The following is a 121,896-nucleotide window of genomic DNA, read 5'->3' as shown; positions in this document are numbered from 1 at the left end:
GAGTTGGTTATTAAATATGTTGTTTACTGGAAAATTGTAGGGCACCTATAAAGAAGACCATGGTGAATGTCTTGAACACTGTGATTCTTGAATACTGTTTGAGTATTTGGCTGTGTGGCAATTCTTTTGGAAAACTTGAAATTCTCATGGAATTAAATTTTACCTTGAAAAATCAGGGAAATCTCAGGGAATTCTGCATTTTTACCTAGCACTGAAATTGAATCTTATTTAGTTTTATAAATCACCAATTTTAAAATACTTAATATCTCAAAGTATGTTAATTATATGAGTATTATTCTATATACATTACCAATGTTTAAAAACTGTGCTTATACTATTGCTTATGGCTGGTATACAGCTCAGCTCAGAGGAAAGGAAAGTCCTTATTCTGGTATGCTGCCCCATCTGCCCCCTTTTCCCTTCTTCCACTCACCATTAATTTATCAGGAGCTTCTTGACACCATCTTCCTCCTTACATCTGTAATTCACAGGGATTTTTTCCCAAATTTGAATAGACACGTTGGTTGGGTTCTGTACTAGATTTGATTAATGTAAAACATAAAAGCAATTCAAATGCATGCTACCAGATTTACTATTGGTTGATTTGCTATGAAAATGCTATGTGAATGCAAAGGAGAAACCTTTGGGATGTAAAGCAATTCTTTTTATGAAATAATATATAGAAAGTTCAGAGGATCAACATTTGCAGCTGAATGATTCTATGGCCTTTCATGTACATTTCCCCAAATGGCTACAAGGTCAAGTTCTTTTACAGAGATTTGGAGCCAAAGTGTTTTCGTGAACTCTGTTTGGGAGTGGAGCAAGAAAGGGAATGACTAGAAATAGTAGAATATTGCCTCTGCCACTTCTGTACAATGGTTTGTGTAGAATGTATGAAGACATAGATACCTAAATTTTGTTGAACATGTTAGAAGTAAAGTGAGCAGAACATGCAGATCTCTTTGTTTTGTGATGTGGACATTGACAAGAAGCTACAAAGAGGCAAAAGAATTAGTTTAAACAATTGAAAATCCAGGATGGAATAATGACACTATTATGAAAATGATAGTTGCTACTCACCATAGAGCAGGGATGCTGAGTCACAGGTAGACACAACAAAAAGACTGTCAAACAAGCAAGCTTTCACCTTTTGGCCTGTGTCAGAATTAGACAACATACACACACATACTATGCAAATGCACCCAGACACTGTGGTCATGTGTGTGTAAGTTGTGTTTGCATAGAGAGAGAGAGAGAGAGAGAGAGAGAGAGAGAGAGAGAGAGAGAGAGAGAGAGAGAGTTGTCTAATTCTGACGAAGGCCGTTTTGGTGAAAGTTTACTTATTTGACAGTCTTTTTCTTGTGCCTACCTGTGACTCAGCATCTCCATTTTATGATGAGTAGCAGCTCTACGTTTCATAATATCATCAAAAGAATTAGTTTATTTTACACTAATGTGCCCCATAGATGAATGCACAGATGCTTGTTTGGATTTGTCTCAGTCTTACATTGTGCTATCACGTTAGACGTACTAGTAGTCTTACTACAAATATCAGTGAATTGGGTTGGGAAATGCTTCTGCTCAGAGGGAGGAAATTTTGCTTTCTTAGATGGACTAGTTGGCTTGTTACAAATATCAGTGAACTGTAAAACATTTTTATGAATTAGTTTGATTTAAGGTCGTGTACTCATCGTTACAGATGATCTGTCACAGCCGTAGTCCTGGATTCTTAGACAGTTCCTGTATTATGTTTCAATAGAGTGTTTATTACGATCTCAAAGAATATCAAAGAATCTTTACAAAACACAAATAAGTAGTAACATACTTACAGTAATGAAATGAATCTTAACTCAACAAGCTAGATGCTTTATGTCCAAATACACACAAAGTACTCACTCACTTGCCAATATGGCTGCCCCTTTATATACAAATCCAAACAATCCTCAGTATTGTTATAAAGGATTTTTTAATAATATTACAATTAAAAATGTTATCTACATATTAATGTCTGATTCCGTCAGTTGCATTGGCACTTACAGAACGAATACATATAACAAACTTTAATCATTTGATATTTTATAAATGTGAAAATACTCAAACATGAAATATTAACAATACTTTAGATGTTTTTATTAATTACAGAAGATTCATACTGAAGTGAACATTCCTACACTCTTCAATACAATTTCAGTGTACTAATTATCTTGTTAGTAACTATTCCACAAGTACATATTTATCTACACCCCTATAGTATTCACATCAGAAATTTTCTATTTATGGTTCAAAATATTTTTTTTTTTTTAGATTGGTTTTAATGGACTGTTATATCTCAATTTGATTGGGAAATGCTTCTGTTCAGAGGTAGAAAAATTTGACTATATACTCCTTGCAAATGCTATGTACTCAACCACTGTGGAAATACTTATCCAACAAAACTGAATTGTCAAATCACATTGGCAGACTAGATCATGATTCAAATTAAACTTTGTGCTGAGTTATGAAAGTTTTACTTTGCAAGTAACACAGTTGGCGAGCGAAAAAGATTATCTGCACAAATATTGATCCTTCTCCCAACAGTGATATGTAATTTCAATAGCAAACTTGGTAAAGGCTCTAATTTTTTCTCTTTATAATTGTGTAGTTCAATGAGCTAAGATACCACTTGTGTCAGGTCACAGTTTCAATTATAACAAAGAAGATGACAAATTTGTACAGAAATATCTACTACTAAGTGTGTTTTATTATAAGCAAGCCCTTTTATATCTGTTCCATCTAATCATTTACATTCCAGAAACTTATCTTGCTATGACATTTGAAGAAGCAAAATTAAAGATAATGCAGAGTCTAAATCCGGCTTAAGGCTAGTGGATGGATTTCCATTAATATTTCTTGTTCTATATTTTGCTTCCCTCTTTTTGTGACATGTATGATGAGTGATGTAAATAAATCTCTGTATCAAATGCAAGCTGAAATAATTCACGTTGGTTGGTCAGTGATGCAACTAGCAGATGGATACACAAAATGAAAATTTTCAGATTTATTGAAAGCAATTTGTTTCTTATGTTACATATACTGTTTCTCTATAGGAATTGCTACTCATGACAAAAAATGTGTGACCGACGACCAGAAAAGCCTGTTGACCACGTAACAGTCGCAGACTGGGATGCTCGCATTCAGGAGCTGCGAGAGACAGCACGCAGGAGGAGGAAGGAGGCTCACGACTTGCGACAAGAGAGTATCCAGCTGCGTGCTGACACGGCTGTCACAACACACTGGAGCCTGCTGCAAAGTTCACAATCTCTGCAAGACAGGTTAGACAATATGCAGATCAGACAGCACACCCTATACTCAACTCAGTTGTCCAATAATATCTTTCTTAGATCATACTCCTGGTAAACATTATGATGAGAAACATGTTGACTGGATAAAGATTGCATAGACAATTTAAAACAAATTATTTATGTTGTTGCATGCTGTCCATTTACAGGGTAATATGATATTATGATTTTTATGTGTGACTATATACAGTTGAATTAATGTAAATTTTATTTAGTGAGGTGTATTTCACCTCAGTTTGTTGAGGCATCTTCAGTGGCAGTACGCATTGCTGTCTTTCGCATGTATGCTTGCTGTTATTCTGGTGAAGCTATTCTTCTGCCTACATCACAGTGAAATCTTGTCAGCACAGCACAAAAATTAATTATAATGTTTGTGCAAACACAATAACATTGTGGAAAGTTGTCATACAGTTTGCGTGTTCTGCTGACAAAGTTTGTTAGTGGTGTAGCCAGGACAGCAGCTTCACTAGAAGAATAGTAAGTATATATGATACAGGCAACAACATACACTGCAGTTGAAGATGTCTCAATAAATTAAGATAAGACATGTTTATTTAGATGCACAAATGCAGACATAATCTAAAAATCATTAACTAATAATGTTTTTCACGAGTTCTTATACGGCATAGGAGGAAGAGTTACAGAGAAACAGCTTTCATCTGCTGTAGAGAACACTTCTGCTGCTGCCATCCACCATACATTTTATTTTCATGGGCAGACTGTCAAACTGCTTTACAGCTGTGTACTTCACACCTTTCTGTGCCAAAGGCATATTCACTACAGTGAAGTGCAGACCATTTTTCTCTCTAATAATGTATTTATGAATGTCTCTATTACCATTATTAAATAAACACACTGTGAGGCTAGGCTTAAAACACCCAGTTGGTTAAAGAGATTCCTGCAAGAGTACATGTGTGAACCCCACATGTAATTATAATTACTTTCTTTTGTACAGTGAATACTTTTTGCCTAACTGAGCAGATACACTAGAATATTATCACGCAGGACACCAGTGAATAAAAATCTGTGAAGTATGATAATTAAGTGATTTATTTGGCAACAGTTCTTATGACAAAAGTAACGGAAGCTAAACTTTTTAGCAGGTTTCCTATATTGTGTTTCCAGTTTGAGTTTTCATCAGTATGTGCACACAATAACTTAAATTTGTCAACAGTGTTTATTATTTTTGTTGGTACAATACATTAACAGGAGATGTGGTGTTTTTGAGAGTACAAAACTGGATGAGCTGTGTCTATTCAAAAGTTCAAAGTTAACCCATTGGTGCAAAACCATTAATAACTTTTATAAAAACATCATTTACTGTTTTTGCTGTTGATACTTTATTGCACAGCTTGGCAACAATACTTGTATCATCTACAAAAAGGACTAATTCTGCTGCCTCCTACAAATAAATTGGTAGATTATTCATATATAGCAAGAACACTATTACTCGCTTGATCTAACTCTATGCGATGCATATTATGGTCTCTTCTCATGCAGAAGATATATCCTTCGTTGTATAACTCATGTAACTTGGATAATTTAAACTTGTATATCATGATTTTGTATTGTTGCTGAACCTTGAGTGAAGACATTAAAGTTTCGCTTCCTACCTCTCCTAGAATTCAGAAGCAAGCCAGGAGTTTAATGAAAGGAGAACACTCCTCAGGGTCTGGCTACATGTTCCATCTCCTATTACAAAGTCTGTGGGATGATGACTGCTATACTTATTTCATGAGTTAGGTTCTTAAAGTTTTCTCTAAAAAGTAATAGGTATTTCAGAGGCTGAAAAATGTATTTCTGATTACACATCATTAAGGGCAATGAGGTAAAAACAATGGTGTATAATTGTACTGCTAGTTGCTTGAACATCAGCTGTGCAGCAAAATGTGTACAATGCTTTTTATATACCAATAAACTTACAAATGTGAGAGAAACACGCATGCTGACAATCCATGCGCAGCAGACAATCTTAATTGGAACATTGCCAGAGAAATTAACATCTTACCTGCAGAATTACAGCACGGTGTTGGTAACATCACCACACGAAGTCAGCAATGCCTAGATGCTCATGGCCACCACTTCAACGATCTTTTTAGTTAGTTCTGTACAACTTGAATCTCAGATGTGAGATGTACCAGTTTCACATGGGACACAGGGTATATTTTCATAAAAAAAAGTTGTGTACACAATAATGTACTGTTTTATCTCTTCCTTGTCATTGGTTTTACAGGAAACAGGAAAAATGTGTTTATGGCTTATCGGCTAATGATTAGAACACTACTACAGAACTGCAACATTCAAAACTTTGTAATCCTATCCATTTGTAGATTAAAACTATACGAAATACTGTCAACTGAAGCTGCTATCCTCACACATCCAGCAGCTGGAGAGGTCTCTTTCCTACAGTGTACACCAATAATCCCAACCGATTTACCCATTCATTTTAAGCAACTTCAGTTGCCAATGAATGTTTCATTTGGAATAACAATAAACAAAGCTCAAGGTCCAAGACATCGGTAAGAGGAGATTTGGGTGTAAGAGGAGCGAGAGGGATGGTGTGAGGAAATGGACACATAAATGGGCGAAGAGGAGCGGACAGAGAGATGGGTGTAGGATGTATTTCTAATTTTCATACATATTTAGCAGCTGTAAAGCATTGCTGGATTTGCTAGTAGTTATATGAATGCCCAGAATTGTTCGGTTTGTGCATTTTCGGGAGCATGTAGGAGGTGGGTGTACAGGCTATTGTTGGCATGAGTAGGGAGATGGATTCAGGGGAGAGTTTCTGGGAAAAGCCTAAGGATTTTAGCAGGGACTGGAACTTATGGTCAACTTCTGGGATGTCCTTAGGCTCTTCCCAGAAACTCTCCCCTGAATCCATGTCCCTACACACTCCAACAACAGCCTGCACACCCACCTTCTACATGCTCCCAAAAATCCACAAACCTAATAATCCTGGATGTCCCATTTGGTTGTTTACAGTGCCCTCACCAAAAGATTGTCGGCTCTTGTCGACCAACATGTGCAACCAATTGTCCAAAACCTACCCTCGCGCATTAACGGTACCAACCCCTTCCTGCACCAGCTGTATCATCCCCACGCCCTTACTTTCCAGATACCTACTTATCGCTGTTGATGCAACCTCCTTATACACCAATATCCCTCATGCCCATGGCCTTGCTGTGACTGAATGCTACCTCTCCCAATGCCCTGCAGATTTGAAACCCACTACTTCGTTCCTCATACACCTAACCAATTACATCCTACCCCATAACTACTTCACCTTTGAAGGGAAGGTGTACAAACAAATTCATTGCACAGTTATGGACACCCACATGGCACCCTCCTAAGCCAACCTATCCATTGGCCACCTACAGGAAACATTCCTAACTTCCCAAAATTGGTCTGGTTCAAGTTTATTGATGATGTCTTTATAATCTGGACCCAAGGCCAAGAACCAATATCCTCATTCCTCCACAACCTAAACTCCTTCTCTCCAATCCACTTCACTTGGTCCTCCTCCACCTTCCTAGATGTCGATTTCCTCCTCTCAGATGGCTCCATCCACACAACGGTCCACATTACACCCCTCAACAGTACCTGCACTCTGACAGCTGCCACCCCTTCCACACTAAAAAATCCCTCCCATGGAGCCTTACCACCTACACTGGACGCATCTGCAGTGATAACTCCCTCACCCAGTATGCTGAAGGCCTTCATAGGCAGGCAATACCCTCCAGACCTAATTCACAAACAGATATCCCATGTCATATCCTCACACGTACCTGATCCTCACATCCATCTCAAGAACAAACCACAAAGAAGTGCCCCCCTTGTCATCCAGTACCACCTGTGATTGGAATTACTGACCCATGTCCTTTGTCAGGGCTTTGATTATCTATCATCATGCCCTGAAATGTGGGATATTCCACATTTCCAGTCCCTCCAAAGGTGGTGTTCCGCCACACACCTAACAATCTCCACAACATCCTTGTCCACTCATATGCCGCTCCCACCCCCAACCCCTGCCACATAGATCGTACCCCTGTGGAAGACCACGATGCAAGACCTGTCCATTCCACCCACACAGCAACACCTACTCCAGTCCTGTCACAGACTTATCCTACACCATCAGATTCCGGGTTACCTGTGAAAGCAGCCATTGTATATGCCAGCTCTGCTGCAACCACTGCACAGAATTTTACATTGGTATGACAACCAACCAGCTGTCTACTACAATGAATAGCCACTGCCAAACTGCTGCCAAAAACAAGGTGGACTACCCAGCAGAGCACAACAATCGAGATTTCAATGGTTGCTTCACAACTTGTGCCATCTGGATCCTCCCCATGACCAACAGCTTTTCTGAGCTGCACAGATGGGAGCTATCCTTACAGCACATCCTTTGCTCCTGTAACCTCCCTGGCCTAAACCTGTCTCCCCAACCCCACACCCAGTGTGTGTGTGTGTGTGTGTGTGTGTGTGTGTGTGTGTGTGTCTCGCATGCCCAGCCGTCTGCCATCTGCTCACTCTACATACATCCTTAGCTAGCCCACAGATGACTCCCCACTCTCCCACAAGCTGATAGACACTTCTCCCCAACCCCCTCCCTGCCTCTTGCATATCTCCATCCCTCACCCACCCCATCCTGCACCCCCACCTCACCCTCATACACTCATGGGTCAGGAAAGAGCTGGCAGTCAACTGAGCATGATGTAGAGTGACAAGTGTGTGCATGCGTGTGTGTGCGTATGGGTCATTCAAAAAGCTAGCAAACCTCTGTACCTTTTGCTTATGAACCTATCAATGACACAGTGCTTCTGCCTATTGATGAGTTGTCTCCTTTATTCCTAAATAATTTGTAAATATGATACACTATTTTTTTGTGCATGTGTCACTACATTTACATTCAAACTGCAAAATTGCTTAATTTAGTAGTAAAAATTAAACATCTGTATTCCAGCCTAGATTCTTATCCAAATTTATTGCGAGAAATTTAACAGCTTCGACTTCTTCAGTATGGTGATGCTTGATTTATTTTAGTCTTCTGGCATTTTTAACTCTTGGTTTTCATACCAATGGGTTTCTATGATGACAAGTTTCAACCAACTTAAATTGAACTAATTTTTTAGGATATTATGGTGTTCAAAATAGAGCCTACAATATTGTCTGTATCCTTACCTTCAATTAACACATAGTGTAATCTTTAAACAGACCTGCTGGTCAGTATGTATTTATGGCTAAATCATTGAAGTACAATAAAAGACCTTAAAATGGAGCTGTGGGGCTCACTTTTTGATACTGATGCTGTCTGCCATTTTGAATAATAATTCACTTCTCAGACTGACAATTACCCCTTGTCTACAGAAATGATGTAATCCATAGTGTGGCAGACATTAGCTAGGTTTTATTTAATGTGCTGACAGATGTACCGAAGTTCGCCGAGTGGAACACCTGCTGGAATTGAAGAGGGCAGCAACAGTCTGTGAGATGGAACGCCTAGAGGAGGAGAAAGCCATGTGCCAGCGGCAGCTAGAGCTGCTGTCTGTGCCGAGGGCTGTGACTGTCGAGTGCCAACTGGCTATCGACCAGAGACTGGACACTGACCTTCTTAGAGACCCTGTGCATCTGCAGCTGCAGAAGGTACCTCCTCAGTGGCCTCCTAGTGAGATCTCATTGCTTTTACAAAGTGTACTTCTCCATTTTGTAAAATGAAGAAACCACAAAACAGCTGCTTAATTAAAAATCTTTTACTGTATACATGACAGGTTTCAGAACACTGTTTTTTTCCTGTATGTGTTCCCAGTCACACATCACAGAGGGAATGGTTTTTATAGAATTTATGGCCCTCCTTTTATCCTTTTCACGTGGAACTTTTGGTTCCATGACAACATTGGAGTGAGGTTGATTAAATGATTTATGTTTTACACCAAGTGATGGCACTGTAAGTGTTCTGGAACCAGTCATATGTATAATAAAAGGTCATTGGTCAAGCAACTGTTGTGTGGCTTCTTCATTTCACAAAATAGACTTATACAGTTGTGGCTTCCCCATTAGAAGTTTTCCGCTTGTGAAATATGATGTAATTGTCAGTTCAGAAGACTGTGATTAAAAAATGATTTTTTTCTTCTTTTATTATGTCTGATGACAATCAATTATTTTTATTTTTCAGCTGTGATCTACATCCATATTCAGATCCAAAAACAGGAACATATTGTTGACTTTCATTCTGAAATTTAGGGATAGTGAGAGGGTGAGTTTTGTAAGCAGTATCCTCAAGGTGTAGCCACAAGAAAACGTCAAATGGGGATTAATCACGAGGTCAATGGAACTACTATTCTGTAAGAATCTCTTCTCTGTGAAAACACTTATCCAAGAATGAACTGATTTTGTTGGCTGAATGAGATGACGCATTCTTCCTCTGAAACCACTCACACTGTAGCTGGTCTTCAATTATAGTGTTTACAAATTTTTGCACCATCTGTGTACAGCATTACTGTTCACTGTGCCATGAAAGAATGTGAAGAAGATTCATCTACTGGAAACTTTTTGCGTGTGCAGAGTAGACTTGTGCAACTATAGCACAAACTCAGGAATTCTCTGCATCACATGTCGACCACGATGGAACCACGCCTTATCTGACCAAAACCAATGATGACATTATATATGACATGAACCCTGCACTGACAGAGAGGTACACATTTTCCAGTGTGTTCAATTAAAAAATGTCATTAGCAGCATGAAGTTTGTAGGAGTGCAACTTTTAACAGTTGGGTTGTACCAACTGAGACACCAGACTTGGTAGATAAGCACTGCATGGACTTCATGGGGCTCAAAGAATATGCTTATGTTAGTTCCATCTGCAGTATTTCACTTCTTTCAGGTCTTGCAGTACTTGCTTGCTGCAAACTTGCCATATTTTTCTGTAAAGTCATTCCAAGTCTCAGTACAACTGAAACATCAAAGGTGATGAACAAGTGAACATGGAAGATGCAACAGAAAGAAGCATCCTTTCATAAAGTTGCATCAATTCTTGAACATCCAGTTGTAAGTGAACAAGCTTCTTGTATTAAACTTTGAAGGCAATCTTTTGTTTTGAGATAAAATTATTGACAGCAGGCATTTGTATTTTATTCAGGAATCTGATTCCTCATACTGATTCTAATCTAGAACTGCACTGCCTCTTCTTGTCAGCTTCCACACACTTTTAATATCCCACAAGATTCTTCAGTTGGCAGTAACTTTCACCACAATTAACACAAATGTCAAATATATTAGATGTAACAGGAATTATAAGTAGTCTACAGAGTGAACTACTCCCAAGCTCCAGCCAGCCCTAGAATTTTTACATAACTAAATGAATATCCCTGCTTCAATGACTCCAGTAAATTAATTATATTGTTATGTTTATACATGGTATCATACATAGACTCCCATCGTTTTCCAAGACTTCCACCAGATTAGCCATTAATGCCATAACTGTGCCCTGGCAGCTGCTGTTCCATCTCACCAGTTGACACCTACTACTGCACCATATGTTGTAAGAGACTCTGAAACCACAAGTTAACCCAAATCACTAACTATATTCAGATGCCAAGTTGTACTGTTATACTTATAAATTGTTTATTGTGTGCAGGAGCTGGGACTGATAGAACAGAAGAAGAATGACCTGGAAGCAGAGTGCAAGGCAGCCTGGGAGCAGCTGCAGAGACTCGGGGAGTGCCTCAACCAGCTGTCTAGAGACCTGCAGAACAAGGGTGAGGCAATCGCGGTGGATGAGAGTGCACTTGGTCTAAAACCCTCCAGTAGTGGCATTGGGTTCAGGCAGGACCCAACGAGACATCCCAAAGAGTGAGTATGTTTCTCAGTAATATGTAAGTTACATCATTACAGATAACAGTTTGGAGGAATATCATGTTATATGCAACTGTAGCATGTATCATCATCATCATCATCATCATCATCATCATCATCGTCGTCGTCGTCGTCGTCGTCGTCATACAGTCCTAATTTCCCAGATACTGTTAATGAACCTCTTGCACTTCCATCTCTCCATGTATAGCCTTTCACAGAGAACATCTTCCATTGTCATTCCTCTGGCAGAGAGGTCTCCTTAATTACATCCACCCAACAGGTTCTGGGTCTTCCTACAGAATGTTCCCCTTCCACCTCTCTTTTGAAACTTATTTGGTCTGTTCTTGTAGGCTCCAAACTTATTACTTGCAGGTAGCACCGTAGTCTGTATTAACTGATCTGGTTTAAAGGAATGTCTTGATTCCAGCTTCCTTCCTCACCTTCCTATTTCTTAATTTATCCATCTTGGTCTTCTAGATAGTGGAGCTAAGGAATTTCATTTTTGATGCTTGGAGTCTCAATGATACTGTGAGAATTCAAGATTTGGTACAATAGATCAATACTGGTATTAATTAACTGTTAACTATCACTGCTTTTGCTTTCTCTGGAAGCATGTTGTCCCATAAAAGGATTCTCACTTGTCGTTAGAATTCAGAATCCTTCTGCACTTTGTTGATAATCTCCTGTCTAATCAAATTGTCCGTGGAGGTTATACTTTCTGAGCTATGGAAAACTGTCTGATCACTCTAGTTGGTGGTATCATGGTTTCCCACTTGCAGGATGCCCATCTCTGTTGGTTGGCATTACCACTGTCTTGGTCTTGCTCATGTGAGGTTTTACTCCTGCAACTGTGATTTCCATATGTTGAGTCTGGTCTGAAAATTCTCTTCTTCTCCATCTCAGATGTCATCATTAGCAAAGAACTTGCATGGAGTTCACCAAAACTTTTCTTTCTGTTCTGTATTATATCATCCATAACAGTGATGAACAGTTGAGAAGTTAGTGCAGTGCCTCGCTCCATCCTTGATCTGAAACCATGAAGATTGTTCCTCTACAACTTGTACAGAGCTACTACAGCTCTTGTACACCACCTGACTTTTCCTTACCAGCCCTTCAGCATTTACAATATTGAGTTTCAGTTTTATAGTGCTACAGAAACATTCTCTTTTATTAGATGACTCAGTATCTGGAAGATGAGAGCCCTGTTTTAAGTTTTAACAAACTCAATGAGAAACAAAAGAGTTTTGATACCAATCATTTTGTTGTTCCTTAATATAAGAATTTATACAGTTCTGTATGCCTTTGAATCAATTTTGGAAACATTTTTGACACTTTGATGCTTATACCTCAAAACTGTCCTTTTTGAAAGATTCAGCTACATCGTGACGTGATGAAAATGACTGTCCACACATATTTTGTTTGCTGTAATGGAACAAAAAGAAGTTGTCTGTGATAATCAGATGAATGTAGGTCATGAGATTTTAGCTTCATTGTTCGACATGTTGTGCAATAGCTGGCATTGTCATAATGAAGAATGATGCAATATTTTCAATTATTTTTTCTTATTGCATCAATGACGTGTGGTACACAACTTCTCATATAGCATTTACTGTTCGTCAGTCCTCTAAAGTAATTGCCACATGTCCTGTGTAATAAAAGTAACAAGTCTTTCCTGGATGAAGTTCATAACTGAACAACTTTTGCTGATTTCAGCTCATCTTGAAACACCCTAACAATTGCCTGCTGCTTAGTTTCCACCTTGTACAAATATATCAAAGTTTCATATGCTGTTATGATCTTATAGACAGGTTTTGCACATGCTTGGTTGAGTTTTTCAAGCATTTCCATACATTAATTGACAGAGTCTCATTTTGAGCTCAAGTCAAATTGTGCTGAATGCATCGAGAACAGATCTTTTTTCACAGCTAAATTTTAATGCTGAACTGAATGTACTGCGCTTTTCGATGTGCCTAAGGATGCCCCTGTCTCACACACTCAGTCATTTGGTGGTCCTCTTTGATTGAGTTGTGTACAGTGTGAATGTTTCTTGGGACAGCAACTGATCGCATTTGACCTTTGCAAAATTCAGCAAACCAGTCATAAACTGTACTGTCTGAAGGTGACTGATTACCTAAAGCTGAATGAAGTGACTAGAGGCACTGATGTTGAATAAGGTCTTTACAAAGTTATAAAAATTATTCAACAGGCACATTCACATGAAATTTCCAAATTTTAACAACACTGTTTGTTTCAATGTTCACTGTAGACAAACTGTTTGGCCACTTTCGGAACTGCCATTGTTTTAACATTAACAAACTTTAAAACAATAGTGATGTCTGCCTCAGTGGCACTATACAGAGGTCATTTGTAAAAACTTAAAAGGCGACCCTCTAACAGTGTTGAATGAGTCAGAAATTGTCTTCAGCTTGGTATAGTATTCTAATTTTGCAAATTAGATGACGGCTTAGAATACTTAGCACTCAGTGACACGTGCCATTGTACAGAAACTGTTTTGAATACATACTAATGTAAAAATGCCAGAACATTTAATAATCTGGTTCTGAAACCTGAAACTTTTTTAGATTAAAATTGCATACTGGACTGAGACTCAAATCTGGAATGTTTGCTTTTCGCATTTGCCTCTGTCAGTCATGGGCTACATTCTTCTCAGAACTCAGCCTTACAGCTTCAGTTCTACATCAGCTCTCTACTACATTCCAAACTTCATTGAAGCTGTCTTGTATGGCTTGCTGCAGGCAGGTAAAACTGTTGTAGGCACAATGTAAGAAATAAGACTGACTTTTGCTGTATCTGGGTCTTGAAAATGTTCCAGAAATACCTACAGACTCAAGTTACCAGCTAAATTTATAACTGGCAAGTGTTGTCACTTTGTGCAGTCACGTTCATCAGTGGCACATAATGTCAATGAAAAGTATGTTACAATTGTTGTTGTTGTTGTGGTCTTCAGTCCTGAGACTGGTTTGCTGCAGTTCTCCATGCTACTCTATCCTGTGCAAGCCTCTTCATCTCCCAGTACCCCCTGCAACCTACATCCTTCTGAATCTGCGTAGTGTAGTCATCTCTTGGTCTCCCTCTATGATTTTTACCCTCCACGCTGCCCTCCAATACTAAATTGGTGATACCTTGATGCCTCAGAACATGTCCTACCAACCGATCCCTTCTTCTGGTCAAGTTGTGCCACAAACTTCTCTTCTCCCCAATCCTATTCAATACTTCCTCATTAGTTATGTGATCTACACATCTAATCTTCAGCATTCTTCTGTAGCACCACATTTTGAAAGCTTCTATTCTCTTCTCGTCCAAACTATTTATCGTCCATGTTTCACTTCCATACATGGCTACACTCCATACAAATACTTTCAGAAACGACTTCCTGATACATAAATCTATATTCGATGTTAACAAATTTCTCTTCTTCAGAAACGCTTTCCTTGCCATTGCCAGTCTACATTTTACATCCTCTCTACTTCGACCATCATCAGTTATTTTGCTCCCCAAATAGCAAAATTCCTTTACTACTTTAAGTGTCTCATTTCCTAATGTAATTACCTCAGCATCACCCGACTTAATTAGACTACATTCCATTATCCTCGTTTTGCTTTTGTTGATGTTCATCTTATATCCTCCTTTCAAGACACTATCCATTCCGTTCAACTGCTCTTCCAAGTCCTTTGCTGTCTCTGACAGATTTACAATGTCATCGGCGAACCTCAAAGTTTTTATTTCTTCTCCATGGATTTTAATACCTACTCCAAACTTTTCTTTTGTTTCCTTCACTGCTTGCTCAATATACAGATTGAATAACATCAGGGAGAGGCTACAACCCTGTCTCACTCCCTTCCCAACCACTGCTTCCCTTTTATGCCCCTCGACTCTTATAACTGCCATCTGGTTTCTGTACAAATTGTAAATAGCCTTTCGCTCCCTGTATTTTACCCCTGCCGCCTTCAGAATTTGAAAGAGAGTATTCCAGTCAACATTGTCAAAAGCTTTCTCTAAGTATACAAATGCTAGAAATGTAGGTTTGCCCTTCCTTAATCTAGCTTCTAAGATAAGTCGTAGGGTCAGTATTGCCTCACGTGTTCCAACATTTCTACGGAATCCAAACTGATCTTCCCCGAGGTCGGATTCTACTAGTTTTTCCATTCGTCTTAAAGAATTCGCGTTAGTATTTTGCAGCTGTGACTTATTAAACTGACAGTTCGGTAATTTTCACATCTGTCAACACCTGCTTTCTTTGGGATTGGAATTATTATATTCTTCTTGACGTCTGAGGGTGTTTCACCTGTCTCATACATCTTGCTCACCAGATGGTAGAGTTTTGTCAGGACTGGTCTCCCAAGGCCATCAATAGTTCCAATGGAATGTTGTCTACTCCGGGGGCCTTGTTTCGACTCAGGTCTTTCAGTGCTGTGTCAAACTCTTCACGCAGTATCGTATCTCCCATTTCATCTTCATCTATATCCTTTTCCATTTCCATAATATTGTCCTGAAGTACATTGCCCTTGTATAGACCCTCTATATACTCCTTCCACCTTTCTGCTTTCCCTTCTTTGCTTAGAACTGGGTTTCCATCTGAGCTCTTGATGTTCGTACACGTGGTTCTCTTATCTCCAAAGGTCTCTTTAATTTTCCTGTAGGCAGTATCTATGTTACCCCTAGTGAGATAAGCCTCTACATCCTTACATTTGTCCTCTAGCCATCCCTGCTTAGCCATTTTACACTTCCTGTCGATCTCATTTTTGAGACGTCTGTATTCCTTTTTGCCTGTTTCATTTACTGTGTTTTTATATTTTCTCCTTTTATCAATTAAATTCAATATTTCTTCTGTTACCCAAGATTTCTACTATCCCTCGTCTTTTTACCTACTTGATCCTCTGCTGCCTTCACTACTTCATCCCTCAAAGCTACCCATTCTTCTTCTACTGTATTTCTTTCCCCAATTCCTGTCAATTGCTCCCTTATGCTCTCCCTGAAACTCTGTACAACCTCTGGTTCTTTCAGTTTATCCAGGCCCCATCTCCTTAAATTTCCACATTTTTGCAGTTTCTTCAGTTTTAATCTGCAAGTCATAACCAATAGATTGTGGTCAGAGTCCATATCTGCCCCTGTAAATGTCTTACAATTTAAAACCTGGTACCTAAATCTCTGTCTTACCATTATACAATCTATCTGAAACCTGTCAGTATCTCCAGGCTTCTTCCATGTATACAGCCTTCTTTTATGATTCTTGAACCAAGTGTTACCTATGATTAAGTTGTGCTCTGTGCAAAATTCCACCAGGCGGCTTCCTCTTTCATTTCTATGCCCCAGTCCATATTCACCTACTACGTTTCCTTCTCTCATTTTTCCTACTGCCGAATTCCAGTCACCCATGACTATTAAATTTTCATCTCCCTTCACTATCTGAATAATTTCTTTTATTTGATCATACATTTCTTCAATTTCTTCGTCATCTGCAGAGCTAGTTGTCATATAAACTTGTACTACTGTAGTAGGTGTGGGCTTCGTATCTATCTTGGCCACAATAATGCAATCACTATGCTGTTTGTAGTAGCTTACCCACATTCCTGTTTTCCTATTCATTATTAAACCTACTCCTGCATTACCCCTATTTGATTTTGTGTTTATAACCCTGTAGTCACCTGACCAAAAGTCTTGTTCCTCCTGCCACCGAACTTCACTAATTCCCACTATATCCAAATTTAACCTATCCATTTCCCTTTTTAAATTTTCTAACCTACCTGCCCAATTACGGGATCTGACATTCCACGCTCCGATCCGTAGAATGCCAGTTTTCTTTCTCCTGATAACGATGTCCTCTTGAGTAGTCCCCGCCCGGAGATCCGAATGGGGGACTATTTTACCTCTGGAATATTTTACCCAAGAGGACGCCATCATCATTTAATCATACAGTAAAGCTGCATGCCCTCGGGAAAAATTACGGCCGTAGTTTCCCCTTGCTTTCAGCCGTTCGCAGTACCAGCACAGCAAGGCCGTTTTGGTTATTGTTACAAGGCCAGATCAGTCAGTCATCCAGACTGTTGCCCCTGCAACTACTGAAAAGGCTGCTGCCCCTCTTCAGGAACCACACGTTTGTCTGGCCTCTCAACAGATACCCCTCCGTTGTGGTTGAACCTACGGTACGGCTATCTGTATCGCTGAGGCACGCAAGCCTCCCCACCAACGGCAAGGTCCATGGTTCATGAGGGGTATGTTACGATACTGATGAGTAATTATTATTGCAAATTTTGTCATATATCATAAACTGGCTTTTACCTGGATATGAGCAGGTGGTAGAGGATATAGTTTCCTTGTGCAAGGGTTTCACAAAGCAGGATGTGATGATAGTGGGTGGAGTGAGAAACAATATTGATAGGGATCAGGGCTACAGTATTGAGTGTAACATGGTGAAAATAGCCTCGGCAACAACACATAGCAATGTTGGGTTGGTGCCTGCTTTCGTGCGGCATGATCAGCCCCAGTTGGACCATTCTGTCAGGAGGGTAAATATGGAGTTGGATCAGTTGCATAGGGCGGCCACTTTGTCAGATATTGGATTGGTTCCTGTCGAGGCTATTGATAAGGAGATTTCACAAGACATGGCCTACACCTCAGTAGGAAAGGGAAGGGTAAACGGTCAGGGTTGTTAGTGAAATCCATAAGGGGGGACACTAGTACTCATGGAAGTACCTCTTTTTTTTTAGACTAATATCAGTGTCCAATGAGAAGTTCAGGCAGGCAGGTGCTAAAGAGGTCCAAAACTCACAAAATTCTCACAACAGGAAAGTAAATAATAATGTTACCATATTTAACCAAAATACTGGTGGATTAAAGAAAAAAAAGTAGATTCTCACAAAAGTAAAGTAAAAAATAATGTTTCCATTTTTCATGAACATATTCCAGGATTGAAGAATAAAGTAGATGAGCTCCTGGCTTGTTTAGATGACATTGAATCTGGTAATGTAATAGATATACTATGCCTGTCTGAACATCACATCGTGTCTGATATGGAAAACGTAAATATCAGTGGTTATAAACTAGCTGCACATATGAGCAGAGAGAATAATGTCAGATGAGGAGTTGCCATATATGTCAAAAGTTATCACTGTGTAGAAAGCTTAGATACAAAAAAGTTTTGTCTGGAACAACATATAGAAGCATGTGCCTGTCAACATAAACTGAAGGAGGCTCTTTTATAATTATAACAGTATATAGGTCCCCTTCAGGAAACTTTCATTTATTTCTGGAAAACTTGGATGCCTTGTTGCGCTATCTGTCAGATGGGGGAAAGCAAATTATTATTTGTGGGGACTTAAGTGTTGATTCACTGAAAGAGTGTAATAGGAAGAATGACCTGGAAGTCTTGCTCTGTTCTTTCGACTTGACATCTGTCATTACTTTTCCTACTTGGGTAGTAAAGGACAGCAGCACAATGATAGATAACACTTTTATAGACCAAGATAGGTTTAAAAACATAAATTCTTGTCATGTTGAGAATGGCCTTTCTGATCACGGTGCTCAGCTAGTTGCAGTATATGACATAGCTCCATTCAGTAATTCAAAACTACCCTCCAAAGTTGTGTGTTCAATTAATGATTCAACAATTAGAAATTTCAGATAAAATCTTCAGCAGTTAGACTTGGATGATGTGTATAAGGAACCCGATGCTAATTTAAAATATAACTTATTTCATGATACATTTGCAAGAGAATTTGAAAACTGTTTCTCCAAGAAAGTAGTTAAATCTAATTATAAGAAACCATGCAAAAAATCACGGCTTACTATAGGAATGAAAATATCTTGTAACCACAAAACGGAACTGTATCTAACAACAAGAAAGAGTAATGACCCAGAAACAGCCAAATATTTTAAAAACTACTGTGCTCCATTAAGAAAGGTTATTAAAACGTCCAGAAGCATGTGCATCATGACTGAGATTAATACCTACGATAACAAAATCAAAACAATTTGGAATATTATTACAAGGGAGAAAGGGCAACCAAGAGTGCAGGATGACGGTATCACCATCAAAGCAAATGGAAACTTGACAAACAACAAGCCCGAAGTTGAAAACATTTTGAATAATCAATTTTTAAATGTTATAGAGAAAATAGGATCTAAAGATTCATTAGAAGAAGCAAGGCAGTTAAAGGAAGAGGCTTACCCACTCCATTTGATACAATTGAAATTCCACCCACCTCTCCTTCTGAAATTAGGTAGATAATAAACTCTTTCAAGAATAAAAGCTCACATGGAATCGATGGGCATTTCCAGCACGATAATAAAAACTTGTTACCAATAAATAAGTGGGATTCTTAGCCACATATGTAATAGCTCTCTGAAGCAGGGTATTTTCGCAGATAGACTGAAGTATGCCATTGTTAAACCTCTGCATAAAAAGAGGATACGTCTGATGTTAACAACTACCACCCAATCTCTCTTCTAAGTGCCTTATCCAAAATTCTTGAAAAAGTAATATATTGTAGAGTAGCTTCAAACCTAACAAAATGTCAGTTTGGTTTTCAGAAGGGTTTTTCAATGGAAAACGCTATATATACTTGCACTAATGAAATATTAAATGCTCTGTGTAACCGGAAGTCACTCATTGGGATTTTTTGTGATCTCTCAAAGGCTTTTGATTGTGTAAATCATGGAATACTTCTAAATAAGCTCAAGTACTGTGGTATGAATGGGACTGTGCTCAAATGGTTTAAATCATACCTTACTGGAAGAGTGCAGAAAGTTGAAATAAGCATTTCACATAATATGCAAAAAACTGGTGATTTCTTAAACTGGAGAACAATCAAGTATGACGTGCCACAAGGTTCGGTCTTGGGTCCTCTGCTGTTCATTAATATATATTAATGACTTGTCATTCTATATCCACGAAGATGTAAAGCTGGTACTTTTTGCCAATGATACAAGTATAGCTATCATACCCAACAGACAAGAATTAACTGGTGAAATTGTAAATTATGTTTTTCAGAAGATCATTAAGTGGTTCTCTGCAAATGGGCTCTCATTAAACTTTGACAAAACACAGTATATACAGTTCCACACAGTAAATGGATGACACCATTAATAAATATAGACTTCAATCAGAAATCACTAGCTAAGGTAGAATGTTCAAAATTTCTGGGTGTATGCATTGATGAGGGGTTCAATTGTAAAAAACACACTGAGGATCTGCTGAAACGTTTGAGTTCAGTTACTTATGCTATTAGGGTCTTTGCAAATTTTGTTGATATACATCTCAGTAATTAGCTTACCATGCCTGTTTTCATTCTCTGCTTTCGTATGGCATCATATTCCGGGGAAACTCATCATTGAGTAAAAGAGTGTTCATTGCACAAAAGAGTGTAATCAGAATAATTGCTCGAGCTCATCCAAGATCATCCTGCAGACACTTATTTAAAGAGCTAGAAATCTTCACTGTAGCCTCCCAATGTATATATTCACTTATGAAATTCGTTATTAACAATCCAAATGAATTCAAAAGTAATAGCAGTGTACATGGCTACAACACAAGGAGAAAGGATGATCTTCACTACTCAAGGTTAAATCTAACTTTGGCTCAGAAGGGGGTAAATTATGCTACCACAAAAGTCTTTGATCACTTACCTAATAGCATCAAAAGTCTGACAGATAGCCGTATAACATTTAAAAGGAAATTAAAAGAATTTCTTAATGGCAACTCCTTCTATTCATTAGATTAATTTTTGGATATAGTAAGTGGGTAATTTCCCCAAACCCCACAAAAAAAAAAATTAAAAATATTAAGTGTCATGTGCCGTGACTCGCCGATCTTTCAAAGCGCAAATAGAGGCACGGGGTGACGTCGGGGAAATAAAACCTCTGTGCGCTGTTGACGAAGCTTGTGGCGTGTCCCTGCTGGCCAACGTGGCCGCAGTACGCTCCCAAGCGCAGCCTCAGCCTAACCATAAACAAACCTCTAAGAAACTGCAGCAAAACCCACGGCAACTTCCTTCATGTCTGCGGTGTTTTATGAAACATTCATGAGAAGATTGTCCACAATGTTGGGCCGTGTGTCACAAATGCAAAAAAAGAAATGGTCATGTGTCATCTGTTTGCAAATCTGACTGCATACATGATGTTCATGAACATGACACTGATTCTGATTCTGTGTTGTCTGTCGATTGTACTTCTTCCCTTTCAGGGAAGTTATTCCTCACTGTCCAAATACTTGGTCGAGATGTTTGCATGCAGGTGGATACTGGTTCTGCTGCCACTATCATCAATTCTCAGACATATCTTCAGTTGGGTTCTCCAATCCTGTCACCTGTTACTAGGCAATTACAGACTTACAACAAACAGGTTTCTCTCTTGGGACAATTTGATGCTGAGGTATCTTACAAATCTGTCGTTCACACTGTTCCCATATTTGTGGTCGACCATAGTAATGCGGAGAATCTTTTTGGTTTTGATGCCTTTCGTGTTTTTGGGTTCTCTGTCAATATCGTCTCTGATGCTATTCTTTATGCTCAATTTGATTCCTTGTCGACGACATTTTCATCCCTTTTTTCTCCTGGGTTAGGTCGTGCAAATGACTTTGAAGCTCATATCATGCTCAAACCCACTGCTCGGCCTAAGTTTTTTCAGGCTCGGCCCATTCCTGTGGCCCTTCGTGATAAGGTCAAACAGGAGCTGGATCATCTCACTGCTTCAGGGATCTTGCTTCCGGTCACTTCCAGTGAGTGGTCCTCTCCTGTCATTGTCGTTGCTAAGCCAAATGGTGATATTCGTCTCTGTGGCGATTTCAAAGCCACTGCAAATTCTCAATGCCTTATCGACACTTACCCTATGCCTCGACCTGAAAAATTGTTCACTAAACTTGCTGGAGGCCAGTGTTTTTCTAAACTTCACCTGTCAGAAGCTTCTCATCAACTTCCTCTTGATGCTATTTCCCGGTAGTTTCTGGTCCTTAACACGTCTTTCAGCCTCTATCAATAACGACGATTGCCACTCAGGGTTGCCAACGCGCCTGCTCTCTTTCAGCGATTTTTGGAACAATTATTGCTCACTGTCCCTGGATGTATAAATTAGATGAACAACACTGTTGTCACTGGCTCCACCACTGAAGAACATCTTCGCACACTTTTTCATGTCTAACAGACTGCCGGTCTTAAGTGTAATCTTCAGAAATCAAAATTTTTTCAGGCATCTATCACATACTTGGGGTTTCAACTCCCTCAGGATGGTATTCGTCCACTTCAGCAAACTGTCGCTGCGATCGATGCCCTTCCTCACCCTGCATCTGTTAAGGAACTGTAGGCCTTCTTGGGGAAAATAGCATACTATCACAGGTTTTTACCATCTGCTGCTTCGGTGGCTCAGCCATTGCATTGCCTGTTGCATAAAAACATGCCTTTTCACTGGTGTGCGTCATGTGATGCGGCTTTCCAGAAATTGAAGACTATGCTGAAAAAGGGCCCGTGCCTGACTACTTATTGATCTGGCCATCATCTTGTTCTTGCCACGGATGCCTCTCAACACGGGGTTGTGCAGTCCTTGTGCACCGTTTTTCTGACGGTTCTGAACAACCCATTGCTTATGCCTCCAAAATGCTCACGGATGCCCAACAAAAGTATTCTCAATTTGAAAAAGAAGCTTTTGCCATTATTTATGCTCTTCATAAGTTTGGTGTTTTTCTCCATGGATCCAAATTTCATCTGTTACGGATCACAAACCACTTGTTTCCTTGTTTCATCCATCAACGTCACTTCCTAACAAGGCTGCCAAAATGGAGTCCTGGTCGCATCTTACGACACCATGGCTGATGCCTGTATGAAATCCAGATGGACACAGATGTTGCAGTGCATCATTCAGACCAGCTTCGGCCTCATGTGCCGGCAACGCCTGTTCCGGATGCCACTACACCACCTTCGGCTCTAACTGACGCTCGGGATACTGGAATCTCTCATTACTCACAACGTAGTCCTCTCACCATCATATCAGTGCCAGAACAAGAACTGACACCAACAGGAGACGTGTCCATTCAGGAACCAGATGACCATCATCTGTTGGAGCAAGTCTACTCGCCTCCTTCTCCTACGGACGCGGACACATCGCCCATGTCTCCTCTTATAACAACCGGACTTGCCGCAACGGGCAGATTGGTGCACGGGGCCCCAGCAAATTCGATCCCCATGTCTCCTGTCATCTCAACCCGTTATCATCAGGGACACTTCCGTCCGTATGGGAAGCCTCCTCCTCGAGACTTTATGGCCATTCAAACAACACCTATGGATGTTAGCAATCTACAGGCCACCTCCATCAAGACCTGTGCAAAAAATTCAAAGGGGGGAAAAGTGTTGTGACTTGCCGATCTTTCAAAGTGCCGCTACACAGTTATGCACGTCCTCTACATGCGGCACTGTCTGCCAGCCATGCAACAGCAGTGCCACCTAAGCGGTCAGCCAGCCAGCGGCCACGAGACTTGGACTCAGTTATGATTTGACTGTTAAAGTGTACACACGTCTTACTCTGTTTACTTGATCTGTGACTTTCATGTATCGCATCTTCCTTGAAATATATTTGTTCAACTTGAAGTTATAACATCATGTAATATTTTGTGTAATGTAATATCTTGTATAGACACCTTTTATTAACCTGATACATTTCACATCATTACGAAGTGTCGTATTCATGATCTATGGAACAAGTAATAATCTAATCTAATCTAATCTGTGCACACCTCTACCAATAAACTGTCGAAATGAGATGAATGATAGTTTAATTCTGCTTTTTCTCTTGTGTACTCACTGATTTGACATCCCGCAGAACTTTTTATTTCGTTAATCTCCTCCCCACTCCTTTAACTTTGGCTCTTTCAAAACATCAAATGGCTAAAATTGTAAGATGTTTCATAAAGCCCCCTGATTTTTTCTTGACATTTCAGATGTATCCCATATGAGACATGGCAACAAGTTTCCGAATCTAATATGAACAGAGCCGAAGAAGAAATCCAAAAGTCTCGAAGTCAACGCTTGAACATGTTTTCACTGCGAGCCGATGTCACTAATTCACTGCATGCCCAACATTCTGATACAGAGCATGCTCTCAGCAGACGCATATATGAAGTCCAGCGAGCCCACGATGAACTTCAGTGGCAGAAGGAGGAGGTGAGAATGAAAGTAGACATACACCAGAATGGGAACCATACACAGAAACTCAATATTTGTTAGTTTTGTGTTGAATGGCTCATACCACAATGGTCAGTGTAGAATACACAAGCCGGTATTCCAGAGTTTGGGCATTTAGATGAAGATAGCATATGGCTTGATGATTCAGTAAGTGCCAGACCACCAATCCAAAGGTTCAACCCCAGTCAGCCCTATCTATGGTTTTTTTTCACTTACTCCTTCTTTCACGTCAAACAAAGATGTGTAAATGTGAAAATGGAAAGTTACACTGGGGTTTGGAGCCCACGTTAAAGTGTATGCCCTTTATAAATGGATGTTTAAGATAGTTCAAAGATTGGAGGAGGACAGGGGTATACCACTTGCTGTAGGTGCTCATACAAATGGATGGGTAAATTAGTTTAGTGATATACCACCTGCAACAGAACTGCAAAAAAGCACTGCAGAATTCAAACTAACCTTCAAATTGAGGACAGATTTTCTTACTAGTGGAGACGTATGGATAGTCATTATGTGATAACCCTTTAATGTTGTTTTATGTCAGAATAGTGACTGCACCATCCATGACTGCTAAATCTAGTTTTGGCTTATTTTCAGTTGCAGATGGCTCAAAAAGGGTACAAGTGCACAGGGCAAATGTCATTGTCAGCTGCATTTCTTTGATCCAATGACCTTCAGTGTTGAAGCACCAATAGGCATATTCATTACTGATACCAATGTCAGCCACTCTATATAAACACACAGCTGACTGTGTGAAACACTGATTGTTGAAATTGGGGTAGAGATTAATAGGTACATCGATAATGGTGGTGTATAGGATTTTTTTTGGGGGGGTGGGGGGGTGGAGTGGAAGGCAGGGGGATGGGAAAGGAGGTAGGTATGAGACAAGGGCTACTGGAGAAGGAAGTTTGGAAGATTGTGGTCTTGAAATATAATTCCCATTCGTGGAGTTAAGAGGAGCTATAATTGGAGGGGGGGGGGGGGGGGGGGAGGGAGGGTCCAGAAGGCATGGATTGTAAGACATTCATTAAACTCAAGCATTTTGCACTGAGTGGCATGTTCTGTCCCTGTGAAATCAACTTTGTTCTTGATCACAGTTTGGCAATGGCCAACACGTGAGTGGACAATCTACTGCTGATAATGTCCATATAAGGGCTGTGCAAAAGTTACAGCAAAAGAACTGGAATAGGTTGTGCTGGGGGTATGCATAGGACAGGTTTTGCACCTGGATATTCCATAGGGATGTGACTCATGTGACAAGGGTCTGAATGTAGGTGTGCTACAAGGGTGGACCAGGATGTGTTGTAGACTGGGTGGGTGGCAGGAAACCATTTTGGGAGAAGTGGGAACAGTGTTCCTCACTTTAGAGCACAATGATAGGTAGACAAACCTCTGGAAGTTTTCTGCATTGTGTGCCTTAAACAGACCAGGAAGGTTCATGTGTCCCACATGCTCCATCCACTGCCTCTCCTTCATTTCTTTCACCTACCCCACCCTACACAGTCTATCATCCCTCCCCCCCCCCCCCCCCCCCCTCTCTCTCTCTCTCTCTCTCTCTCTCTCTTAAGTTAGTTATTTGAACAGTCCATGGTTCATTTTCATTGTGCCCCACTGTGATGCGCAAATTATCGTTTAGTATACCAATGAAAATAATCAGTTTTTGAAAATATAATTTAAGTTTAAAATCCAACATCACCAGTGCGTCCATCTGACAAAGATGTCATCATCATATCAAAACCACACCAGGGATCCCATAGAACCCCTGGTTTGGTGTAGATACATTGATGACATCATAGCCATATGGACTCTTGGTAAAGCTAACTTGTTAAAATGGTTGGAATCTTTAAATACATTCTGCCAACTAAATTTCACATTCCCCTATTCTGAATCCCATGCTGCTTTCCTTTATGTTGGCCTCCTCTTTACCAAGGATCAGCTACACATTTCTGTTCACATTAAACTTACTAAGAAACAATAATACTTACATTTTGGCAGTTGCCATTCTTTCCATGTCAAACATTCCCTCCCATAAAGCCTTGCCATTTGAGACAAATGTATTTCTTCAGATTCAGATTCTGCATAGTAATACACCACCATTCTCACTTCAGCCTTTACTGGAAGTAATTACCCCACCAGCCTAGTTCAAAAACAGATTTCCCAGGCCATCACATTGAATCCTGGTACTGCTGATCCCTCCAGAAACAGCCTGTGAGTATGCCTGTCACTCAGTATTATGCTGCTCTTGAATGTATTACTCAGCTACTTCAACAAGGCTATGACTTCGTAAAATCAACCCATAAAATGAGGTCCATTCTGTCTGACAATTTGCTCAACACGCTGGGAATATTTTTATTGGCACCCAGTGGTGGCTGCAGTGTAAGAGCACCCTAAATTTTGATGCCTTGTGGAATCATTGGTTATTTTTCTTTGAATGCTGTTAAGTGTAACATAGATGCTGCAACCTGAGAGATGTGGCACTTAAATCTATCGCATTGCTGTTCCTCTAGACGTCATGAAAACTGGCATGAGGGTCATTGTGCACACCTTCAGTTGTTCATGTTTTAAGGAGCTTGATAGAATTGCCTTACGGCGAAATATATGTGGATTTGTGCATGGTTCATGATGTGCACAGCTAACCATTGCCACTCAACTAGAAGTTTAAGTCAGTGCCACAAGGTGGTAGCACACTGTGGCAGACTTTTATCCCCGTTTGTTCGGCATAAATCCTGCTATATGATAGCACACTCCTCACATATGCTAATTAACTTACTATATTGTAAAATTAGATTGGAAGATGATAAAGTTCTACTGACAGTAAACTTATTTTGTGGGTTTCTGAATGAGTTATAGTATATTAAGTTATGAATTTTATATGCAGTAATCCATTTGAGGCGCTGAAAATCATAAGGGCCTAAAGCACATGACCATTGTGTGAGGCTCACATTATATGTATGAAAATTTGTGAAAAGCTGTATCACTAGTTCTCTGATATACACTTAAATGTGGGTCTGACGGTGGGGAGCCTTATGCGCTTATGGATCTCAGCGTCTAATTTATATTCTACTCAAGTGACCATGGTGGTAGACATTACAACTTGAATTTAATCATCTCCACAAATGGCCCTTTGTGTTTGGTGTTGGTTATTTACTGAGCAGGAATTGGCTTTCGTGTGCACTGTAAACAGGAACTATGTTGAATCTATTTTAAATGCTAACAGAAAAGTAAATCTGTAAGGACAGCTCATAAGTCATGCTTAGATAACCCAGTCAGTAGAGCATTCGCCCACAAAAGGTAAAGGTCTGGAGTTTGAATCTCCATCCGGCTCATAGCTTTAATCTACGCTGCAGAATGAAAATCTCATTCTGGAAACAGAAAAGGAAATAATCGGGAAACGTTAGCCGCAAAGAGACTATGGCCTCTGAGAACAGATCCTTTGGTTGAGAGAGTCGTGTCACCTGTACATTATTCCTAAACAGTATGTATCTTTTATGATCTTCTTACCCCTTTGATTGTCTTTTTTAAAATAGGTTTCTCTTCTTGTGAAGCATATTGTCACCATTAGCTTTGTTCATTTATTTTTGTATGTCATCCAGTTGAGCAATCATTTTGATAGTAAATTATAACTTGTGTTACTATTAAGGTGGTTACAGAACCACTGTTTATATTGTTGAAACTGTTCTCCACACTCCAAATGCCTGATGCATCACATGGCACTTAGCTACACCAATGGCTTAGAGGAAAATAGTCACATGTCACCACACTGCTTGTTGTGCATACATCAATTATGCAGCAAAATGTGTACAATAACTTTTATAGGCTACCTTTTCAGTGGAAATATTTGCCTACAAGAATTCCTAGGAAGGATGATGTTCAATTAACCAGCTAAATGATGTAATTATCACTATCATCTAGGAAAAATCATTAAACCAAATGAGAGTACTAATAAATTTACAAATACGACAAATACACATTGTTCCACAGATCCATCTTATAGGACTGCTAATTTTGTATTATTATTAAAGACACTGCTGCCCATTAAAACTGCAACATGATGAAGGCACAATACAACAAACAACAACTGATGACTTGTAGCATGGTGCTGAAGCTGCTTGGAATGATCATCCAAGTTCACTTTAACTCGGCACCCACCCTGATTAGAGCCATTGTCTCTGCCAGATATGGCAGTTCAGTTTGCTAAATTTCACACTCTGGACACCCCTAGCCACCTCTAAATTTAGTCATGGATTTTTCCCATTGTACTGTAGGGAGACAAAAAGTAAAATTTCATGGTTTGCCATTATTTGTGGTGTTACAGTTTTAATGACCAGTGGGTTGATTTTATTTTTGTCCATTTTTGTATAAGATATGCAGATGGTGGAAAATAGGTCCATTACATGTGGCTCAATGGCCTGATGCAAGTCTTTCAATTGGAGACTACTTTGGCCACCTTCACATTCCCAATCCTACCCCAGGTATCCAAATGGAGAAAGGTGACCTACTGTTTAATGTGGTATCCAAACCACATGTTGTTTTTAGAGAAATTCACATTACTGAGAGGTGAGGGCTAGATTAAAGGCAGACCAGGATTTGATACCATGACTTTTTGGTTTCCATGCACATGCTTTACCACTGGACCATCAAACCCATCTATGTGATGGATTAAGTTATAGTTTTGTAAATGCAAAACCTTATGTAAACAGATTTTGCACTATAATACTATGTCCAGTCACACTTATATCTATATCTACATCTATATTCTGCAAACCACCATGAGATACATGGCAGAGGGAACGTCCCATTGTACCAGTTACTAGGGTTTCTTCTTGTTCCATTCACATGTGGAGCATGGGAAGAATGACTGTTTGAATGCCTCTATGCACACAATAATTATTCTAATCTTATCCTCATGATCCCTGTGTGAGCAGTGTGTTCGTGGTTGTCAAATATCCCTAGAGCAATCATGTAAACCCAGTTCCTGAAACTTTGTTAATAGACTTTCTCGAGATAATTTTTGTCTCTCTTCCCAAGAGTATGCCAGTTCAGTTCTTTCAGAATCTGTGCGACACTCTCCCATTGATTAAAGAAACCCCACTAATGCTGCACTTCTCTGTATATGTTCAATATCCCCTGTTAGTCCTACCTGTTATGAGTCCCGTACACTTCAGCAGTATTGTAGGGTGGGTCATACAAGTGATTTGTAAGCAATCTCTTTTTGTAGACTGATTGCACGTCCCCCGTATTCTACCAATAAACTAAAGTCTACCACCTGCTTACCCCAAAGCTGAACCAATGTGATCATTCCCTTTCATATCCTTACAAAGTGTTACATCAAGGTATTTGTAAAAGTTGGTTGATTCCAACAGTGACTCATTGATATTATAGTCTTAGAACACTACATTTTTTTCGTTTTGTAAAATGCAAAATTTTAAATTTCTGAACATTTAGAGCAAGTTGCGAATTTCTGTACCATGTTGAAATCTTATCAAGATCTGACTTAATGTTTATGCAGATTATCTCAGATAGTACTTCATTATAGATAACTGCATCATCTGCAAAAAACTTGATTTTGCTATTGTCTGCAAGGTCATTAATATACAACATGAACAGCAATGGTCTCAACACACTTAAATGGCACCACCTGAAGTTACTTCTACATCTGTCGATGACTCTCCATCCAAGATAACATGCTGTACCCTCCCTACCAAAGAATCCTCAATCGAGTCACAAATTTCACTTGATACACCATATAATTGTACTTTTGACAATAAGAGTAGGTGCGGTACTGAGTCAAGAAACTCTGCATCTCACTGACTGACTTGATCCGAAGCTTTCAGTATGTCGTGTGAGAAAAGTGAGAGTTGTATTTCCCATGATCAATGTTTTCAAAATCTGTATTGGTTGGAATTGAGGAAGTCACACTGTTCAAGATACCTCATTATTTTTGAGCTCAGAATATGTCCTAAGATTCTACAACCAATTGATGTCAAGGATATTGGACAGTAGTATTGTGGATCACTTTTACTACCCTTCTTTTAGATGTGTATGACCTGTGCCTTTTTCCAAGAACTGGGCACAGTTTTTTGTTTGAGGGATCTATGATACATTATAGTCTGGAGAGTGGCTAACTCAGCCACAAATTCAATATAGATTCTGACAGGGGTTCCATTGATCCCTACAGGTTTGTTCAGTTTTAACGATTTCAACTGTTTCTCACCACCACTGACACTAACACTTATTTCATTCATCTTTTCAGTGATACAAGGATTAAATTAGTGCAGTTCTCCTGTGTTTTCCTTTTTTAAAAGAACATTTAAAAAAGCAGTTAAGCATTTTAGCTTTTGCATTGGTACCCTCAACTTCAGTTCCTGTCCCATTTGTTAACAACTGGACAGTAACTTTGCTGCCATTAACAGCTTTTACATACGTCCAGAATTTCTTTGAATTCTGTGAAATGTCATTTGACAATATTCTGCTACAATAAGCATTGAAGGCATCATGCAGTGCACTCTTGACAGCCAAATGTGTTTCATTCAGCATCTCTCTGTTTATAGCCCTGCACTTTGTTTTACGCCTATTATGCAGTAATATCTGTTTCTTTAGAAGGTTCTTTATGGTGAGTGTGTACCATGTAAGTTCTCTCCCATTATGAACTGTTCTACTGGGTACATGCCTATCCAGTGCGTGGTCAACTATTCTCTAAAATTTGAGTCATACTTCCTGACTTGTGCTCCAACTTTCAAGTTCCTCATTGAGATATGACATAACTGATTTTTTTATGTAGTTTACTGAATATATATATATATCATTCTGCTTGTTTTAGTTGTCCTTTGTACTTTGGTAATCATTATTACCATAACCATGTCATGGTTAGTAGAGTAGATTAGATTTACTTTCATTCCAATTTATCCATAGTGAGGAGGTCCTCCAGGATGTAGAACATGTCAGAAGAACAATAATACATGACAAATATTTACAACTGAAACAAATAAGCTACTGTACCTTCCACAGGTCCCAAGTGGAATGATCATCATTTTTTATAATGAACACTATAGTATGTAAGAATCATTTTACACACACTCATTTACTAAGATTGCATTAATGCACTGAATTTAAAATTTAAAAAGATGTTTTTCTTTTTATGGAGTTGGCCACCAATAAATCCTCTAGACTTTGCCCAAACTGAATTTCATTGGTTGTTAAGATTTTTATGGCTGCTGGCAAGTTACTGAAAATGTGTGTTCCTGAATAATGCACACCTGTTTGTACAAGAGTAAGTGATTTTAAATCTTTGTGAAGATTATTCTTATTTCTAGCATTGATTCCATGAATTGAGCTGTTGGTTTGAAAAAGTGATATATTTTTAATGACAAATTTCATTAAGGAATAAATATGTTGGAAAGCAGTAGTTAGTATCCCTAGTTCCCTAAACAGGCTTTTGCAGGACATTCTTGAGTTCACACCGCACATAACTCTTATTGCACGCTTTTGTGCCCAAGAAACTTTAGCTTGGTTTGATGAATTACCCCAAAAAATAATCCCATATGATATCATGGAATGAAAGTAAGCATAGTATGCCAGCTTTTTCATTTTTATATCCCTTATGTCTGACACAATTCGCATTGCAAATAGAGATCTGTTAAGATGATTCAGCAGTTCTGTGGTGTGCTCCTCCCAGTTGAATTTATTATCAAGCTGTAATCCCAAGAATTTAACACTGTCCACTTCTTCTATCTGCTTGTCATCATATGTTAGGCATTTACTCATGGGGTACCCCTTACAAGTTCTGAACTGCATGTATTGACAAAGAATTGGCTAGGAACCAGTGATTAATGTCCACAAATATTTATTAGCTGATCCTTCTAAGACTACACTTGATTTGCTATTTATTTCGATGTTTGTATCATTGTCAAACAAAACAAATTTGGCATCTGGTAATGTTATTGATGAAAGGTTGTTGATATACACAAGAAAAAGTAAGGGCCCTAAGATGGAACCTTGTAGGACCCCACATGTAATCAGTCCCCAGTTGGATGATGCCTGTTAGCTTAATATGTGTGTCTTTCCTAATAACACCCTTTGTTTCCTGCCAGAGATATAAGATTTGAACCATTTTGCAGCATTTCCTGTAATTGTTGTTGTGATGGTGGTGGTCTTCAGTCCAGAGACTGGTTTGATGCAGCTCTCCATGATATTCTATCCTGCGCAAGTTTCTTCCTTTCCCAGTACCTACTGCAACCTACATCCTTCTGAATCTGCTTAGCGTATTTATGTCTTGGTCTCCCTCTATGATTTTTACCCTCCACACTGCCCTTCAATACTAAATTGGCGATCCCTCGATGGCTCAGAACATGTCCCACCGACCAATCCCTTCTTCTAGTCAAGTTGTGTCACAAATTTCTCTTCTCCCCAATTCTATTCAATACTTCCTCATTAGTTATGTGATCTACCCATCTAATCTTCAGCATTCTTCTGTAGCACCACATTTCGAAAGCTTCTATTCTCTTTTTGTCTAAAATATTTATTGTCCACGTTTTGCTTCCATACAAGGCTACATACAAATACCTTCAAAAAAGGCTTCCTGACACTTAATTCTATACTTGATGTTAACAAATTTCTCTTCTTCAGAAACGCTTTCCTTGCCATTGCCAGTCTACTTTTTATATCCTCTCTACTTTGACCATCATCAGTTATTTTGCTCCCAAAATAACAAAACTCATGCACTACTTTAAGTGTCTCATTTCCTAATCTAATTTCCTCAGCATCACCCGACTTAATTCGACTACATTCCATTATCCTCGTTTTGCTTTTGTTGATGTTCATCTTATATCCTCCTTTCAAGACAGTGTCCATTCCGTTCAACTGATTTTCCAGATCCTTTGCCGTCTCTGACAGAATTACAATGTCATTGGTGAACATCAAAGTTTTAATTTTTGCTCCATGGGCTTAAATTCCTACTCTGAATTTTTCTTTTGTTTCCTATACTGCTTGCTCATTACACAGATTCAACATCATTGGGGATAGGCTACAACCCTGTCTCACTCCTTTCCCAACCACTGCTTCCCTTTCATGCCCCTCAACTCTTATAACTGCCATCTGGTTTCAGTAAAAATTTTAAATTGCTTTTCAGTCCCTGTATTTTACCTCTGTCACCTTCAGAATTTGAAAGAGAGTATCCCACTCAACATTGTCAAAACCTTTCTCTAAGTCTACAAATGCTAGAAACATAGGTTTGCCTTTCCTTAATCTGTTTTCTAAGATAAGTCATTGGGTCAGTATTGCCTCATGTGTTCCAACATTTCAACGAAATCCAAACCGATCTTCCCTGAAGTCAGTTTCTACCAGTTTATCATTTCATCTGTAAAGAATTCACGTTGGTATTTTGCAGACATTACTTATTAAACTGATAGTTCAGTAATTTACACATCTGTCAACACCTGCTTTCTTTGGGATTGAAATTATCATATTCTTCTTGAACTCTGAGGGTATTTCGCCTGTCTCATACATCTTGCTCACCTGATGGTAGAGTTTTGTTAGGGCTGGCTCTCTCAAGGCTGTCAGTAGTTCTAATGGAATGTTGGCTGCTCCTGGGGCTTGTTCTGACTTAGTTCTTTCAGTGCTCTGTCAAACTCTTCACGCATTATCATGTCTCCCATTTCATCTTCACCTACATCTTCTTCTATTTCCATAATATTGTCCTGAAGTACATCACCCTTGTATAACCCTCTATATACTTCTTCTACCTTTCTGCTTCCCTTCTTTGCTTAGAACTGGGTCTCTATCTGAGCTATTGATATTCATACAAGAGGTTCTCTTTTCTCCAAAGGTCTCTTTAATTTTCCTGTAGGCAGTATCTATCTTACCCCTAATGAGATATGTCTCTACATCCTTATAGTTGACCTCTAGCCATCCCTGCTTAGCCATTTTGCTCTTCCTTTTTGGGTGCTTCATTTACTGCACTTCGATATTTTCTCCTTTCATCAATTAAATTCAATATCTCTTCTGTTACCCAAGGATTTCTACTAGCCCTCATCTTTTTACCTATTTGATCCTCTGCTATCTTCACTATTTCATCTCTCAAAGCACCCCATTCTTCTTCTACTGTTTTTCTTTCCCCCGTTCTTGTCAATTATTTCCTAATGCTCTCTCTAAATCTCTCTACAACCTCTGGTTCTATCAGTTCACCCAGGTCCCATTTCCTTAAATTCCCACCTGTTTGCAGTTTCTTCAGTTTTAAGCGACAGTTCATTGTGGTCAGAGTTCACATCTGCCCTGCAAATGACTTAAATTTAAAACCTGGTTCCTAAATCTCTGTCTCACCATTATATAATCAATCTGGTATCTTCCAGGGTCTCCATGCCTCCTACACGCATACAACATTCTTTCATGATAATTAAATCAAGTGTTAGCTATGATTAAGTTATGCTATGTGCAAAATTCTACCAGGCAGCTTCCTCTTTCATTCCTTACCCCCAATCCATATTCACTTACTACTTTTCCTCCTCTTCCTTTTCCTATATCAAATTTCAGTCATCCATGACTATTAAATTTTTGTTTCCCTTCACTATCTGAACAATTACTTTTAAAACATCATACATTTCATCAATCTCTTTATCATCTGCAGAGCTAGTTCTCATATAAACTTGCACTAATGTGGTAGGCGTAGGCTTCATGTCTGTCTTGGGCACAATAATATGTTCACTATGCCGTTTGTAGTAGCTTACCCACACTCCTATTTTTTTTATTCATTATTAAACCTGGTTCTTGCATTACCCCTATTTGATTCTGTATTTATAACTCTATATTCACCTGACCAGAAGTCTTGTTCCTCCTGCCAACCAACTTCACTAATTCCACTATATCTGACTTTAAACTATGCATTTCCCTTTTTTAAATTTTCTACCCTACCGGCCCAATTAAGGGATCTGACTTTCCATGCCCCGATCCATAGAATGCCAGTTTTGTTTCTCCTGATAATGATGCCGTCCTGAGTAGTCCCAGCCTGGATATCTGAATGGGGGACTATTTTCCCCCCGAAATATTTTACCCAAGAGGACACCATAATCATTTAACCATACAGTAAAGCCGCATGCCCTCGGAAAAAATTACGGCTGTAGTTTCCCCTTCTTTTCAGCCGTTCGCAGTACCAGCACAGCAAGGCTGTTTTGGTTAGTGTTACAAGGCCAGATCAATCAATCATCCAGACTGTTGTGCCTGAAACTACTGAGAAGACAGCTGCGCCTCTTCAGGAACCACACGTTTGTCTGGCCTCTCAAGAGATGCCCCTGAGTTATGGTTGCACCTACAGTATGGATGTCTGTATCTGTGGTACAGCTCCCTGTATTGCTGAGGCACACAAGTCTCCCCACCAACAGCAAGGTCTATGGTTCATGGCGAGACATTTCCTGTTACACCATAATATTATAATTTACTTAAAATGATACTGTGAGTTACACAGTCAAATGCCTTTGACAGATCACAAAATATACCAGTTACCTGCAATTTTTTCTAATGTATTAAGTGCATTTTCACTGTAAGTGTAGACAACCTTCTCAATATCAGAACTCTTAAGAAATCCGAACTGCAATTTTGACAGTGTGTTATTTGTGATAAGATGGTTATAAAGCTATTTGTACATTACTTTTTCTAAATTTTTTGAGAATGCTAGCAAAAGTGAAATTGGATGGAAATCTGATGCTATTTCTTTATCTTCCTTCTTAAACAGTGGCTTAACTTCAGCATATTTCAACCATTCACAGAATATTCCACTGATAAACAACTGGTTAGAAAAATAGCTTAATATGTTACTTAACTCAGAATCACAGTCTTTAATTAGCTTTGTTGATGTTTCATCATACCCACTAGATGTTTTTGGTTTCAAAGATTTTATGATGGACATTACTTCTGCTGGAGTAGTGAGGGTCAAATTCGTATTATGGAAGTTACTTGAAATGTCTGGTCTGAGGTATTCCACAGCAGCATCTATAGAACCTGACGACCCTATCTTTTCAGTAACAGTTATAAAATGTTTGTTAAAAAGTGCTGCAACACTATACACATCTGTCACCAATGTATCATTTACTCTTTATGCTATTTGTAACTCCTCATGTCTGGTTCTACTGGTCTCCTCCTTCACTATATCCCATATTGTCTTTATTTTGTTATCTGATATGACTATCTTTTCTTGGTAATATATTTGCTTTGATGTCTGTATTACAGTCTTTAATATTTTGCAGTATTTCTTGTGATGTGCTATAGCATAAACATCAGAACTGTTTCAGATTGACAAATACAGTTTTCTTTCTATTTTACAAGATATCTCTATTCCTTGAGTAATCCATGGCTTCTTTGCTCTAACCTTGGTTAGTTTTTGGGGAAAACAGTGTTCAAATAAGGTAAGCACTTTGTTAGAAAAAGTGTTATATTTTTCATTCATGCCATGAGCACTGTAAACATCACTCCAGTGAATGCCTCTGAGAAGTGTCCTAAAATAATCAATTTTTGGCTTATTGATTACACTCTTGAGCACATAATTAACAGATTTTATATCCTGTTCAGTATTAACGTTTAACATAAGGAACTGCATGTCATGGTCTGAGAGGCCATTGACTATTGGTTTTGTAATATAATTTTGTTCATTGGACTTTTCTATTAAGATATTATCAATGGCTGTTTGTGAGCAATTGGCTACCCTAGTGGGGAACTTTACAGTGGGAATTAAGTTGAATGATAGTGTTACTTACTCAAATAAATTCTTATTGGGAGAGTCTTTAAGGAACTCTACATTGAAGTCACCAGCAACCACTATTTCTTTGTTTTTGGTTGTTAAATGGGCTGCTACAGCTTCAAGGTGGTTTATGAACAGATTAAATTTACAAGCAGGTGCTTGATAGACATTTCATATTATGAAGGATTTTTAGTGAAATTCTACTTCTGTTGCACATGCTTCTTCCGTATGCTGTTCTAGACAAAATTTATGAATGTCTATGTTCTTAAATTTATGACAGTTCCTGATGAATGTAACAACTCCTCCTTTCTCCATTTCTGCTCCACAAAAGTGAGATGCTAACCTAAATCCTGTAACACTTATAAGTTCTATACCAGTGGTCACATGATGCTCAGAGAGGCAGATTATGTCAGCTGGGTTTGAGGACTCTAATTCATCTATGCAGATAATTAATTCATTAATTTTATTTCTCAGTCCTCAAATATTTGATACAACAAAGACAGCTGACATTTCACATTAACTGAGTTAAAATTGGGTATAGTTGAAATTTCTGCTGATTGTTGAAAATTCTTAACCAACAGCTGTTTATGCTGATGTAATTAGCTAGAATTATGTTTTTTGGTTTCTTTCCCAAACTGAAGGTTTGTCTCAGTCCTAACCTCTCTTAAAACTTGGTTTCTTTCTGCACTCCCTATCCTGAAAAGGGGTCTTTTCTGAACCCTATAACCACTGGTATTTTATCACTCATAACCACTGATAATAGTTTTGATGTGGACATACTCAGAGAAGTCAGGTCTGTTTGTTGCCATTAGTCCAATATATTTCCATCATGAGTGGGGTTCCCAACAATCTGTTTTAGGTAGTTTTGAGACAGGGCATGCAGTAAAATTTCATGGGGCGTTTTATCATGCCCACCACTAACAAAATTGTAATTTTCCCAATTATTTGTTGGATGATTAAAATCTCCACTAATGATTACAGTATGATTGGGGAACTTACGTATAAGTTTTCTCTAAAGGTTTTGGTTACATCAGGAGATAGGCCTGGTGGGTGATAGAAAGGTCCAATAATGGTTAATGCCCACCCCTGATACTGAGCCTTTTCCAAAAAATCTCACATCAGCTTCATTTTCTATCTCGGTGGATTTGAGTTTTTTGCCTATTGTGACAAATACCACCACCTCTATCATTTGCCATTTGCCTATTCTTTCGATATACACTTAAATGCTACTCAAAAATCTCACTGCTATCAATTTCAGGTTTCAACCAGCTTTCTGTACCTGGTATTATGTAAGCTTCACTGCTTTTCATTAGCACTTCAAACTTTGGAACCTTGTTGCGAATGCTTTGGCAGTTTACCATTAGGATTTTAATACTCTCACCTACTGGATGCATTTCTTTCGATTTTACACAGGTACTGCTGGGTTTCCTACAGTTATGATTATCTGCAATGGATGAAGAGTCACCTAATCGAAAAACCCTTGCGTGCATCCTACACAAAATCAGCTACCTCAGTAGCTGCCTCTGATGTATAGTGCACACCTGACCTATTTAGGGGGACCCTACAGTTCTCAACCCCATAGTGCAAGCCCAGGAAGCCACAGCCTAGTTTGTCACAGAACCTTTGAAGTCCCTGGTTCAGTCCTTCCACTTGACTCAGAACCAAAGGGGCACAATCAGTTCTGGGGACAATGCTGCAAATTGTGAGCTCCATTTAAACTCCACAAGCAAAGCTGGTCTTCTCAGCCCTCTATGCCAGTCGCTGGGATGACTCAAGAATGACATCGGAGCCCAGACGACAGACATCATTTGTTCTAAGATGCACCACAATCTGCAGTTGGTTGCATCCTGTTCCCTCAATGGCTGCCGGAGTAGAGTCTCCAATGTGCCTCCAGGCATACACACTGAATGCATCAGTGCTACATTATTGTGACCACCTGTCAAAAGCCTGAACAGCCACCTTTTGCAGCACAGTCTGCTGTAAGGTGTGCAGGAAGAGAGTCAGTGATGTTCTGGAAGGTTCCAACAGGGATGTGGAGCCATGCTGACTCCAATCTTGTAGCCAGCTGTCTCTTGGTTGATGATCCATGGCGCAATCAGCCATTTGAGGTGGTCCCACAGATTCTTGACTGGGTTTTAATCCAGGGAGTTTGGTGGTCAGGGGAATATGGTAGAATCATCGTGGTGCTCTTTGAACCACACACGTACAGTGTAAGCTGTGACATGCTGCATTGTCCTGCTGGTAGATGCTATCATGCCAAATAAAAAGAAACTGCATTTAGGGACAGACATGGTTTGCAAGGATAGATGCTTGCTTGGGTTGATCCACTGTGGCTTCCAGAATGAAAAGATCACCCCAGGAATGCCACGAAAACATTCCATAGACCATAACACATTCAGGGCATTTGCTTTAAGACATTTCACACAATATACATCAATGCCCATCTGTCGGATGGAGCATAAAATGTGATTCATCTGGAAAGGCCACATGTTGGAACTCAGTGAACGCACATCCAGTTGCAGTAGTGGCATGCAAATTCCAGTCTTCATCCCCAATGAACAGCAGTCAGTATGGGCGCATGAAACAGGCACCTGCTGCTGAAACCCATATGTAGCAACGTTCATTGAATGGTCATTGAGGAGACACTGTTGGTAGCCCATTGGTTCATGTGGGTGGTTATTTTCTCAACAGTTGCATGTCTATTCATCTGTACAAATCTCTTCAGCCATTGTTCACCCCCATCATCTATATCCTATGTTGCACCACAGTTGCCTCGAATAGTATCATTTTTCCATGCATAGTATACTTTAACCATGACAGTATGTGGACAGTTTACAAATTTAGCTGTTTCAGAAATGGCTCCATCCTTGGCCCGAGAGCCAATGATAATTTGTTTTGGATGTCAGATATATTGCTCTGTTTCCACACAATGACAACGACAGCACTGTTTTCTGTGTTCCCCAGTTTGCTTTATGCTGTATACCTTCCAGTGATAGTGCTGTACCTGTCGTCGGTGAGTCATTATTGCAGGTAGTTGTTGAGCATATGGTGTGGTCAGATTAATGTGACTGAATTGTCTATATTTCTTTTACAAAATTGTTTCTGCATTTAATTATTATATTTATTTGAACTCATTTGCACAAAAATTTCAGGTGTACTGTTCAGACAGTGACAACTAAGAGGACTTTTAGATTCCAACCAAACAAGGAAATAGACCTAGTTTATTATTTTTAAATATCATTTCCATTGGCAAGTTATTGCGTATCAGATCTTCATTCTGAAAATTACAATTAAAAAAAAAGTGTGAAGTGAAGTTTCATTTTCTGTCTTGTTCTACAATACCAGATTATTCTGTGAATACATCTACATTACTTTTAACTAACTTAAGACATTTCTGATATGTAAACACTTGCAAGCGGTAATGTGAAGAGCTAATGGAGTCTCCACCTTCATCAATAGTCATTATTGTAGATTAGTTTAGATTAAATATACTTTTTGTTCCATAGTATGTTTGTTGCATAGTGTGGAGATCATCCAGAGTGTGGAACAAACCAGAACAACCACCATGCACAATAAATATTTACAAAGAAAAATGAATATGTACCTTCCATAGATTCCAGGTGAAGGGGTTCACGTGAATGTGGAATAAATAAAAAAATCTTAAAATGTATTTTTATTTAAATGGTAATATATAACTTTTACAGAACAAGTAAATGTTCTATACACCAAGCTGCATATGATAATCCTTAGGCTGTTGTAGCCATGCATCACCAAATGGCAAAATAATTTTACAGCACATACTTAGAATGTTGTCATTACTGCACTGATACTTGCATTATTTGACCCAGCGAGGTGGGACGGTTGTCGACGAGACATTAAACACTAATCTCCTCCTCCTCCTCGCATTATTTGATGTTACCAGTAATATATACACATCAGTTGGTTCTACCAAAATATTCATAAATTGAGTAGAAGGAGTTGCCCACCAACAAATCATTTACGTTCCTCTTAGACCAAACTTTATCAGTATTTAAACTTTTTATGGCAGCTAGCAAATTATTGAAAATGTGTGTGTTGGACCAACTGAGAATCGTGCTCCTATCTCTAACATTTCTAGTTCAACTGTCTACTACTGTCACAATTAATACTAAAAAAATGCAGTATTACTTTTCTCATTTTGTAAATTTAACTGTGCTACTCCACATCTCAGAATGAATAGTCCTGTGAAGGTTCTTGTAGTTGACTGCTCAAGAACAGCTCACTCTGGAATGTGCTTACAATGCTGCACCTTGCACTGTGGCACTCTTTTTCACAGTATAGGTAATTTTGGTTCTGAAGCAACAAGCCACAAAGGAATTAAAGACTTTAGCTGCAAGTGGGCATTAATTTTATACCAGTGGGGCAAGTTGAAAATTTGTGCCAGACCAGGATTCAAATTTGGCTCTCCTGCTTACCAGGCAGATGCGCTGACCACTATGCCACATGGACACAGTGCTCAGCAAAAGCACAAGGACTGCCCTAGCACCCCTCCCAGCAGACCCAAATTCTCAACGTATACCACACACTACTGATGTAGAGCCCCTGCTCATCAGCCCCATTGCTCAGCAATTGAAAGCAAGAGATCAGAGTTTGAATACCATCCGGCACAAATTTTCAACTTGTCTCACTCATATAAAATCAATGACCACTGGCAGCCAATGTCTTTAATTCCTTTGTATCTTGATTCATAGTGATGTCAGAATCAAAATAGTGTCTATCAAAATATCCACGGGTGTACTGCCGGTCTATAGTGTCCAACGGGCACAATATTTCGGCGATCAAACATGTCGCCATCATCAGGTGAACTGACGGACTGAGCTCCTGTGAACGTGCCGGCACGGAGATCCGTACGCTATGGCTGCTCCCCCTGAGCAGCCATAGCGTACGGATCTCCATGCCGGCACGTTCACAGAAGCTCAGTCCGTCAGTTCACCTGATGATGGCGACATGTTTGATCGCCGAAATATTGTGCCCGTTGGACACTATAGACCGGCAGTACACCTGTGGATATTTTGATTATCAAATACGCCGGGAGAAACTCAAGAATCACAAAATAGTGTCTGTTCTTTGGGATATACCTGAAAGAACAGACGCCACATATATAAGGCAACAAACTATAAGAGGTCACAGACCAATGGTCTGCAAGTATGTTCTGCAAATGTCTTCACTTAATTCCTCCATATCAATTTTTTTTTCTTGTTTGGGAAAAATCCTTCAAACCTTTCTCCTACATCTAACAAAATAAGTTAACTCCTCAGTATACATTAACATTCACAGCATATTTTCTTCAGAAGCCACACTGCACACATTATTTCTCGTTTTCACAGCATATTTTCTTCAGAAGCCACACTGCACACATTATTTCTCGTTTTTGAAGATGGTAATATGTTTTGCAAACAGTTAACCTATCAGACAGTTATAGAAATCACATGTGAATATAAGATGACAGAAATACTGGCTTTCAGTATCAGACATTCCTAAATGTGGCAAAGAGAAGAGGAGGTTGAAGGGAATGGGAGTGTACAAGGATCAATTAACAAAGCAACAAATATCACAGCTGGTTGGAGATTTGGTGGAGAAAAGAGGTCACAATGAGAGAGAAATAAATATTATTGCTTATTATGCAATTGTTTTTCTTTCCTCCTATTTTTTTATTTTAACATTATCTGTGAATTAAGGTCATTGCTTTATTTCAGTGGCACCAGAAATACTTATTATACTCAGAATTTAAATGAAGCTGACCATCTTGTCCAGTAACAAAAGCTTGTCCTCTGTTTCCCCAGACTGAAAATGAAATGGGTGTTATAAATCGTGAAATTTCGCTTTTGGAAGAAGCTCTAGCTGATAAAACAGGTCCATCAAAGTTGGCAGAGTCACGTCTCGAGATACGTCTGTGGCGACCACGTGCAGAACTTTTGTATGATGATGCCCAACAGACAATAAAAAATGAACTACTCCAGCTCCAGCTGTCTCGACAAAAGCTCACACAGCAGATTGCTGATGCAAAGTAAGGAATTCATGACTACTCTTTTTCCTTTCTAATACTGTTCAAGTGTTCTGTGCATACGTTTTAGCGAGAAATTTTATAAGCTATGTCTAGTTTTATAAATTTTGAAAGTTTAATCAAATGGCATTAAAATAAAATTTAACCCTAAAGTGCAGTCAGTAGTCTGGATCACAATTTTAAATAAACAATTTAGGATGAGTTCAGGAACATCAATGAGCACATCTCTTACACTACTGTGAACACCATGGCCTTCAGGTTCTTATTTGTGACGATGTTCATACCGCCATTTCGAAATATATTATGTATCACCTAATAATTGGAAATAATATTGATAATAGTTTAAAATATTTGTACAGAGAGAGGAGTGTCTACTACATAACAAATTTAAGAAATGTGGTCTAGTTTTAGTGGTCAAAAAATTTCAGCATAACATGATCTGTATACGAATAAGAGGTAGAACAATAAATAATACTGATGCACCAAAACCACTGATTCTTTCAAGGGTCAAACACCCATGTATAAAACAGCTTCAAATGTGTCTGATTACTTTACAAATGAGTTGCTGAGACAAATACTTGACATTAAGCATTTAAGCGAGAAAAAGATTAGAAGGGGTTTGAAATTGTTCTTGAAGTTTGTTGGAAGTTGTGAGATACTGACATTATGAAAAACTGTAAGAATACAGTCAGAAAAATTTGTGCTCCATTTCAAACAAAAAGTGAACTATGTGGGGATTGGCAGTGAAAATAGGTTTCATAAAAGTTTGAAACTGATTGTAAAGTTTGTTGGAAGTTGCAAAGTGCTCTCATTCTCAAATACTGGGTGACTGAAGTCCGTGTCATTGCGTGGCATCAGTTGCGCTGTCTCAAGACACACACACAATTTTTATCTGTAATACTTGCCTTATTGTGTTAAACTTTTAAGATAAATTATGTTAGACTATGTCTATTCTTCCAGAGCAACATACAATGCTCTGCAGCAGCACAGTGTACGGCTGGCCGCAGATATCGACTGCAAGAACCAAGCTCTGACTTTACTGAACCGCTGTTGTGACATACGGTCTGCATTGCACCCTGATGAGAGGTAGATTCATCCTGCTGCCTCCCACCTTGTGCTTAAGAATTATTCTTACAGTAACATACATACAACTTGTTCTTTGGTCTCGTCATCTTATTCATCAAAGAAGATTCCGTAACCAACTGAGATGTTAATTTTCATTTGTATACAATATTGATACTTTTTAGTAATAAAAGCATGTTGTTTACAGCTTACTTATGTTTCAGTAATTTTGGTACAGCATTTTTATAGAACTGTTGATGATTCATTCACATGCATATACCTTTAAACATGTGGAACAAAACAAGAGATGCTGGGGCAGAAAAAAGTCAGCATCATTAATTGTTTCATTTGTACACTACCCACTGTTAATGCTTGGTTGTTATGTGATATTAATTATCAGTATAAAAATGGATGGCTGTGTTTGCATGTGTATGATCTACCAAAGCTGTGGAACATCAGGAGCAGTTTCAACCAAGCTTGATACACATATGTGACTTAGTATAAGGAAACAGTTACCAGGGGACTAAGACATCCCCTGGCATCCCTATTTGTGGGGTTGGGATGGGAAATTGGTAATATTGAAGTTTAACACTAGGAGCAGGCTACTACCTACAAGGACCGACAGAGCCAAATTGGTGCCATGTTTATTTGATCATATTGTGAAAAGCAGTAGCAGTATGGTTTCCTTTACATGAGGTACGGATTTTACAATTCTCTCTCTTAGTTGCCCTCTGTGGTCTGCCTTTAGTGTCTGCATGATTCTGGTCTGGCTCTTTATGTCTTGGTGATACATACTGTGCTTGAAGCTCTTCACACAAATCAAAAATATGCTTCCGCCTGCTAAGTCGCGTACCAGTCACTTCCTTATACAACACCCAGGAATTTATGGCAGCCAAATCAAGAATGTTGTAAAATACATGCATTGGCCAAATTCTTGTACCGGCTTCTGTAGAGCACATTCTTGTCATTTGAACCCAAATTTTGTTTCATTGTAGAATTGCACTTTTACAGGAGTCTTCTTCTGACTATCGGACAGTGATACGTGAGAGTGAAGTGAGCTCAGTAACAAAACATTCTTATTTGTTTTCCCTTGATAAACTGTTGGTGTTGTTCCATCATCATTTTTATACACAACAGTCGAGTGGAGTGTTTGTTTTCTGGTCTTTGCAGCAGGAGGCACCTCCCTTCGATTACGGTTCAAAGTACCTACTAAAGTTGTGGATACTGCCCTCAGACGGTGTGCAAGGCTTAGTGAAATAAAGTAACTGTCAGTAGTGACATTCAAACTTTTGCCTAAGTATGGTCCCATAAGCCTAAGAACAAAATTTTCACCTACGCATTGGTCAGCTAGTTGAAGGGGATCAGCACTAGTGTATGGGAATCCATTCAGTATGTATTTACTAGAAACACCTACAAGTAACCAGAATTTTATGCCAAACTTATCTGACTTGCTTGCAATATATTGTGTGAATGGGCATCTTGTTTTAGACAGCAAAAGTTGTTCAGCAACTGTGAGATAAGGTTCTGCTTTATAGCATGACGCACTGTTTTCTATGAAAGCATTCCAGGTATCTGAGACAAGAGCAAATTTGTCAGCCTTGAGGCATTCAGATCTAGTGGTCTTGGTGTCAAACCTCATATACTTCATTATTTCGATAACTCTGTTTTGTCCCATAGTTTGTCTGAAAAACAGAGGACTCCATACTGTTGACCATAGGCTTTTTAGAGGAAAATACTTTGCCCCACACACTCCTCTTGCATACATTATGGCAACAAAAGCATCCAGTTCTTCAGTGTCTACTGTCCAGGAATCATCTTGTGTTCGACGACTAGCCTCAGCTTCAGTACAGTGCTTGATGTGGTGCATCATGGAAGCACTGAAAATTAACCTCCAAGCACTAAGAAATTTCCCACTTTGAATTTTCCTTTTAGTATATGATGTTGGTCCTGAGCTCTCCCACAAAATGTTATGACTTTGTAGATGACCTGAAAACATATGAAAAAAGAACAGTATTTTTAGAACGTGTAATGCACTGATATTATTTGAGTATATCTGTTCTTGTAATTTTACAAACTAAAACTCTACACAAAGAGCAGAAATATTACTGACCTGCATTAGAACCCACTGGTACAATTTTCCACACAGTCCCATCTTTTGCTGTTTCATTTTATTCAGTAGGTTGCCTAGTATCAGTTTTTGACTGACTTCCGGGGGAAGCAAATGTTGTCCAGGTTGTTGATCTCATAGAGCTAGAATTTGGAACATCAGAAGGCATGCTGGATGTAGAAGCTTCATCTTCCCCTAAATTTAGCGGAAAACTGTCCTGGGCTGTATTTACATCATCACATTCATTGCATGAATCACATTCTTCATTTGCACATACTGGAACTACTACACTTTCTTCATTGTACTGATCACTGTCGGAAAACTCAAATTCTTCACCTGAACTTTTATCTTCTATTTTTCTCAGTTCTGCTAGTGTTTCAGCGTCTGTTAGCCGCTTCTTCTATTTATAGCTGATGACTGCAGGGACGACTCTCAGATACCGTCACAACAGACAATAACTGAAATCCTTGCGTCAAATAACCAACAATCAGGGCTAGATTGAATGACATTGTTGTCGCATATTTCAACAACAGTTGATGTGATGTGATATGCAGTATTGCAAAGAAGTTGCCTCTAAACACAGAGAAATGTCGGAGGAGCTAAATTGGCCCCGCTGTCCTTCTAGGTGGTAAGCTTCATATTTCCCAACCTAATAAAAATAGGACACTCCAAAAGTGTTGATTAATATTTCATATGACTGATGAAAAGTCACAAAATATCAAGTCAGTCAAACTTACGATTTGCTCAGAAAACAAGTGAAAGGATCGAAAAGGGGCCAATTTGGCCCCTCGGTCCTGCTACTGTTAAGTCTGGAACAACTAAAGCAATTTAAACCAAATATATGACTTACTCTGTGGAAAAAATAATTACCATTGGGGTAAAACACTTAAAGCAGCATTAGGGCTGGGATGCAGATGTGAAGGGGGCAATGTCTATAAATAATGTAAACTGAATGACATTAGTACCAAATCTACGGGTTTTTTTCTGTTTGCTAGGCTGACAGGCGACAGTTCAGATGAAATTGAATTTGTAGGAGTGGGATGGCCGAGAAAGGTGTGACAAAGTTTAACTTTGCAATGCTTGGAGCATTTTGAACCAAACTATACATATATAGCTTACTACTAGGAAAATATACCCTGCGTTAAGACGCGTGCAGCATGGCTAGTAGTTAGGGGAGGGGGGGTGGGTTTGGGAAGGAAGTGACGTGGAAAAAATAATTGAAAACATTCAATATTAGTTGTAGACTCATAATTTTTCATGATAAATGTATAGCTTTTAACTGTTGCCACTTATGAGATTAAATAAACATGTCTGTTCTGCATAACCCAATTATGTCACTATGATCATTAACATAGTGCAGCTTTGTCATACTTTGTAGCGGGATACACTTTGTCATACCTTGTAGCTGGATACAGGACAAGTGGGTCATGCATCTGCAACCTTCAACAATTTTTGTTGTAGCGTTAACTACAGAGTTAAATGATTATTGAGCACAAACAGGTATGAGGAAAAATGTAAATAAGTGGTGTTTTTGTGGGGTCCTGCCCACTAGTCGCATATAGGGTGCCTGAGGGATGCTGCGTTCTCGGAATGCTATACAACAGGGTGCCTGAGGGATGCTGCGTTCTCGGAATGCTATACAACAATTCAATCAAATAACATTAGTAGTTTTATTTCAATGAATCAGACTGACAACATTTAACTATGAAATAACAATGGTGTCACAAGCAGTGGGTGAGATACAACATACATCTGAGTCCTTTGCTATATATAATGTTCATGCAAGTTTGACACACAGTTTGTGGATCACTAATAACTGCTATCATAGCACTCTCTGCTAGGCCGTGGTAATACTCTGCAAATACTGCCCACTAACGTCCGGCCGAGGCTGGCAGGAGCAGCACTTATATTCTCTTCTTGCAGAGGCTCCTGTTGTGGCGTGGTCCTCATCAGCAGGCTATTGGCCGACATCAGCTAACCGCCTTCTCTGATCTTGTGTTCTTCCTCTTTGTTCCGGTGCTTGTGGTTATGCCAGAACAGTTTTGATGTACATATACAGACTGAAATGAAGAATGAAAGTTTGTACCACATCCGGGATTTAAACCTGGGTCTCCTGCTCACCAGACAGATGCACTAACCACTATGTCACCCTGGCACAGTGACTTTGCATGGCTGTACAGACTACTGTAGCACTCCTCCTTTCTCAATCCAAATTCCCATTCACTCCTCCCCCTAAACTTGAACAGCACTGCAGAGGCTCTCCAGCTGTAATGAACAGTGCCTCAGCATTGAACAAAATGGGGGATTCTGCATGAAACCCAGCCATTAATCAAATAAAACTATATAGTTCCAGAGATCTTTAAATGTCTCAAACATCTATGATGTATATATTTAGACTGAAGTGACGAATGAAAATTCGTACCTAGGTTGGTATTCAAACTTGGGTCTCCCATTTGCAAGCCAGATGCGCTAACCACTACACCACCATAGGACAGTGGATTAGCAGAACTGCACAGACTACCCTAGTGTGCCTCCCTCCTCAGTCCAAGTTCCCATCCATGCCTCAGCCAACTTGGTGTTCCCCCTAAACTCGAACACCATCGCAGACAGTTGCCAGGGTGGCTTAGTGGTCAGTGCATTTGTCTAGGGAGCAGGAGACTGAGTGAATCCCATCCTTGGTACAAATTCTCTTTTGACACTTCACTCTGCAGATATACATCAAAGATTTTTGAGACTTGAATAGGACTGTGGAACCATATAGTTTCATTTCAGCCTGGGTGTCAGGCAAAATCCCCCTTTTGGTTTGATGCTAATGTGCTATTCCAATACAGTTGAAGATGCTCTGAAATTCTGTTCGAGTGGGGAACATCGCGTGGGCTGAGATGGTAAAGGGAAGTCAGACTGAAGAGGGAGGCATGCAGTGTAGTCCATGCGGTTGTGAAAAACCAATGTGCCAGGGTGGTGTAGTGGGTAGTCCATCTGCCTAGTGATCAGGTAAGCCGCATTCAAATCCTGAGCTTGGTACAAATTATAATTCATTGCTTCAGTCTGCATATGTACATCATAGATGTTTGAGACTTGAAAAGGTCTCTAGAACCACGTTCTTTCATTTGTGGCTAAGTCCTAACCATGATTAAACTATGTTCAGTAAGTAACTAGAAGCACTGGTTAATTAGCAAAGATATGCTTAAAATCTTACAAAATAGACATCACCGGTACATATACTCGGAGCTACTTGGAAAACAAGCTGGGTTCTGTAAAGGAAGAGTGATCAGAGATCATAAGTCTGACAGCAATGGATTGTGAAGAAGGCAAGAGAATTTCAGTAATATGTTTATGGGTTATGCAATAAAGCATTTCACTGTGTCAACAACAGTAAACTATGGCAAGTACTCAAAAGCATTTGAGTACCAGATCACCTCATTTACATAATATGGAATTTATACTCTAACCCAGACACCGCAATAAAAATCCACATATGGACCAAATAGGTGGGTCAAGATTCAGAAAGGAGTATGGTAAAGTGTTACTCAAAAATGTGTGAGTAACAGATCACCTTATTTACCACATATGGAATTTATACTCTGATCAAGAAGCCACAATGAAAAACCATATTGGAGTAACTAAGTGGGTCAAGATTCAGAAACGAGTTTCGCAAGGTCGCATACTGTCACTTTATTTATTCAATCTGTATGCAAAGCACATTATGAGAAATGTCAGGTTAGATTAAGAAGAAACTGGATTTAAAATAGCTGGGATATAAATATAACCAAGTGCAAGAGAAGAAGAGTTAAAGATCCTCTGACGGAAGGTGAAAGAATCAAGTGCAAAGGCTGGTCTAATGCTGAACATCAAGAAAATGAAAATTATGGCAACTACCCCTATCGCTTCATGGTATATGAGAGGAGAAACAATGGAGGTAGTTTCTATGTTCAGTTATCTTGGCTCTCAGATTTCTGTTGTTAACCATGACTGTAGCCACAAAATCAATAGGTACTTGTTACTTGGCGGACAAGCAATGTCCAACCTTGACTATATTTTAAGGAGCAGAAACACAGCTTTAACAAAGATCCATATAGTAATGGCTAGCTAGTGTTCCAGTTGTGATGTACAGAAATGAAATCTGGATGATAAGAAAGGATGAACAGCATAGAAAGGCACCTTTGAATTGTGGCATTGGAAGAAATTCCTTAGAGTCCCATGGACTGCAAAGGGAATGAACAGATCAGCATTACCTCTAATGAAAGCAACAGATGTGACACTCAAATGAAAACTGACCTATTTTGGACACGCTGTGAGAAGACATGATGTTCTGGAAAAGATACGTTAATGCTGGGGAAGATCAAAGGCACAAGGAGAAGAGGGCAGTAGAGAATGAAATGGCTGAATAGCATCATAGGAGTAATGGATTTCAACCTGGAAAGTCTGCAGAATAAAATTCAGGCCAGAAGAAATTGGTGTTCTTTAGTTTATCGGAGCATAGAGTCAGAATTGCACTTTCTCCTTTCACCTTCTGTAAGAGAATCTTTAACTTTTCCTCACTTCCTGCCATCAGTATGGCATCAACTGAAATCTAAGGTTATTTATATTTATTCAGCTATTTTAATTCTAGTTTCTTCTTCATCTAACCTGACATTCCTAACAATATGCTCTGCATACAGATTGAAAAAATAAGGTGATAATATGCAGCCTTGCCATACCGCTGTCTGAATCTTGACCCACTTAGTTTATCCATATATGGTTTTCATTGTGGCTTCTTGGTCAGAGGATAAATTCCATATGAGGTGATCTGGTTCTCGCATGCTTTTGAGCACTTCCCAACGTTTATTGTGATCATCACAGTCAAAGGCTTTAACATAATCCATAAAGCAGAGACACAAATCTTTCTGCAACTCTCTTGCCTTCTCCATTATCCACTGGCTATTGGCAGTTTGATCTCTGGTCACTCTTCCTTTACAAAACCCAGACTGATTTTGAGGTAGCTCTGGTCTATATACCAGCGATGTCTATTTTGTAAGATCTTAAGCATGTCTTTGCTAATTCACCAGTGCTTCCAGTTACTTGTTGACCCTAGACTAACATAAAAGAATCTCACCCATAAAAATGCTATTGCTTCCCAGTCATATTATTCAGGTGCTGTATACCTACAAGTACAAAGCATTTCACTATGAGGTAGTCACATGTTAAGAGAAGATAGCATGAACTAATTGGAAGGGGGAATTATCAGACAAATGTATGCTCATGTTTCACTGCTATGTGAGTGTTGTATAGCTATGAAACTTCACAACAAAATAAAAGGATGTTACACAATGAATATGAAGAAACATTTTCAAGAAACAAGTTTCCGACTGAAAGATGCTACTACTCAGGGAAAGATTTTATGAAGGACAAAGTGGTACCTTGAGCTGGATCCTTAAAATGAAATAAAAATTTATGCTAGTTATAGAAGATGCAAATTCTGAAACAGCGTTAGAAAGAATCTTATATAAATTTTTCAACAAGTAATATTGTAAGTTTGACAAATTTTAAATAAGTAAATTGCAAACCTAACATGTCTCCTGTACATCAGACTTATGTTCTGAAATTCTGTATGTTATGAGATGAATGACACACATTTCAGATTTCGCTTCAGTCTGTAGCCACAATCTGACTCACCCACCCTGCTGGCTGTGTCAGGAACTTCTCTGTGCTTACTTTGGCCAAGGATGCTTTCTTTGCAACAGACACCTGTAGCACATCTTCAGATTTAGCCAAACCTTTAAACATTTTATTGAGATATGCTTTCAACAGTGCACGATTGCACCCAAAAATCTATAAAGGTTGGTCAGGTCCAAGAACCAGTGTAATTCTCAAGTTGCTGTGGGCTGAGGAAACAGAAATAGCTTCTACTCTGTCTTGAGGTGGAAAGATTTCTTGTGCATTGATAAGATACCCAGAGAATTTTACATCAATCACTCACAAGACACATTTTTATGCGTTAATCACTAAATTGTGTTCTTTTAGTTTAGTGAACAGTAGTTGCAGGTATGCTGGATGATCTGTCTCACTAGATGACATTACAAGCAGGTCATCAATGTAGACACAACATAAGAATAAAAATCTCTAGTCTAAGTGGCATTACTCATTATGAATGGCATTCACCCATATTTAAAAAGTCTGAACAGAGTGCAAACTGGGTCAATCATGGGGAAAACAGTCTTACAATTAATGTGCCCTCCCCCCATGAACCATGGACCTTGCCGTTGGTGGGGAGGCTTGCGTGCCTCAGCGATACAGATGGCCGTACCGTAGGTGCAACCACAACGGAGGGGTATCTGTTGAGAGGCCAGACAAACGTGTGGTTCCTGAGGAGGGGCAGCAGCCTTTTCAGTAGTTGCAGGGGCAACAGTCTGGATGATTGACTGATCTGGCCTTGCAACATTAACCAAAACGGCCTTGCTGTGCTGGTACTGCGAATGGCTGAAAGCAAGGGGAAGCTACAGCCGTAATTTTTCCTGAGGACATGCAGCTTTACTGTATGATTAAATGATGATGGCATCCTCTTGGGTAAAATATTCCGGAGGTAAAATAGTCCCCCATTCGGATCTCCGGGCGGGGACTACTCAGGAGGATGTCGTTATCAGGAGAAAGAAAACTGGCGTTCTACGGATCGGAGCGTGGAATGTCAGATCCCTTAATCGGGCAGGTAGGTTAGAAAATTTAAAAAGGGAAATGGATAGGTTAAAGTTAGATATAGTGGGAATTAGTGAAGTTCGGTGGCAGGAGGAACAAGACTTCTGGTCAGGTGACTACAGGGTTATAAACACAAAATCAAATAGGGGTAATGCAGGAGTAGGTTTATTAATGAATAGGAAAACAGGAATGCGGGTAAGCTACTACAAACAGCATAGTGAACGCATTATTGTGGCCAAGATAGATACGAAGCCCACACCTACTACAGTAGTACAAGTTTATATGCCAACTAGCTCTGCAGATGATGAAGAAATTGAAGAAATGTACGATGAAATAAAAGAAATTATTCAGATAGTGAAGGGAGACGAAAATTTAATAGTAATGGGTGACTGGAATTCGAGTGTAGGAAAAGGGAGAGAAGGAAACATAGTAGGTGAATATGGATTGGGACTAAGAAATGAAAGAGGAAGCCGCCTAGTAGAATTTTGCACAGAGCACAACTTAATCATAGCTAACACTTGGTTTAAGAATCATGAAAGAAGGTTGTATACGTGGAAGAATCCTGGAGATACTAAAAGGTATCAGATAGATTATATAATGGTAAGACAGAGATTTAGGAACCAGGTTTTAAGTTGTAAGACATTTCCAGGGGCAGATGTGGACTCTGACCACAATCTATTGGTTATGACCTGTAGATTAAAACTGAAGAAACTGCAAAAATGTGGGAAATTAAGGAGATGGGACCTGGATAAACTGAAAGAACCAGAGGTTGTACAGAGTTTCAGAGAGAGCATAAGGGAACAATTGACAGGAATAGGGGAAAGAAATACAGTAGAAGAAGAATGGGTAGCTCTGAGGGATGTAGTAGTGAAGGCAGCAGAGGATAAAGTAGGTACAAAGACGAGGGCTGCTAGAAATCCTTGGGTAACAGAAGAAATATTGAATTTAATTGATGAAAGGAGAAAATATAAAAATGCAGTAAATGAAGCAGGCAAAAAGGAATACAAACGTCTCAAAAATAAGATCGACAGGAAGTGCAAAATGGCTAAACAGGGATGGCTAGAGGACAAATGTAAGGATGTAGAGGCTTATCTCACTAGGGGTAAGACAGATACTGTCTACAGGAAAATTAAAGAGACCTTTGGAGAGAAGAGAACCACGTGTATGAATATCAAGAGCTCAGATGGCAGCCCAGTTCTAAGCAAAGAAGGGAAGGCAGAAAGGTGGAAGGAGTATATAGAAGGTTTATACAAGGGCGATGTACTTGAGGACAATATTATGGAAATAGAAGAGGATGTAGATGAAGATGAAATGGGAGATACGATACTGCGTGAAGAGTTTGACAGAGCACTGAAAGACCTGAGTCGAAACAAGGCCCCTGGAGTAGACAACATTCCATTAGAACTACTGACGGCCTTGGGACAACCAGTCCTGACAAAACTCTACCAGCTGGTGAGCAAGATGTATGAGACAGGCGAAATACCCTCAGACTTCAAGAAGAATATAATAATTCCAATCCCAAAGAAAGCAGGTGCTGACAGATGTGAAAATTACCGAACTATCAGTTTAATAAGTCACAGCTGCAAAATACTAACGCGAATTCTTTACAGACGAATGGAAAAACTGGTAGATGCAGACCTCGGGGAGGATCAGTTTGGATTCCGTCGAAATGTTGGAACACGTGAGGCAATACTGACCTTACGACTTATCTTAGAAGAAAGATTAAGAAAAGGCAGACCTACGTTTCTAGCATTTGTAGACTTAGAGACAGCTTTTGACAATGTTGACTGGAATACTCTTTTTCAAATTCTAAAGGTGGCAGGGGTAAAATACAGGGAGCGAAAGGCTATTTATAATTTGTACAGAAACCAGATGGCAGTAATAAGAGTCGAGGGGCATGAAAGGGAAGCAGTGGTTGGGAAAGGAGTGAGACAGGGTTGTAGCCTCTCCCCGATGTTATTCAATCTGTATATTGAGCAAGCAGTAAAGGAAACAAAAGAAAAATTTGGAGTAGGTATTAAAATTCATGGAGACGAAGTAAAAACTTTGAGGTTCGCTGATGACATTGTAATTCTGTCAGAGACGGCAAAGGACTTGGAAGAGCAGTTGAACGGAATGGACGGTGTCTTGAAAGGAGGATATAAGATGAACATTAACAAAAGCAAAACGAGGATAATGGAATGTAGTCAAATTAAATCGGGTGATGCTGAGGGAATTAGATTAGGAAATGAGACACTTAAAGTAGTAAAGGAGTTTTGCTATTTAGGAAGTAAAATAACTGATGATGGTCGAAGTAGAGAGGATATAAAATGTAGACTGGCAATGGCAAGGAAAGCGTTTCTGAAGAAGAGAAATTTGTTAACATCGAATATAGATTTATGTGTCAGGAAGTCGTTTCTGAAAGTATTTGTTTGGAGTGTAGCCATGTATGGAAGTGAAACATGGACGATAACTAGTTTGGACAAGAAGAGAATAGAAGCTTTCGAAATGTGGTGCTACAGAAGAATACTGAAGATAAGGTGGATAGATCACGTAACTAATGAGGAGGTATTGAATAGGGTTGGGGAGAAGAGAAGTTTGTGGCACAACTTGACTAGAAGAAGGGATCGGTTGGTAGGACATACTTTGAGGCATCAAGGGATCACAAATTTAGCATTGGAGGGCAGCGTGGAGGGTAAAAATCGTAGAGGGAGACCGAGAGATGAGTACACTAAGCAGATTCAGAAGGATGTAGGTTGCAGTAAGTACTGGGAGATGAAGCAGCTTGCACAGGATAGAGTAGCATGGAGAGCTGCATCAAACCAGTCCCAGGACTGAAGACAACAACAACAACAATTAATGTGCATAGTAAAGTTTTCAATATGTGGCACATGATAATGATCAGATATTGTTCTGGCACTAGGCTGACAATAGTCACCCATTAATCTTCTTGGGGACAATAAGAAGTGGTGAGGCTCAACCCTGGAGGGCAACAGATCCCATATGCTAACTTGAAAGAGAACTTCAGGTTTTGCGGATGCAGTCCCTGAGGTCTTGTGTGAACTGGTGGTCCTGGCAGAGTGACAGTATGATGTACTGTTGAGTGGCTTACTGGTGCCGGAGTAGGCAATGGACAGGTGGTTTCAAGAAACTGATGAAGCAATTCATTTTTATGGCAAATCACCTACAATCACTTTGATGCCAGCATGGTAGGCATGGCATAGGTACCCATGACTAGACAACTGCGTTGCAGAATAAAGCAAAATCAAGCACATGTCGATTGCAAATATCTGTGTGAAGACTGTAAAAAGCTAAGAATTCTGCTCAAACAGTCGACTACAACACATTAGCAACAATAAATCTCCATACAAATTCATGATGTAGATTGAAATTTAGATATAAATTTATGTAGCCATAAGTCTTGATGGTAGATCCAGTCAAAGTATACAGGTAATTTTCATTGATATTCTGCCATGGATGGTGAAAAGAAGGGTAAACTGTGATATCAGCACATGTGTCAAAGAGAGATTGCAATTTGGTAGAGTGCTCTGTTATGAATGGTGAACAGCTGTCCAGTTTGGAATCACCTGCTACTGATTTCCGGCAGTGTCTCCCTTGTCACAAGGCGGGCAACACTGCCGAGCCTCAGTTACAAATTTTTTGTGTTATTAGCATGTGGACAAATGCTTGTATGCTGCTGGAGGAACATAGCCATCGTGATGCACGTATGTGGCGTCCTATTTTTAGGGATGCGAGCTGCTTACACAGTTCAGCTACTTGTCCTTGCAGTGCTTCCAGAGAAGTCTCTGTTTTCACAGAGGCAGTCGCAATGACCCATCAATGGATACATCTTGGCTATTCAGTCATAGTTTAAGTAAGAGCATCAAGGTCACCAGCGGCAAATTGTGAGTATTTTCTGTGCAATTGCAGGTAAGTGCGACAGCCATATATTCTGCAGAATATCATCATTAATTGCATTGTGAACCAGCATGCAAAGATGAAAAAGTAGTTGAGATGGTGTGAAGTCACTGAATTCTTCAGTGTGGAGCAACTTTTCAAGTCCTTTAGCTTCTGACTGCAACAAGTGCATGCTTGCTAGAGGCAAATCTTTCAGTCTTTGGCGGTGAATCTGGGATGTCTTGTACTTCTGTAGCCATCTGCTTGTTAAGTGCAGCCACTACACAACTGTATTTAGTTTCATATGAGGTTATGTAGGCCAAGAGAAGTTGGTTCTCAACTTGGGTGAACCACATTACTGAATTATCCTACCAGAATCCTCAAATGGACTAAGGATCAAATTTACCATTGGTAGGTCAATACTTGGCCTGGTAAGGATTGGTTGTGTGATGCAGTTATTCACGAGTGATTCTCTATGGTGCAGTTGACACAAAAGTGTTTTATCATTCTTCAGCAAAACTCAACTTTTGCAGCATGCTCTGGGATTATTCCAGTGCATAATTCAGAGACTTGGTATCATCAACTGCCACATGAAAATTCAATTTACTTAAGCACAAACATGACAGTCAATTACAATGAGTAAAACTGATAAGTGTGTTTGTATCTAGGCTTTGTTTTTTAGCTCAGAGGGAGTGTGGAGAATCAAAGAGTTTATACTGCACACATGAAAAACTTAGGAGGTGATTCTCTGTTCACAGATGCATCCAGTGAAGTTTGACATCTGACCAGTAACTATGATTCTCTACATTTACTTCTCCATTTACATAAAAGTGATCTTCATTTGTAAACAATATGTCACAGGAGAAACAAATTTTCATCTAGCCTCTGTTTGGTGGCAGGAGGAACAAGACTTCTGGTCAGGTGAAAACAGGATTATAAATACAAAATCAAATAGGGGTAATACAGGAGTAGGTTTAATAATGAATAAAAAAATAGGAGTGCAGGTAAGCTACTACAAACAGCATAGCGAACGCATTATTGTGGCCAAGATAGACACAAAGCCCACACCTACTACAGTAGTACAAGTTTATGATTTTAGATTAGATTAGATTAGTTTTTCATTCCATAGATCCGAGTTGAGGAGATCCTCGTGGATGTGGAACATGTCACCTTTTTTTTATTTTTTATTTTTTATTTTTTTAAAGCTGAAATAACAATACTAATAGTATAAATATATACAACACATCATTTGTTTCTCTTAAAAAATTCGTCAATGGAGTAGAAGGAGTTGGCCACTAGTAAGTCTTTCAGGCTCCTTTTAAACTGATCTCTATTTGTAACTAAATTTTTTATGTTTGCTGGCAAATTATTGAAGATGAGGGTTCCTGAGTAGTGGACCCCTTTTTGAACTAAAGTAAGTGCTTTTAAGTCCTTGTGCAGATCATTTTTGTTCCTGGTATTGTAGGTATGAACTGCGCTGTTTGTTGGAAAAAGAGATATATTATTTAGGACAAATTTCATTTAGGAGTAAATATACTGAGAGGCAGTAGTTAGTATACCCAGTTCTTTGAAGAGGTTTCTACAAGAAGTCCGTGAGTTTACTCCACAAATAATACGTATTACACGCCTTTGGACTCTGAAAACTTTTGTTTGACTTGAAGAGTTACCCCAAAATATTATACCATATGACATTATGGAATGAAAGTCGGCAAAGTATGCAAGCTTTTTCACTTTTATGTCGTCTATGTCTGCTAACACTCGAATTGCAAATACAGATTTGTTAAGGTGTTTCTGCAGTTCTGTGGTGTGCTCCTCCCAACTGAATTTATTATCAAGTTGTAATCCCAGGAATTTAAGACTGTCAACCTCTTCTATCTGCTCTTCTTCGTACTTTATGCATATGCTGGGTGGAAAGCTCTTACAGGTTCTAAATTGCATATAGTGAGTCTTTTCAAAGGTTAATGTCAGTCAGTTGGCTTTAAACCATTTATTAATATCCATGAAAATATCATTATCAGATCTTTCTAGAACTACACTCGACATACTATTTATTGCAATACTTGTGTCATCTGCAAACAAAATGAACTCTGCTTCTGGCAGTGTAACTGATGGAGAGATCATTAATGTACACAAGAAAAAGCAATGGCCCTCAGATGGATCCTTGTGGGACACCACATGTAATTTCTTCCCATTCTGATGATGACTGATGACTTAATTCAGTAGTCCCTTGCACTGACACCCTTTGTTTCCTGTTAGCGAAGTATGACTTGAACCATTTTGCAGCACTGCCCATGACACCATAGAATTCTAATTTATTTAAAAGGATGTTGTGGTTTACACAATCGAATGCCTTTGATAAATCACAGAAAATACCTGTAACTTGTTATTTAATGAATTAAGTACATTTTCACTGTAGGTGTAAATAGCCTTTTCGATATCAGAACGCTTCAGAATTCCAAACTGTGTTCCTGATAATATGTTATTTGTGGTCAGATGGTTGAGAAGCTGCCTGTAGATTACTTTTTCTAAAATTTTTAAGAATGCTGGCAAAAGTGAAATCGGTCTGTAGTTTGATGGCATCTCTTTATCCCCTTGCTTGAATAGAGGCTTAACATCTGCATATTTCAGCCAGTCAGGAAATGTCCCAGTTATAATTGACTGGTTACACAAGTAACTTAGAATTGTACTAAACTCACAAGAACATGCCTTAATTAACTTTGTTGATATTTCATATGACAACTAGCTCTACAGATGATGAAGAAATTGATGAAATGTATGATGAGATAAAAGAAATTATTCAGGTAGTGAAGGGAGATAAAAATTTAATAGTTATGGGTGACTGGAATTCAATAATCGGAAAAGGAAGAGAAGGAAACATAGTACGTGAATATGGATTGGGGCTAAGAAATGAATGAGGAAGCCGCCTGGTAGAATTTTGCACAGAGCATAACTTAATCATAGCTAACACTTGGTTTAAGAATCATGAAAGAAGGTTGTATACGTGGAAGAACCCTGGAGATACTAGAAAGTTTCAGATAGATTATATAATGGTAAGAAAGAGATTTAGGAACCAGATTTAAAATTGTAAGACATTTCCAGGGGCAGATGTGGACACTGACCACAATCTATTGGTTATGAACTGTAGATTAAAACTGAAGAAACTGCAAAAAGGTGGGAATTTAAGGAGATGGGACCTGGATAAACTGAAAGAACCAGAGGTTGTACAGAGTTTCAGGGAGAGCGTAAGGGAACAATTGACAGGAATGGGGGAAAGAAATACAGTAGAAGAAGAATGGGTAGCTTTGAGGAATGAAATAGTGAAGGCAGCAGAGGATCAAGTAGGTAAAATGACGAGGGCTAGTAGAAATCCTTGGGTAACAGAAGCGATACTGAATTTAATAAATACAAAAATGCAGTAAGTGAAGCAGGCAAAAAGGAATACAAACGTCTCAAAAATGAGATCGACAGGAAGTGCAAAATGGCTAATAAGGGATGGCTAGAGGACAAATGTAAGGATGTAGAGGCTTATCTCACAAGGGGTAAGATAGATATTGCCTACAGGAAAATTAAAGAGACCTTTGGAGAAAGAGAGAAGAGAACCACTTGCATGAATATCAAAAGCTCAGATGGAAACCCAGTTCCAAGCAAAGGAGGGAAAGCAGAAAGGTGGAAGGAGTATATAGAGGGTATATACAGGGGCGATGTTCTTGAGGACAATATTATGGAAATGGAAGAGGATGTAGATGTAGATGAAGATGAAATGGGAGATATGATACTGCGTGAAGAGTTTGACAGAGCAGTGAAAGACCTAAGTTGAAACAAGGCCCCCGGAGTAGACAACATTCCATTATAACTACTGACAGCCTTGGGAGAGCCAGTCCTGACAAAACTCTATCATCTGGTGAGCAAGATGTACGAGAAAGGTGAAATACCCTCCGACTTCAAGAAGAATATAATAATTCCAATCCCAAAGAAAGCAGGTGTTGACAGATGCGAAAATTACCGAACTATCAGTTTAATAAGTCACAGCTGCAAAATCTAACGCGAATTCTTTGCAGATGAATGGAAAAACTGGTAGAAGCTGACCTCGGGGAAGATCAGTTTGGATTCCATAGAAATGTTGGAATACGTGAGGCAATACTGACTCTACGACTTATCTTAGAAGAAAGGCTGAGGAAAGGCAAACCTATGTTTCTAGCATTTGTAAACTTAGAAAAAGCTTTTGACAATGTTGACTGAAATACTCTCTTTCAAATTCTGAAGGTGGCAGGGGTAAAATACAGTGAGCGAAAGGCTATTTACAATTTGTACAGAAAGCTGATGGTAGTTATAAGAGTTGAGGGACATGAAAGGGAAGCAGTTGTTGGGAACAGAGTGGGACAGGGTTGTAGCCTCTCCCTGATGCTATTCAATCTGTATATTGAGCAAGCAGTAAAGGAAACAAAAGAAAAGTTCAGAATAGGTATTAAAATCCATGGAGAAGAAATAAAAAGTTCTTTGAGGTTCGCTGATGACATTGTAATTCTGTCGGAGACAGCAAAGGACTTGGAAGACCAGTTGAACGGAATGAACAGTGTCTTGAAAGGAGGGTATAAGATGGACATCAACAAAAGCAAAACAAGGATAATGGAATGTAGTCAAATTAAGCCGTGTGATGCTGAGGAATTAGTTAGGAAATGAGACACTTAAGGTAGTAAAGGAGTTTTTCTAGCTGAGGAGCAAAATAACTGATGATGGTCGAAGTAAAGAGGATATAAAATGTAGACTGGTAATGGCAAGGAAAGCGTTTCTGAAGAAGAGAAATTTTTAATACTGAGTATTGATTTAAGTGTCAGGAAGTCCTTTCTGAAAGTGTTTGTATGGAGTGTAGCCATGTATGGAAGTGAAACATGGACGATAAATAATCTGGACAAGAAGAGAATAGAAGCTTTTGAAATGTGGTGTTACAGAAAAATGCTGAAGATTATATGGGTAGATCACATAACTAATGAGGAAGTATTGAATAGAATTGGGGAGAAGAGAAATTTGTGGCACAACTTGACTAGAAGAAGGGATCGATTGGCAGGACATGTTCTGAGGCATCAAGAGATCACCAATTTAGTACTGGAGGGCAGTATGGAGGGTAAAAATCATAGAGGGAGACCAAGAGATGAATACACTAAGCAGATTCAGAAGGATGTAGGCTCCAGTAGGTACTGGGAGATGAAGAATCTTGCACAGGATAGAGTAGCATGGAGAGTTGCATCAAACCAGTCTCAGGACTGAAGACAACAACAACCTGTGTTATCCATCCTGCAGATTAAACCCAGGGCCCTGGACTGCCTTAGGTGAGATTTTGTAACATCTACACTTTATAAGGTGTAGTACTATAAAGACTTGATTTTCATATTACGACCTTGCTCAGAACAATAACTTGCTCCAGAATGTAGGCTAAAACAATTTTCTTAGTATGAATATTTTAAAAACTTAGTATATTGCTTATATTTCTGTAGGTTCATTAAAGTGCAAGCAAAATAAAGAAACTTCCTTTTAATATGTAGCATTAGTGATTTCCTTTAATCTCTGAAACTGCCTTTTTTCTGTGAACTTTTTATGGACTTCTGTCTCTGTGTTTTATTTTCATAAATTTTCATTCAGCATAAAATTTCTTTAATATCCTTTTTTATTTTTTAAGAAAGTAATGCTACGTGATTTTTTTCAACAAAACTAATACCCTTTAAAATGTTGTAAAATCATTTGCGTGTAAATACTCCCAATGTTACAGTGATTAATGTCTTTCAGCGTACACAGGTATATTGCATATAAAATTGGTGTGTCTGTTCTTGACAAAGACTGACAAGAAAATGGACATTTTCAACATTACATACATGATAGTCACCCAATTACTTTAATTAATCCCAACCTCATGCCATATGGATCATATCCCTGTGGAAAATCCAGGTGCAAAACCTGCCTGATCCACTGCACCCAGCACTTCCTGTTTCAGTCCTGTCACAGGTTGATCCTACTTGATCAGGAGCTGGGTCACTTGTGAAAGCAGCCATGTCATTTACAAGCCCTGCTGCAATAACTGCACACCTTTTTATATTGGCGCAACTACCACCCAGCTGTCCACAAGCATGAATAGCCACCACCAAGCTGTGACCAAGAGCAAAGTAGACCATCGTGTAGCACAACAAGCAGATGAACATAACATGCTTGATTTCAATGGCTGCTTCACTGCCCGAGCCATACGGATCCTCCACTTCACCATCAGCTTTTCTGAACTGTGCTGCTGGAGTTATTCGTACAACACATTCTCCATTCTTGTAATTATCCTGGCATCAAACTACCATAACATACTGTATCCACACGCTCCACTCAATAGTTTCCACCCCTCTGTCCTATCATCTCCTCCCCACTCTTGTCTCCCAGCCTCTTTGTTTGCTGCCCTCTGCTAATGCTCCTACCCATCTTTCCCTGCTCCTCCACTTTTTCGCTCCTTTCTCCTCCCACCTCACTGCCCCACAACCTCCCAACACTGTGCCTATTGGCATTTTAATCTACTCACTCTGCCAGATAGCATTTCTCCTTCCCTGCCCCCCCCCCCCCCTACATTACTATCCCTTCCCCTTCCCCTGCCCTGCCCCTTCCAGATTGGTGCGTCCATCCCCTGTGATAGTTGCAGTCTGGCCTGAGCTGCTGGCGGTCATGTGTATGGGAAGTGTACTTGCTTGTGTGTATGAATGGTGTGTGTTCCTCTTTTCCTGATTAAAAGGCTTGGCCAAGGCTTGTGTAAATGTTTTTTTAATTTATTAAAAACAAAGATTCCAAGGCTTACCAAGCGGGAAAACGCCGGCAGACAGGCACAAGAACAAAACACACAAACACACACACAGAATTACTAGCTTTCGCAACCAATGGTTGCTTCCTCAAGGATGTGGGTTTTAAGGGAGAGGGTAAGGAGTCATTCCAATCCCGGGAGCGGAAAGACTTCCCTTAGGGGGAAAAAAAGGACAAGTGTACACTCGCGCGCACACACACACACACACACACACACACACGCACACATATCCATCCGCACATACACAGACACAAGCAGACATATTTAGGCAAAAAGTAAGGGCAGAGATGTCAGTCGAGGCGGAAGTACAGAGGCAAAGAAGTTGTTGAAAGACAGGTGAAGTATAAGCGGCGGCAACTTGAAATTAGCGGAGGTTGAGGCCTGGCGGATATCGAGAAGAGAGGATATACTGAAGGACGAGTTCCCATCTCCGGAGTTCGGATAGGTTGGTGTTGGTGGGAAGTATCCAGATAACTCGGACGGTGTAACACTGTGCCAAGATGGGCTGGCCATGCACCAAGGCATGTTTAGCCACAGGGTGATCCTCATTACCAACAAAACACTGTCTGCCTGTGTCCATTCATGCGAATGGACAGTTTGTTGCTGGTCATTTCCACATACAAAGCGTCACAGTGCAGGCAGGTCAGTTGGTAAATCACGTGGGTGCTTTCACACGTGGCTCTCCCTTTGATCGTGTACACCTTCCGGGTTACAGGACTGGAGTAGGTGGTGGTGGGAGGGTGCATAGGACAGGTTTTACACTGGGGGCAGTTGCAAGGGTAGGAGCCAGAGGGTAGGGAAGGTGGTTTGAGGATTTCATAGGGATGAACCAAGAGGTTACGAAGGTTAGGTGGACGGCGGAAAGACACTCTTGGTGGAGTGGGGAGGATTTCATGAAGGATGGATCTCATTTTGGGGCAGGATTTTAGGAAGTCGTATCCCTGCTGGAGAGCCACATTCAAGGTCTGATCCAGTCCCGGGAAGTATTCTGTCACAAGTGGGGCACTTTTGGGGTTCTTCTGTGAGAGGTTCTGGGTTTGAGGGGATGAGGAAGTGGCTCTGGTTATCTTCTTCTGTACCAGGTCGGGAGGGTAGTTGCGGGATGCGAAAGCTGTTTTCAGGTTGTTGGTGTAATGGTCGAGGGATTCAGGACTGGAGCAGATTCGTTTGCCACGAAGGCCTAGGCTGTAGGGAAGGGACCGTTTGATATGGAATGGGTGGCAGCTGTCATAATGGAGGTACTGTTGCTTGTTGGTGGGTTTGATGTGGACGGATGTGTGAAGCTGGCCATTGGACAGATGGAGGTCAACGTCTAGGAAATTGGCATGGGATTTGGAGTAGGACCAGGTGAATCTGATGGAACCAAAGGAGTTGAGGTTGGAGAGGAAATTCTGAAGTTCTTCTTCAGTGTGAGTCCAGATCATGAAGATGTCATAATAAATCTGTACCAAACTTTGGGTTGGCAGGCTTGGGTAACCAAGAAGGCTTCCTCTAAGCGACCCATAAATAGGTTGGCATACGAGGGGGCCATCCTGGTACCCATGGCTGTTCCCTTTAATTGTTGGTATGTCTGGCCTTCAAAAGTGAAGAAGTTGTGGGTCAGGATGAAGCTGGCTAAGGTGACGAGGAAAGAGGTTTTGGGTAGGGTGGCAGGTGATCGGCGTGAAAGGAAGTGCTCCATTGCAGCGAGGCCCTGGACGTGCAGGATATTCGTGTATAGGGAAGTGGCATCAATGGTTACAAGGATGGTTTCCGGGGGTAACAGACTGGGTACAGATTCCAGGCGTTCGAGAAAGTGGTTGGTGTCTTTGATGAAGGATGGGAGACTGCATGTAATGGGTTGAAGGTGTTGATCTACGTAGGCAGAGATACGTTCTGTGGGGGCTTGGTAACCAGCTACAATGGGATGGCCAGGATGTTTGGGTTTGTGAATTTTAGGAAGTAGGTAGAAGGTAGGAGTGCGAGGTGTCGGTGGGGTCAGGAGTTTGATGGAGTCAGGTGAAAGGTTTTGTAGGGGGCCTAAGGTTCTGAGGATTCCTTGAAGCTCCGCCTGGACATCAGGAATGGGATTACCTTGGCAAGCTTTGTATGTAGAGTTGTCTGAAAGCTGACGCAGTCCCTCAGCCACATACTCCCGACGATCAAGTACCACGGTCGTGGAACCCTTGTCAGCCGGAAGAATGATGATGGATCGGTCAGCTTTCAGATCACGGATAGCCTGGGCTTCGGCTGTGGTGATGTTGGGAGTAGGTTTTTCAAGAAAGATTGAGAGGCAAGACTGGAAGTGAGAAATTCCTGGAAGGTTTGGAGAAGGTGATTTTGAGGAAGAGGAGGTGGGTCCCGCTGTGACGGAGGACGGAACTGTTGCAGGCAGGGTTCAATTTGGATAGTGTCTTGGGGAGTTGGATCATTAGGAGTGGGATCAGGATTATTTTTCTTCGTGGCAAAGTGATTTTGGTGGTTGTCAGTTCGGTGTCTATGGCCTGTGCAGTGAAGATACTGCTGCTGGAATGTTGTGTCACTTGTGCACTCGATGTGAAACAGTAATAAAGATATGTTAAGTATATGTTTCACATAACATTGCAATGCACAAAAAATTGTTTGAATACACATAATATCATTCTAATGTATGTTACATTACTATAATCTCACCCGTAAGCTCTTAGGTGATAGATGCAGCAGTATGAAAACTCCAGTATCTTGTCACACTACAAACTGTGCCATTTATGTGAAGCCAGAATGTCCATTATTATTATGTTGTGTGAATGCAGATGTTACATGATATCATGATCATTTCAATGTAATTGGCTTGTGTTAATGCCACCATCTTTCATGTCACTTACAAAGAATAAACATTAGTCTTAACTTGACAATGAATAAAGATGTGCTCGGATGAAAAGCACCATTGCTTTTCTTGTGTGTTTATTCTTCTGTTCTTGTGTGATTATTCTTCTGTTAAGTTACTTACTAGATATCAAAAACATTAAAGGTCTGTCATTTGTCTCCACAGTAATCATTTGCCTTGCTTGGTAACAGGTATCTGAAATTTATGTAGGCCAAAAAAGTAATAAGAATTTCCTTTCCTATGATGGAACAACTATTCTCATGTACTGTCAACTTTAGGACAACCCATGCCACAAAATATCCCAGTCATACTGTACCTTTCAATCTTCTGACCAGATTCTGGGAGGAATTTGAGGAAAAAGTTTGAATGTCCTGCTATCCTACTGAAGAATTTTTTATTGTTGTTGTGTTACAGAAATCAGAGAAAAATAATTTTGACATTACAACAAACTGTGATTGAATACAGAAATTTGAATCTCCTGCTGTCCATCACACTGCTAATGGACTTGCTTTGTGTAAATGAAGCAAAGCTACACCCGTTTCCGAAAAACATTTCAATTCTTCTACTAAAAATCTCTGTTTCCAGGTTCTAATGCTTTTGCCCTATGCTGTCTTTTTCGTTTGATTTTACTGCATGGAAACACAAATGAATAAATAAATAGCTTACTTTCACATTGTGTAAACTCACATCACAGATTGTCCATGAGTAGGCACTTTTTTCATTATCAGTCAGAGTTACTATAATGGTTCAAAAGTAAGTAACAGATCACACATAATCAGGGTAGATTATCCATTAGTCCAAGCAGGACCCAGCAAGGGAACTTACATTTTTAAGAGCTCCCTGCACAGCACAAATAGTTTCCTCTCCTGATAAATAATTTAGCACTCCAAATGAAAAGTTCATGTGCAATGGCTGTTTGTCTCTGCCAATGACGGCTTCCACCAACACTGTTCATAATTTCACAGAGCGGCTTTAGTGACCACAACACACTGGAATGGCCAGCAGAATACAATCACAACCCCCCCCCCCCCCCATCAGCTCCCTCGAGGATGCTGTAAATTTCTTATGCTTGGACAAACAAAATGCTGCCATGGGGCAGAGCTCGCCATGTCTGTCAGTCCCCTCAGAATTTTTCTTTCCAAAAAACTTTTCTTGCAATTGCCAATCTGCGCTTCATCTCTTTTACTTCTGCTATGTCACTCCACATGTATTCACATTTCGTACTAACAGTCTGGTGCTGATTTCACTTTAATCACAAATCAGTGCCTTATAGCCACCATTTAATAAATAACTTTGTTATTTATGTCAGTAGAATCTCTTACACAGCTGATGTTTTGCAGTCCCTTATCAAGACTAATTCTTAACTCTTTAATGCACACAATGGCCATATGGTGTGGCCTCACATGGTACGGAAATGTCCACACAAGTGACGTCTGCTACACACTGGAATTATCTGCCATCAAACTGAGACACAATAGGAGGCTAGATGCGATGAAATAAAGTACGTGAAAGAGTTTTCACTCTGGAGCAGAGTGTGCATTTAATTGAAACTTCTTGGTGAACTAAAACTGTTTGATGGACTGGAACTTTAAACTGGGACCTTCGCAAATGTTTGGCACACAATGTTAATCTGCTGCAAAGTTTCAATTAAAGTACATGTTTCACGTCCTGCCATTGGTGCTGGACTTAGGACCAGCACTGGCAAGCTGAGAACAACAAATCCCTGTTGATTGTTATGGTTTAGCTTATAAATGATTACATATAATTATGTTTCCCATTAAATACAGTGTTAATTATGCATAACTAAGGCAAGTACACATTACTGCATTTCAGTTCTAAAAAGAGATATACAGCTAAGCTTGACTGTAAAAAAATGTTTATCCATATAATGGGTGGTTGCATCATTCTTTTTTCTGTGTTATTATTCATTGTACAATATATTAGAGCTAACATTTTATTATTTGATTTCATTATCAATCACAAGCCTAGAAACAAACTAACATGAATTGATCATTTCAATTAAGGGTGTTTACTTATTACTCCACACAGAAAACATCTTCAGAAAATGAAAAAATAAAAGAAGGAATGAAATGAAAATTTGATTGGTTTATTTCATTTTATCATCATTTTTGGCTGATAGAGTTTTCATTATCCTCCTGCATTCCCTTTATTGCAATTTAGTTAAGGTGTGGAGATGCTTTCAATGAATTAGCAGACTATCCCCAGCATGAAATGTGTTGCTACATAGATTATGTATAATAGAAGGTAGAGGGCATGGCTGGACCTGACAAAGTCTGCATCTCTGATGTTCCACATTTTTCAGTTTTCAACATTCCTGCTCAAAATATAAAACAACAACTGAAATAGTTGCATGCTAGTGAGTATGAACTTCTGCTGTTGTGCAGCAATTACTCAGGTCAATGTTTAGCCTCTTTAAGTTATTTGTAAACTGATCCTTATAGCTCTTCAGATAAGCACCACCTGTGATCACTACACAGAATTTGCTGACAAAGTTTGTCGTTTCTCATATGTTGGAGATGCCCAATCCGTCTGAGTTGGTGTACAATGCCAGTGGCTTCTTATATCTTTTTCTTCTGAAGAATAGTTGTGTTTCATGTGAAGTCATCCCATCTGATGTTTGTTGGCTGTTGGCTAAAACATTCTAGTTTTTTTTTCTGATAGTGTTGGGGTTTTGCAACCATGGAGCAGGACAGAATGACAACACTTTCTAATAGTGTCAGACCTTTATTGATGAAGACCCAATGTGCAAGATATCCAAATACAATATGAATAGCATGTATTCCGTTCTCCACATCCATTTCTAATGAGCAGTTAGTTCATAATATATTTCCTAGATAGAGGAAGTGATCTACTTCTTCCAAAAATATGCTAGCAATAAAGATACTCGGATATGAAAAGACAGTTCCAGGAGCTGGTTATGCGAGTGCCTATGTTTTAAGGACGTAGATGGCCAGGTCAACCGTTTGTATGACTAATGGAACAATTTACAGGCAGTTGCAGCTGTGCAGGTGTATGAGCTGTATTGTTGTAGCTGAAGGTTGGTCAAGGTTGGTTATGTTATATCCGCTGAGAAGACCCACAATCAACTGCATTGTGTTGAAGCTCAAGAATAATTAAAGTTGTGAGTAAACCAAATAATTTGCTATCGGAGAATCATTCCCAACTTATAGTTAAGTGATTTAGAGACTTTTTGGCTGAGGAGATGACAAATCATACATTAATTTCCATATAGCACCCACGAGGAAATATGGCCGAGAGATCTATGCATGAACTAAATAGCTTATGTCTCACATATCGTGCAATCCGACATTCTGAGCGGGTAGATCTGGTGGGGGAATTCAAAAAAATATTGAATGAAATGCCCTCTTCAGTCACTAAAATATCTCTGATAGAAGTAGTGTGAGTACGAGTAGAGGGAGAGTCCATGATGAGATATATAGAATGGCTCAAAATAAATGAACCCTCACAGATTGTGATGAGGAATAATATTGAGGAATTATTAATTAAAGATGGAGACAAATCGAGGAAAACAAGGACTCTTAACTTCCTATGAGGTAGTGGACCTGATTTTACTGTATAACCATAAATGTAGTTCTAAGAATGAGAAGTTGATAAGTATCCATTATATGAAGGACCTTCTGTAATTACAAGAATTCCGCACCCCAAAGCAACAATACTGACTGTCCCAGCTACGAAAATAGTATGAGTAATACTCAATATTTATGACTTTTTGTAACAAATTGTAAGTGAATACTTATAGGTAATGTCAGTATTCAAAGCAACTCTCTCTCTCTCTCTCTCTCTCTCTCTCTCTCTCTCACACACTCACTCACTCACTCACTCACTCACTCACTCACACACACACACACACACACACACACACACACACACACACACACACGCGTGCACACACACAAAATGGATTGAAAATTCTGTCAAGTTTCATATAGTTTTCAGGTAAATGTTGGTGATTGGATGATGGTGATAGTATATAACGAATTTTAGGGTCTGAGGATCCAGATGCCTAAGCAGAGGAATGGCAGGTGGAGTAGTGCAGTAAGTAGCAGTAAGGAAGAAGGTGATTATGGCAAAGCACAGAGATGAGAGGTTGAAGCATTGAAGCAGGAGGCAATTTCTACAGGATTTCATGGGACAGGATGGTGTAGGATAAAGTAGTTGAATCTTGTTGTGGGAGTACAGGCACTGGCACATAATAAGTTCTATTTGTGCAATGAATATGGCATGAGATAAACGTCTTGATTTATGTGAAAGGTACAGAGCTGTCGAGTAAAATGAAAATGTTCTTTTCGATAGTTAATGTAATGCTGTGGAATAACTGAGCTTATTAATACTTACAGTTCTACAAGTTTCTAGCTTTTGTTGCATTATAAAGGATACCCATGGTGAACAACATGTTTGCCCTCTAACTACCTGTGGCAGCAGTCGATTCAGTGCGAGCGACAACCACCTCCGTGAAGACTAGAATCTTTAACTTGTTTTCCAGTGTGTGTTCTTTTTGGCCATGTTTTGTGTGTCATTCTTATTTGCCATGAGTTTTGTGTAAAGATGCTATTAATAAAGTGTACATCAATCAAAAGTGTGTCTCTAGTACATCCTATTACGATGTAGTATTGGAGAACCCACAGTGGTGACCCCATTGTGAACAGTGTTTCTCACACTCAGGGATTCCTGGTTGTATCGCACATCGAACATTGTGTGCCAACCCCTATATCAGGATGCAATACAGAATGTTGCCACAAATACATCGAACACTGCTGCCATGCTGCCTTCATGTCCCCGGGTAGGTAGTGCTGCCATCATACCTGCCCTCCCCCTGCCCCCATCGATGGCAGCCATCTTGCGCACTTTAGGCTACAGCGCAATGAATGCCCATCTCGAGCAAGTGGTGAACAAACAGAATCCAGGCATCTTGTCCCCACATCCAAATAGTCGTGTCTTCCACATCATCCACATTCACACCCATGTAATTGAAGCTTACTGCATCTGCAGTGATGTGTGGTTTCCCAAAGTGCCCCAACCCCCTACTCCACAACGGTCGAGATGTAGGGCACTTTACAGGTGTCACGCACTGCCCCCTCACCATTGAGCGTACTTCCCTCATCTGATACACAATTTTGTGCTCTAGTGCTGGATTGGGCCACACCCTGCCCCCTCCTTGACCACTTCTCCATGCTGTTTCCCCTCAATAAGGATAGCCCTCTGACATGGTTCGCCCTTGTGGGCTCTGTTCTGGATGTTATTGGCATCACCAGTGATGATGTTCATTTCATATGCCTCATTGGAACCTATCAGCAGTACATCTACATCTACATAGACACTCCACAAGCCACCATACAGTGCGAGGTGGAGGGTACCCTGTACCACTACTAGCCATTTCCTGTCCTGATCTTCTCACAAACAGAGCGAGGGAAAAATGACTGTCTATATGCCTCCATTGTGGTCCTTACGCACAATATATGTTGGCAGCAGTAGAATCATCTGGCGTTCAGCTTCAGGTAATGGTTTTCTAAATTTTCTCAATAGTGTTTCTCGGAAAGAACATTGCCTTCCCTCCAGGGATTCCCATTTGAGTTACTGAAGAATCTCCAAAACACTTACGTGTTTCCAGAATGACATTCTTCACTCTGCAGTGGAGTGTGCGCTGATATGAAACTTTCTGGCAGATTAAAACTGTGTGCCCGACCGTGACTCAAACTCGGGACATTTGCCTTTCGTGGGCAAGTGCTCTACGATCTGAGCTACCGAAGCACGACTCACGCCTGGTCCTCACTGGTAGAAGTAAAGCTGGGAGGACCGGGCGTGAGTCGTGCTTCGGTAGTTCAGATGGTAGAGCACTTGCCCGCGAAAGGCAAATGTCCCGAGTTTGAGTCACGGTCGGGCACACAGTTTTAATCTTCCAGGAAGTTTCACTTACGTGTTGTTCGAACCTACCAGTAAAAAATCTAGCAGCCCATTTCTCAATTGCTTCGGTATCTTCCTTCAATTTGAGGTGGTACAGATCTCCAACATTCAAGCAGTACCCAAGAATAGGTCACACCAGCATCCTATATGCAGTCTCCTTTACAGGTGAACCACTCTTTCCTAGAATTCTTCAAATAAATCAAAGTCAACAGTTCTCTTTCCATCGTATATCACTTTGCAGTGTTATGCCCAGATATTTAAACGACTTGACTGTATCAAGCAGGACACTACTAACACTGTATCCGAACACTACCTTCCTACCCATCTGTGTTAACTTACAGTTTTCCACATTTATGGCTAGCTGCCACACATCACACCAACTGGAAATTTTGTCTAAGGCATCTTGTATCTTCTTATAGTCACTGAACATCAGCACCTTACCAAACACCACAGCATCATCAGCAAATAACTGAAAACTGCTGCCCACACTGACCACCAAATCATTTATGTACATCGAGAACAACAGCGGTCCTATCACAGTTCCCTGGGGCACTCCTGATGATACCCTTGTCTTTCACGAAAACTTGCGTCTGGGGACATCCAGTTGCTGTGTTGTTGCATCATACTTCTGGCACACACATACCAGGTTCATTTGCTCTGCTGGCTACAGCCCCCACATCTCGCTGTGACACACTTGTACCTCCATCCACCTGTGTGTATACTTATGACTGCTCGACTCATCAACTTCCTCATCGAGCTCTTACTCCAACACCAGTGCTCTTTCGTTAGCAATAACACACTCCATTGGCTGGTTGTGGATGCATATGACAACCTGACATGTGCAGATTACTCAGTCAATGCTCTTCTCGCCACGATGCCGCCTGCTGCAACTTCGGCTGATGACACACACACTGCCATTCTGCATACTTGACAGATCACTGACTCTTCTAGTATCAGTGTTGCATGTGTTGTGCCCTCCCCCTCTTCATGCCTTGTGGCTATTTCAAATGGTACCTGACGTAGATTAATTGCCACAGGAGGTCCTTCTGTCCATTACAAGGCAAGGCACCTGACAACTAACAAAATACGCCTTTCTAAAGGCGCTCAACAGGAACTGTTAAATGCAGGTATAGTCCACCCTACTTACAGTAACTGGCCTTTGCCTACCCACCTGGTCCCTAAAAAAGATGATAACTACAGGTTGTGCAAAGATTACCACAATCCGAATATGTGCACAGCAGCTGACAATTACCCCATTCCACTCATCCAAGTCTTCGTGAAACTGCTGCATGGTGCGGGTGCATTTAGCATCATAGCCCGCCGCAAGGCCCACCATCAAATCCCTATGCACACTGATGACATCCCAAAAATGCCATTATTACACCATTTGGTTCATTTGAAAATTGTTTCGTGCCTTACGGACTGAAAAATATGGCCAAAATCTTCCAGGACTTCACTAATTCTCTACTTTTCCCTGCTGCCATTCTGCTATGTTTATCTGATGACATCCTCATATTTTCCTCTTCCGGCGACCAACACTAGAAACACCTATTGTATGTGTTAAAAGTCCTTATGGACAATGGTGTCAAAATTAATCACAATAAAACTCAACTTTGTTGCACTAGAGTCACCTTCCTTGGTCATGAAATTACAGCCAAGGGCACCCACCCAACTTCTGATAATGTCCCTTTATCTCTGACCCACTGCTACCTGAAACCTACCATGATGTTCGAGGTTCCCAGGTATGGTGAACTTTTTCAGGCACTGTATACCCCGTGCCACCTCATTTCAAGCCCCTCCCATGGATACCTTACCAGGCAACAACACTTCCAGATCATTTTCATTTATTTATCCTTTGACAAAGTACATTATATGGATCAAGATATATTTTCTTTTCATGCACTGATATGTACATAGTTTTACTGTCTACTGTTTAACAAAAGTATAATTTATTACACAATTATTCTAGGGCTATTGCATATTAAATTAGATTTTGTACAGTTTTTCTTTTCATACAATTATGGTATTTCAATTGTTTGGAACTGTTGTGCACATAAATTCATTAACACTGTAATAAAAGTTTTCTATTAGAAAATTTTTGAGACATTTTTTGAAAATATTTCTATTGTTTATTTCTCTCAAGATTGGAGACAGTTTTTCAAGGGCTTTTGGTCCAGCGTATTTTTTTTGTATTTTGTGGTGTTGTATGTAGGCTCATGAAAGAGGTTCCTTTTTCTTATGTCATGGTTGTGCTATGTGTTATTATCTCTAGTATCGGCAGAAAATTTGAATTTTGTCCAACAGAGGAGTTTCTTTAGCTATATACTGGGTAATGTTAGTATTTTGAGAGCTTTAAATGCTGGTTTATATGCATCTTTCCATTTAAAGTTGGCTATCATTCTTATGGTTCTTTTTAATAAATAAGAAGAAGGTGGTGGTGAAGGTAAAAGTAATTCGTGTATCCCCGCGAAAAAAAGTAAATTTCGGTAGTAAAAAGAATACGTGTGTAAATTGGAAGGACGAGATCTCGAAGCTAAACGAACGAATATCCACTTTACAAATTATAATCGGTGCTTTAAAGCTGGACTTAAAGAAGCTTCATGCAGAAAAACGTGAGTCGCTGAAGAAGCAAGAAGACTCGACCTCTGCAAACAATGTGCTAATAATGACGGGAGAAAACTGCACTCAGAAAGTACAATCCCAAAATAGCAGTGAAACTTCAGTACGTATAAACAGTGAAACTTTAATGCATAAAAACTGCACTCAGAAAGTACAATCTCAAAGCAGCAGTGAAACTTCAATGTGTATAAACAGTGAAATTTTAATGCATAAAACTGTCAAACTAGAACGTATAACGACCTTGTGGGAGTATTCACTACTGAAGATTCAATGAACACGCCAGCCGAAGTCGAAAAGTTACGAAATGAACCACAAAAAGTAAACAAACCGTTGCTTGATGAACTTCCGGCTGCTAACATTGTAAAATACGGAAAAAAATATGTGTGTTAGGCGATAGCCATGGCCTTGGAATTGCCGCAGTGTCAACGGAAAAATACAATTACAGGGAAAACGGTTTCGTGAAGCCTGGGGCTCCATTAAGTGAACTGAAAAACCTTACAAAATTACGTGAAGTAACTAGTTTGTGTAAGGATTGTAAGGATGACTTTGTTGTATTGCTGGGAGTAACAAATGACGTATATAGAAATGAGTCGTTCAAGGCTAGCGCAGAATTGAGAAAATGCCTCAATAATTTATCTCACACGAATGTACTCGTTGTAAATATCCCACATCGTTACGATTTACCGAGGTGGTCGTGTGTACGCAGACGTTATTGACATAAACAGTTTGGAGCGAAGGCTCAATACAGTTCACGGTCTTCATTTGAATGCATTAGGAAAGGAGGTACTTAGGGAAAAAAATTTTACTCGTATTTCGCGGTGGAATGAAGTGCCCAGGACAGGTGAAAATCGATCGCAAGTAACGAAGCGTTCTTTTCATGCAGCGAACAATATAGCCATCAATCAGAGTCAAATCACGAAATGGTTTAAAACCAATAGGCCAGAAAGTAACATTCAAGCTGGGAAAGAAATTCAAATTACAAAAAGGTTCAAACCAAAAAGAAATGAAGCACAAATTTTGCAAGCTCCAAAAATACTGGCAGACAAACAAGCTGCTGTACGTGTGTCTTCCGGAACAAGGAAAGCTCCAGAGAGGAACAGTGATTTTTTATGGCTGGCACCTATGGAAATCACTTCAGCACCATCCAAATCCAGTGCGATCAAGAATGTAACTATGGATGTAAGTACACAACATCAAAGTGACAAAGAAATGTACAAGCGAAGTGAGCAAGCTGATGGGCTGCTACGGAAGAATCCAGACCTATCCTTTTGTGAGGATGGCTCATTATTAAATATTAGGTCTTAAAAAAATAAAATTGATGATCTTAGTAGTAACTATATAATGCATTGTAATATAAATGGTTTAAGTGCTGAATATTCATGTGACAGAAACTCTAAGTTAGATGAGCTACAAGTTTTTTTTACCTGAATTTCTAAATGTTGAAGTAATCTGTTTAAATGAACACTGTCTTAGTAGTGATACCATAAAAATCTTAAATAAAATTGAAAACATCAACGTAGCTACCAGCTTTTGTAGGATAAATAAGTCACAAGGAGGTTCATGCATACTCATTCATTCTGATTTAGATTACCATGTAAGGTGTGACTTCAGTTGTTTTAATTAAGAGTGTATTTTTGAGGATTGCTGTGTTCAGTTAAAGGACTTAAATGTAGTTATAATATCAATTTATAGAATACCAGGGAAGGTGACATCTGAGCATTTCCTACATATATCTCAGAGTTTGTTAGAAACCTCAGTAAAGAAAAGAGGAAAAAAATGTGGTTGCTGCTGATTTCAACATCATTGTGTTGAATGAAACATGTAAGGTATCAAAATTTACAGACTTAATAAAAAATATGGCTTCAAATTAAATTTTTCCGAACCTACAAGAGAAAATGCTCAGTCAGCTATATGCATTGACAATATTTTAACAAATTACATATTTGAAGATAGATATAAATTTTGTCTACATCTAGGAATTTCTAATCATTCAGCATTATTTATTGAGCTAACCAGAGCAGGTAGAGACGTCCCATGTAAAAAAGCTTATGTAAAAAGGATATATATTCAACCAAGAAACTTTGACTCTATTCCATGATAAGCTGAAGGAGACAGAATAGCACTTTGATAAAAATATTTCACGCACAGCAAATTTTGAAGCATTTCTAAGGGATTTTCTAAGTGTTTTCAATGAAATGTTCCACAAAATACTTATTTTAATAAAATGACAAAATTAGAATGGATCACTAAAGGTATAAAAATCTCCAGTGCTAAGAAAAGGCAGCTACATAAGGAACTAAGACATAATAAAAAAAAAATTGAATTTATTGAATATGTTAAATGATACAAAAGGACATTTAAGAAAGTTGTCAAAGTAGGAAAGCAAATGACAAATAATAAATTAGTCTTAATACATGAGAATAAATCAAAGGCAGTGTGGTCAGTTGTAAAATACGAATTAGGTATCAAAGCCTCTAGACATGGAATTAGTACAATTAAGCTTGAAGATGAGATCTTTGTAAATCCGGCTCAAATTTCAGAATGCTTCAATGAGTTCTTCATTACTGTAATGAAATCAGAGTTTAATGTTGCAGATTATGAGAACAATGTATGTCCCTTTGGACTAAATCATAATTCTGAATGCCTCACAAAATTCAAAACAGTTTCAACAATAGATCTAGAAAAAATTATATTAAAACTAAAACACAAAAATTCTGCAGATTGGGATGTAATACCAGCAAAAGTCCTTAAATTCGTGTGTAAAATAATACGGTACCCACGTTCTAAAATAATAAACTAATCCTTTGAACATGGATGCTTCCCAGAGGTGCTGAAGTATGCAGAAGTAAAACCGTAACTCAAAAAAGGGTCAAGAGAGGATATGGGGAATTATTGTTCCATCTCCCTCCTTCCAGTCCTATCAAAAATCTTTGAAAATGCTGCTGCTATGCAGATTCTAAATTTTATGGAGAAATACACTCCTGGAAATTGAAATAAGAACACCGTGAATTAATTGTTCCAGGACGGGGAAACTTCATTGACACATTCCTGGGGTCAGGTACATCACATGATCACACTTACAGAACCACAGGCACATAGACACAAGCAACAGAGCATGCACAATGTCGGCACTAATACAGTGTATATCCACCTTTCGCAGCAATGCAGGCTGCTATTCTCCCATGGAGACGATCGTAGAGATGCTGGATGTAGTCCTGTGGAACGGCTTGCCATGCCATTTCCACCTAGCGCCTCAGTTGGACCAGCGTTTGTGCTGGACGTGCAGACCGCGTGAGACGACGCTTCATCCAGTCCCAAACATGCTCAATGGGGGACAGATCCGGAGATCTTGCTGGGCAGGGTAGTTGACTTACACCTTCTAGAGCACGTTGGGTGGCACGGGATACATGCGGACGTGCATTGTCCTGTTGGAACAGCAAGTTCCCTTGCCGGTCTAGGAATGGTAGAACGGTGGGTTCGATGACGGTTTGGATGTACCGTGCACTATTCAGTGTCCCCTCGACGATCACCAGAGGTGTACGGCCAGTGTAGGAGATCGCTCCCCACACCATGATGCCGGGTGTTGGCCCTGTGGGCCTCGGTCGTATGCAGTCCTGATTGTGGCGCTCACCTGCACGGCGCCAAACACGCATACGACCATCATTGGCACCAAGGCAGAAGCGACTCTCATCGCTGAAGACGACACGTCTCCATTCGTCCCTCCATTCACGCCTGTCGCGACACCACTGGAGACGGGCTGCACGATGTTGGGGCGTGAGCGGAAGACGGCCTAACGGTGTGCGGGACCGTAGCCCAGCTTCATGGAGACGGTTGCGAATGGTCCTCGCCGATACCCCAGGAGCAACAGTGTCCCTAATTTGCTGGGAAGTGGCGGTGCGGTCCCCTACGGCACTGCGTAGGATCCTACGGTCTTGGAGTGCATCCGTGCGTCGCTGCGGTCCGGTCCCAGGTCGACGGGCACGTGCACCTTCCGCCGACCACTGGCGACAACATCGATGTACTGTGGAGACCTCACGTCCCACGTGTTGAGCAATTCGGCGGTACGTCCACCCGGCCTCCCGCATGCCCACTATACGCCCTCGCTCAAAGTCCGTCAACTGCACATACGGTTCACGTCCACGCTGTCGCGGCATGCTACCAGTGTTAAAGACTGCGATGGAGCTCCGTATGCCACGGCAAACTGGCTGACACTGACGGCGGCGGTGCACAAATGCTGCGCAGCTAGCACCATTCGACGGCCAACACCGCGGTTCCTGGTGTGTCCGCTGTGCCGTGCGTGTGATCATTGCTTGTACAGCCCTCTCGCAGTGTCCGGAGCAAGTATGGTGGGTCTGACACACCGGTGTCAATGTGTTCTTTTTTCAATTTCCAGGAGTGTATGATATTACAGAAAACCAATTTTGTATTCCAGTGTGGCAAAAGTACTATGGATGCAATTAACAAGTTTATCAACAAGATCAGCACGTCATTAGACAACCACAATAAAGTTACAGGAATATTTTGTGATCTCACAAAAGCCTTTGACTCTGTAAATCATGCACTGCTCATCTATAAGCTTGACAATTATGAGATCAAGGGTAATCTTAGAAATTGGCTTACTTTATACTTATCAAATAGGAAGTAAAGAGTGATTGTCTCATCAAATGCAGCAAATTACTATTCAAAATGGAAAACAGCAGCCCTCAAGGCTGGATTCTAGGACCTATTTCGTTTTTGTTCTATGTTAATGATTTACTGAACAATATAAATGCTCCATCAATTTTATTTGCAGATGGCAAATCCTTCTCTACATAATAATCAGAATTAATAAACTAGAAACGTGGTTTCAACTGAATGGCTTAAGATTGAAGATTCCCAAAACCCACATGGTCCAATTCAGAACAAAACAGACAAAGCCCCAAGAAATTAAAATAACTCATAAAAATCAGGATATAGAAGAAGTGGATTCTGTGAAGTTTTTAGGGTTAAACCTAGATAAAAATTTAAATTGGAATAAACATGTTGACTACCTGTTAAACAAATTATGTAGCTTTGCATTTCCTATGCAAATATTAGCTGGTGCAACGGACATGAATACAAGGAAAATTGCATACCACAGCTACTTTCAATCAGCTGTAAGGTATGGTACTATTGTTTGGGGAAATTCAAGCAATATTGCGCATACTAAAGGTACAAAAAAGAATAATAAGGAACATGTGTACTGCCCATCCAAGGACATAATGTCGCCCACTATTTGAAAAACAACAGTTATTAACAGTTCCCTTCATATACATCTATCATATTATCATCTTTCTACATAATAATTTAGAGTTATTCGAGAAAAACTGTTTCAGTCACATGTATCACACGAGAAACAAAGACAATTTTATGCTTCCCATTCATCACTTAAACCTATATGTGCAGTCTTCTCACTATATGGCAATGAAAATTCGTAACAAGCTAAAAGGAAAGAATGTTCCAAGTATGAACCTAGAGACACCGAAAACAAAGCTATATGATATACTTGTTAAACACTGCTACTACACTGTTGAGGAGCCCCTGAAGGATGAAACAAACATTTGAGCAGGATAAATTTACATATAGGCTTGTGTGTAAATGTAGCTGTCCTTAAAAAAAGGAAGGAAAGAAAAATAAAAGTTTATATTAATGTTAAAATTCTTTGTACCAATTAGGCCTAAGTTGTGTTATCCATTTTTTGACATGTCTCCTGTACACTAATCATGTGATTAGAAATTGTATGTTACGGGACGAATAAAACACTATTCTCTATTAATGTTGGTTTTCGAGGTACCTCGCCACAAGCCCGTAACTTAATGTTGTATGAATTAATGCATAGTACGATATTGTTTTCATAATGCCTGTGTGTTTTAGGTAGGTGAGTTTGTGAGCACATATAGGTTTGCGCTGAGTTTCCCCTGGATATATTCTACATGCTTATCCCAGTTTACATTTTCGTCGATAATTATCCCAAGGAATTTTGTATGTTTGGTGACCTGTGCTACGTGCTCATCTATGCATACATTGATATCTTCACTGTGAAAGTTTGGAAGTCTGAAGTTTATACAAAGTGTTCTAGTAATGCTGTTGTGCAGGTTTAATTCAGTAAATCTTTGTATGGCATTATTTACTTCTACATTGGCTTTTATTTCTAGCTTTTCTGTGTCTTTATCCTTGAACAGACGGTTGTGTTATCTGCATAGGTAACTATCCTGCCATGATGATGATGATGCAAACCACCTCCACTAGGACCTTGCCTAGTAAGGCGGTGCGGGTCTCCTGCATCATTCCCCTACGCTCTGTAAAGAATCATATACTGCCATACCTAATCATATTTGGGATGTGATTTGTGTATAGAATGAAGAGTGTTGGGCAAAGAATGGAGCCTTGTGGCATAGAGAAGTTTAAAATTCTTGCTTTAGATCTTATTTTTGCACCAGTAGTTTTTGTAATTTCAGTATATTGGCTCCTATTTGTCAGGTTTGAGGGAATCCAGTCTCCTGCATTTCCTCTTATGCGATATACCCCTAATATTTCTACTAAAGTTTTGTGGTCTGCATAGTTGAATGCCTTTGTTAGGTCCATAAATACTCCTACACATTTATTTTTAGAGTCCAAGATTGTTATGACATTTTCGATGAGATGTATTACTGCATCTACAATGCATTTATCTTTCTGGAAGCCAACATGATTCTTGCTGATTATTTTATATTTCATCAGAATAGCAACGAGTCTCTGTGCATAAGCTCATTTAAATATTTTTGATATGACTGGTAAAAGAGCTATAGGCCTATAATTTTCTGGATTGTATTCATTCCCCTTTTTATGTATTGGTTTTATCAGTGCTGTCTTTAAGCACTCTGGGAAAGTTCCTTCCAGGAATGATGAATTGATTAGTTGTGTAAGAGGTTTCTTGAGTTCCAGCATACAGTGTTGAATTTCTATACTTGATATTCTGTCAGTTTCACATGACTTAATTTGTCCTAGGTTTTTACTATCTTCAGCGTTTCTTCTTCTGTCACTGGGAAAAGTGCCATTGTTTTTCCATGGGATTCAGAAATGTTTTCAATGTGTCATTGTATTTGTTGTTATTCGTTTTTTCTTTTAGTTTCTGGCCTACTGTGGCAAAATAGTCATTGGAGAGATTTATGATGTTATTTTATTCAGTTATGGTTCTTTTGCTGATCATGAACTGTATTTTGCTGTGTTCCTATAAGTTAGAGGGTTTGCGATTTGTATTTATAATAGACCAAGAAGCCTTGCTTTTATTATCAGCACTAGTTATGTACTTTTTGCTTCTAGTCATTTGGCTGCTTGCAGTACTTTAACATATATTCTTTTATATTTTCTGTGGTACTCTTTAAGTTATCATCATCAATGCTAGTTTTATACATTCTGTGCATCATTTTTATTTTTTTCTAATAACCAAAATGCCTTTTGTTATCAGTTTTTAGTTGTGGTTTTGGCTTTAGTTTTTATTACTGGGCATGTAATATTGAGATGGTAGGGAAGTGTGTCAATAAAATAAGTCACTTTTGATCTGCTTGTGGAGTCTTTTTTCCAGTATTTCCCATCCTTTTTCAAGTTTTATCCTAAGGGCTGTTAAGTTTTGCTCATTTAAGCTTCTTTCCCCATATTTTTTGTGTCTTTTAATTTGTGGTAATATGATTTAGACACATTTTTATTGCATCATGGTCTGACAATGCCGTTTCTATAACTTCACTTTTGTACTTAAAGTTCCTTAAATTTGTGAAGATGTGATCTGTTAGAGGTCAGGAGTTAGCAGTTACACATGTTGGAGTAGCTGTTGCACTGTATAAGGCATATGTTTTCATTGTGTTTAGGAGCTCCCTACTGTCATCGGTGTCTGGCAATGTGTTTATGTTTAGGTCACCCAGTAGTACAAGTGCACAGTTCTTGCTTAGGATGATATGTAACAACTCTCCTAAGTTTTCAGTGAACGTTTCTATGCACCCATTTGGCGGTCTGTAGATGTTTAAGATGTACAGTGAGGAACTACTTAAAACTGTTTTTTCGCCAGTTACTTCGACTACATTTTCAATGTTATATTTTTTACTTAAGTCAAGGTTGTTTATATGGTTTCTGTTTATATTGTTATGGGGTAATGTAGCAGCTCCACCACTCTGACTATTCCTCCTGCATGAACTATCTATTACATTGTAATTTGCAGCAGTAAGATTTAGAATGTCTTGCTCATGTAGACCATGTTCTGTTAGAGCTAGAACATCAGGAGTTTCTTCATTTAGCATTGTTTCTAATCGAATTACCTTAGTTTTTATGTATTGTATATTCTGGTCATTATTTTTATAATTGAATATCCTGTTTCCATGTTTGTATTTGTCCTATATTCTTTTGCTAAAGCTGTTTTTTGTGGATATCAGTTTTGCTGTTTTTTCACCGCCACTATACAATGTTAGTTTCCCTTGTTTCTAATGATTTTACATACATCTGCATACATTCTGCTGAGTGTTATCGAACCTAATCTATTTAAATTTGTGCCATTCTTTCCTAGACAATTTTCACACAGGAATTTGTTTGGGTCTATGAAGATAGCACTGAGACAATCACACTGTTGTTTGATGGCACTGTTTATTTTGGATATGTATTTGTCACTCACTGATCTCCTTTTTACGATTCCGCTAAGTATGAGCCTGGATATTTCATAAAGACTTCTTGTTGCACGAATCATGTTTTTTGTTTCATTCGCTAATTCATCTTCGCTGCTGTTTTTAAGCGAGTTTGTTCCAACATGTATAAAAACACCTCTGTAATTTCGTTTGTGTACTGTGTGCTGTTCTGTAGCCTCTTGTTTTGCCATATTTTTGAAATGTTTGTCGAGCTGTTCCACTCTTAATCCCAGGTCGAACGTCGATTTCGCAGTTGGGGACCGCGTTATTTTTCAGTAGCGAATCTCCTATTACTAGACACTCGCTATCTTGTACACCTGTGGGCTTGTTTCTTCTTTTGGTGTATGTCACCGTCTTCCACTTATATTTATCTGATGATGTTAGTCCTGTTGAATTTTTCGTGTCTTCATTGGAGACGCTGGATATTTTTTGTTTTTGAAGTTCTAGCCTGCATGTGGAGCACGGGATATGTTACTGTTTTTTGAGTTCGTATATTCACGCGTTATTTCGCGGTCTTCTATTTGTTTTTGGTGGTTTTCATTCTCACGGCACTGTCTTTCTTGTATTAGTGTATCATTTTCCTTCCTTGCCTCGAATAGTTCTGTTTTTACAGTGTCAATGTCGTTTTGTAACCTCTTTATACACTCCTGGAAATTGAAATAAGAACACTGTGAATTCATTGTCCCAGGAAGGGGAAACTTTATTGACACATTCCTGGGGTCAGATACATCACATGATCACACTGACAGAACCACAGGCACATAGACACAGGCAACAGAGCATGCACAATGTCGGCACTAGTACAGTTTATATCCACCTCTCGCAGCAATGCAGGCTGCTATTCTCCCATGGAGACGATCGTAGAGATACTGGATGTAGTCCTGTGAAACGGCTTGCCATGCCATTTCCACCTGGCACCTCAGTTGGACCAGCGTTCGTGCTGGACGTGCATACCGCGTGAGACGACTCTTCATCCAGTCCCAAACATGCTCAATGGGGGACTGATCCGGAGATGTTGCTGGCCAGGGTAGTTGACTTACACCTTCTAGAGCACGTTGGGTGGCACGGGATACATGCGGACGTGCATTGTCCTATTGGAACAGCTAGTTCCCTTGCCGGTCTAGGAATGGTAGAACGGTGGGTTCGATGACGGTTTGGATGTACCGTGCACTATTCAGTGTCCCCTCGACGATCACCAGAGGTTTATGGCCAGTGTAGGAGATCGCTCCCCACACCATGATGCCGGGTGTTGGCCCTGTGTGCCTCGGTCGTATGCAGTCCTGATTGTGGCGCTCACCTGCACGGCGCCAAACACGCATATGACCATCATTGGCACCAAGGCAGAAGCGACTCTCATCGCTGAAGACGACACGTCTCCATTCGTCCCTCCATTCACGCCTGTCGCGACACCACTGGAGGCGGGCTGCACAATGTTGGGGCGTGAGCGGAAGACGGCCTAACGGTGTGTGGGACCGTAGCCCAGCTTCATGGAGACGGTTGCGAATGGTCCTCGCCGATACCCCAGGAGCAATAGTGTCCCTAATTTTCTGGGAAGTGGCGGTGCGGTCCCCTACGGCACTGCGTAGGATCCTACGGTCTTGGAGTGCATCCGTGCGTCGCTGCGGTCCGGTCCCAGGTCGACGGGCACGTGCACCTTCCGCCGACCACTGGCGACAACATCGATGTACTGTGGAGACCTCACGCCCCACGTGTTGAGCAATTCGGCGGTACGTCCACCCGGCCTCCCGCATGCCCACTACACGCCCTCGCTCAAAGTCCGTCAACTGCACATACGGTTCACGTCCACGCTGTCGCGGCATGCTACCAGTGTTAAAGACTGCGATGGAGCTCCGTATGCCACGGCAAACTGGCTGACACTGACGGCGGCGGTGCACAAATGCTGCGCAGCTAGCGCCATTCGACGGCCAACACCGTGGTTCCTGGTGTGTCCGCTGTGCCGTGCGTGTGATCATTGCTTGTACAGCCCTCTCGCAGTGTCCGGAGCAAGTATGGTGGGTCTGACACACCGGTGTCAATGTGTTCTTTTTTCCATTTCCAGGAGTGTAGTTTCGTTTTCTGAGGCTTGTGATACTATTTGATGGATTTCACACACGCAGTGCTGCTTTTCACCTATTAACCTATTATTTTCTTTCTTTGTGTTTATATTTTCTGTTTTTAGCACTTCACTATCCTCTTGTAGCAATTTTATAACTTCATTTTTTGAGTCTACTATATTTATAAGTTCGGCCGTTTCAGCACGTAAACAAACTTGGCACGCCCACGAAATGTCGTCACTCATGAACTTCAGATTTACCTTCTTGCGCTTTTCGTGTAGCCAGTTGGCGGCACCTAGAGGATGTGGGGATGGCTTGGTTGGCTGTCAAAAGTAAGACTGTTGTTGTATGCTGAACAGCCGTATCGACACTGCCTTGTGATGGGGAACTGAGGATGACAGCAGAGGTGAACCCAATCCAGCCAGTACTACGAAGAACCCATCTGGAAGATTGGGAAGTGATCAATACAGCACAGTTCATTGTGGACCTTCCAGTGGGCAGATGGTAGAAGATCAGGACTGCAAAAAGAGAGATCAATGGCCAAATAAGTCCCACTTGCCACACTAAAGTGCATGGAGGCATCTGGTTCAAGAGGCAAAGAATGAGCTGTGCCAGTAAAGTTACAATGTCTTTACCACAGCCAGTGATCATTGTTCCACCCCACATACGGTTATGGGCACTGAAGTCGCCCAAGACTAGGAAAGGTGGGAGAGGGAGCTGAGAGACTAATGCAGACAGTACATCCTGGGACATGACATCATCGGGAAGGACATGAACATTAGAGATGGTAAAGTTCTACTGAGCCTGTACCTGAACAGCCACAGCTTCCTAAGGTGTATCAAGAGGCACAAGGTCATTGTATACAGAGTCCAACACATAAGTACAAACTCCTCCCAATACCTTCTCAAAGTCAGTGGAATTCTTAAAATAAGCTCAGTAACCATGAAGAGCAGGGGTCTTGGTTGCTGGAAACTATGTTTCCCAGATGACAATACAGAAAACAGTATACATGCTTAAAAGCTGCTGCATCTCAGCGAGGTGGTGAAAAAAATCCTTTGCAGTTCCACTGGAGGATAAGACTGTCTGAATACTGTGGGGCATAAAGCAACCAGGGAGGGAGGGGCGGCAGGTTATGACCCAGGATCATGTACTACCATCAGTTGAGATGTCAGGGGATCCATTGACACAGGTTCGGTGGTAATTTGCCTAGGGAGATCTGAAGCATCAGGGGCCATCGGGATGTCCATCTTGGTCACAGACAGAGTACATGCAGAGTTCAATGGTGTGGGAGTCACCAGAGTTTCCTTCATGTTAGATGACTTCATTTCATCCTTCTTGTCCTTAAAAGATGAGAAATGAGAAGATTTCCCTGAATTGGTTCAGGGACAGAGGAAGATCAAGAAGTCTGATGGCCAGCAGCCTGTGGTTCCTTCAGTCACCGGTTGGTGTCTGGCTGTGGACCAGCATGAACTGTGGAAGGAAAACTCCCAAGGGACCTTTTCCTGGCAAGAGGAACCAGAGGACACTGAGGTACTTCTGGCTGGGGGATGGGGACATGTGTCCCTGGCAGGTGGGGAGCTAATACTCCCAAAGTCGATGCAGTGGAAGCACGAGAAGGGCCTCCAACCAACTGTGGCGGGGGGGAGGGGGGGGGGCAGATACCAGCGGATAGGTCTGAGGGGCCACTGTAAGGGGCACAACAGAGGAAGGCAACATTGCAGCCGTAGCATAAGATTGAGTCATTTGTCTTGGATTTAGAGGCTCATACTTTTTATTGCCCTGTGATATGTGAGCTTGTCCAGGGTCTTGTATTCTCAGATTTTCTTCTTATGCTTCAAAACAGAGCAATCTGGAGAGCTGGGAGAGTGGAGCTCATCACAGTTTATGCAGCTGAAGGAGGGGCACAAGGCATATTCATGTACAAGAGATGTCCACAATCCCTGCAGACAGGGGTAGCAGTGCAATACACCTGAAGCATCACACAGGAGGAGGAACGTAGGTTATTATGTCACACTGGTAGACCATCACCTTGACCTTCTCAGGCAACATATCACCCTTGAAAGCCAAGGTGAATGCCCTGGTAGCAACTCTGTTTTCCCTTGGTCCCCTATGGACACAACAGATGAAGTCCACACCCCATCACTGTAAGTTTCCCTGCATCTCATGGTCAGATTGCAGAAAAGGATCATGGTGAAAGATGGTGCCCTGTACCGTATTGAGACTCTTGTGGAGTGTGACAGTCACAGGAATGTCACCCAACGTTTCACAAGAGAGCAGTGCCTGTGATTGGCAGGAGATGATTTTTTAATGAGGAGAGAACTCCTCTCCATCTTAGAGATGGCTGCAACTTCCCCTTATTTGTGCCCAATATTTTGTACAAAAAATGAAGGCTTTGTGGCCAAAAACGTGTCCCTGTCAGTCCTGGCACAGATCAGGCATTGGGGGAGGATTTTGCTCCTTGTCATTTAGTGCTGCATTCCTCCCATGGCGTGGCAAGGGAAGGGAATGCGTTGTGATTATACTTTGTGGCATTGTATGAGGCCTTTCCATTTGAAGACACTGCTGGGGCTTTGTGACCACCAATGGGAGAAAGTTAGGGTGCAATGCTGCAAAAGCTGGGGCACCATGGTAGCCAAGCACATACTCACCAAAGAATGGTAAGCACCCTGGAGGGAAGAGTGGGGAGGGGGGGAAGAGAGAGAAACAGACAGACAGACAGACAGAGAGAGAGATTGGGGGGGGGGGGGGGGGCGGCGGGGTAGGGGTAGCGCGAGAGTGTGTGTGTGTATGTGTGTGGGGGGGGGGGGGCAGCGTATGCGTGTGTTAGGCGAGAGAGACCTAGTTTCGAATACAGTTTTCAGTTTAAAATGGATGCAGATTGCAATAATTACGTAGAGATGATGAGAGTTGCAAATGATACTCTAGCACAGAGAGGTGCATCAAACCTGTCTTGGACTGAAGATCACAACAACATACCCTGAAAGGAAGATATATAAAGCACATAAAATATTTCAGTACCAATAGTGGCCTCAGAGGAGAACAAACTGGAAGTTTTCTCTCTCCTAAAATATGATAAGAACATTCATGCTTTTCTGAAAAAGTTATGATTTTCTTGATAAGTGTTTTGAAATGATGATAACTTCTGACTAATTTTAAATGATTTCGTGCAATTACAATACAACGGCAAACATTTTATTGTGCTACACCAATTACATTTTTATTTATTAGTTTTTGTGGTCCAGTAAGATCTTAGGTTTGATCCCTGGTTAGTTTTAGGATTTTTATCTGTTCCTCATCACTTCTTTTATCTCTGTCACTGTTTATTGATGTGAAAAAATGCCCAGTTTCTCTGTGGTGCACAATCCATATTTAACTATAGGTCCCAGAATGGCTAGATAAGTCATTTCAAACATCAGAGGAAGTCAATTGTGTGCCATTTCCAACAGGATCATGCCTACTTGTCCACCATGGTGTACAAAACAATTTTTGGACAGATGACTGCTTTACTTCCTTTAAATCATTTTAGTACACCATTTGAACATATTATACGGAATAACTCAGTGGTAATATAATTCATTTATAGTTACAGTAGGTACTAAAGTATGTAATAAAACTAATTCCATCCAGACACACCTGGAAGGCTCAATGATACTGTTCAACAGCTGTTTCACCCCCACCCTATAGATGTCACTGGATGCAGATATGGAGGGGCACAGAGTCAGCACACAGCTCTTCCAGCTGTTTTCAACATTTTGTAATGAAACAGTACTTCTCAATCAAATAGCTTCTCAAATGGTCTCACAAGGGATGAGTGCACCCTGCTTCCTAACAGAACCTTACTAACAGCAGTCAGCAAATAAGTAATAACGTTATCAAAATACCGAGTGACATATTGCATAAAGGTAATATAATTAACTATATCTGGTAAAACACGTTTACTTGTTAAGATAATCTATAAATTCAGCCAGCAATGGGAAGTTAGAACTGTTTCAACTTCACTCTTAAAATACTTAACACATTTTAAATAAGCTGAGGTGTTTATACAACACTAATGGCACTTTGAGGCCACAATGTTGTTGTTAGGCAAACAAGAATATGAGAGAATCTTTGATTGGCACACACTAACAGGTGTAGTTTAACTTTCATTTTAGTAGAGATCACTGTGAGTACTCAACTGTCATCGTCAAATGGCTCTGAGCACTATGGTCATAAGCCCCCTAGAACTTAGAACTACTTAAACCTAACTAACCTAAGGACATCACACACATCCATGCCCGAGGCAGGATTCGAACCTGCGACCCTAGCAGTCACGCAGCTCCAGACTGTAGCGCCTAGAACAGCATGGCCACTATTGCCAAAATGACAAAATTACTGTTATGCACAAACCTTGTGTCAAAATGTTGCTGCATTTGTTCTGGTGTCCAACACATGTTACTGTCTTCCGCGTTTGCGAAAAATACAGGGGGATTGTAATGCCTTCGCGGGGTCTGATGATTTTTATTACTATTATTATTTCCGGAATTGTTACTGTGAAATCCACCTTCACACTGTGGTTTGCCGTTAAACTGTGTGTTTCTGTACATTCCCTGCGCTTGATTTTTACCAGGCGCGGAGTTGTATTGGTATGAGTGGGCGTTATCAGCTGTTTGTTGCTGCTCGTAATTTGAGTGTTGGCTGCGCGAGTACGGTGCATTCCATTGCGATCCGCTCTGCTGTTGCCAACCTTTTTGACTGAAACCGTTTCCAAACTTGTGCTTGTACGGTTGATTGCCGTACTGGTTACCAGTCGTGTTATACACGGGATTGAATCGGTTGTGTTGATTATGTCTATTCCTTTTGTGCGGATACCCATTGCCTTTATTTCCGTTTTGCCAATCGTTACTATTTTTGTAACCGTTCCCTGGCTTTTCATAGCCGTTACTCTCGTAATGTTGTGGCCAAGAACTGTGCGGAGGAATCCGCGGTTTGTTAGCTCTCATGTCCTCATAGATCAGGTCTAAGGAATCTAATATCGACAGAAAGGTATCTGGATCATTATCTGGTATGGCTATCAGCCATCGAAATGGGTAATTTAGACTTGAGAATCATAATTACATCTTTACTATTGATAGGGTTATCCCGATACCTGATTTTGCCAAGATATTTTTCGAAGTACTTTCTCAGGCTACTATTCCTGGGGTCAAATTTTTCTGCATTATAGACCTTCGCTCCAAAATTTGCTGCGGAAACAGTTCTCAAATTCCTCATACGTTTGACACTTATCAACCATTTCGGTTCCCCATATTGCCGATTCGCCACCTATATATCCGTAACAAATTGGATACGCTGTCTATCAGTCCACGAATTTGGAAAAATGCCAGAGAATCCACGGAGAAAAACAATTGGGTGGATATTTCGTTTTTCCGGGTTAAAGGTTTGAAAAACTCGATGCTTTATCAAGCTTTCTTCCTTCATCATTTTTACTACTGAATCAGATTCTTGGTTTCGGTAACTAACTGGAATATGTGGTGGTGAAGTGTGTTCATTAGATACAACAGGTACTCGGAATTGCCAAAATAATTCATCTTCTTCCTCTGAGGCTAACGAGTTAGGATAATTCGGTCTCTGTATTCGGGAACTACTACTCACTTGTGCCTTCAGTTTATTTAGCTGTTCCGTTACCTCTTGCTTCCAATTTGGTAATTCTTGCTGAAGAGTACGCCTAATGCTACCGAGTTCAGACATTACGGTATCTCCGGAGCTTCCAGGAGCTGACAAGATACTAAGAGTGGTTGCTTTCACAGTCTCTACTAGGTCTTTGTTAATTTTATCTTCGACAAATTTGTCCTTTCCAGCAATCCAGTTCTCATACTTTTCTCTAAATTCTCTCTCATGACTATCTAGCCACTCCTTTACTTTCGTTTCAGTTTCGAGAGTCAAGTTTGACATTCCCAGGGTTAGTTTTTCTACCTGCGTAATTACTCTGTCTAATCTGTGATTAACCGTGGTTACGGTGGAGTCAAGATTCTTGGTTGCGTTTCGGATGTCAGCTGTCTCGCTTTGCATGGTAGCTAAAGTGTCATTTAGTTCGAAAATTATTCCACTTCGCATTTGAGAAACAGCATCCTTAACTTGCTTCGCTACTTCTTTGGCTACGTTTTCTCTAACAGTTTTTATTTCTTCGCTTACTGTAGAAAGTTTATCTTCAATTACTGTAGAAAGTTTATCTTCAAGCGAGGCTAACATTTGTCTATCTTCGTCTTTCATTTGGTGATTTCCGTCCTGCATCATTTGACTTATTTGACTCAGTAGCTGTTTGAATACATCGTCTGTCACTACCCCTGAATTGCTTTCACCTGCCTCCCTTGTAACCGGTATATGGCTACGAGTACAAGTGACAGAAACTATGCTGGCAGTGTCTAGTTCAGTACCGGTAACATTATGGTGTGAGGCACCAAAGTCCGTAAGATTTCCCACTTCACTTTCTACAATTGTTTTGATTGGTGTCTCAGTCCTACTAATTACCCTGCGGGATCGTAAGCGACGCGACAATTCACTCGTTTCGTTCTGTCCATTTGAATCTAGTGATGACATTTTATCGTCTGCCATAGCTCACTTATTAACAAACAGTAAGTCAATGGAGTTCGTTTGAGCTACGTCGGTCAGCTGTTGACAGAGTTCTAATTTATAGGTTGCGAGTCGGTTGTCACTGCTACGTCACAAGATCGGAATGTCGGGAGTTGCACGTCACGAGAACAAGAGACTATTCTGGACCGAAAAGAAAGTATGGCTGCACAATGGTCAAAATAAATGAAAACTAAGGCTGGTCAGCTCCGTGAACAGGCAGCGGACATTTAAAAACAAATGATATGCAATACACAACAATGGAATTTAAACAATACTTAAAGAAATTACTAATCTACTAAATGCAATCTACTGAATTCAAAGCAAATTTTTTGCTGCAACTACTAAAGATCGTCACAAATTGATTAATGTCGGATGAAATTAAGGAAGCTTGGCTACGGCTAATGAAATTTTAACTTACGTTACTGATGACTGCCTTGGGCGTTGCAACTAGATTTTCACATAATTCGGTTAAAAAAAAAAATCTCTTCCGTAATTTACTCTGAATATCTCGTTTCTTCCGCTCAATGGAAATTTTATTGGATGGTGTTTGATGCCATGCAACAAATAAAAAGCACAAGATTAGATACAATTCTTTATGAATATTCCCACAATGCGCATCTTATATACATTTTTATTCCTTTGAGTTTTTTATTCGTGTCCCTGTTCGGGCGCCAATTATAACGATATGTTTACGTAATGTGTATACATAAACATACGTTATAAACGTCCCCGTTCGTAGTCGCTAATTATAGCAATATGTTTCTTTTGTGCTTCAACATATAGCTATAATCACCGGTGGAAATATATTTGCAAACGCCGACCGTGTGCGGCTGCCTCTTGTTGGATCGTCTGATCAGTCGGAAGTTGCATTGCAGAGGAGAGTAAATGCCTATTCAAAATATAATTATTTTTGGATAGCTCAACATGAATTTCCTAAGGGACCGTAGTTTATCATGCATTTACCAGTAGAATGTGGCGCGAAGAAAATATTTCGCCGCATACAACTTCCGTCCGATTTCGACGAAAGAATTCGTGACTGTGAACCCTCTATTTGGCAGAAACATAAAGAAAATTAAATAGCTTCATGAAGGAGTGAGACATAGATTCTACACTAAATAAATAGTCCATACACCAATTCCATTTAAATCTGAATTTATGGCAATTAGTAGATGAACTTACACTACAATGAAGAATTTTAACATGGATGCCGTTTTGACCGGCACTTCTCTTCTCGTAATGACAATAATTCCTTTGACATTTTCACATACATGTCGCACAATAAATTTACTGCTATGCAGTATTGCACTTTTACTTTACACTAAAATAATATTATTTTTAACGATAATAATACGGCGGCAAGACATGCGCGTCCGACACAAGTTACAAGAGACAAGAGAAGAATGAGAAACTGTTCATCGAGAATATCTCGTACATAAAAAAAGAAAATGTGTAAAAGTGTTCTTCTTCTGTCCGTTTTTCGCGCCGCGGTTTTCAAAGTCAATAACTTACTGCATCTCTGACGGCGCTTCGACAATGAACAAGTTACGTCACAGGTCGTTCACCTTTTACATTCTCGCGACATTATTTGCTAACTGTAGCTGTTGCCGAGCGACTGCTCGATTAGTGAATGATTTAAAGTGATAAGACAATCACATAATGTTACAGTGGGCGCATACATGTTCAACACTGTTGTGGTCAGTACGACTGGGCATACCGTACCGTTGAGCGGCATAGCAGCCAAATGTCACGTGTGATGGTTTGGGGTGCCATTTCGTATGACTGATCACCTAGTCCCCCCTATCTTGACAGCAATCTGAACAGCTGCCGCTACCTCAGGGAAGTTTTACAGCCCGAGACACTGCCGCTCCTGCATGTTGTTTCACATGCCATTGCAGCATGACAACACCCGGCCGCATGTGATGAGGAATGTGCGAGGCTTGCTTAAAAATGACAGATACCACTGCTTCCCTGCCCTGTAAGTTCGCCTGACACGTCACCCATCTATAATGTCTGGGATTTGGTTGGTCACCAACTTGCTCATTCAGGTCCTCCTGCAGCCACAGCTGATGCATTATATACGCGCCTAGCAGTTTATTCCCCAGCAGCATATCCAGGCTCTCTCTGTTTCCATCCCACGATGTCTAATGGCTTTGATTGCAGCATATTGTGAAACTAATCTGTACCGAATTTCCACAGTCACAGTACAAGTACAGGCCTGTAATGCTAATTATTTGTGTAGTGTCATGTGTAGTGATTCGAAAATTTCTGTGTAAATTCTAGAACAACTCAGCCTTCTACCGTCTCGAACACACGATATTCTGGATAGAGTGTGGGATGGTAGAATCTTGCCTACTGCGTGTCACATGTTTGTGTGTGCAGGTTTAAAATGAGTCACGGGATGAAAGTAGACGCGTCGGACAAACGGCACCGACAAGTACCCGCCGGTCAGTCCATAGATGTTTTAATGAGAGTGTAAGGAAGAACTATGGAGTTTATATGCAGCTCTGTACTTATTGCGCCATTGACTATTGTTATTAAAACAAAGACTGTTGAAAAATAACTCTTGGAAACTCTTGACGTAACTTTGCTATAGGCAAGACTTATTTTCTGACTTATGTTAAGAAAAGTTATGGTATCAAAGCAAACTTTCTTGTAACTGTAATTCGATTGGTTTTTGACATTCATACGAGAGACTTATCGGAAGCTGTATATTTATGTTGAAAGTGAGAGTTTTATTGTTTATGTAAGTCAAATACATCGTTATCTGACGAAAAGCAAAGTTTGTACTTGTATGTCTGTTATTTCATAAGTAGACAGCGTCTAAACATTCCTGTTCCTAGCGTTATTTGACTTAGAAGTCAAGAGGGTTTCCAGAAAGGCGGCTATCCAGTAAGTCACCTCGTAAAGAAGTGGAAGGTGGTTTGGGGGAATAAATCGAAATAACCCAGATTCACATTCACAGTTTCAGTCGGAAACGTTAGAATGTCCCTAACCAGTGGAATAAATTTTATTGTGATCACATCTCTCAGTCTTGGTGTTTCACCTTTTCCAAACAATAGTGTAACAGGCTAGGAAACAAAATTATTTGCCTACAAATACTGAATGACATTTAGGAACAAACCCATTGTGCATATTTCTAAGAACTTTTCTTTTTGCTGGAAAGAGCTGAACACTTTCAGTTTTACCCCAGGTCTTCACTTGGGAACCTGGGTAAAGATTAAATTATACTCATTGTGAAGCATGTAGCTACTGCTAACCTGAACGACCTAACAGCAATTGGAGTATAATCAGGACAAAGGAAGGGGAGGATGGGAAATGGAGACTGTTCTGAACTAAGTTAACTGAAGGAACGGTTTTGGTCTTTTGACTGAACACAGTTCAGAAGTGGAGCCCGAACCAAACTGAGAGAACTGTTTCAGTCTTCCAGTCAGATGCAGTTTGTACAGTTCACCATTATGCGGTTAAGAACTACAGATGGACACGTCTTGCGAATGGGATGCACTCAGTATCAAGCGAGGGGAAGCGAGGAGTAAAAAGACCATAGTTCACTAAAAGAAAAACTGCTCCAAACAGTTCTCTTCCAGAATAATTCATCTGACCGAGTTTGTTCATACCTAACAATAACAATGACCAGTTACTTGCCAGGCTTCAAACATATCAGACTTTGTTACTGATGTTTCTCCATGCATTACCAGTCAGGAAGTGTTTTTAAATTTTCTTTTTTATTTATTCTGGTGGGTTCGTGCATGAGACTTACATTAAGTCAGTTGCTGTATCCAATAATATGAGATTGCGCCTAGTATGATTGTACCTCTACAAAATATAAACGATAATGTCGGTGACTGGCACAAATCTGCCGTAAACGACGGAAAGCGTCCGTCTTGGCTAGCTTCTAAAACATAAAAGTGCCATGCCCTTCACAAAAACAATTGAGGGACCTAATTCGACATTTGTTTCTGCGTTTCTATTCTACAGTAGATGCCATTGTTCATAGTACTTAATTTTTAATTGATATTTATTTATTTATTACGTTTCAAATATTTTGTACGCAAAATCTGCTCGTCCCACACATGTACCTTTAAATTGCTCCCTGAATTGCGAAGTAAAAGGAAGCTCCTGCAGATGAGCAATTCACCCTAAAGCACATTTTATATTTACTAGTCATGTTCACATACAATGCAAGGTACACAAATTTGAATGTGGCAGGTGCACCAGGTACATTTCAATGGTCATAGCGACTGCTACAAACATGTCCAGTCATATATTCTCAAGCGCTACTAAAGCCGGGTTCACACACATGAGACAGGTGTCGCCACAGCTAATGGCATACAGTGGCTACAATACAGTTGCATGTGTGCATTCCTAGTCTTTAGTGGCGCAACTTGAGAGACGCAACTTTTGTCACGCCTCAAAATTTCTGCTTGGTTGTAATTTGTTGCACCACTTTCCTACCCCCACTGCTCCCTGGTAGCAGTATTTCCAAACACGAGCATTTTGTCGCAGTTAATGTGGAGTAATTGCAACTGTACTCCATTTGATTTCAGTGTGCTTTTATTTTATTTCTCAAAAAATTGAAAACAGTTGTCGACAGGTACACTTTTGCAGCTTCTGGAAATACAAGAACAGCAAACTATGATTTTGTACAGCAGCAGTGTGTGTGCATGAGTGTGTGTGGGTGGGGAGGGGGAATGTTTGCAAACTGTTGATGTATACCACAATCTTAAAAGATTTTTGGATAATCTTAATATAAGTAACTAAAAAAGCGAGGCTTATACACTTTAAGATTTGTGAGAACAAACATTCTATAAATTGTTGATTATATGCAGGAAATAGCTCCAGAGTGTGATGTGGCAGCATTTAACAAAAAATTAGTTATTTGGAATGCCTATATCAACGAATACAACAAAATTCTTAAATTTTGGGAGAGTGGCGTGTCTGCAGTGATATTTACTTGCCAGCTGTTGGTTAATTTGCCACGGCAGACAAAATTTCTTTCTCTGAATGTTATTTCTATTAAAAAGGTGTTTGTGGCACATGATCTATCCCTATGCAAAATCTATTTTCCTATCCAACATTTGGGTTTCGTCTTTCTTATGTTTAAATCTCATCACAGCTCTAAAATACGTTTCATAATTACGTTTCAAATCCACAGCTCCAAAAGGCAATAACCTGCATTACGACATTCATATCCGCTCATATGATTTCAACTGACACCATATTCAAAACTGTGCAACTACAAAGAATTTGTGGCATCCCATGTGAATGGTAGGTCACGATGCCACTAAAGCAAGTCACAAGCTGTGGCGCCACATTAGATGCATATGTGAACCCAGCTTAAGAGCCGTTACACTACTAATCCATCTCCCAACACGCTGTTGACAGTTTATTAGCAGTTCCGTTTGTGTATGTATGGAAATCATCACAGTGACAGAACACTGCATGGACTGTTTAGAAGAAAATGTGAACTTACATCAATAACAGGTAAAATAATTTTAAGAATATCACATCTGTTTATACAAATGCAGTTCGTTTTGGTTGATTGTTTCATTGGGCAAAGTTTATCACTTTTACAATGTCTTTCTGCTTACAGATTTCCAGTCTTTGTACAACGAGTCGTCATACAGACAATATATACAATAATATCGCAGAGGTAAGAAGTGTTACTAGTATTTTTTGTTACAAAACAGCGTTATTATTCACTGCTTGATGTGAGATTCATGACTTTGTTCATAGGTCGCACTGTTTATTTACACTTATCTTCACTGCTTTGGTAGGTCATGTATCGTGTGGTTGAAGACCAGTGGATAATCATTTCACAATATATTATTCCGTGAAGGTATGGATATGAGACTTAAACAGCAATATTATGCCATCGAACCATTATTAATCCAGGTGCGAGACCGTCGCATTCCGAGAACATTTCATTCCCTGAAATCTCATCGCAATGTTGTGGAAATATGGCGTCGAGTGAGGATCGCGAGTGTGTAAAGTCCGAAGGAAAGTGTAAAAATAACGAGGAAAAGTGTTTATCGTGCAGTATAGTCAGTGTGTATTGTGAAACCTTGTGCATGCCATGCTACATAATAAAAAAAGTCGCAGAAAAAACTATGGAACCACAAGAAGTAATAAGGAGAATTACACATGTGGAGCATCTGCATCGTCTTTCGGGGAAACAAGTGTAATATTAAGTTTGGATCCCTGCCACTGTAAGAAACGTGCGGTTAAAGGTGTAATGTGCACGACATGTAAAACTGCGTTTCATTATTCATGTGTTAAAGTAAATCCTATATGTAAGATTTGGTTCTACGCAAAATGTAGCAGAGAAGATCCTGTGCAAAAACTTAATAAGGTGAATTACACAAACAATATCATTGCAGTGTTAGTGGAAGAGATACGCGTTTTACAACACGAGTGCAACAAATCCCCGCAGCTGAACACAATGGGCGTTAATAAATCGCACAGTGATCTCCACTCAGGGACCATTAACCATAGTAGCAAAAATATAAGCCATAACTTGTGTAAAAAGTACGGGAGAGTAGGCAGTAATGGCGTATGCGAAACAAAGTTCCGTTCTTGGTGTGCAAAAGTTGATCCGTCGCCGAAAACACACGAAAATTCATCGTCAGAAAGCAAATATGATACCAATGTCTACAGGGCCAGACTAAACCCACCTATTCAGTTACGAAACAGATACGAAGTGCTAAGCGAAATAAGTGATGATAGTGCTTCAGAAAATATTTTTGAAAATACGCAAGTACATGTTTCAGTCGTTGCTGCTCCCCTGAATAAGCCTACGCGCAATTCATGTCAGCATATGCCTAGATCACAGCAAAAAGTACACAGTGATATGGGAAAACTGCACATTCTAGCTGATAGCCACGGGCGCGGAATAGCCTCTCTTGTTAATGAGGCACCAGTTGTGAAATCTACGAGTTATGTCAAGCCTGGGGCTTCCCTTTCGGAGGTAATTAAGGTAGGTGGACTGAATGACAGCATTAACAGAAACGCAGACGATCGACGCCGCCCCGCCGCGATTGGTGCACTTAGCGTCCGGAAAACGTGAAGTTCAAGTGAGTGCGAATTTTAAAAGCAGCAGTGTAGCTACCCCGATAAGAGAAAGATCCACACGTGCATAAATAAACTTTGATAAAAAGACAGACTAACTATGTGATCAAGGGAAAGATGATTCAGAAAGGACAGCAATTGCGAAGTGGAAGATTTAGTGTCTCCAACAATCGGCGGAGAAGACGGCTGACGACATCGGCAACAGCTGAACATCGCGCCACAGCGAGAAACAGCAGCCGGGAGTTTGCAGCAGCTGGCAGTAGTGGATGGAGTGTGGACCCAGAAACTACATCTGTAGGCTACAGCTTGGCGAACGGACCCACTATAACATCTCGCCGTGCTGACGACGATGGAGAGAACCTAACTTGTATTCTACTTTGGCGTGTGTGTGTGTGTGTGTGGAAAGAAACTTGTGAACATTGCGGAAAATAATAACCCTGCTATAGTGGACAAGAAAGTGGGGGTAGGTCTGGAGAAAGCAATACATGCAGATGATGCAGTGGCTGATGAATTTAGTTTTGATGCATCTGGCTTGCCGGATTCAATGCATGCTGATTATGGGACAGACAATGAACAGAACATGGTGGACACCGATGTTAAGTTTACACCGTTTCGTGTTCAAAGGCTAAAAATGGAATTGAAGGTTGAAAACTCCATGCCTATTCCTATTTGGGAGGAGAAAAGTGAAGCAGAAACTAAAGTTAAATGTTAAGTGTACACCTGTTACTGTTACAGAAATAAAGCAGGAACCATTGTTAATTCCTTGTGAGCAGAAAGATAGTGCTTCAGAAATATTAGCAAATATTTTTAAATATATGGGGGATATGAATACCAAAATGAACGGATTGGGTTCTGATATGAATATGAAACAGAAGGAAATGGGTGCTGATATAAATAATTCTTTTAAGTTTTGAGGTAGATGGATTGGTTTCTGAAATTAATCAAGGGTTTACTAACAATAGAAATGAAATCCAGAATGGAAAACAAAATTTCTATATTAAGAGATTCATGAAAAAACGATATGCCTTTATTTAGCGACAGTGTAAGAAGTGAAATTAGGAATGTAAAACAAAAATGTAATAATGATGTTATAACAGTAAAAAATGAATTGACCTCTCAGATTAAGTAAGTTGCTGATGACAGCAAACAGTAAGGGCAACAAGTAAATACAGATTTAAAGGAAATGCAGGAACAAATAAATAATGTGGAAAAACAATCTGAGGATAGTCACACTATAATTGGAAATCAAATCAAGTAATGAAAGGCTGTGTGTGAGAAATTTGTTGTGCAAGTGGATGCTAAATTTACTAACTGGGAAACTAACATAACTCAATTTAGTACAGCTGCAGGTGAACAACTGTGTAACCATGATGGTAGACTAAAAAGAGTAGAACAAAGTGGTACTAACAGTAGTGGCTATGTAGTATCTAATGGTGTGGTAGTATTGTCAGAAATTGCATAGGTGACACATCGGCAATTTTTGCGATTTGATCCCAGTAAAAATGAACATCCTAAAGAATTTTGGGGTGATTTTGAAGACGTTTCGCCCAAATCATGGAATGATAAGCCAAAAATTCTCTTCATAACGTCAAGTTTGATTTGTGAAGCAAGAGTGTGGAGAAATTGGGCAGTAGATAAATATGACAAGATAGAGGATTTTAAACAGGCTTTTTTTTAGGAATATTGGGGAAAACGAATGCAGATGGCAGTTTTAAACAAATTCTGGTGAGGTGAAAAATGTGATACTAAGAAATATACTATTAAGAGGTTTGTCCAATAATGGGTCACAACTTTGTCATATTTTAGCTCTAAAGTGGAGACAGAACAGATCATTATGGGGGTAGAGAATAAGTTGCATTTGTACTGGCACAATAAAATAATCTCATTATCTTGATAGGGTAGAAAATCTTCTAAAGGAGGAGGAGAATGCTAGAAGGGATTATAGGCGTCCTGTTAAGCAGAATGAAAACAGAGTCGATGCACATGTAAATGGAATTGGAGTACAAAGATCCATCTATTACAGAGGCAGGTACCGAGGGCGAAGGGGTACTGTTGGAAGTAGACATAATGACAGAGACTGAAACTTTGAATATAGACAGCAGCAGTCCACTGACTTGGCGGAGTGGCGTAGACAGCCAGCCGAAAGAAATGTCAGTGGCAATGACCGTGTAGGAGAGGGGGGAAAACTAGTGGCAGTCTGTAATGGTGCTAGCATTAGCAGGCTGCGTCAGCATAGACTAAACCTGCTAGCAAAACCTTTTGTAAGGCAGCCACCAGTTGATTATCTTGTGGTTGATATAGTAGACACTAATGTTGCAGAGGAAAGCGACACTGATAAAATATGTGTTTGTCAGGGAAGTGTAGTAGATTTTTGCCCAAGAAAAGATCATAACAGCGATTCCAGAAACCACGTTAATGAGGAATAGCTATTAGAAAATAACGATTCAGAACAGGATGTTAGTGGAAGTGAGAACTGCAATGCAGATGAGGTGCTTACAGTTAACTGGGGAATTAGCACTATAATAGGGGAAATGGTATTAGAGGTACCTGAGAAAGAATATGGAAGGGCAGAGGAAATTTTATGTAGATTAGAAGAAGTAGTGTCTGATAGTGATGAAGAAGGAACCAAAGTGGAGGAAGCAGGGGGTTATTTTGATAATTCTGACAACACGATAGGAAGGGTTGCAGAATCCGATCTTATTATTACAGAAGGAGAGTGTTTGGAGAGGTGTTTTGATATGTCAGTAGTGTAAAGACTAATTAAATCTGCCGCAGTTAAAGAGGAAGAAAACACTGTGACTATGTGCATAATTTCCACAGAAGGTGTAGGATTCAATTGACATGATGTAGTGCAAGATTTGTTAGCTGAGCATGATTTTGAAGTCAGAGAGAAAACTACAGGACAACCTATAATAAAAGTTAATATTTTTAATAAGAAGTTTCCTTGTTTACAGTGTAGTGGTTCCGATTTATGCGCAATGTCACAGGGTTTTGTGACCACTCTCCCTGCTATTAAGGATGTGGTCATAATGCCCGTGAATGCCATAAATATTATTGTAGCCACAGGGAAAAGTAAGAAAGTAGTTAAATATGGAGTTATGCTACCAATCAGGATCAGTGAAATACAGTTGGACCAGAATTTTCGAATAACAAATGGCTTAAGTGTGGAAAAGCTGCTGGGAGCTGATTTCTGACAAAAGTAGAAGGGAAAAGTGGATTTTGGACGTAATGAGGCGGTCGTTGTGGTGCAGGGAGGAATAGTAGCTATTCCTTTTATTGGTAAAAGGCAATATGCATCCGATGAGCAAAGTGACATGCCTATACATTGCTGCAGGTAGAAAGAGGATATTGTGAGATGTAATGAGCATGGCAAAAGAAAGGAAGTAGATCCTTCTGAGGAAGAAAACATCCAAAGAAGAATTAATGAAAAAGTACAGGGATTATCGGATTTGACAGAAACACAAAAAAGTGAGCTAAAACAAATTTTGAGCTGGCATCAGGAAGTGCTTTCTGACCAGCCATGGCTAGTTCAAGATCGCGAATGTTATCTAACTGTAAAAGAGGATGCGCAGTTCTTCCGAAGGCTATTCACTGTTGCAGAAACCAAAACGTTTACACATGAGTATGTGAGACCCTTTAGAATTGTGGCTAAGCCTCATACCAATGCATATAATTTAGAAATGTCAAACTGCACAAACTTCTGAGATTGCAAAATATAATTGATTTGAAGAAGTACATACAGAAGGATGAAGGGGACAGTAGTAGTTAATAGGCCTCAGGGTACACGCATTCTTAGTGTCGTCAGATGTATGATGAACACCAGGCATCTCGAGTTGTTGGCAATATTATTTTCTTTTCGTTTTTTATTGTCAACCAAACTCTTCATCATTCAGAACTTTTTTGTTGCTATATTCTTTCCTTTTCCCTATGTAGTAAATAATGTATATATGACATCAAAAAATAAGGGAACTGGTAAAAGAAAGATATTTTTGGATGTAAATAACTACTAAAGACTAACACGATTGAATGTGAGTGAAAGTGATGTAGAAAGACATACTGAAAAAATAATGTAATGTGACTCCTTAATGTGTGATTCCTAAGCCACTTTCAGAACATGTAGAAATGATGTTGGAAGATGTTTGTCGTAAGAGTCATAAGAGGCATACAAAAAGTGCCTAATAGAAGTAAGTAAATAGATTATGATCTTGTATTTATTTGAGAACTGCATAAGTTGGCTTAAATATTTTCAACATTTCCAATAATTTTGCATTCTCTGTGTATAATAGCTTGTTTTATGTAAAGTCATGAGGTATTTAATAGCAAGTGAAAGGCAAATATTTGGCCAGAAAAAAGTTAACAACGAAAAAGTTCCTAAATTTTTAAAAAAGTTTTTTTACTTACTTGCATAGTAATAAAACTGCTTTCAGCAGGAACTTAATTAAGAATTATCCCACTATAAAATGCATATAATGATTTGTTGAAAAGGAGTAAAGTAATAGTGCCAATTTGGATACTGTTGTTATTTTTGAATAACAGGTAATTCTTTCTTTATTGAAAATAATTAGTACTGTATAAGACTATTTGATAAAAGATGTTGAATTTCCATGAATATTGAGTTTTCCTGGAAATGAGTTTTGTGAAAATAATCAGTAAATTTTGAGTACACTAAAATTCTGGTAGGTTACTCACAAAGTTTCCCCTTTAGGTTTGAAAAAAAAAGAAAAAAACAAAATGTGATACGTGTATATGTGTAAAGTTAGGGTGCAGAAATTGAGAATGGTGGCTTAGATGTACTGTATTCTGCAGGTACGAAATTAAAAAAAAAGCAGACATGAGACTATAAGAAACCAGGTCTAGAACAGATGACTGGACACTGTACTACAGTGAAGTGCCTTTAAGGAGAGTAAATATGTCCTATACCCACAGTGTTAAATTTGCAATATTGATGACCCATTATCTCAGAAACTGTGACAAATAGATATCCGAAATTTTTGGGATGTATAGTATCATTCCCTTTCTGATTACTGAACCATAATCAAAATGTACAGAGAAATAATTAGCTAGTTATGATTTTTTAAAAATGTTGTTCAATATTTGCTTTTAAAAGTCCACTTTTTCTTCTGTAAGTAAAAAACCGTTAGAGATAGAGGTGTTTTGGGAGGTTCAGTAGCTGCAATATACTAAGTGGTAACATAGTGTAAAATTAGAGATCTTTCATGAGATAATGGGTCAAATAATCTTAAAAATGTCATTTTTGGTAAATGACATTCAAACATTTTATTTGATATTAACTTCCACATGACGACATACCAGCTTCTAGAAAGAGCCAGGCCCATAACCAGCATTATCTGGATCCTGTTCTTGACTATCCTGCAAACCTAGAAGCTTCCTTCTTTTCCTTCCTCTTGCTTCTTTAGTCATTTCCTCTGCTGCACACTGGCCTTTCATGATCCTAAGTCGTTCCATTCACTGAAAGGCTTGAAGTGTGTTGGCACCTGGAGTGATACAAAGTTCCTCTAGTACCCCAATTCTTCCCTTTATGCCATCACTAAACGTTATCACATCATAACAGACACCCAACCATAGAGTTTTCCTTCCTACAAAGACATTTTTTGGTATGCAGGTCCAAATGACATTACTGAAAGACTGATTTGGGTTTTGTGTTCGACCATGTAGACATTTGGAAAGAAGGTCAGGATGAGCTAATTCTCTATATATTGGTTTAATAGCTTCCATCACTGCAGATGGTATGCTATTTTTGTGCTTAAATTGTTCCTCGCTACTCGCTGCTTGAGCTTTGCGGTACTTGCACCATGAATCAGCACCAGGTGAACAAAGACCATGAATAGGTGTATGATCAGTGGAAGATTTGTGGAAGAATGTAGCCCACACTGCTCGTTTCATCCCTTATAGGTCATATGTATTGTTTCTTATTGCCATTCCGCAATAATGCTGGAATTCATCAATGTTTTTGTCTGTAAGTCTTCCTTTACCATTTAGAGTCTTTCCATCTGATAACTTCTCCTTTCCTTTTGTGTGCTTCAATTTTTGGAAACATGTTCCCATCCATTTTTGATCGCGGCCCACACATTCAATCTTACCAATTTGCTTATTACCATAAGGTTGGCTTTCTGCTACTGATTTGTAAGCTGTTGAATCACCATGCCCCAAGTACTAAGTGTAACATACACCTCTCTCCTGTTGTGAACGTCTGAACATAGAAGCAACTGCAGTAGCCTCCATACCCCCACTAGTTCCCTCATAATTCTTAGCACAATTTGTTTTATGGCTTTCACTTGTTTCATCAACTGATTTACACTGATGACAGTATTTAGTTAAGACTTCAATGTCTAAAATTTTACCTGTGTCAACACTAGTGACAGTTGCAATTGCATTTTTTGATGTGTGACCTCTCTTCTGCCATGTGCCATCAACTGCCACCGATAAGTCTGTTGTGTTATTTAATTCTTCTGCTTCTTTAGCAGCAGCTTTCATAGAAGCAACAGCAACAGATATGGCACATTCACCAATTACTTCTGTGTACTTACTTGATTTGGTCGGTGGGTTTGGCAAGTTCAGCGTTGTACACAATACTCCAGCTGCAGTCAATCCTTTCCCAATGCACCTCATTACATACAAGAATCTAACATTGCTCTCAAACAAGTCATTCCTGCATTTTTCAGAAGTCCGAAATAATGTTGTGAGCCTGCAAACTTCACACTGAATATCAAGTTGGTTAGCCAGCCTAGTCCTTAACAGATGAGTCCTCAGAGATGCTAATTTGCCCAATACAAACCTTAAATGACACAGCATCTTGCAAAACTTGTCCTAACACAATCAACTCTAAAAGAACATAACCTAAACTATTTTGATCTTTGTCCATAAATAAATCCTCATGTTCTCTAACTCTCCGCTTCAAAGCACTACTAGGCATATCCTTATCATGGGTCTGTGAAAAATCTATTTCAGGATCAACACTGGATTCAGAATTTGTGATTTGCTGATTTCCATGGAAACGTCACTTCTTAAAACAACTCTTTCTTTTCGTAATGTTGAAAAGAGGTACAAGGCGTATAATAACACACCAAACCACTATGTTTTCAGTTCCAAACTTATGAAACACGACAACCACAAAGTAAATAAACAAAATGCAAGTGCTATACCGCCATTTCTGTTTATGCAGTGGATCCAACCTCTTAATACGAACATTAATATGATTCCAAGGAATCAATAGCTGAAAACCACAGCCTTCTAGATTGAATAGTTCAAGAGATAGAGATACTTAGGCAAGTCAGTGCAGAACGACCGGATATTTTTACACACACACTATTAACTTTGAAATAATAAAAACTACACTCCCATTTGGAATTTTTCGACAAATAATGCATCAAATTAGTCAAGAGAGATCAAGTATTAATAAGAGATAATAATCCAAAAATGTCACTTTTTTACCAATTCCGCCATACGTACTCACCTTAAAGCACCCAAAGTGCAACTGTGTGAAAGAAAAATGTTCCATCCCAGTGCTGCTACAGAAAATAAGCGTTTTCTTGCTGTTGTTGTTGCTGTGACCTTCAGTCCTGAGATCTGTTTGATGCAGCTCTCCATGCTATTCTATCCTGTGCAAGCTTCTTCATCTCCCAGTACCTACTGCAGCCTACATCCTTCTGAATCTGCTTAGTGTATTCATCTCTTGGTCTCCCTCTACGATTTTTACCCTCCAAGCTGCCCTCCAGTACTAAATTGGTGATCCCTCGATATCTCAGAACATGTCCTACCAACCGATCCCTTCTTCTAATCAAGTTGTGCCACAAACTCCTCTTCTCCCCAATTATATTCAATACCTCCACATTACTTATGTGATCTACCCATCCAATTTTCAGCATTCTTCTGTAGCACCACATTTCAAAAGCTTTTATTATCTTCTTGTCTAAAATATTTATCGTCCACATTTCACTTCCATACATGGCTACAATCCATACAAATACTTTGAGAAACGACTTCCTGACACTTAAATCAATACTCGATGTTAACAAATTTCTCTTCTTCAGAAAGGCTTTCCTTGCCATTGCCAGTCTACATTTTATATCCTCTCTACTTCGACCATCATCAGTTATTTTGCTCCCCAAATAGCAAAACTCCTTAACTACTTTAAGTTTCTACTTCCCTAATCTAATTCTATCAGCTTCACCCGACTTAATTCGACCACATTCCATTATCATCGTTTTGCTTTTGTTGATGTTCATCTTATACCCTCCATTCAAGACACTGTCCATTCCGTTCAACTGATCTTCCAAGTCCTTTGCTCTCTCTGACAGAATTACAATGTCATCGGCGAACCTCAAAGTTTTTATTTCTTCTCCATGGGTCTTAATACCTACTCCGAACTTATCTTTTGTTTCCTTTACTGCTTGCTTAATATACAGATTGAATAACATCGGGGAGAGGCTACAACCCTGTCTCACTCCCTTCCCAACAACTGCTTCCCTTTCGTGTCCCTCGACTCTTATAACTGCCATCTGCTTTCTGAACAAATTGTAAATAGCCTTTCGGTCACTGTATTTTACTCCTGCCACCTTCAGAATTTGAAAAAGAGTATTCCAGTCAACATTGTCAAAAGCTTTCTCTAAGTCTACAAATGCTAGAAACGTAGCTTTGCCTTTCCCTAATCTTTATTCCAAGGTAAGTCATAGGGTCAGTATTGTCTCACGTGTTCCAACATTTATACGGAATCCAAACTGATCTTCCCCGAGGTCGGCTTCTACCAGTTTTTCCATTCGTCTGTAAAGTATTCGAGTTAGTATTTTGCAGCTGTGACTTATTAAACTGATTGTTCGGTAATTTTCACATCTGTCAACACCTGCTTTCTTTGGGATTGGAATTATTACATTCTTCTTCAAGTCTGAGGGTATTTCGCATATCTCATACATCTTGCTCACTAGATGGTAGAGTTTTGTCAGGACTGGCTCTCCCAAGGCTGCCAGTGGTTCTAATGGACTGTTGTCTACCCCAGGGCCTTGTTTCGACTTAGGTCTTTCAGTGCTCTGTCAAACTCTTCACGCAGTATTATATCTCCCATTTTATCTTCATCTACATCCTCTTCCATTTCCATAACATTGTCCTCAAGAACATCGCCCCTGTATACACACTCTATATACTCCTTCAACCTTTCTGTTTTCCCTTCTTTGCTTAGAACTGGGTTTCCTTCTCCAAAGGTCTTTGTAATTTTCCTGTAGGGAGTATCTATCTTACCCCTCGTGAGATAAGCCTCTACATCCTTACAATTGTCCTCTAGCCATCCCTGCTTAGCCGTTTTGCATTTCCCGTCGATCTCATTTTTGAGACGTTTGTATTCCTTTTTGCCTGCTTGACTTACTGCATTTTTGTGTTTTCTACTTTCATCGATTAAGTTCAGTATCTCTTCTGTTACCCAAGTATTTCTACTAGCCATCATCTTTTAACCTACTTGATCCTCTGCTGCCTTCACTATTTCCTTCCTCAAAGCTACCTTTTCTTCTTCTACTGTATTTCTTTCCCCCTTCCCTGTCAATTGTTCCCTTATGCTCTCCCTGTTCTTTCAGTTTATCCAGGTCCCATCTCCTTAAATTCCCACCTTTTTACAGTTTCTTCAGTTAATCTACAGTTCATAACCAATAGATTGTGGTCAGAGTCCACATCTGCCTCTGGAAATGTCTTACAATTTAAAACCTGGTTCCTAAATCTCTGTCTTACCATTATATAATCCATCTGAAACTTTCTAGTATCTCCAGGGTTCTTTCATGTATACAACCTTCTTTCATGATTCTTGAACCAAGTGTTAGCTGTGATTAAGTTATGCTCTGTGCAAAATTCTACCAGGCGGCTTCCTCTTTCATTTCTTAGCCCCAATCCATATTCTCGTACTACGTTTTCTTCTATTCCTTTTCCAATTATCGAATTCCAGTCACCCATAACTATTAAATTTTCATCTCCCTTCACTACCTGAATAATTTCTTTTATCTCATCATAAATTTTATCAATTTCTTCATCATCTGCAGAGCTAGTTGGCATATAACCTTGTACTACTGTAGTAGGCATGGGCTTTGTGTCTATCTTGCCCACAATAATGCGTTCACTATGCTGTTTGTAGTAGCTTACCTGCACTCTTATTTTTTATTCATTATTAAATCTACTCTTGCATTATCCCTATCTGATTTTGTATTTATAACCCTGTATTCGCCTGACCAAAAGTCTTATTCCTCCTGCCATCGAACTTCACTAATTCCCACTATATCTAACTTTAACCTATCCATTTCCCTTTTTAAGTTTTCTAACCTACCTGCCTGATTAAGGGATCTGACATTCCATGCTCTGATCCGTAGAACGTCAGTTTTCTTTCTCCTGATAACAACGTCCTCCTGAGTAGTCCCCGCCCAGAGATCCGAATGAGGGACTATTTTACCTTCAGAATATTTTATCCAAGAGGACGCCATCATAATTTAATCATACAGTAAAGCTGCATGCCCTCAGGAAAAATTATGGCTGTAGTTTCCCCTTGCTTTCAGCCGTTCGCAGTACCAGCACAGCGAGGCTGTTTTGGTGAGTGTTACATGGCCAGGTCAGTCAATCTTCCACACTGTTGTCCTGCAACTACTGAAAAGGCTTCTGCCCCTCTTCAGGAACCACATGTTTGTCTGGCCTCTCAACAGATACCCCTCCATTGTGGTTGCACCTACGGTACGGCCATCTGTATCACTGAGTCACGCAAGCCTCCCCATCAATGGCAAGGTCCATGGTTCATGAGGGGGTTGGGGTTTCTTGATAAAGTATGTAAAAAAGACACCCCAAAAGCGAGAATAATATAACGAAAGAAACATTTAATCCCCAGTGATGACTGAAGCTAGTGTTATCCTGCTAGGAAATTTTTTTGTGAAATAGTGCTAATAAAGTCGAATCTTTTGTATAATAATATATTAGGTGTCATGAACCCTGACATAGCGACTGTACAGAGCATTAAGTGGTTTATTTTATCTAAAAAGATATAGAAATTTGTAAAGTAATTCTTTAAAGTAAAATTTAATTTCAAGGAAAACTCGAACATTGATGAGTTGATAAGTATTGTCTTTATTTTGGAAAACGTTAAAATGCGGAATTTCGTAAGAAAAATATTAATTCAGTAGATAAAGGGAAAGTTTGTAAATCAGTTTTATTATTCGCTATCAAGTCCAAGCCTTTGAAACCTGATGTAACATCATAAAAACTGTAATGTATTTTTGATATTTCATTCATTTGAAAAATGTAAGTAGGAACACTTTTCATTAAAATTCCCATAGTTAAATTTGTTGGTTCATTTAAAGATTTCAGTAATAAAATTGCCCATTATACAAACTTTAAACGCTCTTAAAAGTAATTTTAGGTTCATAGGTGGTGTGTAATGCAGCAAGTTATAATGAGAAGACATAAGTTGCAGTAAGGCATGGAGCTGTCTAGTACAGTTACTGCAGGATGGCTATATGTTTTTTCACTTTGCTCACAGCACAGCTGACGCTGCCTGCCGAGAGAACTACATAGCATAACATTCAGTCTATACGAAGATTCATACCCTCTATAAATCTAAATAATCCGTATTAATTATTATACGATTTTGTTCAAATCTGGTACACAGGCTTTTGTTATTAATGGAATGACGCTGTCGAAATTTCAGATTTTTGTTTGTTATAGTTCTGGAGATAAAGAAAACGTCCTAAAACCCCTAAAACCTACACATATTTTTTAAAATCAAGTTAGGAACAATGACAGATTGACTTTCATTATCATTTCAAGCCATTCCAAAGTTATCAATGCTTAAAAATTACTTAATTAGAATTTTCTTTTTAAAACTTTAGTCACTATGGATTACTAATACAAAAATCGGTCAGAATTATTATTTCACTATATTTTGCCATGTGACTGCGTGAAACTGATTGAGAGAGTGTATGTGGAACATGCATTAAAAATTAATGTTTCATTTTTCGTAAAACCTTGTACAAACGAACCATTGGAAAGTTATGTGGCAATCACGGTTCAGGTGATGAATGTTCTTGTATGGTTACTTTTGTATAAAAGTAGCCAGAATGGAAGTTAGAGGCGAAATAAGTTTATTTATCAATTTGAAGAATATTTCACACTTCATTTATTTTGATTAAACAAAATACAAGTATTTGTAGTTCTGCTGACATTAATTACTATCAAATTAGTGATTGATAAAGCAAGATTTGCCGCAAGAATTATCTGGAAGGAACGTTCAGATTGGTCTTTTAGTTCAACAGCCAATCAGAATTAAGCTGTTCCAGTGCGAAAAGAGGAGTGGGCATATAGGAGAGTGCCTCAAAAGAAGTCACTTGGGAGCCGGTCTACCTATAACAGGATGTTAGGTCGCTCCTTAAAAGTACTATGTAAGATGAAGAAATAGTGGGCTAATTTCGATTCAAACATGTCGGCACTGAAGCGACGCGAGTTGCGAATATTTTAATGAAAGTTTGATGATTTTAAACTAAATAGTTTGAGAGATATGAGCGTGTGAACTTTCTGGTCGTAGTAACAACTCCGCGTGGCGTGTTTCGGTTTCGTGCTATATACGGAATATTTTGGCGAGCACTTCTTACGAAGAAGACCACTGTAACGACCGAATGTTTAATTCGCTAATAGTTGTGGGTCTGTGACTGGTAGAACGTGAAAATTAGTCAGGTCGGACTAAAATTCTGGCTGCTTTTCGAGTGAAAATTGTTGTATAGACAGTGAACTTCCAAGGATAATGTTTCACCTTATTAAATACGCACTTGGTGGCCATTTCATGTATTTCATTATGAATGAAAAGCAGAGTTAATCTAATTTTAAATGCTTTTCTGCAAACGACCAACCTCGCCCTTCTGCAATGTGCAGAGTTAGAGTAAGAGCGAAATTTACGAATATATCAACAGTGAATGCACATGCACCAACAGAGAAGAAATAGGATATGATTTGATTTGATTTTTATTGTTGTAGACACCTCAGAGATCATCTCAGGCATTACAGAAGTCAATATTACACAGTATAAATGTTACACAAGTATTTACAAAAACAAGAAAAATGTTACACTATATAAGTATTACACAAATAATTATAGTACCTTCACACAAATACAAAACAGAGAAACTTCTGGTACAAATTGATATTGCATCGTAAATTTAGCCAATTACAGACTTACTCAGATATAGAAGCATATACAAACTTATCACATAAAGTGTGGCCATACCATATTCTTTGCCTGTCTTAAAAATTCATGTTTCATAAATGCTGAGCTCAAAAAGATATTCTTTTACTTTTTTTTTGAATTGTTGAAATGGAAGATCCCTAATATGTTGGGGTACGGCATTAAAAAATGTTATGCATTTGTATAGGAGACACTTTGGTGTTTTTTTATAGTTGCATTGGAAAGAAACTATGTACTGCTTGTTTCTTGTGTTATAATTATGTCGCATGTCATACTGTTGATAACTGGAATAGTTTTTCTTAATATGTGTTACACACTGTAGTATAAATATTGATGGTACAGTCATAATCTCCAATTTTTTAAAGCTTGGCCTACAGTGCGCTCTGGGTGCCACACTACATATCAGACTTATTGCCTTCTTTTGTAGTTTGAAGACATTAGCTGCCTTGCTTTGATGCCCCCACAGTATTGCGCCGCAGGAAAGGCTTGGGAAAAGAATATGGTGCAGTAACTAAATACAACCTGATGCTAGAAATAGCACATTTTAATGCAAAGAGAGGGAGGAATGAAAATCTATATGGAGCTTCTGGAAAATATTCACCACATGAAGAAAACAACAATAATGGGAATTTAACACACCAATTCACAGCAAGGAATAATATGATTATTAAAGGTACCTACTTGCCACACAAAAGGATCCATCTGGGTATTTGGAAGTCTGTAGTCAATGGAGTAGTCAATCAGATTGACCACTCCATGCCATTATGACTGTATGGAGCTGCAGAGGGCCAAACTGTAGCTCAGACTACTTTGTTATAAAATCGATCTTGAGAGAGAAACCATCACTAACAAATCCAACAGAACATGAAAGATGATGAAATGGAATACTGACAAACTGAAAATCCTTAGGTGAAGACTGTGTGACCAACGACGAACGCTAGTTGTACACCGATCTATTAGACGAGCAGGGAGGCACTCCTAGAGTTGCTCCTGCAGTGCCAATCCCCAGAATAAGTAAGAAGCTGGAAGCGATTTCGAGTTGATGGTCAGTGTTGAAGTCGATGTTACTTAAAAGTAATTTTCACCCAGTTTCATTTCTAGAGTATTTTTTGGTGTTTTAACTAAGATGCAATTATCCACCAATTTTATCATTTTCTAAAATTGTATAGATGTTTTACTAAGATACAGTTTCGAACATATTTTACTTACTACAATATCTTGTGTTTTCCAAAGTAAGATGGTGTACTTTTAAAAAAAACTTAATGTTGACATTTATTTCTGTTCTCTTTTTTATGTTAAATAAGTCACTTTTTCCTTTTAATGTAATATCAGCTTCGTATTTGTAATTGTCAGTGTTGAAGAATTTTCAGACTTCTGTTTGAAATGAAACGTATTCTGTTCATATTTTTAATAATTAATTTCCATCCTTTAGTCATTCCCAACATCTCACCGAATAGTAGGTTTTGCAGCCGAATATTTGATTCGTAATTGGATCGATACGTTTGCAAAACACGCTAACTGCATAAATCGGGGCAAAAACCGCTAAGTCAATATTTCACTTAAGATTTTAACATATAAAACTTAATCGCAGATTTCAGCTATTAACAATGAGTAATTACTCATTTTTATGTATTTTTAGAAGCAGAAATGAAATTTTTAATAGTTTGGAGAGGACGTGATTTTCGCGATTATCTCAGTTTCGCTTATTATGCAGTTTTACCTGTGAAAAACATGTACTGAATTTGACTTAAATATCTTAAATATGGAGCGGGGAAATGTGAACAGCGTTCATTTGAGTCACTGAACCTTCTCGATGCTTCTAGACATTACATGTTTGATATGAATACTGTAATTGGCGTCAAAAACGCGTACTTCCTCACTAGTATTTCGATTGTGCTGAAGTTCAGTTCATAAACTGTTAACTGTGTAGTGAACAATGTTTTTGCATTATTGGAGTGATTTTAGGTGTTGTGGAAAACGTTGTTGATGATATGTCCACTGAATTGTAAGAAGTGAAAATAAAACGTGGATTAGTAAAAATCAAGAATCATTACATCATTCATCTCTGTATAACAGTGCAAGTCGCATTTTTACTTTGATGAAGGCTATAAAGTGAACAAGAAGCCTAGATTCTGATGCCAACTAACTGTAAGATATGTTACTTCAACTTTGATAAGGTTTTCTGCTTAACGCATTTCTACAAATACTGTGTCAGTAGTGTTGGTCACTAATTTGCAATAGATTTGGATTTCTAATACACACTGATAAGGGGGAACTTTTTGCACTTAGCATTCAATAAATCAGAATGTCTGACAGGTAGCAAAGCAAATTTTAAATCTTATTTAAAATCATTTCTCTTATGCTATCATTAATGTTAACACTACTCGTGTATATGTATTCTGTAAACTGACTCGTTCCACATCATTTCGATAAAAGTATTGTTCAAATGATCTGTGGAACATATAACTAACTAATTCTGATGAGATTGTTGCAAAGAAAGTAAAGTAATAACCGAAAATAAATATGTAACAGAATAAAACCGACGAACTGACTTTGTAGGTGTTGTATTACAATAACTTTGAAGAGTCTGTAAAGATGCAGGTTCTATTGTTTTACGTAATGAAAGTCCACCAAACCCGACGTAAAATATACCTTAACACATCCTGTGTCCAATAGCGCTGATTCAGCCAGATGCACTAATCCAGAATCAACGAATGACCAATCTTGCATAATATATTTTATCTGTGTCTTAGTTTGTGCCTTTGGCCTATTTTTGTCTCTGTGTCTGGACTTTCTTTGTCATTGTATCATGTGCGTCCTACTGTGTCCAATAAAGTGATTCGCTGTACATAAAAAGTATGTGTACTGGATTGTGTGTAGTATTTCTAATATACTCACAAAATTGGTGAGCCTGATAAAACCAAAATTTCATTGCAGACACAAAACGACGCTATTATTGAGGATGCACACAACCTACTACACGCCATATTGAGGTTTTGGAGCTTTTAAGATCATGCGACTTGTAAACACAGTTGCAGTAGCGTCATACCTGGAACACAGCAATGCTCTGCCATTGCCATAAATGATATGTTATGTAGCAGCTATTCCTATACTATCACGCAACATGTTTAATAATGTTATTTGCACAAATGGTCAAGGAAATCGACCTCTTACTGTGCATCATAACTGCAGACAATACTCAGCATTACCAGCTAATTTCTTCTTGTCTCCCCTTCTTTTATTATGATGACGGGCTCGTTATTTTTCTGCAGACCTGTAAGCCTTCTAGCTGGCTTGGACGACATAGAAGTTCAGGTAAAAGGACTAGGAGGAGGGTATAAACGTGTTCAGAGGTGAGGACTGACTTTCAGCTCAGATACACTGTGCAGAATATGTTTCAGGCCATCACAGCAGTAGACAGTCTAAGAACTAGCCTGATCTGTCTCAGAACTCCACTGTACCATAGTTAAGGAAATCCTCCTGAAAAGATGACAGCTGTAGCCAGGTGCACACACAAGACGAAGAGAAGTATGTGTTCCGCCATTATTCAGCAGCAGGCGCTGCTGGTAATAAAATGCTCTGATGTGGAGACGATCCCAAAATACATGTTAAAATAAATTTTTGAACATGTTACAGATTTTCATCATCAGGACACATTTCACATATTTCCAGCAAAGATTTCAATAATGCTGATCATTGTTTTCAGAACTGTTGGTATGTGATATGAAGCGATGTTTTTCGAACAGGTCTTGTCTTAGGACTGAGCCTCGAAATACTGCTTAGCTCTTTGTAGCAGAAGTTTGGGGCATGGTTTGTATTGAGTACAGTTCTTATGGCCAGCCTGTAGGCTCTGGTGATTCGACCTAAGTGAGTTCTACCAACCTCTGCACAGTTTTCGAGATCCGCTGCTTATACCAAAAGAGAATGAACTGAGTTCCTGAAACTTCGCTTTCAAATTATTGTTTTGAAACACTCTGTTGTGGATAACCTGTTTTGGTAAACTATGTCACCATCATCAGACTTGTAATAACATTAGAAAAGGTGTTACAGGGTGTTTAACAAATAATGCCAAATTAACCCATAGAGGAGTAAATGACAATGTACCTTTGTACAGATTATTTTAAAAAACTTGTGTGAGATGCACTCGAATTTTTTCCATTAAATCTCCAGATACACAACATATGATACGTACGATATGTTGGCATGTCAGAACTGAAATCGCCACAACATTGGATCCATATGATCACGCATTATGCCTACTAGGGCGCCACAAGACTGAATGTCAACAGCCAGTGCATGATATGAACTGACAACAAGTATAACAGACACCACTGCAATGCATGGTTTCTACCATTAAAAGTCAAATACGTAATTTAAAACCAACCATGATTCCAAATATAAAAGTTATAATACGCTAAAACACTTCTTGATGAAGTTTCCTGTCAAAACATAGTTAAGAAAAACTATACATCATATTTATGATAACCACATTATATCATCACAAAATTTCAAGTAACTTTATGACAGCGTAGTTAAGTAAGCGTCAACACAAATACTAAATAAATTAAATTTTTTTAACTTTATAAAAAGATGTTTGACTGAATGCCAAAAAAAAGTGTAGCAAATTATTAAAATACAGTAATGTTGAACCCAAAGTCTGGAGCTAACGCGATTAATCTTAAAATTATACTACTATAGTGCAACAAACCATGCTTAGAGCACAGAATGATTAGGCAGAGCAATTGCCTATATCAAGGCCATAATTACTATGTGGCAAGCGACCAGATAGCAGTCAAAAGTGGTTACAGCCTGCTTCTTAGATTGATCAAATGGTCGTCTGCAGCCAAATAATACTGAACAAAGAACAAAACATGAACCTGAATCACAACCCTATGAAAGACCATTCATTTCGTTACATGACTCTAAATGACAAACTAATATACAATGCCTGCTTTGCAGTAAGGCAAAACTGCCTTCTACCCAAAGAGTACTAGGCTATAAATTTGCTAGATTCCTAGGTATGAAATATATCATCACTCATGCAACTTACATATTGCTACATAACTCGAGATCTATGTTCACTCATAACACCAAATACCGAATAGCAATAGCAAAATACGAAACATCCAACAGCCTAGACAACTGAGACTGTCACCTTCTATCTACAAAAAAATGTCCATAGAACATGGGGAGATATTCTATATTGTTTCGATTGTACAACAGTGCAGCTTAATGACCACATTCCCCAGCATAAAGTTAGAACTAATTTCAGGGCAAAAAACTTGAGTCTGAAACAAAATGATAACCTAGCTTATGTATGCAATAGAGCCTTACTACATCTAACAGGTAAATGTAGATACACACAAACACAGCTCGACAACTATGTCAAGTCAATGTTCACCAATTCATGAACGACTAACAGTTATAATCTACAACCTTTCCAGTTTCTAGCAACTGAATATTACCTTTATAGATTAGATTAGATTAGATTAGATTAATACTTGTTCCATAGATCATGAATACGACACTTCGTAATGATGTGGAACGTGTCAGGTTAATAAAAGATGTCGGTACAAGAAATTACATTACACAAAATATTGCATGACACTAATGATTAAGTTTTTTTTTTTTTTACTTACTTTATATCTAAAAATTCAGCCAATGAGTAGAAGGAGTTGTCATCTAGAAATTCTTTTAATTTATTTTTAAATGTTAGTTGGCTATCTGTCAGGCTTTTGATGCTGTTTGGTAGGTGCCCAAAGACTTTTGTGGCAGCATAATTTACCCCTTTCTGTGCCAAAGTCAGATTTAACCCTGCATAGTGAAGATCATCCTTTCTCCTGGTGTTATAGGTATACACACTGCTATTACTTTTGAATTGGGTTGGATTATTATCAACATTATCAACAAATATGAATAGTAAATGGTCAAAGCATTGCAAGAAATCTGCCTATGAAATAGATCATAAATTATTATTATACAGTAAACACTGTCAGAGTAATGCCAAAATAAGTGAGATCTGACTACATAGACAAAGCTTGCGTTAGGAAAACACAATCCTCTACCTACCTAGTGAATTGCAAAGGATGTAAGGGGTATTCAACAATCTGACAATAATACAGCATTCCAGTTAGAGATTAACCTTCAACAACGCTAAGTGAAAATATTGAAGATTTAATGTATTATACATAAAACACTCTGACACTTAGCTTCAGTATACAACTGGACATAACTGTCCCCAAACTACAAGAAGTAAAGCAGACAGTTACCCACATACACACACCACCATAGCTCAAGCCCTACTTAATACTTTAATCAAGTTGACAGAATATTTGTTAAACACGTTGATCATTTTCACAGAGAAACTAATATGATTGCTTCATTCAATCCTAATGCAGAATTTGGGGAAACAATAATTCTTGAACCATATCATCCTGTAGATATTGCTATTTTGATCCTATTCAAGATTCAGAAATGACCATAAACAATGAAAATTACAATCTGACTTTAATGGTGCTTGTTTAACAGCTGCTTTAAAAATGTCTTGATGAATTTTATCCATAATAAATCATGAACAAAATCTTGAGTTACCAGTTTTACTCATTACCTGTGAATGAGAAAACAAAAAAATAATTTAAATACACCCATCAAGGATACAGAGATTAAAATAATATTGGTGATGGAGGGCTTCATCCAAATCATGCTCAATCATATATGATTTTTAGGATTGTTATAGATCATCCTTATGGATCAGAATCAGATTATCTAACATATGATGGAAAATCTAGTAAAAAATTAATTGGTAATTATGTGGCAAAACTGTTTAGTTTGTGACTGTAAATAAAGAAAATAATATTTTATCTAGATTCGCGCACCTTTTATTTCATCAACAGATATATTATAATTAACTTCATCTGTTATACATAAAATAATCTTGGAAGGACATATGCTTAATAATGGAAAAATAAGGAATAAGAAAAGCGAAGTACTTTATCCACTTGGAATACTTGGTGCATTTTTAAAGATTATAAAGAAATTATGTGGGAAGAAGATTTAACAGTAGTTTTTACAAGGTCTTCTAGTTCTGCAGATGCAATTCTTAGATGGTCAAATTATTGTGAAGCTCAAGCTGAAATTAAAGATACACTTCCTAAGGAACGAAAAAATGCAATAGAATCGATGGAAATTCATGTACAAATTGTTAAATATGACCCAAATTATGAGTTAGAACAATGAGAAAATATTCTGAAAAAGCTAAAAATTTCGATATCTTTTTATGGACTGCAAACTGTAGAAGTTGCGGGATTGGGTGGTATGATAAATTTTGAACTTGATATCACAAATTACTATAACTCTGAAGAATTTGATATGCCATATTTCGTATTTATTACAGTTCAGAAAAATCGTAATAATAATATAACTTGACTCTTCAAAAATATTCGAACACGTTACTCTACTGAATATATACTTGAAAAATGGAAGAAATGAAATTTTCTCACAAGGGATGTGTAAAACTAATGCTCCAAATAATTTTCTCAAAGCATATGATGCATTTCTCGATTTTAAACGAGTTACGCTACTCAAATCAGATCCTAAGATAACTCCATATAAATTTATAATAAACTATCATATCTATGTAATTAATATGACTGATAGAAAGAATATTGTAACTGCACAGAAAACGACTATGAAACATTGTGCACTTTTAATGAAAAAATGTCTTCAGATGCTTTAGCGCATGTAACAATGTATGGTAAGAAAAATTTCAGTTACGATGCATAGCACAGAATACTTACTGAAAATTTTTAATTATATAAACGAATAAAAAAAATAGAAAAAATGTTATACAATAGTTAACTTTATGTTTTCATGTTTACATTTCCTTTTGAAGTATTTCAGAAAGACAGAGAAAATAAAAACTGAAAAATTTAGTATGTCAATTAGAAGTTGATATTTCAGATAGCTCTTGTTATGTAGACTATGCTAACGTTTTGAATTTTCAGAATCAGTTAATATTTTGAGTGACATCGATGTTTTCCCCACTAACCTAAGCAAACAACATAGTTTTTGCCGTGTAAGCCTTGATAGGCAGCTGACAGCTCTGGAAATTGCAGCTTGTGTTCAGCCAGCAGTATGTGGCCTCTAGATAAGATAATACTGACCTAGTGCAACAGTTTTGTGAATAATATTATCAGAAGAAACGAGGTAATGCTCCCTGTTGGCTGTACACTGGCTTTTTCCTGTCTACTCTGTCTCACTGATACATTCTATCTGCACTGTTCACTAAGCAGTTCACAACAACAGTATGTGAATATATCTCGTTTTTAACATATAATGTTCTTTATAAATTTTATTTTGAGTGTTGTAAAGCAACATTACATGTTATTTACATTTCATCTCCTCAAATAAAATAAGGAAATTTGAAGAAAATAATTTATTTACGTCCAAAATAAACTGATGAAAACAACATTTTTAGAATGTACTTTGTCATTCAGATTCCAACTATGTATACAAACTGTGATCGAATACATTTGCTCCAGAGTACCCCAGGCAAGCAGTGGGTTGGACACCCAAGCAGTGGGGATCATCAATCATCCAATCTCTGCTGTCTGAGCTCTGACCCTTCAATTAAAGACGACAGGACCAGATACAAGAAGGACAGCTATCTGGACTTTGGATGGTCTTCGAAAAAACACCCGGACCTCAAATAAACTAAAGAGAGTAATATCAAGAAAAAGCCCTCTGGGTTTACTTCAGTTTGCTCCAATGGTTTTTTGGACTTTTTGAGATTGAATTTAGTATTTAAATTAATTCTAATCGCTTAGTTAAATAATAAAATACCTGAAATGGAAAGCCAGTAAAATTGTAATATGAATTATTCTTTGTGAGAATGAATTAAATATTTTTCTTACATGCACCTTTTATAAAAAAATACTTAATTTATTTTCATACATTCGCCTTTTGTACAAAAAATAATTATTTTATAAGTGAACATGATAAGAAAAAATATTCATTTTTATTAATTTTTCTAAGTAATTTATTACAAAATATACGTTTCTTAATGAAATTGGATTTAAACCTGAGAAAGTGGATTATAGTAACATGATTTGGTAGATTCTAGGTAACTTAGCTCAGTCCTGGAATGAACCAGGATTGACCCAAGTGAGCTAGAACTTACCGAATCAATCTACTAAAACAGACG

The 121,896-nt window shown here is 39.2% G+C and overlaps 2 protein-coding genes across 2 annotated transcripts; one reads left to right on the top strand and one right to left on the bottom strand.

The window, feature by feature from the left end:
• The first annotated feature begins 1,979 nt into the window (after positions 1-1,979).
• LOC126355623 (uncharacterized) lies at positions 1,980-44,469 on the top strand. The gene is made up of 10 exons (XM_050005986.1): positions 1,980-3,311; positions 8,768-9,047; positions 9,110-9,168; positions 9,276-9,445; positions 9,924-10,035; positions 10,112-10,307; positions 10,978-11,192; positions 24,139-24,361; positions 42,926-43,149; positions 44,107-44,469. The coding sequence occupies exons 1-10, from the start codon at positions 3,109-3,111 to the stop codon at positions 44,234-44,236; spliced, it is 1,812 nt and encodes a 603-aa protein (XP_049861943.1). The 5' UTR covers positions 1,980-3,108; the 3' UTR covers positions 44,237-44,469.
• Positions 44,470-47,961: 3,492 nt separating this feature from the next.
• On the bottom strand, positions 47,962-86,561 carry LOC126354958 (uncharacterized). Its single transcript, XM_050005040.1, has 2 exons — positions 86,074-86,561; positions 47,962-48,375 (listed from the first exon to the last, which is right to left on the bottom strand). Exons 1-2 carry the CDS (start codon positions 86,477-86,479, stop codon positions 48,290-48,292), a joined length of 492 nt encoding a protein of 163 aa, XP_049860997.1. The 5' UTR covers positions 86,480-86,561; the 3' UTR covers positions 47,962-48,289.
• Between the last annotated feature and the right edge of the window lie 35,335 nt (positions 86,562-121,896).

Source organism: Schistocerca gregaria, chromosome 3, assembly GCF_023897955.1.
Source record: "Schistocerca gregaria isolate iqSchGreg1 chromosome 3, iqSchGreg1.2, whole genome shotgun sequence".
NCBI classification, from domain to species: Eukaryota; Metazoa; Arthropoda; class Insecta; order Orthoptera; family Acrididae; genus Schistocerca; species Schistocerca gregaria.
This window is presented reverse-complemented; position numbering and strand designations above follow the sequence as displayed.

Coding starts and splice junctions, on each gene's coding strand:
- LOC126355623 (XM_050005986.1), top strand. CDS start 3,109: ATGTGTGACCGACGACCAGAAAAGCCTGTTGACCACGTAACAGTCGCA. Junction 3,312..8,767: donor TCACAATCTCTGCAAGACAG/GTTAGACAATAT, acceptor ATGTGCTGACAG/ATGTACCGAAGTTCGCCGAG. Junction 10,036..10,111: donor AACCCTGCACTGACAGAGAG/GTACACATTTTC, acceptor AACTTTTAACAG/TTGGGTTGTACCAACTGAGA.
- LOC126354958 (XM_050005040.1), bottom strand. CDS start 86,479: ATGTGGGGTGGAACAATGATCACTGGCTGTGGTAAAGACATTGTAACT. Junction 48,376..86,073: donor TACACGAAAAGCGCAAGAAG/GTAAATCTGAAG, acceptor TCTTCATTTCAG/TCTGTATATGTACATCAAAA.